Here is a 144,179-nt window from a genome sequence, read left to right on the forward strand (position 1 = left end):
TGGGAAGATAGAACCCAATAAAGAAGACCCTAGTATTTTGAATTTTATAAAGTGTCTTTTTTCAGTAGACCACAAGTGTTTACAGTAAAAAATAAGATTTATTAAAAAAAAAAAAAGAAAGCAAATAATGAAAACGGGTAATAGAATTGTTCTTATTATCCTGTGTATTCATTAGGCTGGAGACTGCTCTCTGAAAATAGGAATAAATAGTTGCTCCTCGATAAACATCTTCTTGCCTACAGCATATATGACTGCAAACACATTGCCACTTCAATTTATCCAAGATTAGAAGGATGACAAAATAAAGCATCATAAATTCATTGCCAAAATCATGACTCTCTGTATTAAAAACTTCATAGCATGCCTCTTTCTGTATCTCTATTTCTACTTAATGGTGAAACTTTTGAATATCATGAATTCTTGAGCACGACAAGAATTTGTGAAAACTACTACAGAACACAAAGGAGTTGATGAGATACACTTTGGATACTTTCATAGATTTGTAGATTCTAATGAATTTTACTAAAAAGATTACAGTTCAAAAAGGAAGTATACATGGGTGATATCAATTTATATACGCAGTCATACAAGTGATTCTTCCTCTTTATAATTAAAAAGTCCATGAAAATATCCAGAATCATAATTTTAAATTCAGAGCACTACCTTCGTTAGACTCAATATAGATTGTGATGAACCTTCCCTTTCAACATAATGTGCTTTTGTAAGACAATAAGAAATGATTATATATACAAGAGGTTTCCTTCCCTTTTCAGTAAAGCTATTTCTCTTCAAAATGTTGACAGGATATTCAACAAATCTTGGATAGCTTGTATCATTCAGGCACCTAAAACAAGCTCATTTTGTCTTGTTTGTACCATGTATGAAATCTAAAATTTACTCAGAATTTGCTTAACCTTAAGATACATCACATGGAAAAAAAAAAAAAGGTAAAATAATTCCCCAAGGTATGTGGAAAAAAAAAAAAAAAATTCTTAAAAAAAAAAAAAAGAAAAACAAAATTGCAGGCGGGGTATTATTTGTAATAATACTACACTGCCACCTTGTGGAGTGACTGACCGAAAGCCAGTGAAATAAATGTCTCTGCCTGGTTTTCACCCCTAGAGGCTCAAACATGTCTCTTGAGGATTCAGGTAGGAGCTGTTACGTAAGTAATTTATAAATAACCACATAAATGGATACATTATAGTAGCAGATTACATTGCTTATGAATAAACTTTTTATAAGCAAATAGCCAATTATAATTAATTAATTTATAGATATATTTATTTTTAAATAATTATATGCTATGAAGTACATTTTACTTGGAAAACAGAAAATATTGAATTCAAGTCCTGCCTCTGCCATTACTAGTTGTTCATATTAAGATTTTATAGCTCCAATTTTTATTTTTTCAGAGAGAGTTATGCTTACATTGTATTTTAAAACATCATTTCTTGTGTGTATAATTCTCCATTTGTCATTCTGTGAGACATCCTTTGAAAAAAAATTTTCACATGCCAAGTATTTTCTAGGCAATATATTTGATGCTTGGAAATTGATGAGGAAATAAAAGCAAGCATGATATGGTATTATCTGTTTATGATGCTTAGTGAAAAGTCTTAGTAAAATGTCAGTTAAATTTAATTACAGTAAAATTTTGATATTTAGAAAAGATTTAATCCCCCAGTTAATAATAAGAATTATATATTTATTTCAAGGTCTGATTGTACTACTTACAATTATAAACCATGAGACAATTATGTAGAGTATCAGTAGATTATTTTAATTTCTTTTTCTAAAGATAATATATTTTGAAAACAATTGAAGTTATATAGCCATTGGAAACAAAATGGGCTCTGTAAAATGTAAATTTTATTTTTTTTGCTTATTTTTTTTTTTTTTTTTTTTAAGATGGAGTCTCGCTCTGTCAACAGGCTGGAGTGCAGTGGCACAATCTCGGTTCACTGCAACCTCTGCCTCCTGGATTCCAGCTATTCTCCTGCCTCAGTCTCCTGAGTAGCTGGGATTACAGGCACCTGCCACCACGCCTGGCTAATTTTTGTATTTTTAGTAGAGATGAGGTTTCACCAAGTTGGCCAGGATGGTCTCAATCTCTTGACCTCGTGATCCGCCTGCCTCAGCCTCCCAAAGTACGGGGATTACAGGAGTGAGCCACCGCACCTGACTGTAAAATGTAAATTTTAAAAAGCAAAATGTTACTGCAATGTAAATATACCAGTAGCTTTTCCTGGGAATGGAAAATGTTTCACTAAATTTATACTCTTTCTGCATTTTTAATTATTTAAATATAACTAATATTATATTTACATAGAAATTCATTAGACTATTTCTGTTTGTGCTTAGAAGTGAAACATTCTAAAATACATTATGATTACATTTTTAGCCCACTTATTATATCAGATTTGGAAGAATTACTAAATTTTTTAAATTAAATCTTAATAGAGTTACTACTCTAATACTACAATGTCATAGATTAATGATCACGTATTGCATGGGCCTTAATGATTTGCAGAAGGACAGGTCTCCAGATGGCCTTTGCTGACCCAGTTCTTCTCCCTCTTGGTTACGATTATCAGACAGAATGTTCCAAGAGATTTGTAGATTCTGATGAATTTTACTAAAAAGATTACAGTTCAAAAAGGAAGTATACATGGGTGATATCCAAGAGGAACATTCTGAGATAAAGAGGAAATATGTGAAACAGCCCAGTTTGTGTCCTCATTTCTCCCAGAATACGATGTTCTACAGTGACTCAGCACAGTGACTCAGCTGGGGACTCTGGTATAACACCCAGAGCAAAGTGCTTTTGGAGTCCCTCAGCAGCAGAGATACATGGAGCACATGGTGATGAGACTCCATCTGCCCTGGGCAGTTGTACTGGGCCTTGGAAGACTAACTCACTATAGACCCAAGGCTTCTGTGTATCCTTGCTGCCTATATATGAGTAATATGTTTACTTCGCCTGACTTATGAAGAGTGTTCTTTCTCACTAGACCATACCTAAGAACCTTTGCTATGTTCCTTTAGTTAATCATGTATTTGCTTCCTGCCTCCTTCATGAAAAAAGTTTCTAGGCATCAACAATAGGCCACACAGGTTTTAGGTACAAGCTGTTTAATGGTGAGCAAGATGACAATAGCCCCTGCTTTTATGGAGATTACAGTCAGTCAAGAAGCAAATAAACTAAAATGCATGTATGCTGTGATGGGATAGATAATACAAGCGAATACAACAGAACATATCCTAACCTAGAAGGGCAAAGAAGGCATCCTGAAAGAAGTAGCCATTAAGTTATGCCAGAAAGATACGTGAGAATTATCTAGACTAAAAATAGAAATGGGAAATATTTCAAGAAGAGGTATTAGCATATACAGTCTTGGAGGCCAAGCAGAATTAGTGGGATTCAAGAAATTAAAAGGTGAGTGAGTACTGCTGGAGATTAAAGTGGAGGGGTGAAGTGACAAGAGGTGAATGTGGATACATGGGCAGGAGATAGTGAAGAGGGGTCCTGAAAATATAATGAAAAGTTTGAACATTATACCAAATACAACTTGAAAGCCCTGACATGATTCACTTTTCATTTTAGAGGAGCCACTCACCATCATTGTTGTAGACTATGTCGGATGGTTGAAAACTGGAGGGAGGCAAAACAGGCAGATGATGGGAAAAGGTCTAAGCAAGAAGCTATAGTGACCTAAACTCAGATGATCATGGTGGAGATAGAGAAAAGATGGGGGTTCCCTATGTGGACAGGTCATCGTGCAATTATCAGAGTCAGAGATTGCTGTGAGAGAAGGAAGTTTGTGGAGTTAGAAGGGCATAGAGAAGAATATGAACTAGTTCAGTTTTGGATGTGTTGAGATTTTTATAGGGCCAACCAACAAATATATCAAGTTAGAAGTTTGAAAAACAAAATGTATCTGTGCTTTCTCTTTCTCTCTACAGACAAATCATGGGAAAAACTGCCCATTTCTGTTTTGTCCACTTTGCTTTGTGAAGTGAGAGCTATATTCATTATCTCGTATCCCCTGGCATCCAACTCTGTAAGTACTGTGAATTCCACTGGCTCTTAATTCTTGAAACTTTTGGTGCACGACAGATTTTCTGGTCTGTTACCAAGGCCGTATACCAGAGAGGAAAGTCTGGGAAGAGAGAATGTAATAATTGATGAAGAAGTTTTTAGTTAATATACAAAATATACTTTTAATCTTCAGGCAAAATTGACATTTGTAAAATCACTGTAAAGATTTATTGATCCACAGAAGTTTTGCTACCATTAATATTTATAACTCCGAATGACAATGTCAAAGTCAATAGACACAGTCAACTACATCCAGTAGCAATAACATTAGCTTGAAGAAGTTTAATATAAAATCTTAAACAATTTTTAAATTGATTTAGACTGAAAGTAAAAGACTTTATTTTTGAAGAGTGTCATAAATGGAAGTTGTAGTATTTCTGGAAGTATAAGGCAAATCGTTTTATCAAAGAAAAACATTTTTTTTTCCAGAGGCATGTTTGAATGATAGAAATTGGGAAAATGAACAGTATTAAAGTGTCATAATTTCTTGATTTTTATTAATGCATTTTAATTAGTGACTATTACAGATACGTACTTCAGCGTCTGTATAATAAGTATATTACTTTAAACAATGGGCCTCATGGAGAAAGTATACCACTTTCTCATTCCAGCTATCACCTCAATATTTGCTTAACACTTCACTGTGAAAGTTAGAAATAATGGAATAAAATAAAAGCAATGTTTATTAAGTTACATCTGAGGCCAGCTTTTTGAATTGTATTCTTTTAGATTTTTACTAGGTTTTATAATTATTTTTTTCTCAATTTTTCTTAAAGAAGTAAATCTTTAAGAGACAGCTGGAGGGAGATACCTGGATCTTTCTCAATAATATTTTACATCATTTTACACCAGGGAAATCATTATCCGAATTTTTTTTGTTTCTTAAACATGTTTTTATATTTTTATTACAAATATATAAATATATAAATTATATTGTTCTCATTTTCATTTTAAATATTTATAGTTATTTATATTGCATATATCCAGCTTCAAATTCATATCATTGTTTGAGATTATGGATTTTTATTTATTTATTTATTTATTTATTTATTCTTTTATTTATTTGGAGATGGAGTTTCGCTCTTGTCCCAGGCTAGAGTACAATGTTGCTATCTCAGCTCACTTCAACCTCCACCTCCTGGGTTCAAGCAATTCTCCTGCCTCAGCCTCCAGAGTAGCTGGGAATACAAGTGTCTGCCACTACACCTGGCTAATTTTTGCATTTTCAGTGGAGATGGGACTTCACCACGTTAGTCAGTCTGGTCTCGAACTCCTGACCTCAGGTCATCCTCCTGCCTCTGCCTCCCAAAGTGCTCGGATTACAGGTGTGAGCCACCGCACCAGGCCGGTTTTATTTAACATTTATTTACATTAGCATGTGTAACTCTAGTTCACTTTGAAAGCTTATAAAATTTCACTGTATGATTATACTGCAGGTTAACCACTCTACTTTTGGTTGACATGTGGGAGGTTTTTCTTACATAGCTGTGATAAGAACTGTTGCATTGAATGGTCATTTACATGCCTCATTTTCACATATAGGTGAGATTCTTGGAGTTTTATACCTACGCGTGAAATTGCTAACACATTAAAATATGCATATTAAACTTTATCGTATATTAACAAGGTTGTGGAAAATGAATGAGTTAATTTATCTAATTGTATTTGGATGCCTCAGAATCTCAGATGTCTTTTCTTCTTTTTAAGTCCATTTCACTAATTTATAACTTTCAGAAAAACATATTTCACTTCTTTTGAAAACAAGTTCATTTGTTTTAATATCTGTCATAAATGTATCATGTCCTGATTCTTATTTGTGTCTTAGTAGGCTTTCTGTTACTAAAACAGTAAACATGGGACTGGACAATTTAAAAAGAATACAAATTTATTTCTCACAGTGCTGGAGGCCAGGAAGCTCAATATCAAGGTGTCAATTTCTGATGAGCGTCTTTTTGCTACTTTCTATAGTAGAAAGTTAATGAAAGAGCTAGAGAATGCTGTCAAGAGCAAGAGCAGAGGGAGCCAACTCATCTTTATTTTATTTTTTTTTAATTTTTGGAATGGGGTTTCGCTTTTATTGCCCAGGCTAGAGCGTGACGGCGCAATCTCGGTTCACTGCAACCTCTGCCTCCCAGGTTCAAGCGATTCTCCAGCCTCAGCTTCCCGAGTAGTTGGGATTACAGGCGCCCGACACCACAGCCAGCTATTTTTTTTCTCTTTATTATTTATTTATTTATTTATTTATTTATTTATTATTTGAGACGAAGTCTCGCTCTTTCGCGCAGGCCGGACTGCAGTGGCGCTATCTCGGCTCACTGCAAGCTCCGCCTCCCAGGTTCACGTCTTTCTCCTGCCTCAGCCTCCTGAGTAGCTGGGACTATAGGCGCCCACCACCACGCCCGGCTAATTTTTGTAACTTTAGTAGAGACAGGGTTTCACCATGTTGGCCAGGCTGGTCTCAAACTCCTGACCTCAGGTGATCTGCCTGCTTCCACCTCCCAAAGTGCTGGGATTACAGGCATGCGCCACCCCACCGGCCTCATCTTTTTTAAACAGGAATTTACTCCCTTGATAACTTACTCACTCTTGCAATATCAGCATTAATCTGAAAGCAGAGCCTTCATGATCTAATTACCTTTCAACAGCCCCATCTCTCAATATAGTTGCATTGGGGATTAAGTTCCAATAAATGAATTTTGGGGGACAACTCCAAACCATAGCAACATGTTTTTCTATGGCTGTTCTTATAGTTTACTTACTAATGTGTATTACTAATATAGTTTAAGTCTTTATTTTAATTGTGCTACATTTCGAACCTAAAGAGAACTACAGAAAATTATAAAAGACTACTTAACCTTCGTTTAAATTAATATACATCAAAATATAATTAGAAATAAAAAATTATACGAAAAATAAACTATTTTCATATTTTCTTCATGTCATTTTTATGGAAAGAAAAAGTTATTTATAAAGTTGAAACATTGTTATATTTTTCTTTAATTCCATTTCACTCTCTTCACTAAGGTGACAATCATTTTTCTGAATTTTGTGCATATCTATCTTTTTTCACTCAGCATTATACTTGAGATTGATTTGTCTTGATAAATTTAAACTCAGTTTATTTATTTTAATTGTCAAATATTATTCCCCTTTCTTAAAATGTTAACATTTGCTTATCCCGTTCTTTACTTCTGGGCAGTATAAAACCTCTGAGCTTTCTTCCCAGGATGCAAAGCCTTGGCTATGTCCACAGTCAACCTGGAATCACAACGGATTTGGTAGGGCTCTCTTTTGTCTCTTTCCCTGGCCACACCAAGTTGTTGAACTCTGCTAATTGCTATTGCTTTCAACAATGTCCTGGGAAATAAATTGTTTTGTAGACTGATCCAATGAAACTTGAGTTCCTTTGAGAGAATAGTTTTCCAGGTCAGTATTTGAGATTTGTTCGGGTCCCAAAAAGTGGCCTCCCGACTTTCTTTTTCCCCAGTTCTCCCAGACAAACTAGTTAGCCTGTAGCTTAGGTCATGTCTTCAAGGAACTACCATTCTCCTCCCAAGTGCCTTTCACCACAAGCTCCAATGATTTTGAGAATGCCCTTAGTCTTGAACTTCTACGGATTCAGTTACAAATGTTGTTTCCTAAGACGGGAGAAATTTGCAGCTCTCTGTTTTGTGGCCTGTTTTTTTCCAGTGCAAAATCTCTAAGCCATGGCTTTGTGTTGGGGGCAAGGACCATGGTGACCTTCTCTTGAATGACACTCTTCATTTAGGAGCTGAGTACATGATAGAAAGGGGCCACAGTTCCAAGTCTTCTTGACTTGGCTTTTCTAGTATAAAATCCCCACCCCAAAAGCTGGTGCAAAGAGGATTGGGGGACCCAGTATTTTTAACAGCATCACATCCCAAGCAAAGCCTCCATCCTGTGAGTGGAGTCTGCATTGGAAAAGGGAACACCTATCTCTTAATTGGTCTGCTTAGAACGTGGATTAGCAACAGGTAAATGACAGACTTTAACTTTTACTGATTTTTATTAGATATTTATTGAATATCATTAATTTTATTTTATTAATATTTTTAAACTATGTATTCATTTGCTGTGTACCTTTAAGACCATTTTCAAAGATTTTAAATGTCGAGGTCTCCGTGTGTGTGTATTTAAAAATAAATACGGTTCACTTTGTGGGGAAGTAGGTTTGCAGAGCTCCACCTGGTATCATGTCAGAATTGGAACTGCTACCCTAGGTAACTCTTAGGTGGAATCTCACAAGTTTCATACATAGAGTTTTAATTGTAGCTATCAACTAGATTGTGTCCCTCCAATTTTTTTTTGAGACCTTTAACCTTCAGTGTGACGATCTTTGGAGATAGGCTGTGCAGAGAGTTAATTAAGATTAAATGAAAATCATAAAGAAGGGGCCCAAATCTGAAATGGATGGTGCCTTCGGAGAAAGAGAAAGAGACAACAAAGCTGTCTCTCTCTACTATGTCAGGGCACAATAAGAAGGCAGCCATCCCCAGGCTACAGAGAGAGAGCACGTTTGCCAGAAATTTAATCAGCCACCACCTTCGTCTTGGACTTCCCAACCTCCAGGACTGTGAAAAATTAATTTATGTGGTTAAAGCCACTCAGTCTGTGGTATTTTGTTGTGGCAGCCTGAGCAGACAAACAGTTATTATTTAATTACTTAAGTGTATATTTTATAATTGCTGTATTATTTATTTCTTTTTCTATAAATTATGTACACACCTTTGTTTTATTATATTATTTAATGGGAATTAGATATATAGAGTTGAGTTACTTGCTATCCTCCTTCATAGCACGGTGTCATAATTGGTTTATGCACAACCTCTCACTTATTTTGGGACCATTTATATTATTTTAATTTGCTGTTACATTCCAGAAGCAAATGTGTATTTCTTTCTTATCATAAATATCCTGCTTAATAGATTTGATAAATGCATTTGACTATGAACTTATCTTTATAAAATATATCTTGTGGCATTTGAATGCATGAGTGGTATAGGTTTGTTAGTTGTATCATGCTATAAATATCATTTGAGTTCTTGACTTTTTCATTTAAAAGTATATTTTAATATCTACTTATGTAGCTCTGTGTACACTAGTCTTTTTTTTTTTTTTTTTTTCTAAGTAAGTATGCAGTAGTGGGCATCTACCAAATGTTATTTAGGTATTTTCCTAGTGACTAACTTCTAATTCCTCTCCAACTCCTCTTATTAGAAACGTCATCACAATTCACACTATGCAAGTTTGGACCCTAATCTATGTGTGGCCCATAATTGAGGCTTTGATTTTGTAAAAATCACTTTTCACCGGAAGTCCTAGTCACACTGAAAACTGCCCAACTATGCATGTTAATGGGAAGAAGTGATCTTTGCATTTGATGCTGAGTTAGGGGAACACTACATTGCTTGCTTGGTTGCTTGGTTATTTATTGTTGGTGGTGGGTCTTTTTTTATTTCTTTTTTTTTTTTTGGTTTGGATGCTTTTCTTTTCTTATTTTTATTTTTCTTATTTTTTTTTTTTTTCCTTCAACTTTTATTTTAAGTTCCTGGGTGTATGTGCAGGATGTGCAGATTTGTTACATAGGTAAACGTGCGCCATGGTAGTTTCCTGCGCAGATCAACCCATCACCCAGGTATTAAGCCCAGCATCCATTAGCTCTTCTTCCTGATGCTCTCCCTCCCCACAACCCCCATTTTTAACCAGGCTCCAGTGTGTGTTGTTCCTTGTCATGTGTCCATGTGAACCTCGTATGTATTTAATAATAGGTTTCATATCTTACAATGAGTATGAGAAATGATTTACTTGTAAGTTCACTTTCATCTTAAAATTATGGCTTTCTTCATTCTCTTATTTGGCACATGAGGCTATCCCTTTCTTTTGAGTTAGACTTTTCATTTAATTGCTCTAATTTATCAAACTTTTTGTTTTAATGTATAAGAGCACTGCGTGCATCACCTTAGTTTGTCATGTTGCTAAAAGTTCTCCAAGCATTGCTTTTCGGAATCTAATGCATTTACATTGTTGGCAGTTGAGAATTTTGACTAATGAGAACATATGGTGCTGTCAGTACAACAATAGCATACTGTTTAGAATAAAATCAATTATCTATCAAAATTAATCATCTATCATTTCAAGCAGAATATGCACTACATGGCATACAATACAATGTGAAAAGTGCTTCCTGGAGATGTAGAATGTGGCAGTATGGCAGAAAAAAGGAACAACTATTAGTAAAACAGAACATACGCATAAAAAGTAAACACTTTACAAAGTCATTTTTTGTGATCAGGTGGATAATAATAAATCAGAACAAATACTATATTGTAGCTTGGAGGAAAAACAGTGAGCCTTGTTTATCATAAATAAATGAATATTCAAATATAATATATCAAAAAATTATGTTTTTAACTTTTATTTTCAGTTCAGGGGTACATCTGCAGGTTTGTTACACAGGTAAACTCATGTCACGGGGGTTTGTGGTACAGATTATTTCATCACCCAGGTATTAAGCCTAATAACCATTAGTTATTTCTCCTGATCCTCTCCCTCCTCCCATCTTCAACCTGCTGGTAGGCCCCAGTGTCTGTTGCTCCCCTTCGATGTACAGGTGTTCTTATTATTTAGCTTCCACTTATAAGTGAGAACATATGGTATTTGCTTTTCTGTTCCTGCGTTAGTTTGCCAAGAATGATGGCCTCCAGCTTCATCCATGTTCCTGAAAATGACATGATCTTATTATTTTTTATAGCTGCATGGTATTCCATGGTGTATATGTGTACATATACCACATTTTCTTTAACCAGTCTGTCGCCAATGTGAACTTAGGTTGATTCCATGTCTTTGCTGTTGTGAATAGTGCTGCAATGACCATACGTATGCATTTTATGATAGAATGATTTATATTCCTTTGGGTATATACCCAGTAATGGGATTGCTGGGTCAAATGGTGCTTCCATTTTTATATCTTTGAGGAATTTCCATACTGCTTTTCACAATGGTTGAACCAATTTACACTCCCAATAGTGTATATGCATTCATTTTCCTCCACAACTTTGTCAGGATCTATTATTTTTGACTTTTCTGATGATAACCATTCTGATTGTTGTGAGATGGTATCTCACTGTGATTTTGATTTGCATTTCTCTAATGATCGGTCACATTAAACTTATTTTCATATGCTTGTTGGCCACATGTATATCGTGAGATTTTTAAATATTCCATGTTTCTGTTTTTTGATTTTTGTAATTTTTGAAGCAAAATTAGAAATTCAAACATTAATTCAGAAAGAAAAAGTCTACATTATATGCCACATATCATAATAGGTTCATTGTTTGTCTTGTGATGTATTTATTAAAGTACAACTGTTGGTAGATCTTTTGGAGAATGAGAGAATGAAAGAAGTGGATAAATTTGAAATATTGCTGCATTGTTCTTTAGAGGCTTTTTGAAACTATTGTGACAGAAGTATCATCTTAATAGTTTTATTTTTGCCAGTATTGCTACTAGCAAGTGGAGAATTGGGAGGCAGAAATAGAAGAAAACGAAATATAGGAGTGACATGATCTTTTGACTTTCAGAGATGCATCCTGATTTGTTTCACGTGAGGAAAGAAAACTGTAGATGATTTTTATATCTATGAGAGTGTTTGGGTGTTAACACTTATAACATTTTATTTGACTGGGGAATACAACTTGTAAGCACTTGTTTTGTTTTGCAAAATTGTTATACTAAATTGAGAACATCTAACTTAAATTTCATTAAAAACAATTTGAGGCCTCAGAAATTCTAGATAAACAAGATGTCACTTGGTATTTAGACATTCAGAATGTCATTCATTCAAAATAAAGTGATGTTATGCCTAGAAGACATAGTTTCAAAATAGAAGAGTTTAGCATAACAATGCCAATCATACTGAAAAGCAGATATTAGAGAATATCTAATTCTCTTGGTACACCATGCTTTTGAAGAATGAGAATTGTTGAGACCTCATGAGGTTAAACAAAAGAATTTTATTTTTGGTGGAGGAATTATGGAAAATTTTAAAAATGACATCAGTTATTTTGTCTCTGTAAAAAAACTAGTTCTATGCAAATAAGAATTTATACTACCCATAAATGTTAGAAAGAAAAATATTTAATTCCCAAATTTGATTTCTATAATGGAATTTTATTTTTATCATAAAAAGGATATATGTATAATGAATTAATTGGGAAGACAGAAATATTAGGACATGTGTGTATAAAGGCCTAAATAAAACATAGTCCTATATAGCAGATTAACGTGTGTGTGTACACATGGGTTCACACAGTTTCACACACAAGTGATTGTGTGTGTGTGAGAAAAAATAAATTGTGAAAACGCTGGAGTGATTGGCTATGTGCTATTAATCGAGGGAAGATAGAACAACAGAATCAGTGGAAACTGGAGAGCTTATGAGCTAATCTGCCTCTCTGAAGTTTGTTGGTGACTCAGCTACTGTAAATATATATGAGGTTGCATGTTGCCATCTCAAAGACTTGCAGAGACAATGTCTTATTATCATAAGAATAAAAATAGTATTTTATTGTGTTATTTTTATATCTAGCTAAAAATCTCTCTTTTAAGTTATTTTACTTTGGCTTTTGCCTTTGAGGACAGAGAGACCTTTGAGGACACAGAGTGGAACTTGTAAGCATTTACTTTCTCACAAATACATAGACACGCATCAAGGCAGTTGAGCTTGGTTTTAGTTACATCTTCACTCTTTTTTAATGGTATTTACCTTTATTCATTTTTAATGGTATTTACCTTTATTGTCCTTATTTGTGTATTATTTAGTCACTAAAATCAGATTTCTTACCTTTCATGAAAGTCAAGATCTAACTTCATAAAATAATTGAGTTGTCCCTGAAATAAGATTTCCATTTTTTGATGCGTTGAAAGTTTCTTTGGCAGTCTTAGAATAAAGCAGTCTAATGGGAAGAACCAGATAAAGCATTATAATACTAAATTAGATATGATTCTTTAATACTGGAGTATAGGAGCTTTATTTTTTCCTGATCTCGCTTGCAAAGTTTTTTTAAATATCTTTCACTGAATTTTGTAGTGGCTTGTTTTTTTCTTTTAATAATAAACCTTACCAATTCTTACTGAACTTCCAATTAATTATACACATCTTTCCCCAGTTTTTCATATTGAGTTATTTTCTCTGTTTATCATTATTATTTTTAACTTTTTATTTTAAGTTCAAGGGTATGAGTGCAGGTTTGTTACATAGGTAAACTTGTATCATTGGGGATTGTTGTACAGATTATTTTGTCATTCAGGTATTAAGCCTGGTATCCATTAGTTATTATTATTTATTGGTTAGAATATATAGATCACGTGACCTTATCATTGATCTTTCTATCATCAAACACTTTAAAAAAATAAATGTTGCAGGTAAAATGTAATAGATTCCATACAAATTTTTATAGATTAGGAAACACATATTATAGTGATTGTGAGAAAAACATTGGATTTCATAATGTCCAGGCAAAATATCCCCTGAGGGCTCTTATCCAAAACTGTATGAACATTTACAGCAAATCATCTTACTTTTACTCTCCCCGTAAGTATATGTTTTTCTAATTTGTTATTGTGGTTAAAATACTCATAATGTAAAATTTATCATGCAAACTATTTTTAAGTGTACATTTTGCTGGAATGAAATACATTCACAGCATCACCACTATCCAGCCACATCACTCTTCACCAAGTACAATTGAAACTTCATACCAATTAAACAATAATTTCCCATTTCCATCTCCCCCGCCCCTAGGAAACCACTATTCTGCTTTCTGTTTTGTGTATGCTCTAAGGACCTCGTATAAATAGAATTGTACAGTTTTGGTCTTCTTGTGACTGGCTTGTTTCACCTAGCATAATGTCCTCAAGGTTCATCTATGTTGCAGCATGTCTGACTTTCATTCTTTTGTAGGGTTGAATAATATTCTATTGTATGTATATACAACATTTTGCTGTCCAACAGTCGATGGACACAAGTTTCTTCTATATTTTAGCTATTGCGTAATGCGGTTATAAACATAGGTGTATAAATATCTCTTTGAGCCCCTGCCTTCAATTTGGAGGATTATATTCCCAAAAGACTTCAATGGGAAAAGCAAAATCTCTTTAAAAATTGGTGCTGTCAGGGACATAAAGATGAAATAACAGACTGAGGACTCCAAAAGAAAGGAAATAAGGAGAGGGTCAAGGGTTGAAAAAGCTACCTATTGGATACTATATTTACTATTTGGTGATGGATTCACCAGAAGCCCAAGCCCCAGCATTAGACAATACAACTATATAACAAACCTGTATACCTACCCCTGGATCTATAATAGAAGGAAAATAATGGTGTTGAGAAAAGTAAATTTCCACATGTAAAAGCATCAAGTTGGAGCCTAATCCAACACCATATATAAAAATTAACTCAAAATGGGTTACAGGCCTAAATGTAAGACATAAAACTACACAGTTCTTAGACGAAAACATAAGCAAATGCTTTATGACACTGGATGTGGCAATAATATCTTAGATATGGATAATATGGTTAACAAAATGCAGTAAATTCCTAATAGTTTATATGGTAAACTTTGAAGGCAATTACAAATGAAATTCTGAGATATGATTATTTGCAATATGACTAGCATAAAGTACATTGTTTGATTTCCTATGGGAAATGGCAAAAACTCACTTTCCAACTTAAATTTTTATAAATATCATGTAATTTAAATGTGTGTTCCTTTGGGAAGAAGTTTAATAGATAGAAGAGCTATATGTATATTCAGGAATTTCTTCATGACATGATTTCATGGAAGAGTGTATTAGTTATAGAAATATTTATTCCTTTTTCTCTTCCCAAAATTAAACTTTACAAAGTTAAATCTACACAATTGTCCCTTCTAAACACGACCATAAATCTACCACTAAGAAGATCTAGGCTACATATTTATTTTAGAGAAATTTCATTATTACAACAACAACAAAAAAATCCTAAAGTCAATTCTAGGAAGTAATAGTATCTCAGAGGGAGAAGTGCTATTATTGAGTGCATTACAACTCTGCCAAAAAAAAAAAAAAAAAAAAAGGAAACCCATTATGTAAATTTTGACTACATTTTCCTGATCAGTCTCTCTCTCTCTCTCACTCACTCTGTCTGTCTCTGTGTGTTCCAAACTCTCTTCTAAAAAGTAGCTACATTGAGTATGGAAGTGAATGGGTTATTGGTAATCACAAGTAATCAAAGATAAACTACAAATATGGCCCTTTATTTGGGGAAAGAAAAGAAAGAAGCAGAATCATTGTTGATATCATATCATTACGTTCTTTTCCAACTTTGCTTAGGTGTGCTCTTTTTGTTGGAATATGGAGCTCTAATACAATCATTTGGATTTTCTACCATGTGAACATTTGTAATATGTGATTTGGTGGTGGAATGATGGTAAAGAAGCATAAAACATTTTGACACATAAACAAGTTTCACCCATCTGTGAGGAAAACAGAAGATTTATTGGACCTGTCTATCTGTAGATAAAAATAATATACAAATCTTCTGCTGTTTCAGAAGACACAATGATTGGCTACCTCATAGGACTATGAGGACGCATTGAGTTAAGGAAAGTAAATAAATTAGCAAGGTGTCTAGCATATATTAATTATGTAACATGTGTATAGTTAAAATTAGAGATGTTTATAAAGGCATATTTTTATCTCAATGTTTTCTCATTCAACATTTGCTCTCAATGTACTACTCCTACTTTTTTATTTATCAACTATAAGATTTTACTATTGTTATTGTTGTTGTCTTAATACTGCCTGTGCCATCTCTCTATGGTCTGTGGTATAGTTGGCTTATATATGTGGTGTTTATTAGCCAACTATACAATATATGCAATATATAGTTGTCTAATAGCAAATACATTGGAAAGAACAAAGACTTTAGAGTCAGATAGACCTGGGATCTAAAATCACTATTAAAAAGTTGGTGTTTTGGGGAAGAATACTTGATTTTTTTTTATTTTGACAAAGGAATACAAAGATAACTTGTGCTGGCCATCCTTAGCTTAACCTGCAGAACCTAAGAATGTGACTGCATTTGAAAATACAGCCTTTTAAGAGATGATTAAGTTAAAACGAGGCCATTAAGGTTATGTCTTTATAACAAGAGGAAATTTGAACAGAGCAAGAATACACATGCATAGATGAAAGACTATGTGAGGATAGAGAGAGAGAATGCCCATCTAGAAGCCAAGGAGAGAGCCCTCAGTTGATGCCTTCATCTTGGAGGTCTAGCCTCCAGAAATATAAGCAAATAAATCTCTGTTGTTTAAGCCATCCAGTCTGTAGTATTTTGTTATGGCAGCCCTAGTAAACTGATACACAAATATTGATTATTTGTCATAATTTTAAAAAATTAACTTTTTGAGGTGAAATTGACATACCATAAAATCAACCAGTTTTAAAGTAAACAATTCAGTGGTATTTAATTCATTCACAATGTTGTGTAATCACTGCCAATAGTTCCAAAATCAGACCAGGGACAGGTCTAATAAATCATCTGTTTTCTTCACAGATGGGTGAAATTTGTTTATGTGTCAAAATGTTTTATGCTTCTTTCCCATCATTCCACCACCAAATCACATATTACAAATGTTCACATGGTAGAAAATCCAAATGATTGTGTTATAGCTCCATACTCCATCAAAAAGAGCACACCTAAGCAAAAGTTGGAGAAGAATGTGATGACATGATATCCAAAACATTTCCATCATTCCAAAATAAAATCCTTACACATTAAACAGTTTTTTTCCCAGTTTCCTCTGTCCTGTTTCTTATAATGTTGATTATAACATTAATGTAGAACTTCAGTAAGGTAGGTTAGATTGTATAGCTAATTCCTATTGTTTTTTAATATTTTTGTTGTTAGGTAGTCATAAGCTAAATAAAATTCTATGAAAAGCTGATTGAAAGAAGTTCACCATCATCTAAGAAAAAAAAAAATATCTAAAGAGCAAGCCAATAGTAATTTTCTCCTTCATTAAATGGAGCTGCTCTATTCTTTAGAATACAGACGTAACTATACAGCCAAACCACTGGCCACATCCCGTGAATTGGTTTACTATAGAAACTCTGGCTATTTCTCATTTCAAGCAAACAAACATCCAGATGCACTACTCCAAGTTCTGCCCATTGGGAGAATTTCTGTTCACTAGCGTTCTTCAAGGATATCTCAAAACAGGGCTATAATGTTGTATCTATTGACCTTTAGGCCATGCCTATATACTGTACAGAACCCTATGTAAACTAGGCCCTTTTTCTGTAGTCGATTGATTATAGAGAACTCTCTAATGAGGCAGTAGATGTGGACTGGAGAGAGAAGGGAACATGGCAGGAGTTGGAACCATGGGCATTTGAGCTGCTTCTTCACGTAACTTTCTTGTTCTTCAGGGCATCCTTCAGTCCAGTCTCACATATACAACTTCCATTTAATGTTGGAGTGCAGCCACGCATACCTAATTTTATGTCTTGTGGGGTCAAACAATACTCAGTTCACGATGAGCGCCTCAGGTCACATAGTAACTTGATGCCTGGGGTTAACATTCAGTTGCTTCCCAGTAAATAGGATAACCAATAACTTCCCACAAATTTGCAGTACTCTGGATCAAATTTAAAGTTCTAGTTAAAAAAAAAAAATTGTGAAGAATATGTGATGTGAGGCTGAATTTTAAGTGGTTGAACATAGTTTTACTCATGGTGAATTGGGTCTATTTATCAACTGATGTGACACTGTAAAATATCAGCTTAATTTGGGGTAGAAAACCAAATCAACCTTATCGTTGATGCCTGGGGGATTAATGATTCTACATTTTCATTTTGATTCACTTATTTTGATCTTAAATTTTGAAACTCAATTACTAGAGATAAATCCCATCAAATCTCATGGCATAATTAGTTTTTGTAGAGTCCATTATCCTAATAATTATACTTTAATTGGCATAAAAATAAAATATTCTGATAAGCAACATCAGGAAATAATAGCAGTAATTAATAGTAATTAAATTCCGTGCAGCCCATCATAGAGCTCAGAGGTTGAAGGTGATTTTAAAAGTACATTTAGTAGGACTCAGGCAGAAATCATAAATACTTAATATGCATTGTTTTATTTTTAATTGATTATACTAGCTAAAATACACTAAAAGTTCACTATAGAGAATTTTTCTATACTAAAAATAATTCTGAGTGAATTCAATGAGTACATTTATGTTGTGTTTAAGCTTTTATTCATTCATTTAATCCAACATGCTTATCCTGTGTTAGGCATTGAATTGCATACTGAGGGAGAAACAACTTTATCCTATGTCAGGATAAGACATATCCTGAATCTTAAGGATGATAAAACTTCATCATAAATTCAGATTGTAAAATGAGGTCCCTTGACTGGAGATCTGAATTCAGGATAAAATGTAATCTCTGTTCGGTGGTAACAGTGGGCATGGAAATTGAGAACATCTTCTTCACCTACTCTGTTTTCATGCGGAGAGATTAAAATAAAGATGACCTTTTTGTCTCTATTTCCTGAGTTACTCTGTTCTCTGAATCCTCTGAAAAAGAGGAGTGAGTTCTTTGATTAAGTCTGAGAGCTAAAATTGAAGTTGCATGGCCAAGTCCATCTTATTTTTTTCTTTAGAATGTTCCTACCTGCATAGGATGTATTTGCTTTGATCTTCATGATGTAAAATTTACATGGGACAGATGCAACATCTGTGAGATGGGACTTCCAGTTGTTAAGCATTTTCTAAGAATGTGTAGGTAAGGCAATCTAATTCTGGGGCATAGTTTTAGGAAACCAATAGGCCGTATACCTTAGCCATATTTTCCAATAACTCTGTCATTTGGCCTACATCAATGTTTCAGTTACTTATTGTTGAGCAACAAACCTGTCCAGTATGCAGTGGCTGAAACAAAACCAATTTATTTTTTCTTATAATTTTGTGGGTTGACTGGGCTCACTTTGGTTGTTCTTATACTACATGTGGTTTAGCTAAGACCACTCACATAAGTTGTATTCAAAGCAAGTCCAAAGCAAGTTACTTGACCTATTGTTTATTGGGGACTACAGTGGAACAGTCTACCGTAATCTACTTGGCCCCTTTGTTTACGTCTCAACTGATTCTGAACTTGGATGAGGAATAGGGTTACTATAAATTAGAGTCATGAAATAAAAGCATTCTTTCCAAGTTTCTTTCTTTCATTGATCCTGTTTTTCTTCTTTTAAATCTTTTATATTTCTTAGCAATATTTGTTGCCAATTTTATAGATTATTTGAACTTTTATTCTCTGCATTTCTTCTATGTCTGCTCCTGATTTCAACACATCTGATTTGCTTCAGCATTTAGTCTTCTTCCCTGTTTTTAGCAAATTATATGCAAATTGTGGATAGTTGTTTATTTTTACTTTTATGGTCGCTATCCTATCCACAGTATGCAAAAGTTCCATCCCAATAAGGAATCATTTTTTTCACCCAATATTTATAATTTTTTTTATTATTTATATATTTTTATGTTTTAAACCCACTAGTGCAATATGAAAGATTTAACAAAGCTTTTTGTAATTTTATCTAGGGGTAATCTATCTGGTTCCACATTAGTGTAATGTCTAACACACTGCTTTCCTCAGAATAACCTATAAGACGATAAGCAACACAATAATGAGTACCTTTTTGTTTTAATTGAGGAGAACAGCTTGAAATACAATGATACAAATAAAACATAAAACAAAAGACATGTAAAAAAGGCAGGGGGGCAGTCTTAATAAACACACATTGTGGCACACTGGGCAACAATATTGGATTCCTAACCAGCTTTTTTCAGATGTCCATTTCAAATATAAACCAAATATGTAGAACCATATGTTTAAATACCACTCCTGACTTATATTGTAGACAGCATATGGTTTGTGTTATTTTTCCAGCCTCAGGGACAATTGTGCATTCGCCTTCCCTTATCCTTTTCCACTTATGATCATAACATGAACATTAATAAGGTGGTCAGTAGGAGATAGGGGTTTTATTTAGAATGATCAAATTGAGTAAAGATAACTGATCCATGGAGTTCTGGAAATCACATTAAATAAGTAATATTTGAAGAAGCTATCTTTAGCCTGGGATAGAAATACAAAAAGAAATGATAGCTATTTTCAAATATTTTAGGAATTGCCATGTGAATAATTTAAAAATTCTTTTGTACTATTCTAGAAGAAAGATCATTAAGACCGATAAACAGTGCTTTCATGAGGGCAGACTTAAACTAAATGCAATAAGAAGCTTTCTGGAAATTAGAGTTGTCTAATCTAACTGAATTCTAGATAAGCAGACAGATTTCTTTCGTTAGAATTATGTAAGTAGATGTTGCAGCTCTTTAGCAACTAAAGAAATTTCTTTACTGAATGGAACTATAATATAAGAATAAGATTCTTTCTGGACGTCAGATTTTATTAATCATTTCCTAAATGTTATCATGATAAGCTCTCTAAGAATTTATGGTAATTACCCAAGTTAAATGGCAAGATAAATTAGTGTTTACGTCAACATGGTTTAAGAAAAATGACTGCCTGCGGTGGGCCATGGTGGTTCAAGCTTATAATTCCAGCATTTTGGGAGGCTGGGCCAGGTGGGTCACTTGAGGCCAGGAGATGGCAAAAACCTGTCTCTACTAAAAGTACAGAAATTAGTTGGGTGTGATGGCACACTCTTGTAATCCCAGCTTCTTGCGAGGCTGACGTGGCAGAACTGTTTGAATCTGGAATGGAGGTGGACATGAGCCAAGATCTGGTCACTGTACTCTAGCCTGGGTGATGGGCAAGGCCCTGTCTCAAAAAAAAAAAAAAAAAAAGTAATTAAGATTCTCAAAGGTAGGTTTGTTGCTAATATTATTTAGTGTTATCTATGGGCATTTCTCTCTGATTGCTCCACAATCTCATTGAAAACCAAATGGCTTGGTTTGAAGATTTCAGGCACTTTAAACCATGTCACTGTATGTTAATTTACTTAGCCAATAATTTAATCTGTCTTACAAGCTCCTACTGATTTAATCAAGAACCAAAGCATCACCTGCTGGTAATCAGCCAGACATAGATAGTCACTTCTTCATTTCTATTCCCTTAGTACTCTAAAAAGTACTATATGAGCTATGCATGCTGAATTGTAATTATTTGATTGCATTAGTGTTTGTCTACTTAGATGATATAAAATACATATAATAGTTTTAATCCCCAGTAATTTGCCTAATCTCAGAAACATTCAAGTAAGTATTCATGATATGTTTGTTTAGTGTACATTAGCCTTTCATCTTATACATTTCTTCAAGGGTATATGACAAGGGGAAGAAAAAGAGCCATGTATAATATCAACTGCAATGGTTTTGGTCCTTTTCCGTGTACAGCAAATGTTACAGACCAGAGATTAAACTGCCAGTATATACTGAATATGGACCACAGACTGATTTTGGTTTATTTGTTTTATTTTAGGCTTGCAAATATTTTTAAACTGTACCTATTACTAAAAATTAAAAATCATATTGTATATAATAACCTGGATATTGGATTTCCCTTTAGAAACAATCAAACCATTGTTCTTGTGTTTCATAATACTTGACCCTTTAGACAAGACATATATTCTCTGATTTGTCACACTTTCCACCATTCCCTATTATTTCCTGATCACTGAAGCTAAAACATCAGTTGAGATTTATTAACCTACAATCAGGAACACAATGGCCATTTTGTTTTGGGTTCTATTCATCAGTTGGGTTTGGAGTCCCTGGTAGAGGTAGTTTTTCTTAAGATAATATCTGATTCTCATCTCTGTAATATATAATAAGTAGACATGTCCCATATGTCTTCTTTATACTCAGGATCTGTGCTCTTTGAAAGAAAAACTCAGGAAGTTTATACAGATGCAGTGAAAGCAGGGTACAGCAGATAATGATTCATTAACAGTATCTTGTATTTGTAAAGATGAAGCTCTTCTTTTTTTAACTGGAGTGCTAATAAAACATAAGTAATCATCTGTATCCAATTCCTAACATAAGCACCATTAACTAATTTATAATCCTTGGACTATAAAATGCAAAAACGAATCTATTCAAGGAGTGGAATAATCAGTGGAAAGTGCAAACAGAATGACCATTTGTTAAAGAAACATCAACAAATAGCAACATAATATAGCGGTTAGTGTATAGTCTACTGTGTCAAAATTGTAGCTTTTTAATATAGCTTGACTGCTCTGGGGCAATTCAATCTCTTTATGCTTCAGTTTATTTGTCATTAAAATTGGAAATATAATAATGCTAACTTCTTAGTGTATGTCAGGATTAAATAAGATAGGACCTATAAAAAAGTTAGAAAAATGTCAGACACATCAAATGACTTAATAGACACAGGAATACATCAAAGATATTGTAGGTTCAGTTCCAGACACAATAAAGCAAATTTCAATAAAGTCAATTACAATTTTTTTGTTTCCCAGTGCACATAAAAGTTTTATTGCACCATACTGTGGCCTCATAAGTGTGCCATAGCGTTACGTATAAAATAACAATGTATATTCTTGAATTAAAAATATTTTACTGGTGGACAAAGGTTAACCATCATCTGAGACTTCAATGAGTGATAACCTTTTTGCTAGTGGAGAGTGTTACCTTGATCTTGATTGCTGACTGATCAGATTGGTGGTTGCTGAAGGTTGAAGTAGCTGTGGCAGTGTTTCAAAGTAAAACAACAATGAAGTTTGACACACAAATTAACTCTTCCTTTTAAAATAGATTTTTCTGTAGCAGGTGATGCTGTTTGATAGCATTTTACACACAGTAGAATTGGAATCAATCCTCTCTAAATGGTGCTGCTGCTTTATTAACTATGTTTACGATGTATTTTTAATATTTTGTTGTCATTTCAACATTGTTCACAGCATCTTCACCAGGAGTAGTTTCCATCTCAAAAAATGACCTTCTTTGCACATCAATAAGAAAAACTTTCAAGTTTTATCCTGAGATTGCAGCAAGTTAGTCACATCTTTAGGCTCCACTTCTAATTCTATTTTTCTTGCTATTTCTACCATACCTACAGCTATTTTCTCCACTGAAGTCTTGAAGTCAAAGTCTTCTATGAAAGTGAGAATCAGCTTCTTCCAAACTCCTGCTAATGTTCATATTTTGATTTCATCTCATGCATCATGAATGTTCTCAATGACATCTAGACTGATACATTATTTCCAGGAAGTTTTCAATTTACTTTGCCTAAACCCATAAGAAAAATCACTGTCAATGCCAGCTATAGTCTTATTAAATATATTTTTTAAATAATAAGACTTGAAAGTCAAAAATACTCATTGATCCATGGGCTGTAGAATAGGTTTGGTGTTAGCAGGCATGAAAACATTAATCTCTTTATACATATTCATCAGAGCTCTTGGGTGACCTGGTACATTGGCAATGTTGGTAATATTTTGAAAGGAATATTTTATTCTGAGTAGTAAGCCTCAACAATGGGCTTAAAATATTCAGTAAACCGTGCTGTAAACAAATGTGCTGTCATCCAGGCTTTGTTGCTCTATTTATAGAGCACAGGCAGAATAAATGTAGTGTAATTATAAGGGTCCTAGGATTTTTGGAAGGGAAAATAAGCATTGACTTCACGTTAAAGTCACCAGCTGCATTAGCCCCCAACAAGACAGTTAGCCTGTCCTTTGAAGCTTTGGAGCCATGCATTGACTTCTCTTGAGATATGAAAGTCCTAGATGATACCTTCTTGCAATATAGGGCTGTTTTGTCTACATTGAAAATCTGTTGTGGCTACTTTCATTTACTTAGCTAGATTTTCTGTATAACTTGCTGTAACTTCTACATTAGCATTATTATTTCAAGCAGAACTTTTAAGTTGTCAGACGACTTCTTTCCTTAAACCTCATGAACCAACATCTGCTAGCGTCCAACTTTTCCTCTGCAGCCTCCTCACTTCTCTCAGCTTTCACAGAATGGAAGAAAGTTAAAATATTTCTCCGGATTAGGCTTTGGCTTAAGGGACTGTTGTAGCTGGTTTGATATATACAGACCGTATCAGCAATAAGGTTGTTTCACTTTCTTTTAGTTCCTGTGTCATACTTTCAATTTCCTTCAAGAACTTTCCCTTTGCATTCACAATTTAGCTAACTATTGGCATGAGAGTTCTAGCTTTTGGACTATCTCAGCTTTAGACATACTTTTCTTACCAAGCTTCATCATTTCTAACTTTTGATTTAGAATGAGAGACATATGACTCTTCTATTACTTGAACACTTAGAGGTGAGAGGCCACTGTAGGATTATTAATTGGCCTAATTTCAATATTGTTGTGTCTCAGAAAGTAGAGAGGATTGAATGAGGTGAGTGAGAGAAATGGGGAAATGGCCAGTAAGTGGAGGAATCAGAACGCATATATTTATTGAGTAGGCTTGCCATCCTAAATGGGTGTGGTTCAAGACACCCAAAAACAATTACAATAATAATTGCAAAGATTATTGATCAGATATTATTATAACAGATAATAAGAATAATGAAAGTTTAAAATATTTTGAAAATTACGAAAATGTGACACAGAGATTCAAAGGGAGCACATGCTGTTGGAAAATGGTGCTGATAGGCTTTCCCAATGCAGGGTTGCCACAAATCTTCAATTTTAAAAAAAGCTGTATCTGTGAAGTATCATTAAGCAAAGTGTGATCAAACGAGGTATGCCTGTATTAGCTACACAAATAGTCATACATCACTTAATCTTGGCAGTTTGTTCTGAGGAATGCGTCAAGGGATTTCATCAATGTGTGAATATCAGAAAGCATATTCACTCAAAGCTAGATGTTATAGCCTACTACACACCTAGGCAATATGGTATAAAAGATTGTTTTAAGAATATGAACCTAGACAGCATGTTAAAGTACTTAATACTGTAGATAACTGTAACACAGTGATAAGTATTTGTGTGTCAAAACATACCTAAACATAGAAAATGAACAGTGAATATACTGTATAAAAATTAAAAAAAATGATATATCTGTTTAGGGCACTTACCATAAATGGAACTTGCAGGACTGGAAGTTACTCTGGATGAATCAGTGAATGAGTGGTGAGTGAATGTGGAGCCCTTGTGCATTGTTGTATCCTAATGTAGACTTTATAAACAATATTAACTTAGGCTACACTACATTTATTGAAAATATTTTTCCTTCAATAATAAATTAAGCTTGGCTTACTGTACCCTTTTACTTTCTATACTTTAAAATTTTTTAAACGTTTTGACTCTTGTAATAATACTTAGCTTAAATCACAAACACACAGCTTGGGCAACACAGCAAGACTTCATCTCTACAAAAAATTAAAAATTAGCTGGATGTGGTAGTGCACGCCTGTGGTTCTAGTACTTGGGAGGCTGAAGTAGGAGAATCTCTTGATTCCAGAAGTTTCAGGTACAGCGAACTATGATCACACCACGGCAACCCAGCTGCCTGGGTGACAGAGGAATACCCTGCCTCTAAACAAACAAACAAACAAACAAACACTACAAACACATTATACAGCTATACAAAAATATTTTCATTTTGTATATCCTTTTCTGTAGGCTTTTTAATTTTTTTTAGTATTTATTTCTTTACTTAGCAAACTTTTTTGTGAAAAACTAAGATATAAACACACACAGTAGCCTAGGCCTAAACAGGGTCAGTATCACCAATATTACTGTCATCCACTTCCATATCTTGTACCACTGGAAGGTCTTCAAGGGCAGTAACAGCGTAGAGCTGTCGTCTTCTATGATAAAAATGCCTTCTTCTGAAGTATTCTGTGAATGACCTTCCTAAGGCGGTCCTACATTTAACTTTTTAAAAATTAAATAAGTAGAAGGAGTACACTATAAAATGATGATAAAAGCATAGCATAGTAAGTACATAAACTAGTAACAGAGTCTTTTTTATCAAGTATTTTTAACTCTACATAATTGGATGTGCTATACTTTTATATGCCTTCACAGTCACAGTAGGTTTTTTTTACACCAGTATCACCAGAAACAGCTGGGTAATGTGTTGGGTTATGTTGTTAGAGGAGGTATGGCATCACTAGGTGAAAGGAACATTTCAGATTCATCATAATCTTATGTAACCACCATCATATATTCCGTCTGTCCTCGAATGAAATGTCACTATGCTGTGCAGGACTGTATACATGTAAGACAGTTGCTACCGGATAGGCGTTACTCAGTGTTCTGTTTTAGTACGGGCCTTGCTTAGCAAAAGTATTTAAACAGAAAAATTTAAAGTAGTACACTTTTCAAATTGGATAAATGGGTGTTTCACTGTTATTAAGCCAAAGCATATTGCTACAGAATTGATAGATGAGTAATTTTCAATATTTATATACAGTTACGTTTAAAATAAGTTTCTTGTATTGTGTTATTTAGCAAATATAAATGTATTTCAAATGAAGCTTTTAAATCTCAAACTTTCTTGGCAGAGACTAGATTCTAACTTTAGGGGGGATTATTGCAGTTGCCTCCCAAGCAAAAAATCTGTACAAATGCTTGAGGAGTGACCGTATTTAAATGTTACCAGAAGCCGGAAGTGTAATCTTCAAAAGTTCAGCAAATGGTTTCCCTAAACTATCTTCTTAGATTACTATGAGAGAGACTTTATTTCTCCCTGGCCTCAGCTGGAAAAAAAGTAACTAGACTGAGTGTTACCTGGAAATTTCTCTCATTACTTGGAATTATTTTTTCTTTATTTTGTTTTCTGCTTGCCAGTATTAAATTGTTCTTAGTATTAAAACCTGAGGTGAAATGTAATTTCATTTCAACACTGGCACAAGTTTGAAATTTGCTACCTAATCTAATAGTCTATACACTGCTCCAGATACTATTTGCACAACCGCAGAAAGTGAGAAACGGAGTTGAGAAAGGGCATGTTGAATGGTTTGGAATGGGATAATGTGAAGAGTTTTCGGACATAGGATAGTACACATTTTTTGTTACTTGTTTTTGTGAGTTTTTCCAGATATCTTGATCTACTCAGAGATCATATTTTTTAAAAAATAATTTCTCTTAGTATCTTAGTAATATAATGTCTTTTTCCAACAATTTAATACAATCCAAAAACTTCACTAATGAAAGGTAGTATTTTCTTTCTAAAAACTCTTACAGGATTCATACCATTTACCAATGCTATTTAAAATTTGTTTGTCATATGGTTTGTTATTCAAACTGGGGCACTGTTAAGAATAAAAAGAGGTGCTATTCATAATTATATTAGGAATTAGGAATAAATCAGATTTACAGGCAAACGAGTGTGAACTGGCGTCACAATTATAACAATATTTACTAGCTATTTTCTTTCTCACATAACTTGCTCAGGTTAGCAATTAAGAGTTATAAAATAATCCCTAAGAATTGCTTTTATATGAAGCAGTTTATTTAACATGGTATGCTTAGTAGTTTCTTGAGTATAAAATACCAAAGGATCTTTAGAGATTAGCCTTTCATTTTGACAAGAGGGTATTACCTCAGCACCTACTGTCTTGCTAGTCATCAAAATAAGGAATTTAGTAGCAGTGTTTAAATCTATATCTAGTATTCAAACCCCCCTAAGGATTCATCCAGATGATATACAGGAATGGCCTCTACTATTCTCAATTGTGTGATAGTTTTAGTCATACATTAAAATAAAATTTGATTTAAAGAAGTATTAATTAAGCAACTTGAAATGCTCGGTTTACAGTCTGATATGACTCACACATCACTTTCGAAAGGTTTATTTGCAAATTTTATCCACCTGAAAAGATAGTTAAGGAGATGAACATTTTTATTTTTACGTATTTTTAAGTGAGGACAGGGATGAGGCTGGGTAAGTCCTCCTCCCTCACCAATAACAAAAACACTTTTACAGGTGTCAAGCCTGGACCTTAGACTTGATCTTGATCTTGTTTCACATCCAGTAACATCTCATCATAGTGTCTTTCAACAATTGATCTGAAGCTAATATAAGCTCACCTTTTTGTTACTAGCACACTAGTAGAATATTTCATTCTACTAACTTTCAGATTGATATAGAAGTAGATAAATCATGTCTGGCAACGCAGTGAGTATCCATCAAGATTAATGTATCTATCTGCTTGCTCCATACTTTGTTTCTGTTGCTTTTTGAAATATTCCTTTATGCAGCTTAATGAAATTTGCTGGTAAATTTATTAAATATCTTTACATAATACTTACCTATTATATGTAAAATATTTACATTTACATATTTTTCTGTGTAGAAAATTCTGCTATGGGTCTATGATTTAAGAATTTTTAATCCTACAGTTTTGTATAATGATGGTGTAGAGGAAATTCAGTATGTATCAGTCGATAAAAACTCCTTTTTGCCATGCTTTCTCCTCAGCAGAGCTCCTTGTTTTTTTGTGCTTGAAAATCCCCTAATTCTATCTCCAGAAATTCTACCTCTGAAATTATTTGGAGGAATCCAAGGACTTAGATATTTTAACAATGTCTCTGGTAATTTTTATATCGGTGGTCCATGGGTGTTGACCTATCAAACTGCTCTGCAACAGATATTAAGAAATAGGAGTTCAGGTAAGGCTTCCAGTATGACTTCCTGAATGTAATTTGTTAACATTCCAAACAAAGAAGCTTAATAGTCTCTTGAGTCCATTCATATACTCAGTAAATGTTTACTAAGAACTCTGCTGGATGCTGAGATGAAATGGTACACAAAAGAGACAGGTTTTATTCCTCTAAGTATCTAGTGAGATAGACAGGTCAGGCAAAATGATAAGGACAACAATGAAACATACATAATGGTTAGGAAGCACACAGAAATATTCTTAGCCTGAAAAGAAATTCAGAGAAATTTCCTTAGACTGTCATCTAAACTAAGAACCAAAGATTCTTATGATTTAATTAAATGAAAGAAAAATAGAGGGGGAAAATGATTAGGCAATATAAGCCAGTTTGGGGAACCGAATGATTAGATTTTCTGGAGCACAGTGTATATGGGGCTATTAAAGGGGGGATGATGGTAAGAGAGATGTGACTGGTTTGGGAAGATTTCATCAGATCTTGAAATAACTTGTGAACAATGTCATAGCGTTCAGATTCAAACTTAATTCTTATCTCTAACAACTTTAATTTAATCCAATGTTCTCTTAAATCAAATTGGTATTAAATATTTCCATTTGCTTTATGTCTATTTTGTTTCCAAATGATATCTGATGCTTTTCTAATACTTAGAACTACTATGAGGATTACTAAAATATTTTAAATATGTTTTTTGTATTTTTTCCATACTGATTTTCTCTATTTCTTAAATAACAGTTCTTATAATTCATTTAACAACGTGCCTAAGTTCCAATAAAATATCCTATGCCTGTTGGTGTCAATAGTTGGTTTTATTGCAAGCATACCGCTTCTAATTGCATAGATTCCTCTTTGCTGTTTTTCTTATTAAGGATAAACTCAACTGATGAGTTCAATACCCCAGCAGCTTTAAAGTCATCATTAATTTGATGTCACTCACTCTTCCTTTATTAATAGTCCTAAGTTCTTATCAACCCTGAAAGAGAAGGTTGACCTATGCAATTTGATCCCAGTTGCAAGCATTAATTAATCAAGGTCCCTGATTGCCCTTATGTTTCCCTGACAGCTTTAATGTTGAAACAATCTTTACTGGAAATTTTCATCACCTTAACTATAAGACTATCCTTTCAGGTGTATAAAATTTGGAAAGAGACCTTTGGAAAAGTGATGGGCAAGTCATATCAGAGTGTAAACATAGAGCATTTCAAGTTGTTTAATTAATACTTATTTAAATCAAATTTCATTTTAATTTATGGCTAAAGTTATCAAACAATTGGGAATATTAGAGATCATTTTCCACATATTGTCTAGGTGAATTCTTAGTAAATTTTGAATACTAGATATAGACTTAAATACTGCTACTAAATTCCTTATCTTGATGACTAGCAAGACAGTAGGTGCTGAGGCAATACACTCTTGTCAAAATGAAAGTCTAATTTCTGAAGATCCTTTGGTATTTTACACTCAAGAAACTACTAAGCATACCATGTTAAATATTGTTTCACTAACTGAGTTATTATCCAATTTTACTATCCAGTTTGGCAGAGACATATGTCTATCACTTTTGATAAATCTCTGCTTTCCTATGAGCTTCTAACCCAGAGCTAGAATGTTAATGCTGTTCATATTTTTGCATTAGTTTAGCACACTAAATAGATTTGAACCTCACTTGAGGCTGTCAGGAAAACCAAGGACACATTGGAAATCTCCTTTGAGAGACAGCTAGCAGAGTCCTTCTTTCCTTCTTTCTCTCTTATAAAATATGTAAATAAAACTTTAGAAAAATGTTTGAGGTGAAGTATTGTCTTCTTAACAACGAAGCAGTCGAAGAGCTTTAATAGCATTGTATTTAAGAGCCTTTGAGACTTTATATAATGACTTTGAGATTTAGGCTTAACATTTACTTAGGAAAATACTATTTAATATATAGTACATAGGTTTATTAATACAGAAGGAAGCATCTTTATTGTCCATGTGAATCCAAAGAATTGACTTGAGATAAAAAAATTACTTTAACCACATTTTACACAAATTTTTTAGGGTCATTATAGAAACTTACCAGTTTCTATAGAAGTTATGAAGTTATAAACAGTAATTTTATACTTTAAATTTTATCTAGAGTAAATTTAAAAGAAGATAAAGACCCTCATTTAATAAATAAAGAAATTCAATCACAGATGCCCTACATGACAAATTTAGAACCAGAATTAGAGAAAAAGTACATAGATAAAAAATATTCTACAATGGAAATATTCATATTGATGTGCTTATTGAATTTGAAGATACTCAATAATGATTATTATTATTAATGTTCTTGTTGTTATGGGAATTAAATAATGGGATTAACAGACTTGACAGATAAAGACCCTTTTTGTTTTTCCTCATTTCATTTGTTTGTTGCCCAGAAATTTGTTTTAGGCTCTAAATAGAGTAACCAATCTCAACCTAAAAAGTCACTAAATAAGATTTTCCCAAAATATGTTGTGTTTACTAGCAAATGAGAAATGAGAATTATAATCCAAAATGCACAGAATGGCAAGCTACCAGTGCATTTGGTGAAGGAAAGGTAAAGAGAAGCTGTTATTTGTGAAAATGAAATGGTTCACATAACCTGCTTAGAAACGGAGTTCATTGGTTTAGTTCATTGGTTTAGTTCATTGTTGGAGAGGCTGTTACTTGGCAAGGGTTCTTTCAAAAATGTCTTATTAGAATTACTGGAATCCTAAGGAATGACCAGTGATAAACCTATCAGAGGTTTATCACAAGTGTGAAGGATGTGAAAGGGTTTTTGTGGAGTTTTACATATTTATATATACAATAATTACATAGTATATATATAATTATATAATCAAAGAAACACAGGATCTCTATGTCTTTTGCTATTGAGTTGGATGCATAAGAAACTGATAAAACTGCTGGACACAAGTCTTCAGGTTTTCTTATTTATATTTTGCTGTTGCTATTGAGTCAAAGTCTTCTCCTTTATGTAGTGTTGTTATAAAGACCATGAAATAATTTGTGTTTAAGAGAGTCTGACATAAACAAATTTTACAAAATATATATATATATATACACACATGATTTTTTAAAGCATGAAAACTGTAAATGAAGAGTCTGCCTTAATTCACCACATTCTAAGACTTAAACTGTAAGGTTAATTACAATTAGACCTTTATTACCGAAGCATAACTATTCATACTTAAGAAGTGGGGAACCAAGACTACTCTCAAAGTATCTAAATCAAAACAGAAGACAAGACCATGCTAACCTTCCCAGCTTCACCCATGCATGACCCCCATGTCTTTGCTCTTATCTACATCCTTTATCATTCTGGTTGTTTAGTGTTGTCTTATGGATTTATTTATTAAGTAATAACATCTTGCTTCTTAGTTTCTTCAGCCTCCTTGGAGCTGTCAGGCAAGATTGACACTTAGAAAAATCATTTCAAGCAGAAGTTTATGTAATACACCCATACATCTAAAGGTCATATTAAGAAATCTGAATTCAAAACAACATTTTTATCCATGTACTTTAATAAATATAACTTGTAGCGACTTTAACAATTTGGCATCATTATTTCATGAAGTAATCAGAATGTTTCCAATTACATAATTTTTAAAATTTTGCTCTAGGTGTTAATTGAAAAACTTTCCAATGAAGGGAAAAGTTTTGAATATTTTCAAAACTATAAAGAGTTTTATTATTGCATTAAATGTGTATAAGTCATTTCTAAAGTCTAAATTTAATTAAAAAATAAATATCCAAATTATTGCTAGAAGTAAAATAGCTGGGGAGCAACAAATCCATTAAAAGTAACATGGAACTGTCATACTGAAGAGACTTGCATAGTTTTCATTTCAAATTTTCAACTATTTTCTTGTATTTTTTTCATAATCGTTCTGAGAGAAATTAAAATAATCCTGAACACTTGAGAGATGGCCTATATGAAAACATATAATACCATAACTTGCAATGTAGCTCCATGGACTAATTTTATTGGATATTTAACTATTGAATGTGATATTATAGTTTTTTTTTTTTCTAAGCAATTACATGACTGGAGAAGAAAAAATCTGCATGACTCTGCACTCAATTTTTTTGGTTTTCCCTAAAGATCTTCTCAATATAAAGGAGTTGTCACAGTATGGATCATTTGTAATAATGTTTGGCAATTTGAGAAAATTGCTGACCATTCAGTAGCTGTTTCAGCATCAGTAGGATTTTGTAGTCTTTCAGCAAAAAGGAATCATTCTAATAGCTTTCTTTTGATACTTATTCACATATTTCTGATAAAGTGTTTTTAAAATTAATAATAATGTTTTCCTTTCAAATTGCCTAAGTTTTCTATTAAAACAGGTAGTTAACATGCCTATCTGCCAATTGCTTTTAATTTTATATTATTAAATAAGGCTATAATAAACTTTGAACTCATTTGTGACAAAATTTCAAAAACCTTGGATCAGAATTAGTAACAATAATAATACAAATATATATGCATTTTCTTACAAACATTAAGGAATCATGGGTTTGAGGAGGGGCTGTCTCATTTGTGCATATTAACTTTTTATAATAGTATTTTTTCTATTTACTTAAAAAATATATGTTCTATTGTATAATTTCTTTAGATTATAGACAATTCCAGTCATTGAAGAACACATTTAAGAAAGTGTGCAAATGGCTATTACTTCCATCCAATTACCATGACACCATTAGAGATACAATGGAAATCTGTGTGACGAAAAAAATAGCTATAGAATTGTTACCGAATTCAAATATTTGGTTTATAGATCCTTAATGTGTGTCTGTCTGCACACAGTTTTTGATAGTATTTCTTTTTCTTTTATTTATATTAAATTATGTTTTATCAAGAACTGAGAGCTGCTAAGTGTTGAGGCAGTCAATTAGGTCCATAAGCCAAACTGAAAATAATAGTTCAAGGCACTATTTACTTATTTATGTAGCGTACCCAAGAAGCCAGAATGAAGGCAACAGCTCCCTTAATGTTCTGTTTTCCCCATGAAATGACATCAGGTAAAGGTTTTACTTCAACACAGACACTGAAGTCGGAAGAATCAGCTCACCCTGAACAAAAGCCTCCTCATGTTTTCTCTACTTAAAGGCTAAGAATAAGGTCAGGGGAAAAAGCCAAAAGCAGACAAATACTGAGAAGTGAAAAACTATATTCATGGATATCAGACAAAGAGTTCTTAGCAGAGGTACCTGAGAAAGGCCTCAACGGTGGGGGCCCCATACAGTAGACCTTGGAATGGAGGTGCCTAGGCCCCATACACAGGCATGCATGCCTAAGAGAAGGCCTAGCAGGGATGATAGGTCGGGTCTTTGACTGAACTTCTCTTCAGAGACTGCGATGCACTCACTGCGCACCATATCTGGTGTGGTGAAGGCAGCTTTCTTCAGTGAGGCCTGCCAGACCAAGTTTTGTAAAGGCATGTGGTCTGGCCTGTGAGATAGTATGGAGGATCTTGCCTGAAACCTGCCTCTTCTGGTTTTACGTCACCAAAGGGAAATTCAGCAACATTATCATAAATGAAAAATGGTAAGAATCATCCTCCATGTAAAATTATCTCTATACCAACTGAAATATGAAACCGTATTTTATGTCCTTTAGATAATTGATTAGTTTAGATATAATTAAAAAGAAACATTAAGATGTGATTAATTAAAATAATTAATCTAGTAAAAAAATTAATGTCAGTATGTCTAATTTAGTAAATCCCTGGCCAAATTTGTATTCTCCTCCATAATTGACTACTTTTGTTGATTTTTAAAATCAGCTTTTTTGAGGTGTAATTTTAATCCAACAAAATCACTAATTTGACGTGTTGTAACAAATATGTGTAGCTGTGTTAACCATCATCAAAATCATGAAATAAAACCTTTCCTTTACCTAAAATGTTCCCACATATACTTTTTAATCGAAGTCCTTCCCAATCCTGTACTCTAGCAACCACATGTTCTTATCACTATGATTTTTACATTTCCTAGAATTTTCCACGTGGGCTCAAATGACATAGTGTGTTGTATCTGGTTTCTTTAATTTAGTACAAAATTTTTGAGTTTCATTCATATTGTTGTGACCATCAGTAATTATGTTTTATTTCCGAGTAATTCTTAATTTTATAGATATGTAGATATATGTAGATATAACACAATACAGGTATCCATTCATCAGTTGATGGACATTTGAACTGTTTTCAGGAGCTATGATGAATAAAGTCACTAAGAACATTCATATTATTTATGTGAATCAATATTTTCATTTGTCTAAGGTAAATACCTAATAATGGGGTCACTATGTGATGAAGTAAATACGTATTTACCTTATCAATAAGGAATATCTAAACTGTTTCAAAGTGGCCGTGCATTTTGCATTTCCACAAATGCAAAACAGCAGTTTGGTTTCCTTATTATCCTCATTAACATTCGTTATTGTCAGTCTGTTTAATTTTAGCCATTACAATGAATATGCAGTAGTACTGCATTATAGTTTTAATTTATGTATCTCTAATGGATAATAAGGTGTAAATTTGCATGAACTTATTGAACATTCTCATATCTTTCTTGGCAACGTGACTGCTTAGTACTTTGGTCCATTTTTGGTTAGGTTGCTTGTTGAGATGGTTAGGCTTTGTGTCACCACCAAAATCTCATCTCGAATTGTAATCCCAGGTATTGAGGGAGAGACAGGGTGAGAGGTGATTAGATCATGGGCATGGTGACACCCATACTGTTCTCATGATAGTGCGTGAGTTCTCATGAGATCTGATGGTTTTCTAAGGTGGTTTTACTTCTCTCTCTTGCACTCTTTCTTGCCTGCTGCCATGTAAGATGTGTCTGCTTCCTTCCCAGATGATTGTGAGTTTCCTGAGACCTCCCCAACCAGTGGAATTGTGAGTCAATTAAACCTCTTTTCTATATAAATTAGCCAGTCTCAGGTATTTCTATATAGCGGTGTGAGAATGAACTAATACGGGAAATTGGTACCAGGAGTGGGATACTACTATAAAGATACACAAAAATGTGGAAGCAATTTTGGAACTGGGTAACAGGCAGATGTTGGAACAGTTTGGAGAGAGCAGAAGATAAGATGTGGGGAAGTTTGGAACTTCCTAGAGATGTGTTGAATAGTTTTGAACAAAATATGATATGGATAGTAATATAAACAATGAACTCCAGACTGAGGTGGTCTCAAATGAAGATGAGGACCTTGTTGAGAATTGGAGCAAAGGTCACTCTTGCTATGCTTTAGCAAAGAGGCTGGCACCATTTTGCCCCTGCCCTAGAGATCTGTGTAACTATGAACTTTACAGAGATGGTATGAAATTTGAACTTATGTTTAAAAGAGAAGCAGAGCATAAAAGAATGCAAAATGTATAACCTGATGATGTGATAGAAAAGAAAAACCCATTTTCTGGAGGGAAATTCAAGCCAGCTGCAGAAATTTGCATAAGTAATGAGGAACAAAATGTAAATTGCCAAGACAATGTGAAATATGTCTCCAGGGCAGGTCAGAGACTTTTGTGGCAGCCCTTCCCATCACAGGCCTACAGGTCTGGGAAGGAATAATGATTTAGTGATCCAGGTCCAGGGTCGCCCTACTATGTGTAGCCCCAGAACTTGGTGCTCTCTGTCCCAGCAACTACAGTCATGGCTACAAGAAGCCAAGGTACAGCTCACACCATTGCTTCAGAGGGTGTAAGCCCCCACCCTTAGCAGCCTCCACATGGTGTGGTCCTGTAAATGCACAGAAGACAAGAATTAAGGTTTGGAAACCTCTGTGTAGACTTCAGAGGATATATGGAAACACCTGGATGTCCAGGCAGAGATGTGCAGCAGGGGAGGAGCCCTCATGGAGAACCTCTGCCAGGGCTGTGCAAAGGGAAAATATGGGGTTGGAGATGCAGCACAGATCCCCCACTGGAACACTGCCTAGTGGAGGTTTGAAAAGAGAGCCAGCATCCTCCAGACCCCAGAATTGTAGATCCACTGACAGCTTGAACCATGCACCCGGAAAAGCTGCAGACACTCCACACTAGCCATGAAAGCAGATGGGGGTTTGGGGAACTGTAACCTCTACCCTACAAAGCCACAGGGTCAAAGTTGCCCAAGGCTGTGGAAACCCACCCTTTGCATAAGCATGTCTTAGATGTGAGACATGAATTCAAGGGATTTTATGCTGGAGCTTAAAGGTTTAATAACGGCCCCACTGGATTTCGGACTTGCATGGGGCTTATAGTCCCTTTGTTTTGGTCAATTTCTCCCATTTGGAATGTGTGTATGTACCCAATGCCTGTAACCCCATTGTATCTTGGAAGTAACTAACTTGCTTTTGATGTTACAGGCTCCTAGGCAGAAGGAAGTTGCCTTGTCTCAGATGAGACTTTGGGCTTGGACTTTTGGGTTAATGCTGGAATGGGTTAAGCCTTTGGGGGACTGTTGAGAAGGGATGATTAGTTTTGAAATGTGAGGGCATGAGTTTTGGGAGGGACCAGGGGAATAATTATTTGTCTCCACCCAAATCTCATCTTGAATTATAATCACTAGGTGTTGAGGGAGAGAACTGGTGGGAGGTGCTTGGATCATGGGGGCAGTTTCTCCCATGCTGTTCTTGTGAGAGTGAATTAGTTCTCTTGAGATTGGGTGATTTAAGTCAGTTTTTCCTGCTCTCTCTTGCACTCATGCACTCTCTCTTCCCTGCCGCCCTATTAAATGTGCCTGCTTCTTTTCCCCATGGTTGTAAGTTTCCTGAGTCCTCCCCAGCCATGTAAAACTGTGAGTCAATTAAACCTCTTTTCTTCATAAATTACCCCGTCTCGGGTATTTCTATATAGCAGTGTGAGAATGAGCTAATACACTTTTCATCTTATGTAATTATAAGAAATCTCTATTTATTTTTACATACAATGTTTATCGCATGCCTATTTGGCAAATATTTTTTCCAGTGTTTGAATTGATTTTCATTTCTTTAACATTGTCTTTTGAAAAGCACAAGATTTAAATTTCAAATTACAATTATCTGTAATTTTTCTTTTTGGATTTTTTGTCTAATATTTTAGAATTAAAGGGCATAAATCTGTTTGCACCTTTAAAGTATGTTGATATTTATAGAGAAATGCATACATTATCAATTGAATAATAACATTACACCTGCAAGTAGCACTTTGAAAACCCATTTTACTAATCATGAAGTGTTAATATGCCTGCCTGTTATTTTTAATACAAAGAAGAGGCTTGAAATTACTAGGAGGCAAAGTTTAATAGCTGTCCCATTCCAAAACTTTTAATTTGGAGTGGCCACGGAATCTCATAATTCTAAATTTTATCTTTTGACCATGAATTATTTTGTAACCAAAGGGGGATTTCTTGAAACTTATTATTCATGATGAACTTTTTTGGGGATAAAGAGAGAATTATGAGAAAGTTAAAAATATTTAGATTTGAAATATACTCCTTTAAATGAAGAAAGTATATAAATATTGCGTTTTCATCAACAGATGCTTCTTCTTTTGAAAAAGTGTGTGTGTGTGTGTATGTGTGTATATATACATGTGTAATCAAACATGTTTCACTTGGTAAAATAATAATGTTGAATCAATAATAAGTGTGTTCTCCTAAAACAGTTAATACTGTTCCTTCGTTTGTAGTGCCAAGTAACTGCACATTAAAAAGTCTTGCATCGTGGCACCAACTGAAAAAGGAGAAATTGTCAACTATGTTTATATACTATCATAAAAACATAACCCAGAGTGTTGGCAACTGTGTCCCATAGTGGGGACTTTGAGCAGTAAGAGCAGAGGGTGAAAGGCAGCGAACGGATCATTTCTTCTCCCTTCCTCCAGCAATAAATCCTATGGCCTATGGTTTCTCGGAAGACAGAGATGGAACAAACAATCACATTTCACAAGAAGCTTTGATGAGTTTATTAAAGTACTCCCTTTGATTTTTTCCCCTCATTCTCTGTCTGCATCCTTTTTACCTTCTTTCTGCTTTATTGGTATTGCACTGTAAGGAAGCATCCACATGTAAGCCTTTGAATCAGCCTCTGTTCTCTAGGGATCTGTGGCTAACAGAAATGACAAAGGTTAAAATATATTTAAAATTTCAACTCAAGCTTTTCAATGGATTTTGCTTTCTGGTGTTAGACATTCGAAAAGCACTTTTTTGAATGTTGCTGTAACATAAACCACAAGTTCAAACTTGGGTTTATATTTCTTCAAATATAAGTGAGGCTCAGATGGACCTAAAAACAATATTTAAAACTTCTCCTCCTAATACCAAGTAGTAAAAATACTATTAATTAGTATTATATATATAGATATGTGCTATATAATACATATCTGTATATAGTTATATGTATATATGTATATAAAACAAGCAATATGCAGATAAAAGTCTTTAAATTCACTTTCATTAGTTTACCCACAGTTAAAACCAAATGATGGCTTTATAAGCAACATTGTCAGTCTTTTTCCTGAGGGATTTACTAGCCAGATCTAGGGTTTAACTTTTTTATTTTTAATGCTTATGTTCTCCTCACATATTTTCCACATAACACCTTTATTACATCTAAAACATAAAACTCTTAAACCATGCATTTTACAGAATATTTTTCTTTTTTAGTTATAATAGTTAAAATATATACATTTTAGTTATATTATTGTCAAAATGAATATATAAATATAAAATTATTTCATTCTTTCAATATTCTCAGACTGAGCTGGTGCAATTTGTAGTGGAATCTTGCAAAGAAATCAGTTTAATAACAATTTATACCATATTACAAATCTGAATTTCTAAATCACTTGGATCTAACTTTAAAAGTTAGATGTAATAAAATTTAGATATTTACTAGCAATATATCAAAATTTAGATATTTACTAGCAATATATCTATGCATCTCCAAGAAAATGTCACTATTACATAATTCTATAACTTATATTACTGTGTCTAGTTTTTATGTTTAAAATAGTTACCTGCATATTTGATATTTTGTATTCTGTGCTTCTGTTTAAAACACTAAATTATTCAGTAATTTTATAACCATATCTAATAGCCTTTCTAGCATTAGATTATTAACCAAATACCACGAAAGTTAAATGAAATACAAAAGTGCTAACCATTAAATAATATCTACAAATTGGACTATGTTAACATTAAGTACTTTTGAGGTTACTGAAGTAATTTTTAATTTCCCCGAATTCATCACCTAAAACAACAAAAAAGTATTTCAGTTATTTAATTCTTTGAGTTAAACTTCCCAAAAACTTACTGGCTCAAAATAACATATATATAGATTATATATATATGTGTGTATATATATATTTGCCATTATATATGTTATATATATAATGCTATAATATGTGTGTGTATATCTATATCGAGATATATATATATCTCAGTTGTTGCCACGATGCAGGACTTTTTAATCTGTAGTGACTTGGCACTACAAATGCAGGAACAGTATTAAGTGTATTAGTAGAACACACTTAATATTGATTCAACATTATTATTTTGCCAAGTGAAACATGTTTGACTACACATGTACATAATACACACATACACTTACACATACAATTTTTAAAAGAAGAAAAAAGCATCTGTTGATGGAAACGCCATACTTATCTATAATATATAATCAATATATAGTTATATATAATATGTATTATTGGTTCAACATTATTATTTTACCAAGTGAAACATGTTTGATTACACACAGACATATAAACACGTATACACTCCACCTTTTGTTGGTAAATGGCAAGTTTTCTGGGAGTGCATGTGGGATGGTAGATGTTGTGACTATTTTTGAAAAATAGGATCTGCCTTACATAGCAACCAAAACTGGGGGGGGGGGGGGGATGTGTGTGGGGAACAGAGATTGAGAAGAAAAGAAATGAACCCACAGCAAAATTAAATTTTATGTCTCCATGGATTCCAAATATGAGCTTGTGTGTTTATTAACATTAAAAAAAGTGGTATCCTCAACAGTGTGAGAGGAAACAGAGGGTAGACCAGTTACTCTGAGGTGAGACTGAGAACTGGACAATCAGGAAATCAAAGACTTAAAGACAGAAATACCATTCAACTCAGCAACCCCATTACTGCATATATACCAAAGGAATATTAATCATTTTATCATAAAGACACATGCACACATATATTCGTTAAAGCACTATTCACAATAGAAAGGGAATCAATCTAAATGCCCATCAATGATAGACTGGATAAAGAAAATGTGGTACATATACAACATGGAATACTATGCCGCCATCAAAAAGAATGAGATTATTTCTGTTGCAGGGATACTGATGTAGCTGGAGGCCATTATCCTTAGCACACTATCATAGAAACAGAAAACCAAATGCCGCATGTTCTCACTTATTGATGGGAGCTAAATGATGAGAACGCATGGACACACAGAGAGGAACAATATAGCTGGGGCCTTTTGGAGGGTAGAGAGTGAGAGAAAGGACATAATCAGGAAAAATAACTAGAGGATACTACGCTTCATACCTGGGTGATGAAATAATCTGTACAGCAAACCCTCATAACACAAATTTAACTACGTAACAAACTGGCATTTGTATCCATGAAATTAAAATAAAAGTTAAAAATAAAATAATCAATAAATAAAAAGCAAAAAACAAATCAGGTTTCCAAAGATACTAACTCATAAAATGAAGAATTTTTCAATTGGCAAAAAAGCTTCAGGGAAATTTGAAAACGAGATGCAAATATCTTCAGGCTACAATTGCATGAGTGCAAGAAAACTGCAGTAATGGTGGATGCAGTTTAGGTCCTCTGAACTCTCAACAATTACATAGGCTTTCTTCTGCAACAAAGTTCTGCTTTTAGAAGGATCTACAGAATCAATATTTGTGCAGAAACACAAGAGGTAAAAGAAAGACAATCTACAAAAAAAATAAAATAAAATAAAATGTGAGAGAAGGGAGCAGAGAAATAATGTAAAAGGACATGTTTTTGAACACCTTTACTTTACATTAGCAACAGTATAGGGATCCCGAGAGTAACGAAACAAGGAAAGCTAGCTTAGCTTATTTGCATACCTTAAGAATATATTTTTATTGAAAATCTCAACTAACAGGTTTGACTGCAAATTGTGTATTTTAAACATTATAAGAGTGGGCTGGGGTTAAAAATAGTCGAAGTGTTTCAAACATTTTAAAATCACCTATTTACAAAAGCAATTGTAACACATCAGAACTTTTCCTATCTACTGATTAAAACATTTATTAGATAATAATTAATTAGGTTAGATTACTAATCACTTGAAAAATACAGTTTTGCATTCCTTTGATTAAAACTCATAACTAATTCAAATCACCAATTTTACCAATTAGATCAAAGTTTTCCATTTTCTATTCATAGAACCTAATTTTAACATGACTTCTTTTTACATAACTTGTGTATATCAGATATTGCCACTTGAAATTTATCTTCGCAAGGTCAATACCTGTTGTGGCTATGGTTTTCCTATATTTGAAATACATGTTGGCCAGGGGCAGTGGCTCACACCTGTAATCCCAGCACTTTGGGAGGCCAAAGCAGGTGGATCACTTGAGGTCAGTAGTTCTAGACCAACCTGATCAACATGGTAAAACACCATTTCCACTAAAAATACAAAAATTAGCTGGATGCGGTGGTGTGTGCCTGTAATCCCAGCAATGGGAGGCTGAGACAGGAGAATAGGCTGAATCTGGGAGGCGGAGGTTGCAGTGACCTGAGATTGTGTTACTGAGCTCTAGATGGGGCGACAGGGTGAGACTCTGTCTAATATATATATAATATAAATATACACACACACACACATATATATAATATATAGTATATAATATATATAAAGAAATAAATGTTACAAAAGGCTTTTCCCATTTCTGATTGTTTTGTTTACATAGTTTTCAAATGCCTGTGTATTAGCTCCACAAAAATGCTATGGCTGTCTCCTTCCCACAGCCCCACCCCCACTTATAAGAGATAGGTATTTATTGAAATGTCATTGTAATTTCCTGAGCAACACTATTGATATTGTTTATATTGTTTATAGTTACTCATCCCTCTGTTTAGGAAAATTAATTTTAACCATTGAGCACCTGTTTTTACGCCTTATTTAAAGGAGTTTGACCTTTCTACTTTTACTGGCAAGTGGAAAGTTTAATTGATTTAGAATAATGCACAGATATTCATGTGTTTACTCTGGAGAAAAAATGAGAAACACAAATATTTGTATATTCTACAAATCTGTAACTTCATTATTGATAAGGTCTTACAGGCAGAGAATCAATTAAAAAGAGAACTATATGATGAAGATAGGTTAGCAATGCCAGAAGGCTGCTAGCTGGTGTCTCAGTTGGGGACATTGTTTAGCATTCTGATAATTTAAAGGAGACGGAGAAAATGAGCAATAATCAAATAATGGTTGCGTAGGTAGTGATTTGCATTTTATTTACCTTTGGGTTTTCTTACCATATGTTCATATTCAAATTAAAGAAGCAGTTGCATTTAATACAAATAAAAAAAAGATAAATATTAGATTTATATGGAAGGATGCTCTTCTTTGTTATTTTTGTACATCATGTTTCAAACCTTATTAAGTAAAAATGAAGCTTTGTGGCCAGGTGGGTTATGGGCACTGCTGAGTTATGAGAAATTGCTCTACTCTTTATGGATATGAATGTTAATAGAGTTGAAATCAATTGATAGCTGTCACTCTTGCTTTAATTATATATAGATGAGCATTTCCGTTGTTGCCCCTCCATTCTCCTAATCCCTCTAAGGACAGCATTTGAACCTTTCCATTTTTGGAAGATGAACCCTTCTTTTCACCTTCCAAACAATGATGAGTTAGGCTTCTACATTGTGGCCTTTTGGTATATTTCTCATCTTTGTTCAGGGAAAGGCTGTGGAAGTTGTGCAGTGCTACAAGGCATAAATGAAGGGGCTGAAATTCTTTTACTTTGGAATGCGAGGGTTGTCCCAAAAATGGGTAAAGAATGTGTTTTTACTTACTTTCTCTATAATCAAGAAACTAGGTCATTCTTGGAAGAGGATGCTAGTATTAGTGTCAGGTAAAATGCCTTAGGCTTATTTTTTTCATCTTGGGGAAACTGTTTTTTATACCAGCATAGTGTGTTCAAATAATGTGGATCTTCTGATAATGATTACATGGAAGATTTGGTTTTCAATATATGTAGCTTATATATTTAAACAATTTCCTGCTTGATAAAGTATAAATATAAGTCCAAATTATTTTTACTTTAAGATAAGGAAAATACATTGCCACTAAAATAATCTAGAATCAACCAAGTCATAATGTAATGAGCACTTTACATAGTTAATACTGTGAGGACATGTTAAAAAAAAAGACTATATTTTTCTCTTCAAGGTGTTATATAAGTTGTCAGAACAGATCAATACCTAAAACACAATAGTTAATCCAACAAGAAATATAAATAATTCTATTAAACAGGAGTAAAGAAAGAGACCTCAGAGCACATCAGGCTGTTGAGAAGCTTTCCACTTGCTTCTTGTCCTCCACACTCATACCTTCAACAGCATAATCTTCCCCCAGAGACCTTCAGGGCAAATCCTATCAAACCCTACATTCTTCTTTGCATCACTTCTCACAGTGAGACTTGAACCACCTACTCAGTCATCCCTCACTAACTGAGTCCCTGCTTTACCTGACTCTGTTTGGCCCCATCTAAGTCTATTTGTCACCCATAAATAAGTCCATAAAACCTTCTATGATATTCTATAGAACTCATGTTCTGACATAAACAAAACTTCCTGTATTTCCAACTTCTTTTTCAAACATTTCCTTCCACTTCTCCTTCCTGTTCTACCTGAAATTTGCTTCTCTCTTGGAGACATGACTTTCTCTTTGCTCCTCTTAAATATGGCTACTCTCCCACAGTCCTCATATCACTAGGCTTAGAGATGACATGAAAGCCTCCAATATGCATCATGCTTGCTTCTCCCTAAAAGGAACAGTTTTCTGCCTCTCATACACAAAAGTTCCATCCTTGAAGCACAGGCCATCGGATATTATCCACTGTTGCTCCTATAGCAACAACTATGGACTCCCAAAGGCACTATCTCTGTCTGGCTATTTCAAAACTCAGTTTACTCTCACTTTCTCTTATACTGTTCTTGCCATAATGATTAATCATTTTGATTTCCATATAGACTATAACCTTGTCATTACAAATAATTACAGTCTTTCTGTCATCTTATTTTCAAGCATTTTGTTTTTAAAATACCTCTGCTACTTTTGTACCTTTCTTCTTGAACTCGGCTCCAATTTCCTCTCACTCTACCAGAACCTTCCCTACTTTAATTCAACAACATTTTAATGTCCCTCATGCCCTCACCTTGTCACTTTTATTTTTACCTGTCTTAGATTCCATATATGGCCTGTTAATGTAATTGCTTCCTTGCAGATAATTTTATCCATATTTCTCTCCTCTTGTCTTATCTTACGATGGTCATAACCATCTCTCCACGTGCTTTTCTTCTGAACTTAAAAGGTAAATGTGGCCAGAAGAAAACTCATAATTATTTCAAGCCACCTCAGTTTACTCCTAATCAGTAATCATTAGTGAAATGTTAGTGTTGTTTAACAATGTGACTTCATTTCCCTAGCTGTTGGTTTTCTTCTCTCCACATAACTATTTCACACCTTTCCTCTCATCACACTTCTACTATCACATCCATCAATCTCAGCTAATGATATTGATTCTATTTCTTTCAGAAAATAGAAACTTTCAGAAAAAAAGTATCCAAAAAGGCATACTAAAACTACTATTCTCTGAATCCACAGCTTCACTCTTACTACGATAGATGCGCTATCCTTGTTTTAATCTGAGGTTCATCCTTCCTTTCTGCCCTAGGTTCTATTTCATCTTCCTTTAACAAGGATATTTCACTATCAATTGTCACTTGTATTCCTGAATATTCCCAAATCATATTTTTTATTTTTTTATTTTTTACTGGATCATTTCCCAAGAGCATACAAATAGTCTCTGATATGTCCTGTTCTAAGAAAGAAAAAAAAAAAAAAAACTTTCTTAACCTCAATTATTGTTCCATTTATTACTCGCACCTTTATGGAAAATTCCTAACATTTGGCCTCCAGTCTTAGGGCCTTTTTTGCCTAAAAGATGCTTCCTCCAAGTTTCCACACTATTTTTCTCATACTTTTTGTGGGTCTCTGATCAAATATTTTCTCATTATCTTTTCTTCCCTTGATCATATTGTACAAAATAAAAGTGGCACTTTACCCCTTCCTGGACTTATTTTTTTCTGTAGTACTTTTGCCCACTGATGTATGTTATAATCTGTTTATCTGTTTATTGTTGGAAACCATTTTATCAGTCTTTTTAAAACGTTTTTCTTAAAAAAAATAAGTTTTTTGTAAAACATATGATTCAATATTTTACCCATCTTGTTCATGTATAAGTACCTATTAAAGTGCCTAGAATACAGAATGTATGCATTAAATATCTGTTGAATAAGTAATTTTTAGGACTACCTCATAGGAAAAGTACCATATAGTTAAAAGATTTAAATATTTTTAACTACTGAGTGACGGTACACAATGCTGCAAGTTTGTAACTTTCTACTCTAGGGTGAGTTGCATTGAAGTGGAGGTTTAAGTTTATTACAGTTTTCAATCTGTAATCACCAACTGAAAATTTACATCAATGTATTTTCTGAGACTGATACGTGCATTAATGTGCAAATGCTACTACATTGATAATTCTCACAAAAGACAACTGTAGGTGATTTAAAATGTTGGAACATTAATTTACAATCAAACGTAAAGCAAAATGGGCGTCTGTATTAAAATACAACTAATTATAAGAGTAGAAGGCATCTTTAATGGGAAATTTTTAAAAAATCCTTTTATTTTGTCACAATTCCTGGACAGACAAATACAACAAATACAACAGCTATGTAGACCAATAAAAAAAAAAAAAAAAAAAGGCAAAAAAACTTACTATGGATGTCTTACAATGGCCCATAGAGGCCAGGGCGCTTCAACAAACTAGCTTCCCTTGTTGTATTTTTCTCCAGAGATGACTTGTCCTTAGGCTTAAATTTTCAGTCCATGAAGTTCAGTTACTTTTAAATGTTAACAGGCCAGGAATAATTTTATATAATATCTGCCATAATAAAAGGTTTAATAAATTAGGTTACAGCAGTATGTTTTGTTCTTCAGGGTTTGTATGGAATATATAGAGTCGTTCTTCTCCAAATGTTTGCTCTAATTTTTAACATAGATTGAGGCATTTGATTTGGTTTCTACTTTGGGATAAAAACCTGATAACTTGGGTGGTTGATTTTAAATTTCCCTGAAAAGTAGGCTTTATCTTTTTCTTCCTTAAGATGTATTGCTATTTAAAAATATATTATTTGTTAACACATATTATTTTCTTAGTCCAGAAGTTTTAAATGTCAGAAAATGTATCATTTCTTTCTTTATTCCGAATGCCTAGTGATAGGTATGCTGCATGTAGCAAGTGATAATTAAATCCTCAATAAATAAAAATCATCTGTTTCTAAGAAAATCGATTTTACGCATGTCAATCAATTTTGCATTTGCCTCATTTGCTACTGCAGATCGATATAATTTATGTATAGAAATATGCAGTATTTCCATGTACAACAATTATTTAAAATTCAGTTACAATTTTACTTTACTTCATAACTTGGAAGATGAGTGATATAATGAAATGAATGACTTGGGTGTACATTTGTGTATGTGAGTGTGTCTGTGGATTTTTTTATATATATAGATTCTTTCCAAATCCTCATTGCACCTGGCCTTGATTTTTCTCATTGAAAAAAATAAATCAGAAAAATTTTTTCAAATTATTTTCCAATTCTAAAATTTCATTAGCTCAAGAAAATATTTTAAAAAGTTATTCAGTTATAAAGGTCTCCATTTTATTACATCTAATGATAGGGTCTGTTTTTTTCTCTGTCTCTCCCTCTATCTCTATTTCTGTCTGTCTTTCTTTTTTTTACTCAAATCAGTAAAATAAGTCAATCAATACCGGCTCTAGATTCATTTGCAGTGTGGCCTTGGGTGGTAACTAAACTTTTCTGTGATTCATTATGTTTATCTTTAAAAGAATATGAGCAGAGTAGATATTTTATGAGGTTATTATGAAAATGAAATTAGATAATGTTTTCAAAGTACATAGTACAATATTTGATACAATGTAAGTATTATTAAATATATCATTCATTCATATCCTCCTCTTTGATTACTTTTCAATCATCTATTTATTCAATAAAAATTTATCAAATTGCTTTTAATTATTTTTTCCTTTCAAAAAGTGATGCCTATTATGTTCTAAGAATCTAGAAGACTGTAATAAAAGTACAGACAAAATGTTCAGCCTTGTAGATACCACATTTTATTGAAGAAGACAGACAATAAACAAAATAACCTAGTAAAAGAGTAAAGCACATAGTACATAGAAGTTATAAGTGCCTGGGGAAAAGAGAAAGAAGAGCCAAGTAAAGGGGAATGCAAATTCAGAGAGAATGGGACCCGATCTTAAATAGACTGGTCACAATTGGCCTGAGTGATAAGATCAACAAACCTTGAATGGGGTCAATAATAAAAATCCATGCATGTCTATCATACATTTACACATAATTTTAGATTGGATATTTTATTTAGGGAAAAATTATTTTCAAAATAAAACTACACTGACAATATGGTTTAATGAAAGAATCATCTCCTCCAAGAATAATTTGCCAACTTCCTTGAGCATATTGGAGCTCCTCCCATGTGCTTGTATGTGCAGAGGGAGTACTTAACTTATTTTTATTCTGAACTTAAACATTTTATAAAAAGATACTAATTGATAAAAATTGTCACTTATCAATCAGTAATCAATTGACTTAGTTGGCACCTGGACTTAAACAGCTGATTCCAAACAGTGATCAATAAAAAATCAATCAAAATGAGATGATTTGTGGTCACTGTTGTTCAATTTTATATCTCCATCATTTGTTGTGAAATGTACATATTATTGTTGCAGGAGTTTTCTTTTGTTCAGCTAAAAACGGGGTTCTTTGTCCTAAGACCACAAAAATTCAGGCTCACAGACAATTTGAATGGTGAGTAAGAGATGGTTTTATTTGGTGAAAAGCAAGAAAAGGGGGAAACAGGGACTCTAGCTAGGCCACAGTCCCTGCTAGAACGCTTCATGCCTGGCCATTAGAATCCCAGTTTCCACACAGGAAGAGGATTGAGTCTCCTCCCTGATGCAAAGGAGGTGAACTTCTGTGTCTCCACCCCGGTGCACATTCCCAGTGTGCAGGTCAGTTGGAGTGTTTCCAGGGACTCCCCTCCCACCTGGCTGTCTCACTTTCCCCTCTAAAGAAGTACATGTAACTGCTGTTAGAATAAGGATGAAGACCGATCTTAACTGCTTCCTGCTGACAGGGGGCGCTGTTTTGCAAAACTACTGTCAGATCCCTCAGAGGCTTATCTAAGGGTTCTCAGCAAAAAAGGCTATCATCGGAGGCTCTGGTTGCATGACAATTTGGAGTTTGATGGCCTGAAGGCAAGAACAGAAAAACTGGGTCATTAAAAAACATGTTTCAAAATAAAACTAGGGGAGGGGTGAGGACAGCTCAATAATTCTGAGGCCTTTTGAAAGAAATCAAGCACATTCCTCAGCCCCGGGCTCAACACAAAGCACATTCCTCAGCCCCCGGCTCAACACAAACAGGCCCAGTACAAACACTTCCCACCACATATCTCTCAATTTCCTGAGCCCAGTACAAACACCATATATCTCTCAACTTTCTGAGCCCAGTACAAACACATCCCACCATATATCTCTCAATTTCCTGAGCCCAGTACAAACACCACCTGGAAAATCCCCGATAATGACACAGCCGTTTGAGGTTTTACTGAAAGCGTGGGAACCAATAGAAAATCTACTAAATGTATAACTTAAAATGTAAACCAATTGTAATGCTGTAACCAAAAGAATTCCCTTGTTCCTCTGTAACTTTACTATCCTATTTACCTCGGGCTATAAAAGGCAAGCACTCGCATTGTTCGGGGCCCTCTTGTATGTTGTGGAAGGGAGGGACCAAGTTCGAACTTGCAGTAAAAGATCCTTGCCGCTTGGCTTTGACTCTGGACTCTGGTGGTCTTCTTTGGGGAGCAAATGGTCTGGGCATAACACTTTCACCAGTTTGCACAGGGAGAGGGAGGCCAAAAGTCCGACTGGTAAAGAAACTTTACCCTTTTTCCAGCACGTTGGGCTTCTGGGTTCCCTTCCCCTGAGCTCAGTCCTAAGCCAACCAGTTTAAGGTCTGGAAAACTCGCTCTTTCCAGTTTTGAGGATGCATCTGAGAGGAGTGTCCCATAGTATGGAGACACAATTACCTATCAGTGAAGAGAGAACCAAGGAGGAGAAAGAATAAAAGGTGCTTTTCAAAGGAGTCCCAGGGGTTCAAGATGCATTTGAAAGGGGTACAGGCTGAAGATGAATGGGTTATCCATCTAGAAAGAGGGGCATAGGTGTCCCTGGTTCCATTCTCTTCCTAGCAGATATCTGAGGTAAGGGAGGGAGAGAGGGAAGAGCCTCTTCTTTTCATTTTCCGTCCTTGCATCCCGAATCCCAGCGATCTTGACAGGCATCGCCATGAGTGTTAAAGAGGTTTGCACCCATGAAGCAGGAGGGCCTAGAGGGTGGGAATCACTTGCTCTTACCCACGTATGCCCTGTTTCCCCTGCTATCAGTAGTCTTGGATTACCTAGACCTCATTTATGCCACGCATACTAACGTGGCCTTTCTTCATGAAACAGGAAGCTTGGGGTTGGTTTAATTAGCAGGAATCAGCCACGCTCACCTGTACTGTGCCTTTTAACTTCCATTTTTGTCTGCCTCTGGATCCCTCAGATCCAGTTTTCCTTCTGAAGGCTTTGACCCGAAGCTTGGAAGTGAGTTTGTGACAAAAATGTGTCTTGGGGGAGTTGCATGAACTCCTTATTATAAGCCAAACGCTAAGGTGAAACTTTGGAATTGAGTCCTCCTCCAGCAAGGGAGAGAAATCAATGTCTTGTGACACATCCAAATAACTGACAGCTGTAGGTATGCTTGCTAGGATTAGGATGCATGGTGCTTGGCTTTGCTTAGTTCCCTTGGTCTTAGTTTCCCAAAAAGGAAACCTCCAGGCACTGGGCACCCTATTTATTCCCATCACCTGTCAGAATTTGCAGGATAATGGCTCAGAACTAGAATGTTGACCCAGATTTCTACATTACCCTTCTTTTTTCTTTACTCCTTCCTGAGCTGGAGCCAGAGATTGCTGGTTAGTTCACAGGAACAAGCAGGTTTAGTCTAAAATGTAAGCAAAAACTTAAAAACAACTAACGAGTTTAGAATATAATGACAAATGTATGATAAGTTTTGAGACATAATTTCTCTCTCTCTAGTTCTCATGTTTGTCAAGAAAAAAAATCATCACAGGATCAAGTGGTTTGCCAAATGGACTTTATTCTTACACTTGGCCTGATTATTTCCATAAAGTGCAGCAAGAATAATTATTTCTACATAGGACTTTGGACTGACTTTGATGGAAGTGTGTTCCACAAGCAATCTCAGATAAAACCTTTTAAAGCTGAGCCCAGCCATAGATTTGCATCCTCAAATACCTGCAAGTTGGGTGATCCTCTCCTCTTAAGATCCCAGCATAAACTTGGAGCTCCTGAACCTTTTAGAACGTGACATTCCATACTGACCACAGGTCAGGAAGCCTGTGCAGGGACTGTATAGGCAAGGCTATGAGGCCAGTTTCCCACTGGGCTTTTATTGGTTCTGCAAGTCGTGATTGACTCCTTAAAGGGAAGCATACCCTTTCAGTTAAAGTCTTTGTAAAATTATCAGGTTTTAAAATTGTGTCCCGCTGCAAAAGACAAATGGATTTTTATTGTATGGATGTGAACAACTATATTGCCATAAGAATACTCACAGAGTTTCCAAATTCTAGAGGAACCAGGCATAGAGAAACAAACATGCTCCAAATTTTGTTCACAGGAGAATAACTTACTCAATTATTAAAGACTATAAATAGTTCAGAATAAGTTTCCTTGACTCTGGAAAACAAATCAAGGATCAGCAGTATTGCAAGCAAAAGTCAAAATTTTGCTTCAGATTTCTCTGTTCAATCCATTAAGTTAACTCTTGTTTTGCTTCATGTTCGTGAACATTTTATCTCTTCATGAGTCCTGTACACTTTCCTTTATTCCAATGTCACAGTCTCCAAAGTTACCAGAATCCTGTATTTGAGAGTGCCTGTTACAGTTCTATAGCTTATCATACACCATCTTCTGAAAAGGATTAAAATAGGACAACAGGCCTGTCGCGGTGACTCACGCCTGTAATCCCAGAACTTTGGGAGGCCGAGGCAGGTGGATCACGAAGTCAGGAGATCGAGACCATCCTGTATAAAACAGTGAAACCTCGTCTCTACTAAAAATACAAAAAATTAGTCAGGCATGGTGGCAGGTGCCTGTAGTCCCAGCTACTCAGGAGGCTGAGGCAGGAGAATGATGTGAACCCAGGAGGCAGAGCCTGCAGTGAGCTGAGATCACACCACTGCACTCCAGCCTGGAACACAGAGCGAGACTCTGTCTCAAAAAAATAAAAAAAAGACAACAATTGTCTGTGAATACCAAGATGTCCAGAATGTAACAATTAGGAACACAATTGATAAAGAACTTTGATTACCTCCATGGTTTACTATAACTTAACATAACAAACTTAACTATGTTTGGTAGCATGAACTTAGACATTAGAATTTTAGAAAGTCTCATATAATTTTTGTAACATATATTAGTACTATTCACAAAAATATAACATAGAGAAGATTGAACATCATTTTGACAGTCCCACACACATAAACATGTCAAAGAATCCTGTTTTCCCCTTTTCTGGATATTCCAAGGGCCTTCTGGTCTATTTGAAAAGCCAGGTGTTAGGAAAGACAATTTTGAAACTGAAGTTTGATTTTGGGAAGCCTTCTAAATATATTTAAAGCACTTGATATTACAAAATAGAATTCCAGATTACCATAAATTATCCAAAATGATGACTCAGAAATTTTAAAGAAGAAAAGTCTTTTATAAACCTTTATAAATTTTGCCAAACAGCAGATTAGCATTTTAAGAATACCTTGTTGTGTTTTTATTTCAATGCTCAGTTTACAGAAAAATCATATAATACCCTTTGATTTTAGTTAGTATGTTCACATAGAGAACCTCTTCTGCAAAACTAATTTCCACAATTTTTCCACCACTACTTTGAACCTTCAGCTTTTTTTAATCTAATTTAAAACAATCCTTTAACCCTAGTCCGAAGTTTACATTTACATGACTTCTTATAACCTTTCACTATAAAAACACATTTTACTGTTCTTACACACCTTGCTTGTAAATATATTTTCAGTAGTCTCAATTACATGTTATATTGGTAACTCCTAGCAATTCTTAACTTTAATGTAAAACCCTTAAGTTGTTTCAATGGTGTGCTAAGTGCAGCCAAGTTTTGCCTTCCTAATTAAGGGCATGGTATTTTCCACATGTTCCCAGGCCTTACCAATTGTAAAGCCAGCCAGTCAAATAGTTCTCAAAACCCCAAAGCAGTTTGTAACCTTAAAACATCTAGCAAACCTTGATTCTGACGTGCATAGTTTAGTTCACTTATTTACATTTTGATGACATCTGCTTTCCTTAAGGCCATTTTTGTTTCCCAAAGATTTAAGTCACATGAAATGAAAGGTACCATAGTTTTTATCTTCCCTTTAGAAAAAGAATTAGCCAAGAGTTTGTCTTCCTTTTAGGCTAATTTAATTAGACCTCATTTTACAAACATCACATACACACAAGCAGACAGGAGAAAACCCAGTTGCTGGGTGAGGCTCTTTAAGAGACAGGGCTAGGAAAACATACAAATATCAAATCAGAAAGAAACTTATTCCCTAAGGCAGGATTAGTAAACAAAGCCTTAATTTCCTAAAGCAGGATTTCTAAACAAACCACTATAGTTACCAGCCATACCCACACCACAGGATGTAACACAAGATGGAGGCTTAGAAGTTTGCTAGGTACCATACAGATATGCAAAGCACAACAGATTGGCAGCAGCCCAAGACCAACCCCACAAATCCTTTTCTCACAATTAAAACGTTACAGAAAATAAAAACAGTAATAGTTTGGGGAAGGGCTGGCCTAGTAAAATACTTTCTAAAAGGAATAAAAAACTTTCAAACTTAACTGGAAAAGAAACAGTTTACAAATGCCTGGGGAAGAACCTCTTATTCTTTTTTTTTTTTTTTTGAGGCGGAGTGTAGCTCTGTCGCCCAGGCTGGAGTGCAGTGGCCGGATCTCAGCTCACTGCAAGCTCCGCCTCCCGGGTTCACGCCATTCTCCGGCCTCAGCCTCCCGAGTAGCTGGGACTACAGGTGCCCGCCACCTCGCCCAGCTAGTTTTTTGTATTTTTTAGTAGAGACGGGGTTTCACCGTGTTAACCAGGATGGTCTCGATCTCTTGACCTCGTGATCCGCCCGTCTCGCCCTCCCAAAGTGCTGGGATTACAGGCTTGAGCCACCGCGCCCGGCCGAACCTCTTATTCTTATGCAAGTGATTCTTCCACCAGGGAGATTAGTTTAATTGCTGTCTGATAAAGCTGAATCCCTTGGCTCAGGAAGGCTGTGTAGACTTGTGGTTGGGAATCAGCCAGCTGGCTTTGTGGGACCCTTAGGCCATGCATCGCAACTCTGGCCAGGAGTGGAAGGGAAGCAGAGAGCCCCCACTGACCTGTCCATCCCCCCAAAAGGAAAAAAAGAGCCTTTTTCCCGACCCCCAGGAGTGATGGGGGTTGGGGCGTATTTCCTCTAACCTTAGAAGTCTGAGGATGAAAAAGCTTAGGAAGGAGAGGGAAAAATAATTATTGGTTTGTATTTCATTCACTGTTTCTGGGCCCCATGTTGGGTGCCAAAAACTGTTACAGGACTTTTCTTAGTTCCACTAACGACGGGGTTCTTTGTCCCATGGCCACAAAAATTCAGGCACAGGCAATTTGAATGGTGAGTAAGACAGGGTTTTATTAAGTTATAAGGAGAAAAGGGGGAAACAGAGACTCTCACTAGGCCAGAATCCCTGCTAGAGCACTTTCCACCCAACTGTTTGAATCCCAGGTTCCACACAAGAAGAGGAGGGGCCGGGCTCCTCCCCAGTGCAAAGGGTGTGAACTTTTGTGTCTCCACCTCAGTGTGTGTTCCCAGTACGCAGGTCAATTGGAGTATTTCCGAGGACCCTTTCCCACCTGGCTGTCTCATTACATTGCAGGTAGCTATACTATTTTAAATAAAGAGAAAATACCATAAAACCTTCACTTGATCATTTAACCATTAATCTGTCCATTCCTACTTTCAAAATTCCTTTCCCTTATACAGTTGAGGTTTGCTTGTGTGCTGGGAACTGCACTAAGGACTGAGGAGACAATAGCCAACTGGTCTCTGAGAATAGCCTGTGTTCTTCAAATAGTGAAGCTTGCATCCACTTTCTGGAGGCTAACTCTGTAATATTTTTCACAATTAATTATTATAGGAACATAATTATCATTGTACATGTTGCTGAGTTAACTATACCTTGAGAGTTTATAATGTTTTATCCAGTTCTAATTCAAATATATTATTTTAAAAATCTCTAGTGTGACAGATACTATAGCTTTCTTTAAAAATCTGCTGTTTACAATGACTCTATGGGCTATGTATTCTTTAACCCCATCTTACAGAGAAGAACAGTCAATCTCCAAGCAACGTGTTAAGAGTAATCAACTAATAAATGTCCAGAACTTACCTTTGAATACAGGGATCTCAGATATAACAACTCATATTAATTCAACAACTTTTTACTCAACTACACAGTAAAAACATTATTTGAGGAAGACTTCACAGTAGCAGAGCTCATGGTAGCAGAATGAGTTGTCCTTAAATCTGTAAACATCTGAAGACATTTTTGTCTCCATGATAATATCTCATATCTGTATTATTGCTACTTGTCATACTGGCATTTGTAGATACATTTTGCAGCTTGTATATTTTCAGGTTTGATCTTTTGACTTGGTTAGCGGCAAGCAGTCAAGTAGTCTGTAAGGCACTCACCACACTCCCATAGTTTCAATTGGTAAGAAAACAATGAGCTCCAATGGATTTAGATAGTTTGTTACTCAATGCAAAGTAGTTAGTGCAAACTTTATGTCTGCATGTGTTCCATACCTCTTCCAGGTCTCATGGGGTCAATACTGAGGCAATCTTAGTTTTATTTGTACTCATAAGGGTCTGCTTTATAGTTGACAATCTCTGAGGTTAGAAACTCTCCAATTTAATAAGTGGTCTGCTATCAAACATGCTCATCCTCTCCTCCAAAGATAGATATTTTTATAACCTGGGAATATAATCAAAGGTGGAAAGGAGGCATTCTCTATATTTAATGATACTGGTTAGGAAATAAACCCACTCTCTATTCCAGAAAGAGACACTATCTCTAACCTCCCAGGCAATTTTCTGTCAAACATTCTTGAAAAAAAGTCACAAAGTTTTAGCATGATGTATAGGAATGCCCTGGAAAATTGCTGCCCAATACTTGGATATCATACGTATCCTTGTCAGTTTCCCTTATCTTAGGTGTTCATAGAATTTTAGGTCATTTGAGACTTTGCTATACTCTATACTGAGTGCCTGGTCTAGCTGATTTTCCAAGCCTCTGTTGCAGATTTACTTATTCCCTACTACATGGGTCCCATGGCAAGCTTACAAATTAAACTCAGGTACTCTCCAACCCGAAACCTGGGACTTAGGAAAGTGAAATTCCAGCTCTTTCCCTGTCCTATCATGCTGTATTTCTTTGTTGACCTTGACATAGCAACAGCCCAAGATTAAGGTAGTAATAAGCTGTATGGGGCAATTAATTTCCTTCTAAAATCCACATGCGAATATGAGCAAGCACTCTCCTGTTTTCCAGGTTACCTTTAACCTATCTAACACAACTTTCTCTTGTAGAGTTGATGGTCACAAGATCAGAACCTGCTCTTCTTTGGATATTTGTCCCCTCAAATCTTATCTTGAAATTTGATTCTCAGTGTTGGAGGTGAGGCCTAATGGAAGATGTTTGAGTGATGGGAACAGACCCCTCATGAATAGATTAATGCCCTGAGGGGAGGGAGTTGAGTGATTTCTCACTCTATTAGTTCTTGGGAAAGTTGTTGCTAAAAAGAGCCTGATGCTTTCCCAGTTTCACTCCTTTCTTCTCTCTGGTTGTATGATCTCCATATACACCAGCTGCCCTTTTGTCTTCTACCATGAGTGGAGGAAGCCCAAAGCCCTCACCAAAAGCTGTTGATGATGCTATGTTTCTTGTACAGCACGATAAGCAAAATAAGCCTCTTTTCTTTATAAATAACGAAGCCTTGGGTATTCCTTTATTGCAACACTAAATGGACTAAGACAGAGTCTAATTAAGTGATCCCCCTCTGCCTCCATCCCTAACTTTTCCTGGCAATGCCCTGCAGACAGAAGAGTCAGGCTTTATGTTTCAACTTTCGGTCACCTTCATATGTCAAAAGCGTATCATATATTACCTCTCTATCTCCTATCTTTATTATTATAAATGCTATATATATTTTATTTGAGTTTTTTTGTCCTGGCTCTTCTTTAAAGGAACTTAGAAAACCCTTGCTCTCTACTGTTTTTAAACATAACTTGTCTTTCAACCATATCACTGTGCAGCAAAATATTGCACAGAATATTAGAACATATCTATTATTAATGTTTTATTTTATACTTTTATCGTTATAATCTAAATCCTCCATAATCCCAATCTCAAACACAAGTTTTGGTTTGACCAGGAAAAATGTCACCTTCAGAAAAAACATAAATAGAAAAAAAAGTCAATGTATCTTTAATGTTATTCCCACTTACAAATAATTATTTATTACATCTTAGTTTTTCTAGGTTTAAATTCAGAACCACCGTGGCTAATGATCCCACTAAATGCTGATTAAATTTCACCATTTTGAGAGTCATAGGTTTCTGTCTGTTTCAACTTTTGCATTCCAAAAAAATTGTCTTGTTTTTTCTCAGTACTAAGGGTGATACTGTATGTGCTGACAGCATTGTTTTGTGAAAAAATAGATTCAGTTTTAGAAGGAAAGACTTCAAGGTACAAGGCTGACAGGAAGATTACCCTATTATGGTTCCCTTCTAGGGCATCTTTCTGTTCACATTGTTAGAAGTATGAATGTGAACTACAATAATTAATTCCTATAGCTACATACTACTATCTAACTGCTTGCCCATATTTAATTTTTTTATTATATATTGGTTACACAAGACTCTTTAATTGTTGCTGTCATAATTTTTAGTACACACTATCAAAATGAAGCTGTTTGGTCAATGAAGCACTCACTTATTTTCAACTGCCTAACATTCATTATTATGCTCCCAGATGCTCAATTTTATTTATTTTTATCTCCTGTAGTCATTTTCAATATAATGAATACAGGCAATAATAATTTCAGACAATTAGCATCTCATAGCAGCTTCAAACAAATCACCCTCACTGAAGCTTCCCTCTTACAACTGATTTTTATTTTCCAACATTTAGAAAAGATTCCTGAATATTCATCCATCTTTGTTTGAACTGTGGCAAAAAATTAATATTTGGCAAAATATTGACATGAACTTTTGTCTAGAAATTAGGCACACTGAATTTTCTTCTTAGTCTGACAATAGCTATGAAAACTTGAGAAAAAAAGATCTGAGAAACTGTTTTCTCGTCCCTAAAGTGAAGATGTTGAATTATATGATCCTAAAATTCTTTTTGGCTCTGCAATTTCAGGATTCTTTGTATTGATTATAATTATTTATCTATTTAAAACAAAAGTATGATTGTATACAAAAGTAAACATAAGTGTAATTCATTGACCAATTAATTTATTCAATAAGAATCTATTGAGCACTCAGTATGTTAAAGGCAGATAGTCTCTCCTGAGTAGAGTAAAATGAGTGATAAACAGTTCTTATCACGAGGAAGTTTGTATATGTTTAGGTAATATATACAACTAAAGAACCCTGATTTGTTACTAAACCAGAACTAAATTAGTCACCAAATTCATTTAAGTAAGCTTAGAAAACTACATTTTACCATTTTGTCTGAAAAAATTGACTAGCCCATCCATTCAACAATTGTTTGCATACTATGTGACAGACACTGAACTAAATGTCGGTAAGCAAAATATTTTAAAAACATCTTTGCCTGTGCATTTTCTCTTCTCTTTCCCTGGAATGTCTTTCCCAAATCTTTGTGTGACTCACTCCCTCACTTCATGCATCATTGGAAGGTAAGCTCCCTTAAGAACAAAATGAAATGAGTGAGGAAAAGAAAAAAGCCAAAGATATTTTTTCCCAAGTAAATCAGTGATGATAGTGCTGATTCTTGAAGTGTAAAGAGAAAGGATGTTCAGAGTTTCAGGGAGGAAAACCAAGATTTCTGTTTCACATCTTGCAGTTTGGAAGCAAGTTATGGATGAGAGAGAATATGTGGAATTAGCAGTTGGATATATGAGTCTGAAGACCTAGAAACCAGCTGGGACTAGAGAAATACATTTGAGATTATTCAGCATATAGATAATATATAAAGTCATGAGACTTTAATAAAATTACCTGGGGAGTTAAAATTGACAGTAAGAAGAATAATTTTTGGTTATTCTTGGAATTGAGACAGCACTGAATGTGTTATAAATTTATAAAGATAATACATTTTAGAAAAAAATTGATTTATTTTTACACTTGAGTCTGAATTGAAAGCTAAGACAATTTTTGTTTCATGTTTCTCTTTTATTGCTAAGCTTCATGGCCCAGCATGGGAGCTGTTTCAAAGATCTGAAGGCTAAAATTCGGGAGAAAATAAGAATTAGTGCAGAGTGGGTGGTAAGGGAAGAAAAATGAAATTATGAAACCAGCATTACATTTTATTTGTCTGTTCATTTGCATTTACATGACTACTTTAAATATGTAGTTTTTTTGTATCACATTTTTAAAATTATTTTTCTTTTCCCAATATTTCATGAAATGTTTCTGTGTGAAGATGAATAGTGTTTAGGATGTTCTCTATTTTTGCTGTTGACAGGAATATAAAAAGTTACTGGGAAATGAATGGTGTTTTATAGTAGAAGTTAGAAATGTCTAACTGTTGGGTTATTTAGAATATATGCTTCTAGACCTGGACTATTGAACTGTACAGAAGGAAGAATAATAAAAATTAAGTTGCAGATGGTGTGTACACATGTATCCATCTTCTTTGAAATTAGTCATGTTTTCTCACAACTGGGACTTATGTCTATGGGGTATTGGTGTGAGTAATTCTAGCGACTTTCATGATTGTTTATAAATAATATTCCATTGATATATCTAAAGTACATTAAATGCTTTGTGCTGAATTTCAAATCATTCATTATGCTGAAAAGTTTTCCTTTTCTGGAATGGTTCTATATTTTTAACACTTTTATTACATCTTAAACGAAGACAGAAGCACATGTAGATATTCTCAAGATCTTTAGCAACCAGAAGATGTGAATTAAGAGTAAACTTTATATCTATTAGACTGGCAAAACCTGAAAAGTTGGAGATTGTCAGATGCTGTCTATAATGTGTTTCGCTGTTGAGAATGGAAATGGTAGAGTCATATTTGGGAGTAAGTCATAGCAATTCCTTTCTTAAACATCCCAAATAAATTACTTCAGTCATCCACAAACAGACATATATACATGTATTCATTGCAACTTTATCCAGGCGGTTCATGAGTTGTAGATGCCATTGTTGTTCATCACAGAAAGAGAAAATAGGTCATGTGGTGGATGCAAGTGGTAGATAGATACATTGAAGCCATTAGAAGCCACAAACTAGATGTATTCATAGAAATAAGTATAGGTCTTAAAAGTACTATTTATCAGGGGAAAAAAAAGAAAATAAGTAAGAAACAATGAGATATGAAATGTATATTACAATAAAATGTAGTTAGAGGTACATGTACTTAAAGCATTTTGCAAAATACACAAATTGCACATTAAATATAATTGAATTACTGCCTATTTTTGGGAATGAGAATGAGGTGAACAAAGAGGAGAATCCTTGAACAGACCAAAGATGATAATCTCCCATGAACTGTGGCATAAAATCCTAAAAAAAAAAAAAAATCCTAAAAAAAAAAAAAATTGCGAACTGCAAGCACATAAATGGTATTTAAAATTGTGGATTAATGATATCCCCTAGGGAAAGTGTACAATTACAGAAAACTGTCATTCAACATAGCTCTGTAACACTATAAAAATTTAAATAGCAAACAGACAAGATGAGGAATGAGTATGAAACTGTCAATAATAGTGTTTACATAGTCCTTACTGTGCTAGTCATTGTTCTAAGTCATTATCATGTTTAACTTATTTAATCAAGCAACAATGTAAGTTAGCTAACATCATCCTCATCATTATCTTCAGTTTACAGATTTGGAAACTGAGAGGAAAAGAATTTTTCTGAAATCATGCAATGAATGGAAAACTTTAATTTCAAATGCTAGGAGCATTGCTTCAGAGCTTATGGATCAAGCCATTACACTATGCTCTCTCTATACTTGGCAAAACTAAGGGTTTGGAGTCATGGATGCATGAACAATAAAGTTTTCAAATTAAGGCAGTAGTCACATGGGTTAAAAGTTGTCTGTAGTAAGGTGAGGAAAGCAAGAGAGATGAGAAGTTATGAGTGGCAAGGAGTTATAAAATCACGGACTTTTTGATATTACAGAGCATACAAAACTGAGACTTCACAACCTACTCATCCTTTCTGCTTCGTTCATTGCCAAGTTAGAAGTACAAACTCATTTTCTTCCATAAAATTCAAAGTTGGTAATGAAAGGAATAGAAAATCGAGTGAAAAGTAAAACAAGAAAAAATAAAAAGTAGAGGTAATTATAGATTACAAAAGTAGAGGTTCTTGATCAACAGACTAAGGTAAGCTGCAATGAGGAGAGACGTCAGTGAAGACAAGAGATCTAAATGAATCCAGAAAAGAAGCCTGTGTTACAGAGCCTCAGATGCCCTAAAATTTTGAATGAGTTGAAAATCTAAACCCAGAATCACTTAATATGTTCTAAAGACATTGCAGCATAGCATCAAGTGATAATGCTAGAAATTACTATTGTTGACTCTTATTCAAAGAAAGATAAAATTACGTTCAATTAACTTTCTAATATATTTTATAGGATGTTCTTTCAAAGGGAAAAAAGGAGATTGACTCTTCAAATTGACTGGGAATATCAAATAACATAATACTCTCCACTGAAATCTTGTGGGTTAATGAAGAGCTCATAATGAGTAATTATAGATCACTATAGAGATATTATATATGCTATAGAAATTATATATATGCTATAGAAAGACTGTTGCTTGCTTCTGTGTGCATGGTATAGATTTCACCAGTGTTTATAACTCATCATTCAAGGTAGTCTTAATTTACAAAGTTACAAGACTTACTCAATATAAAGTAGGAAAGAATGCACCCATATATTTATAAAACAGAGTTATCAAGACACAGCAATAAAAGAGATAGTCATATTTTATAATTAAGCCTGAATAAGAATACATGTATAGATTAGTTTTAATTTATTTGTCAAATGGCTTGCTATATCTAATTTAGATCTTATTGAAAGCAGTGTGACACTTTACAAAGAAAAATTATATGATAAATACAAATTCAGCAGTGTCAAAAAAGAAGATAGATCTGATCAATCATGGGCTTCAGTTTGGGAAAGATACAAGTTAATATATTAATAATTTGTTTAACAATCTTCTGATTGAGAAGTAGGGTGACCAACAGAAAATTTGCAGGCACAACTTGATTCCATGGAAATGAGTACTGATTTTGATCCTCATTGATAGGAAACATTTCACAGAGAAGAGAAGTAGTTGCTGTCAGGTAGAACATATATAGAATAGGAATTAAGAGATTCATTGATTCCAGAGTCAGACTGCTTGGCTCTGAATCACAACTCTGCAATTTATTAGAAATGTAACATTGTTGATTTACTTAGCTTTTATGCCACCCTTTTCTGTAAATTCAGAATATTAGCACTTATCTTGTAGGGTTATTACAAATACTAAAATATCTATTTTGTGTGAGGTACATAGAACAGTACCTGGTGTGTTGTTATTAAAATTAAAGAAAGAGAACAAGTTAAATAATGAACAATTTCTGTTTCTGTCATCATTGAAATGGAAACTTATGCCATTATACTTATTATTTGAATGTTTTATATTATACATACTTCACACCAGAACATAATTACTCTTTTCTTAATCAGAAGATATTAATATCAGGACTAAAATGAAACCCCCTAGCTAAATTTAAAAATCAAGGAATCTTGAAAAATTGGACAGGTTACAAAGGGAAAAAGTATCAAATATAAAAACGGCTATCTTCTAAACAGACAAGTGAAGTAAAAACCAAATACTGAGTCCTAAGTCACAAAGTTCAAGACAAAGTATGAGCAAGGATATATTGTGTTCAAAAAATATTTTAAAATCAAGTTCCTGAATGTTGGGCGTTGCTAAATCCCTTCTGCCTGTGATCACTTCGGTCACAGAGACCATGACTGGGCTGACCCTGTAGGCAGAAGTCAAAGTATTCCAAAGGTGGACAGAAGATGAATGAAGGAAGTAACAGCTAGTCTCAGTAAGAATAGTTGTGCCATTAATTAATTTATTTTTACGTAGAATGGCAGTATCATCAAATAAGTTATAAATGTCAAACTTGAAAACATTTTTTCTTATGTCAATCTCGATGGCATAGAATTCTCAAAAGACTGCATTGTTGTAAGTGTCTTAAGTATCTGTACATATACCAATAAAAGAAAATACCTAGAGAATCTCAGGAGACCAGAAAAGTACATCTTAATTGTAGTTTTTACTCATCCATGTTTTAATGAAGAATTATGACCTGCATGATAAAACTTTCAATCACAAGTACAAAAACTGTAACTTTGGTGTTAGAAATTTTGAAAACTTCCTCTATTTAACTATATGGAAACAGTGAGAAAGTATGTGTTGTAAAGATAGAGCCAATTAATTTGGAAAAAGAAGATCTAAGCTACATTCAGCTCAAGGCTGACATTGAGCAATTAGTTTAAACTCCATCTCAATTTACTTTTCTCTAAAGATGAGTCAAATGTGCTCTCTCTTCTGCAGAGTTGGAAGGCCAAATCAAGGAGTGTGTAGATAAAATGTTTAAACCACTTAAACGTCCTACAGATGCAAATTACTGTTGTTATATAACATAGCTGACATAAATATAATTCTGGGATGATATATTGTAATTATCTATGTCTGTATAATAAATGTTTTCTTTTGGCCAACTGACTTTTGCTGCTTTCTTAGAACGGGGTGACTCCAGAAGAATAAAACAATCCAAAAACTAGTATACATACAAACATGTTGTTAAACACAATGGTAAAAAAAACCTATCACAGTTATTTGTATAATTTTATAAAGGTTGATTGTGTACCTTTTAGGTCATGTTGCATACATCAACCTTGAACTTCATCCCAGATGGACTGAAGCATGTCACTTTTAGTGGGTGAAATGATATACTGCATAGTTAATCACCCTAAACAGAATAGGTTTGATAGTAAAAAGAAAAATTAAAAATAACATTCTATTTAAAATATATATACATTATAATTATCAATGATTATTTTATTATTTTGATATACTCATAAAATATTTTATTCAAATATAATTTTCAAAAAATATTTTTTTAAAAAATATAAATTCACATGAAAGCAAAATTTATAATCTTCCTGTTTATGATCATCAAAAAATAAAAGCACTTTGACTATTCTTAGCACATGGTCATATACTTTAATCATTTTCTTACACTAAAATGTCTCTAATACTATATCTTGAGTCTTTTCCTGAAAATAATTTTAAAAAGGTTCTAATTATTATTGTTTTATATATATGTGTGTGTATATATATATGTAATTAGTCTATTATATGGTCTCATTTTAAAAAAATTAAGTTGGTGACAATATTATTTAAGCTTTCATTTTAGACTAATTGTCTTTTTGTAGATGATAATCTTTTAATTGATAAATATTCTCTGTATAGACACTGATATGCTTTGTAAGCTCAGAGAAAATGCTACTAAGAGGAGGTTATCTCAAGTCTCAAATTTTTCATGTTATAATATGTAAATATTTCAACTCTTTTTTAATGAGTACTCTTTGTCTGCAAAGATTCTCTTCTTTTGATAAATATTTTATAGTTGTAATATGCAAATTCCCAGCCCATCTTTTTCTACTCACTCAAATGAGACTCTAGAAAGTTTGTATACAATCAGAAACAATGAAAATGAAGGAATGCTTTCCTCATGTGTACATTTACCTCAAAATGAAGTTTGGATAATTTTTGTGTTTTGTCAATCAGATACGTGAAAAAAAAAAACCTTATTTTAAAATATTTGTAACTTTTTAATTACTTTGTTGGGAACAAAATATATTGCCTACTTGCATTTTTATGAATTATGTAATTATGAGAATTAGTGATGGCATTAATGCTAATAATCATACATTAGTAGCAACGACAGACTTTTTCTGAGGACAGTATAAAACAATTCAGGTTAAGCTATTAGCATAGTCCTTGTCCTGTAATTAAAGCTCAACACATTTTCCTGCAGTTGTTATTTCTCAAATGAATCTTCTGTTTAGGTTCTTTATCCAATTTATAGTTAGTGAATTTATTCTTTTTTATAAGCTTTTGAATTCGGCATTTACACTGAGGTCTTTCACCATTGTTAATAAATGTCATTTTTTAAAATTTATCATTTCCTTTTAACTTTATAAATTTTATTTGTTACCAGGCATTGGGTTTTAATTTTTAAATAGACTTTATAGATTTATTTTTAAGTTTTAAATTTTGTTTGGTGTACATTCACATGTTATACAATTTTTTGTTTTCAACTTATATTTTCAAAATGAAGGAATTGTTCTTCCTCCTAAATAACAAAATACTTTGCTGATATTTTTATATATAATAGCTTACTTATCCTTCTTTTCTAAGGTAAGAAGTAGTTTATCCAGAATTTTGGTATAGTGCATGAGGCATGAACTTCACTTTTTTCCACAGGTATCCGTTAAATGCTTTACCATAGATAAATGTCCAACTTTAGCACACACTTTTAGATATATTATTATGTATTAATTTTATAAACATAAATCTTTATTTTTGTTCTATTTATTCTCTTGATTTGTTAACATATGACTCCGATAGGAGCATATAGTTTTCATGATTTTGCATTCTTAAACTTGATTGTGGTAAGTCTGAAATAATAACAGGAGTTTTAAAAGGATATATATTCAAGCTATTTCCAAAGATGTGATTACAAAATATTTTGAGGTTTCCTTTAGTGATGGGGGTTAACAGATGGTTGATAACATGAGATAAGTTGAGTTCACCAAGGTGATGAGTACTTAGGAGGTGGTAGAACTGAATGCACACTTTATTTAGCTACTAGATAAATGTGCATTTCCACAGTCTTAATCTTCAATAAAGAATGTATACATTAGAGTTAGAAGGTAAGAAAGGGTGAAATGAATCCAATCATTGCCTGAAAAATTTCATAAATAATTCTATGTGGTAGTTAGACAATGAAGAATCAATCAGACAAGAAAATCTAAAAAGAGAAAGCTCTTTTTCAACTTTAATTAAAATAAGACCTTGAAAGTTAAAAATCCACTGTGTTAAGATTTGGCATAGTTTCGAAAAGAGACCTGCTTCAGGCTCAGGATTACATGCAGAAAAGCAGAATTTTTCACTGAAATTAAGCTCATGTTTCTTTTATAAAAGGGCAAATCCAAAATCAATTCTGCTTTAACAGAATTGATTCAGGAGCAGGATTACATATAAATGCTGAATCAACATTTAAGACAACAAATTATACTGGAGACCTTCTTAATGCAGATTGACAGTCACTAGATGAATGTGACATAATTGATCCTTGTTCTTGGTCTAATAATTATTCATTTATGTCCAAACAATTTTCAGAGAAATACTCATTCTCCCCTTCCTTTGATTTTTAAATTATCTCCACTGTCCTACAGTTCAATTTCCTGAAATTTCCTTTTTTATTATACTAAGTACAATTGCTGGAAACCTAAAAATCTTGAGAAATTTGGCAACTTAATTATCTGGAAAAACTTCTTAGGAAATAAGCAATTAAAAGTGATTACTCGTAGGTAATGCCATTTTGAAGATACTGTCTGAAGAATGTTCTAGGTGGATTTGAAAATATTTTTTAAATTTGAAAGATTAATATGGTGTGTGTGTGTGTGTGTGTGTGTGTGTGTGTGTGTGTGTTTAAACTCTCTTAAAGCTACACTCATATTTCTGGATTTACTGTTAACATTCTTGTCAATGGCTTCCTAACTTCAGCTTTTCTTTCAACAGGACAATGATCTCTGACCTTGCCACTAAGAGTAAAAAATGTGTTGAACACCTTTACTGGGATACTAGTCACTATGAGTTTACAAAGAAAGCAGTTTTTCCTCCACTAACATTATTAAAGCTGATTTATTATTTTTTGTATAACTTCTCATCTTATGACTCACACAGACCTTTGACAGTTAGGTTCACTGCCCTTGGCCAGGCTAAACTTGGCCTTAGCTGATTCTGTCTTCTCTGGTGTAGAGGAAACCACTTTTCTTTTTTTTTTTTTTTCCTTCTTGTAAAGTCGATCTCATCTGGCCCAATATTTGTATTGGTAACTTTACACTCCATGATCACTTATATTATCTTACTGCTTTCACAAGATTGGTGGTTCAAATTCTAAATCTTTCTAGCGATGAGTCAAGAAGCTTATTTTTTTTCTCCCTGTCCCTGGTAATAGGAATAAAAAAAAGGCAAAAATAATTCCAGGTTGAGTATATCTTCTCTGTAGATGCAAAATCTCCTTTGCTTGGATTTCCTAGGTTCAGTCCTTTAATTATTAATGAATATTACAAAAATATTTAACTGTGATCTATATCTAATCCACAATTTCTAATCAGTTTTAGTTGGTATTAATAAGAATATTTTGATACCTTTATCTTTTACTCTACAGGTTTAATTATCAATTAATTCTGAACTTACAGGTGATATATGAAGTGTGGGAAATAGTAGTAAACCCTGATAGAAGAATACATCTGTTTCTACAAAAACAATACAAAAATTAACCAGGCATGTTGGCCCAACTACTCAGGAGACTGAGGAGGGAAGATCACTTGAGCCAGAAGGTTGAGTCTAAGTGAGGTGTGATGGTACCACTGTACTTCAGCCTGGGCAACAGAGTGACAACACTGCTAAAAGAGAGAGAGAGAGAGAGAGAGAGAGAGAGTGAGAGAGAATTAATAATTCTGTTCATAGCAGATGCTTGTGTTCTTGTTAATCTAAATTTTCAATAAAACTTTATCTCTTCCCTTCTTGTCTTCCTTCACTGTAGGATTAATAATTCAATTACAGCTTTCCTGGAAGCCAGAAGTCAAAATACTTGGGACTTCTATAACTATTTTTTAAATTATGGTAAGAACAAACAGCATGAGATCTATGCTCTTACTAAAAATTTAAATATATTATACAGTATGATAACTATAAATAAGCACAATGTTATACAGAAGCTATCTAGAAATTATTCAGCTTACATAGCTGAAATTTTATGTCTATTTAATAGCAACATTCAATTTCCCTTCCTCCCTATCTCCTAACAATCACCACTCTGCTTTCTGTGTCTTTGTGTTTGACCATTCTTGTTACCTCCTATAAGTAGAATAATGCAGTATTTGTTCTTCTGTGACTAGCTCATTTTATTCAGCAAAAATTTTCTCCAGTTTCATCCATGTTGGTGCATATGGGAGGTGTGATGCTTAATGTTGTCAACTTGATTGGATTGAAGGATACAAAGTATTGATAATATGTGTGTCTGTGAGGGGAATGCCAAAGGAGATTAACATTAGAGTCAGTGGGCTGGGAAAGGCAGACCCACCCTTAATCTGGATGGGCACAATCTATTCAGCTGCCAGCACAGCTAGAATATAAGCAGGCAGAAAAATGTGAAAAGAGAGACTGGCCTATCTTATGGCCTACATCTTTCTCCTGTTCTGAATACTTCCTGCCCTAGAACATTGAACTCCAAGCTCTTCAGATTTGGAACTTGGACTGACTCTGCTTGCTCCTCAGTCTGCAGATGGCCTATTGTGGGACCTTGTGATTATGTGAGTTAATACTTAATAAATTCCCTTATATATATATATGTGTGTGTGTGTGTGTGTGTGTATAAACTCTCCTATATATAAATATATATAATAAAATGTAAATAGAGATATAAAATATAATATATTATATAAATATTTATATAAATAATACAAATATATAATAATATATTATATATATAAACTCACATATATATATATACACACACAGACACACACACACATTCTGTTAATTCTGTCCCTCTAGAGAACCATGACTAATACAGGAGGATTTACTTCTTTTTATAGTTGCATAATATTTCTTTATAAATATGTCACATATTCATTATCCACTCACCTGCCTGTGGACATTTAGATTGTTTCTATATCTTGGCTATTATTAAAAAATGCTACAATGAATATGGGAATGCAGATATCTCTTCAAAATTATAATTTTAAACCTTTTGGAAAATTATAAATAACCGAGATTGATGGATTATAAGGTAAGTCTGATGTTAATTGTTTTGAGAAATCTCTACATTGTTTTTCATAGGGCTGCACCATTTTACATTCTTCCTGACAGGGTACAATGGTTCCAACTTCTTCACCTACACATATGGAGATTATCATGCTGTCATTTTCTTAAATAATTATCATTGTAACAAGCATGAGATAATGTCTTATTATAGTTTTGATTTGCATTTTTCTTTTGATTAGTGACTGGATTATTCCCTTTTACGTTGCTGTAAAGGAATACCAGAGACTGGATAATTTATAAAGAAAAAAGGCTTACTTGGTTCACAGTCCTGTAGGCTGTACACAAATTATGGCACCAACATTTGCTCCTGATTAGGACCTCAGGAAGCTTTAACTCATGATGGAAAGAAAAGGAGGTCAATATATCACATGGCAAGAGAGGAAACCCAGAGATAGAGTAAGGAGGGACGTCCTAAACTCTTGTTAACAATCAGATCTCATGTGAACTACTAGAGTGACAACTATTTACTGCTGAGAGGACACTAAACCATCTATGAGGGGTATGTCCCCACCTCCCACTAGGCCGCACCTTCAATACTGGAGATCGAATTTCAACAAGGCATTTAGAGGAGGCAAATATCCAAACTATCTCAATGAAGTTGAACATCTTTTTATACAAATGTTGGCCAATCGTATGTCTCCTTTGGATAAATGTCCATTCATGTACTTTGCTGATTATTTGTTTTTTTGCTAAGTTCTGTAAATTATTTTATATATTTTAGATTTAACCTTTATCAGATATATGGTTTATAAATACTTTCTTCCATTCAGTAGACACTCTTTTCACTCTATTGATTGTCTTCTTTGCAGAGCATTAGCTTTTTAGTTTGTGTAGTCCCATTTGTCTTTTCTTCTTCTTCTTCTTCTTCTTCTTCTTCTTCTTCTTCTTCTTCTTCTTCTTCTTCTTCTTCTTCTTCTTCTTCTTCTTCTTCTGGTTTGTTGTTGTTGTTGTTGTTGCTTTGTTTTTGTTTTTGTTTTTTTACAGGTAGTGAGATGAGCATAAGTGGGGCAGGAGAGGACTGTCCCCCACCCACTAGGAATATCAGATGATGGTTCAGTGATCATCACATTGCTTCTCTGAAAGTGATAAATTGGCAGCTGGCACCAGGGAGAGGCCATTTCCTGATGATCTATGCCTGTTGCCCTAAGGTGTTAATTGAATGCAGATTTCAGGCAGAAGCAACTTCCTGAGCATGTGCATTAAGAGACAAAATGGCAGGTATGACGTTTTGTGTATACTCCACCAGAAAAGGGAAGAAAACTTCAGATGGGCACATATACAACTTCCTAAACACACTGCTCATGCTCTCCTCCCAAGGGTAAGGAGGGCTCTGCACATGCAGGCAGCCCACCCTAAGGGAAGCATCCTGGGAAAGGGGTCAGTCTATAAAGTTCTGGGATCAAGATTAAGCACCACACTAGACCTTCAAGTTGCCCACTTGGGTCTCTTCTATGTATATTTTTCTTTCCTTTCTTTTATATTATAAAGTCTTTTTAAATAAACTTACACACTCCTGCTATAAAACTTGTCTTGGTCTCTTTTTCTGCCTTATGCCCCTCAGTCAAATTATTTCTTCTGAGGAGGAAATAATTGAGATTGCTGCAGACCCATACAGATTCACCACCGGTAATTTAGATACCGTCTACCGGCAACACTTTTGGTGTTATATACAAGAAATAATTGATAAAACCAATATCTTAAAGCATTTTTCTTATATTTTTCTTCTAAGAGTTTTACAGTTTCAGGTCTTACACTTAAATATTTAATTTTGAGTTGATTTTATGCATGGTGTAGGATGTGTGTAATTTTATTTTATTTTCGGCATCTTAATACTCAGTTTTTCTAATATTATTTGTTGACGAAACTATTCTTTCTCCACTGTATATCCTTAGAAGTGTTGTTGAATGTCAGTTTAATATATATACTATATATATATGATTTTTTCAGCTATCTACTCTATTCTATTGGTCTGTAAGTCTGTCTTTTTTGCAGAAACTTGTAATTTTTTTTTTCTTTTTTTGAGACGGAATCTCATTCTGTCGCCCAAGCTGGAGTGCAGTGGTGTGATCTTGGCTTACTGCAACCTCTGCCTCCTGCATTCAAGCGGTTCTCCTCCTTCAGCCTCCCGAGTAGCTAGGACTATAGGTGCGTGCCCCCACACCCAGCTAATTTTTGTATTTTTAGTAGAGGTGGGGTTTCACTATGTTGGCCAGGGTGGTCTGGAACTCCTGACCTTGTGATCCACTTGCCTCAGCCTCCGAAAACGCTGGGATTACAAGCGTGAGCCACTATGCCCAGCTGAAAACCTGTAATTTTAACTAATTCAGCTATGTAATAAACCTTGAAATCTGGATGTGTAATGCCTCCAACTTTTCTCTTTGCTACAGACAATGTTTGTTTCTCCTAAAAATTTATATGTTGAAGCCTGGTGCCCAATGAAATGGTAGGTAAAGGTGAGGCCTTTGGGAGATTATTAGGTTGTTGATAGAACTATGGACAGTAAAGGCCATTCTAATGAGGTCTCAGATGAATATAAGAAGTATGTTATTGAATGGTAGAGGAAAGGCCATCATTATTATAAAGTGACAAGGAATTTGGCTGAATTTTGTTTGCTAGTGTTTTGTTGAAGGTCCAACTTGTGAACCATAAAACTGGATATTGAGGTGACACTATTTCTAAGCAAAATGTTGAAGGTTCATTTTGGTTTCCCCTGACTGCTGATAGTAAAACATAAGAAGAGAAAATGACTTAAATATATAGAATTGCTAATCACAAAGGAGGCAGAATTCTCAGCCTGTTTATATTGAAAAGAATGAGAAGCCAGTATATTTATATTGAAAAGAATGAGAAGCCAGAGAATACTAAGGAGTAAGTAAGCAATTGCTTGATAAGGAGATGAGTGTGGATTACCCTTCTCAACAGAAACCAGGAGCTCATCCCCAAGACAATCAAAGAATGACTAGGAAGGGAACAGAGAGATCATCAGGGCTGCCCCCCTTATCACAGAGTGCAAAAACCTGGAGGCAGAGCAGTTTCAAAGTAGGGGCCAACAGCAACTGCCTGCCCTCAGTCTGTGTTGTTCCACACTTCCTGATATCACAGGGCTCTACTCCCCGTACCTCAGCTGAAAGTTTCTCTCCTGCCCCAGGTGGGGCTCTGATGGGTCTCAGTATGGGATGGGCCCTGGTAGCTGCTCCTCTGGAGAGCACAAACAGGAAACTTTGGCAGTATCTGTGCAGTGCTGTCACTGCCAGCTCACAGAAAACGGTGGCATGGGGTGCACCCAGCAGAGTTGTGGTTGGGGGCATTGCTGTGTCCATCTAGATATAAGGGATTGGGGCCATCACAAAGAATTCCCATTATAGTGGTGCCCAGGCAAGTCATGAAAGTAGCTTTAAGATTTAATATCATTTGCCTCATTTGTTTTTGAACTTACATGAGACCTATTACTAACTTTTTTCCCCGTATTTATCCTTTTTGCAATAAGAATGTCTATACTATGGCTATCCCACAAGTGCATTTTGGAAGTATGTAACTTGTCTGGGTTTGCTGATTCACATGTAGAGAGACTTGCCTTAAGAAACATTCTACCTTGAGTCTCATCCATACGTGGTTTAAATGATGTTTGGAAGAGATTTTGGACTTTTTGAAGTTGGTGCTGCAACGAGTTAAGACTTTTGGGGTTGTTGGAATGGAATTAATGTATTTTTCATGTGAGAAGAACATTAATATTGAGGTACCAGAGATAGAATACTATAGACTAAATATGTTCCCCCAAAATGCATAAATTCAAACCTAATCCACAATACAAGAGCTCTTGTGAATAGGATTAGTGCCCTTTTAAAAGGGACCCCAGAAGTCTTCCTGACCCCTGCTGCCAAGTGAGAATACATTGAGAAGACAGTCATCCATGAAACAGGACCTGGGTCTTCACCAGACACCTAGACATCAAAGCTGACAGCATTTTGATAAATACTTTCTAATCTCCAGAATATAAGAAATAAATTATGTTTATAAGCTACCAGGCGTGTGGCATTTTCGTGTTAGCAGCCAAATTCGACTAAGACATTTTTATTTCCCAAGATTGATTTGGCCTTTTGGTGTCTTTGTGGTTCTACATACATCTTATAAAAAAAAAAAAAAAATTGTAAAAAATGTCATTGAAATTTTGATAGGCATTGCATCAAATCTGTAGATTATTTTGGCTAGTATGAACATTTGACAGTATTAATTATTTTAATCCATGAACAGATGTCTCTATTTATTTCTGGCTCTTTATATTTCTGTCATCAGTGTTTTGCACTTTTCAGTGAAAAGTCTTTCATCTCCTTGCTTGAGTTTACTCTGAAGTATTTTATTTTTTTCCAAACTACTGTGAATACAATTGTTTTATTTTTTTAAATTTCATGTTTGGATAATTCATTAGTATATATAATCATAACTGATATTTTATTCTTCAGCTTTACAAAATTTATTTATTTGTACTAAAAGTTTTTTGTAGCATATTTAAGGTTTTCTATATATAAGAGTGTGTCTTCTGCAAAGAATACTTATTTTTCAGTTGAAATCTCTTTTAGTTCTTTTTTTTTTTTTTGAATAATAGTTCTGGCAATAGCTTCCAGTATTATGTTGAATAGAAGTGACAAGAATGGACATCCTTGTCTTGTTCCTGATCTTAGCGAAAATGCCTTCTGCTTTTCACCTGTGAATATCGTGTTAACCTGTGGACCTTTCATATATGGCCTTTACTGTGTTGAGGTAAGTTCCTTCTATACCTAATTTGTTGAGAATTTTTATCATGAAAGAACATTGAATTTTGTCAAATGCTTTTCTGCATTTATAGAGATGATCATGTAATTTTTCTCCTTTATTTTTTTAAAGTAGTATATCACATTAACTGATTCTGCATCATAGGGGTGAATCCTGTTGGGTAATGGTGTATGTTTTCTAAAAATTTTCTATTGAATTCTGTTTTTTTGGCATTTTGTTAAGAATTTGTATGTCTATGTTCATTAGGAATATTGACCTGTAGTTTTATTTTCTTGAAGTGTCTTTGTCTTTGATATTAGCATAATATTGGCCTCATTAAAATAAAGTTAGAACCATTCACTTCTCTTCAATTTTTTTGGAAGAGCTTGAGAAGGACTGGCTTTAATTCTTCATATATTTTATAGAATTCACCAGTGAAACTATATGGTTTGGGGATTTTCTTGTTGGAAAGTTCTTAATTACTGATTAAATAACTTTTCTAGTTATAAGTATGTTCATATGCTGTATTTCTTCATGATTCTGTCTTGGTAAATTGTATGTTTCTACGAGTTTATCCATTTCTTCCAGCTTATCCAGTTAGTTGCTGTATATTTGATTGTAACAGTCTCTTATAATCCTTTTTTATTTCTGTGGTATCAGCTCTAATGTCTTCTCTTTCATTTCTGATTTTATTTATTTGAATCTTCTCCCTTTCTTCTTAGTCTAACTAAAAGTTTATATTTTATTAACCTTTTAAAGTCAATATTTTTAAAATGTCCATACTACACAAAGCAATCTAAAGATCCAATGCAATCCCAATCAAAATACCAATGGCATTCTTCACAGAAGTAGAAAAACCACTGAAAATGTATATGGGACCAAAAAAGACCCAGAATACCCAAATCCACTCTGAGCAAAAGAACAGAACTGGAGAAATCACATTACCTGACTTCAAATTATACTACAGAATTGGTATTAAAGTATAGTAACCAAAACAGCCTGGTACTGGCATAAAAATAGATGCATACACAAAATAAAACAAAATAGAGATCCAGAAATAAATTTATACATCTACAGTGAACTAATTTTTGACAAAGGTGCCAATAGCATACCCTGGGATAAGGATAGTCTCTTCAATAAATATTGCTTGGAAAACCGGACATCTATATGCAGAAGAATGAAATTAGATCCCCATATATTATCATATATCATATGCATTAATCAAATCCAAATGGATTAAAGACTTAAATCTAAGACCCCAAACTATGAAACCACTAAAAAACAAAACAAAACAAAAATTAGAAAAACTCTCCAGGACATTGGATTTTGCAAAGATTTATTGAGTTAACCACTCTTGTGTTGCTGTGCTGTTGAAAGATTACAATGAGAGGAATGTCCACTTTTTTCTACCTCCTTAATTGTGGCTAGATTTACACTTGACTGAGATGCAGGTGCCTCTGTATTTCTTTCTGGATCTCTCACAAATGGAATTGGTCCATACAGTAATGTTGAAAAAGGAATATTCATGGGGGAAAAAAAAGGGTAGATATTCTGCCTTCTTGCTGATGTCACTTCTCTATCAAAGAATTTTTTATCATGATAATAACTGAGAGAGCTTATACTAAACATTTCTACATTCTTATTGCCTTAAACAAATATGGGGTGTATAAGGCTATAGCAACTGTACAGTTTTAGGGAAACTGAATTATGATTAGTTTTAGAGAAATTCAGCCATGCCAGCCTTAATCTTATTGAGCTGTTTAATCACTACAAGCAGCTGCCCTCTTTAGACTTTCCATTATTTATTTTAAAAAGCATAGGCCTTATAGGTTATAAGCATAATCTCTTAATAACTGACTTCTGTTCGCTATTCTGTTACTAATAGTGTTGAATTCAGAAGTTTTTTCTACCTGAATTGCTAGAAATATTAAGGGCAGAAACATGAAAAGTGTGATTAAGCCAAAAAGCACTATGCTGTCTTCCCATATTGTGCATTCCTTAGCTCTAAAATTAGTGAGAAGCATGACATGCAGGTGCTTGGTCCTTGGCACATATCAAGGAAAGCCTGCCGTACAAATTACTTTAGCACAGTGGTTCTTACAAAGGTGGTGAGTTTTACCCAAAGGTACATTTGGTGAATTCTGGAGACATTTTTAATTGCCACAACTGAGAGTAAAGTGGATTATTAGCATGTAGTGGTTGGAGGCCAGATATACTGCTATACATCTTATAATACACACACACACACACACAAAAACACCACACAATAACAATTGTCTGATCCAAAATATCAATAGAATTGAAGCTGAGAATTGTGCTGTTAGCCTAATGAATAAAAATCTGTGAGTAAAGTGATGCAAGTAAGATTTCAAAAGTTCCAATGTGACTTCCACGCATATTTATCATCTACATGTCTGTAGCAAAGCAGTTGGAAAACTTTAATCCCGTTATTGGCTAATTTTGTTACGCTCTATGCTGTGTAACCTTCCAATACTGGTTTCCATTTACATATTTTAGATAAGTAAGCCTTATTTGCTTTACATATATTTTCATCTGTGTCTGGCCATCACATCAATCTGAAACGGGTATTAACATTTTTCAACATGGTGGAAATACAAATTGATAGCAGTAGTAAGATCTAGACGATACAACCGAACCCATTATGATCAAATTGATTTGGAAAAGGTTGCAAGGTACTATAGAACAAAAGCCAGAAAAGATATTTTGAAATCCATATCGTGTGCTAACCATTCATAATCTAACATGACAAAAGTCTTAGACTATACAATGTTAGCAGGAGACTATAACTCTCAAAGATATTAAAATAAAAGCTGTATTATAGAAACAAAGAAACACATAAAAATTTGCTATATTCAGACTATTGTTACCTTCTCAGGGAAAAAACATTGAGCCAAGGAAGGACATAGCCAGGTAAAAGTTACAGATTCTGGAGCTTACTGCACAGCATTTCCAAGACACTGTGATAAAGGACCTATAATGAGTAACTTTATGTGTGTGCTTGTGTGTGTTTAGAATGAAGGGTAGCATATGAGGTTTCAGTGATGATGGGAAGAGGTTGATGGCCAATACTAAATTTCTAACATAAATTCACTTGTGAAGAATGTGGTTATTACTCAAATATCTCAATAAATTATGCATATTATGAGTGAATGGAATACCCTGACATATCTCCCAGAGAGTAGGATTGGGAATGCATATTTTACAGTATTAGGGAGCTCTATATTTTCCAAAGCCAAGAACTGTGGTAGATCTGATTCAATTCAGGCTCTCTAAACAATAAGATGACTTTGACTTTTTATGTTAATTAAAGGGTTCTTGGTGCCTACTAAATCTTGAATAATGATCTGGATTGACTGATGTGAAAGGTGAATATGAGCTTCAGACTTAACACTTTTTCTATTTCTGATGCTGCTGTCTTTGACATGGAAACCAAGGTAAAGTACTTTCAGTGAGCTAAAAGAAAAACCTCTGCAATAATTGCCCTTTCTATAACTGTCGTTGAGGGTGGTTATGAGGAGGAAATAAGGGAGCTAAACTCTTTGAATGGAAAGCAACAGGCAGTTTGCCCCTGGTTGAAACGCAAAAAAAAAAAAAAAAAGGTATCTCGTGTCATCATCAGTCCTTGTGATCTTATTACTTTTATGGTGTCACATGTGTAAGCTACAGAAACATGTTCTGACTGGAGTCTCTGGCACCAGTACGAAGGAGAGTCTCAGCAGCAGTTTTGGTCTTTGAAGCCAATTAATATCTGATAAAATTGTTCGTGACTCCACTTTAGAATTAGTAGGCTTCTACTTAGCAGAGGTTAAAGATGCAATCACTACTAAAGAACATCAAATCCCTTCAAGATCAGGGATTTCAGTAACATCCTGTCTAATGTCAACAAAACATTAAATAAGGAGCCAAGTAAATACGTTGATTAAATAAAACTGGTCCATACAGAAATACGAAAATCAGCACCATATAAGAAGAATCCATAATATTCCTAAAAATATTACAAATGTGTCTTTTTAAAGTACTTTATCCCAACAAAATGATCTATATCTGGCAAAAGATGTTCACTCACCATTGGTCATAATTTGCAATATTTGTCTTATATTTGCAAATCTCCCCTCCATACACACACACACACACACACACACACACACACACACACATATACTATAGTGAATGGCAGCATTATATCACAGTATTGTAGTGAATGGCAGCATTATTTCACAGTATTGAGAGAGACAGAGAGAGAAACAGAGAGAGAACATAGTACATAATATATAGTATACAGATATAGGGTATGTACATAATTTATTGTATATACTACGCTGTATTTATATATTGGCTGGAAAATTGGGAGGCAAGAGCATATATCATAAGTCACTCCAAAACACTTATAAATGTGTTTTCAAAGAAAACAAGAAAAATGTGTTTCAAAGAAAAAAGGATCTTATTTTAACTTAATCACAAATTACTAAATTCAGAAAATTTAAAACTCATAAAATATTAATGTATGTCAATATTCAAATATCACCAATTGTCTAATAATGTCCTCTTACAATATCAATGCATAGTCAAACATTATAATACACATTTGAACAAAGAATTTCAAGTGATAGAATAGCTAATTCATTATTATTTTCTAATAAATTTTATACATTTATTTGCAATCATGACTGGTGAGAGAGTACACAAAATAGAAAGCCATAAGTATGTGCAAAATCTGACATAATTAAGAGTTAAGGTAGCTTTTTTGGAATATGTTTTAGTATACATTTTTCTAGAAGCCAAATAGTAGTCCTCTTGTGCATTACTGGACAAGCAAACAATAGACTATGTGTAAAACAAACAACTTGCAATGAATTCTTGAAGGGAATATATGGTGCGAAGCTACTTTTTACACAGTTAACATAAAGACATACCTTGTTTTTCTGAGTAAGTAATCTATACCCCAAAATGCACCTGTACCCTCGGCTGCCTTCTGGAAAAAAAAAAAGAAAAGAAAAGAAAAGTATGATTAATTAACTAGGGTTTGGTTCATAAGGTTCGTGATGTTATCTGCCTGAGGAATATCGAAGCAATTATTCACTTTTGAAAATGAGGAAAATGGCAAATAAAATGTACTTTGGGGGAATTTGAAATATGTTTCTTTCAAGAATATATCCAAAGGTGGAAGTCAGCATGGCATCATGTAAATGCTTTGCAAACGTAGGCAGTTAAAACTCTGAAAGTCTTACCCCAATGAGAACACACATAATATTTGTAAAAGGTTTAGGTGTTGATTTACAGATTTCTTATTATCTAACTGATTTTAGGCATATGTGCCTGAAGATGATGGTATTTAACAATTTTTTAAATGATATGCCCAGTGAGTCCTTAAGATGTGACATGACACTACTGTATTATATGTCTTAGCATGCTATTTTCTAAATGCTAATGAGAATGGTTCTAGCAAATAAAATGTTAACACAGTCTAGAATGAAAAGTTAGTGAAGCACAAGCACTCATACTTGACTACAATTCTTGGGTGTTCTTTATTTTTGACCACAAACATAAAGGAACATAAAATTTGCAACATTTGCATGATACCTATATTGATCTTCCATGCACCACATGGCATTTTCTACTTCAGTATGCATCAATAGCCATTATTTTGTAAGTTGGTTCCAGTTTTCAGTACAGATTATAGACTATCGTTATTGCCACAACAATCATTTCACTACATATCATACATATGTAATACAAACATTTATTATACTATATGTTGCCTTCTAATATGAAGCACCTTTATACCAGACATCTTAGAGATGCTGAGTTAATATCAGAATTAACCCAAAATCCTTATTAGACCATTACATTAGATACATATTGAAAACAATGAGTTTAATGTTCATCTGTGTCACCCAATATTTTAAAAAACCTCTACTCAATAAAGCAATGATAAAAGTGTCACTAGTGTAATACTTATTCCCTCTACAACTATGTTGACTATTTCTTATAAATTATCTTCTCATGGGAAATCACTTATTTATAATCAGTTACTCTAGGGCAAAGGGAAATATGGTGTCTAGTAATGTGGATCCTTACATGACAGTTTTTAACTTCTTATAAACTTTAATTTCAAGGTCACTTCTATAGCGTAGTGTTTGTTTCATAGTACTCAATTATAACGATTCAAAAGATGAAATTGTAATTTGACAATACCATGATGAAAACTGTGTTTCTAAGGAGTATAAAGGTTTTAGGACTACAGTTTAAATCACTGTCACTGAGACCAGTGTTTAATTAGTTTTAGATACCTTCTCTACTTAAAACTGATATATTAACTTGCTGGAGCTTTGTTTTTCATTACCAAAGTCCCAGACTGATTAACTTGTTCTATGATCTGTGTAATCAATTGTTTATCATGAATTGAACCAACAGCTGCAGAACACAGTTGGAAATAACCCCGGAGCAAAGGAAGACATTATTTCAGGAAGAGAAAACAGAATAGAAGGAATAAAGCCAACTAAAATGTAACTTACACAAAGAAGAGTTTAAAGGTGTCTCTAGGATGCTACTTAACTATTAACAAGAAACAGTCTCAGCCCTCAGGTCCTAAAGTAAACACATTGACAGTGTAAGAGTAAATTATCCATGAGAGTAAAAGAAAGGTTGAAGATCTTGTTTTACATGAGGTTTAATTATACTATTTAAAAAATGATGTTCTTCATATTTTTATTGTTATAATTGTATATATCTGTTGAACGTACATGATTAATATCTTCATACATGAAGTAAAACTATTTGTTTCACTTTTGATACATATATTCAGGAAAGTCTATTTGAAATAGATTTATAATTTATTAGTACTACATAAATTAAGTGTTGTGCTAATTATAATAAGTACAATTATGTTGATACTTGATGTGAGCAGAATAACAGTACATTATTCAGCAGATTTTTAAAATTTCTTTATTTTTAATTGATTAATGTATGTACCCTTAACACTAACATAAATTAGATTTTCAAAAATGTTTTGAAATTAAATAAAATAAATTAAAATTAATTTTTTCATAATACAAATTTAAATTGTTTATTTTAGTTTTCATTATTTATTTTTCCATTACTTGCTCTACTTCCTCCCAAAGGATCAGTCCAATAAAAAAATGTTGCATGTCACTCTCCTCAGCATCCATTTTTGGAGAACCTAATTAGTGACAATATCCCATAAGTAAATCAGATAGAATTCATTTTTTAGCATTTTCTTCTAAATGGTATTAGTTTTATTAATTGAGCCTATTCCATTTTTCTTCCTTGATAAAATTTTAATGGCTTAGGGAAGTATAAAGTTACTTTATAGACAATGATTGAAATGATTGGTCATATTAGCTTTAGCAGCTTTATTTTAAAAATTAATTATATGTCTTCCTGAACAGTTCATTGACTGTCTCCACTGTAACAATTCATTTTCTTAGTAAAAATGAGAGAATGAGATCAGAATATGGATGCATTGCAAAAGGTGGAGCCCTGGAACAAAAGTAAGAAGTAATATGCTTTCAAGTTTTTTTTCAAATTTGCTTTGAAATTTTTCTATATCATCTACATATCATCTATCTATCTATCTATCTATCTATCTATCTATCTATCTATCATCTCTGTCCAATCTAGATTTCTGTTTGAAGGAGGAAGGGGAAATACTATATTAGAATCTTCTTTCAAATAAAAATATTGAAGAAATATTTCAACTTTTTTTTTTTTTTTTTTTTTTTTTTGAGACGGAGTCTTGCTCTGTAGCCCAGGCTGGACTGCAGTGGCCGGATCTCAGCTCACTGCAAGCTCCGCCTCCCGGGTTTACGCCATTCTCCTGCCTCAGCCTCCCGAGTAGCTGGGACTACAGGCGCCCGCCACCACGCCTGGCTAGTTTTTTGTATTTTTTAGTAGAGATGGGGTTTCACTGTGTTAGCCAGGATGGTCTTGATCTCCTGACCTCGTGATCTGCCCATCTTGGCCTCCCAAAGTGCTGGGATTACAGACTTTTTAAAAATTTCAAAGTCAGTTTTATCCAGGATTCTGTAATTGCTCAAGTCATTGTTATTTTTGAAGAATGTACAAATTCACTAATCTATTTATGAGTGAATATTAATTACATACACCTAGTGCACATATAAAGTTTCATAATATGATTCCAATTTTGTTTTGAACAAACTAGTTAGGGCAAAAATAATAAAAAAACATTAATGTGTTCATTCATTCACACATCTTTAGTATTCCTTAGAATCATTATAAGAAAGAGTATCTGCTTTACATGGAATATACAAGGATAATTGACAAATTCTGTTATTCAAAGGGTTGACATCTACTGAGGGTGATACACATATCAATGCATAACTAGAATTTGGTGTAATAGTTGCTGATAAAGAAACTGTGAAGAAAGTCCTGTGTACTCAAATAAATCCACAAAAGTGAACTTTGGTATGAGTGGATTAGGGAACACACACAATACACACACACATATACACACACAGACACACCACCCCTCCCAAATTCTATTACCATGATTGTCTATGTCCCCATTTTATTTAGTCAATATTGTGACCAATGAGGTAATTTTAATAAAATGTATAAGTATGTAAATACTAATTTAGACAAGACACAGCTACATCGTGTAATATGCTTTCACTTTATTCTTTTGCCACATTTTGCTTCTCCTGAAGTTATTTGATATTTTGCTTTTTGCTTTCTTATTATTTTCACCTGCTAAATTACTATCCTTACTCAATTGCTTTTCTTATTTCCTGAGTTGTCCCTCTTCTCCCTTTAAGAGTTTTATCATCTTATTCCAGTCTGCACTGCTATGTTTACTATTAAAAAAAAAAAAAAAAAAAAAAAAGTTTAACCTTTGTTTTAGGTTCAGGGACACGTGCAGTTTTGTTACACAGGTAAACTTGTGTCATGTGGGTTTGTGGTACAGATTATTTTATCACCTAGGTATTAAACCTAGTATCATTAGTTATTTTTTCTGATCATCTCCCTCCTTGCATCCTCCACCCTCCAATAGGCACTAGTGCATGTTGTTCTCCTCTATGTGTCCATGTGTTGTCATCATTTTGCTTCTACTTATAAGTGATAACATGCAGCGCTTGGTTTTCTGCTCTCATCTTCGTTTGCTAAGGATAACGGCCTCCAGCTCCATCTAAGCTCCTGAAAAGGCACAGAACATGATCTTGTTCTTATTTTTTGGCTGTATAGTATTCCATGGTGTATGTGTACCACATTTTCTTTATCCAGTCTATTATTGATGGGTATTTATATTAGTTCCATGTCTTTGCTTTTGTGAAGAATGTTGCAGTGAACATATGCCTATCTGTGTCTTTATAGTAGAATAATTTATATTCCTTTGGGTATATATTCAGTAATGAGATTGCTGTGTCAAATGGTATTTCTGTCTTTAGGTCTTTGAGGATTTGCCACACTGTCTTCCACAATGGTTGACCTGATTTATACCTTCCATCAACAGGGTATAATTCCTTGTAAAACTTGCCAGCATCTGTTATTTTATGACTTTTGAACAACAGCCATTTTGTCTGGTGTTAGATGGTATCACGTTGTGGTTTTGATTTATATTTCTCAAATGATCAGTGATGTTGAGCTTTTTTTCATATGGTTGTTGGCTGCATGTATGTTTTCTTTCGAAAAGTGTCTGTTCACGCCCTTTACCCACCTTTTTATAGGGTTATTTGTCTTTTCTTGTATATTTGTTTATGTTCCTTCTAGATGCTGGATATGACACCTTTGTCAGATGCATAGTTGACAAAATTTTCTCCCATTCTGCAGGTCATCTGTTCACACTGATGATAATTGCTTTTGCTGTGCAGAAGCTCTTTAGTTTAATTTGGTCCCACCATTTGCCAATTGTTGCTTTTGTTGTTGCAATTGCTTCTGGCATCTTCATTGTGAAATACTTGCCCATGACTTTGTCCTGAATGGCGTTGACTAGATTGTCCTCCAGGGTTCTAATAGTTTTGGGTTTTACATTAAATCTTAAACTACCTTGAGTTAATTTTTGTGTATGGTGTAAGCAAGGGGTTTAGTTTTCATCTTCTACATATGGCTAGCCAGTTATCCCAGCACCATTTATTGAATAGGGAGTCCGTTCCCCATTGATTGTTTTTGTCAGGTTTGTCAAAGATCAGATATTTGTAGGTGTGTGGTCTTATTCTGGGTTCTCTATTCTGTTCCATTGGTCTATGTGTCTTTTTGTATGAGTACCATGCTCTTTTGGTTACTGCAGGCTTGCAGTATAGTTTTAAGTTGGGTAACGTGACACATCTGGCTTTGTTCTTTTTGCTTAGGATTGCCTTGGCTGTTCAGGCTACTTTTGGGTTCCATATGAATTTTTAATTAGTTTTTTCTAGTCTGTGAAGAATGTCAATGGTAGTTTAAGAAGTACAGAATTGAATTTATGAATTACTTGGGGCAGTATGGCTGTTTTAATTATATTGATTATTCCTTTCCATGAGCATGAGATGTTTTTTTCATTTGTTTGTGTCATCTCTGATTTCTTTGAGCAGTGATTTGTAGTTCTTCTTGTGTAAATGTTTTACCTTTCTAGTTACCTGTATTCCCAGGTATTTATTCCTTTTGTGGCAATTGTGAATGAGAGTTTATTTCTGATTTGGTTCTCAGCTTGACTATTATTTGTGTATAGAAATGCTAGTGATTTTTACACATTGATTTTGTATCCTGAGACTTCACTTAAGTTGTTGATCAGCTTAAGAAGTTTTGGAGCTGAGACTATAGGGTTTTCCATATATAGAATCATGTCATCTGCAAAGGATAGTTTGAATTTCTCTCTTTCTATAAGGATACCCTTTATTTATTTCTCTTGCCTGATTGCCCTGACCAAAACTTCCAATACTCTCTTGAATAGGAGTATTGAGAGTGAATATCCTTTTCTTGTGCTGGTTTTCAAAAGGAATGTTTTAGCTTTTCCCCATTCAGGATGATGTTGACTGTGGGTTTGTCATATACAGCTCTTCTTATTTTGAGGTATGTTCCTTCAACACCTTCTTTACTAAGAGTTTTTAACATGAAGTCATGCTTAATTTTATCAAAAGGCTATTCTGCATCTGTTGAGATAATTATGTGGTTTTTGTCTCTAGTTTTATTTATGTGATAAACCACATTTGTTGATTTTGTGTGTTGAACTAGCCTTGTATCCCAGGGATAAAGCCTAATTGATAATGGTGGATAAGCTTTTAGATGTGCTGCTGGATTTGGTTTGTCAGTATTTTGCTGAGTATTTTTGCACCAATGTTCATCAAGGATAATGGCATGAAGTTTCCTTTTTTGTTGTATCTGTGCCAGGTTTTGGTATCAGGATGATGTTGGCCATAGAATCAGTTAGGGAGGAGTCCATTCTCCTCAACTTTTTGGAATACTTTCAGTAGGAATGGTACCAGCTCTTCTTTGGTAAAGTTCATCTGTGAATCTGGGCTTTTTTTTTTTTTTTTTTTTTGGTAAGTAGGTTATTTATTACAGCCTCAATTTCAAAGCTTGTTATTTCTCTGTTCAGGGATTCAATTTCTTCCTAGTTCAGTCTTGGGAGGGTGTATGAGTCTAAGAATTGATACATTCCTTTAGGTTTTATATTTTATGTGCTTAGAGGTATTCATAATATCCTCTGATGGATGTTTGTATCTCTGCAGGGTCAGTGGTAATATATCCCCTTTGTCACTCCTGACTGTGTTTATTTGAATCTTCTCTCTTCTTTATTAGTCTAGCTGTTGCTCTGTTTTGTTAATTTAAAAAATAAAAATAAAAACCACAGGCTCCGAATTCATTGATCTTTTGAATTTTTTTGTGTGTCTCTATCTCCTTCAGTTTAGTTCTGATTTTGCTTGTTACTTGTCTTCTGCTAATTAACTTTGGGCTTTGTATGCTCTTGGTTCTCTAGTTCTTTTAGTTGGTGATCTCATGTTATTAACTTGAGATCTTTCTCACTTTTGATGGGGGCTTTTAGTGCTATAAATTTTCCTCAATACTGCTTTCACTGTGTCCCAGAGTTTCTGGTATGTCATATTGTTGTTCTCATTAGTTTCAAAATACGTTTTTATTTCTGTCTTAATTTTATTATTTACTCAAAAGTCATTTGGACCAGTTTATGCAATTTCCATGTAATTGTATAATTTTGAGTGAATTTCTTAGTCTTAATTTTGAATTTGATTGTGGTGTAGTCTGAGATACTTTGTTATGATTTCAGTTTTTGTTGTTGTTTTTTGTTTTTGTTTTTGTTTTTTTGCATTTGGTGAAGAGTGTTTACCTTCCAATTATTTGATCAAGTTTTGAGTATGTGCCATGTGGTGATGAGAAAAATATGTATTCTCTTGTATTTGGGTGATGAGCTCTGTGGATGAACGACAGGTCCAGTTGATCCAGTGCTGAGTTCAGGTCCTAAATATCTTTGTTAATTTTCTTTCTCAATGATCTGTCTAATATTGTCAGTGGAGTGTTAACATCTCCCACTATTATTGTGTTGGAGTCTAAGTACCTTTAAAGATCTCTAGGAACTTGCTTTATGAATCTGGGTTCTCCTGTGTTGGGTGCATATATATTTAGGTTAGTTAAGTTTTCTTGGCAAATTGAACCCTTTACCACTATGTAAAGGTTAAAAAAAAAAAAAAAAAAAAAAAAAAAAACACCAAATTGAACCTTTTACCATTATGTATCACCCTTCTTTGTCTTTTTAAAATTTTTGTTGGTTTGAGGTCTATTTTGTCAGAAACTAGGATTGCAATCCCTGCTTTTATCTGTTTTTCATTTGTGTTGTAGATTTGTCTCCATTCCTTTATTTTGAACCTATGTGTTTTATTGCCTGTGAGATGGGCCTCTTGAAGACACCATACCAGTGGGTCTTGGTTCTTTATCCAGTCTGCCACTCTGTGTCTTTTAGTTGAAGCAGGTAGTCTATTTACATTCAGGATTAATATTGATATGTGTGGATTTTATCCTGTCATCATGTTAGTTGGTTATTTTGCAGACTTGTTTATGTGGTTGCTTTATAGTATATTTCAGTGTGCTTTTGTAGTAGCTGGCAATGGTATTTCATTTCCATAATTAGTCCTTCTTTCAAGAGCTCTTTAAGACAAGTCTGGTGGAAACAAATTCCATCAGCATTTGCTTGTTTGAAGAGGATCTCATTTCTCCTTTACTTATGAAACTTAGTTTGGCCAGATATAAAATTCTGGGTTAGAATTTCTTTTCTTTAACAGTATTAAATATTGGATCCCAATCTCTTCTGGTTTGTAGGGTTTCAGCTGAGGGGATCATTGTTAGTCTGATAGGCTTCCCTTTGTAGGTGACCTGCCCTTTCTCTCTAGTTATGTTCAACATTTTTTCTATTATTTTGTCCTTGGAGAATCTGTTGATTATGTGTTTTGGGGATGACTTTCTTGTAGAGTATCTTAGTGGAGTTCTCTGCATTTCCTGAATTTGAATGTTGGTATCTTTAGCTGGCTTGAGAAAATTCTCATGGATGACATTCTGAAATATGTTTCACAAGTTGGTTCCATTCTCCCCACCTCTTTTAGGTACACCAATCAGGCATAGATTTGCTCTCTTTACATCTCACATTTTTTGGAGGTTTCATTTATCCTTTTTCATTCTTTTTTCTCTATTCTCGTATGCCTGTCTTATTTTTAAAAGATGGTCTTCAAGCACTTGGTCTGTTCTGTTGTTAATACTTGTGTTTGCATTATGAAATCCTTGTAGTGTTTTTCAGCTCTTTCAGTTTAGTTATGTTCTTCTCTATACTCCATACTAGCTATTTTGTCTGTCAGCTCTTGCAGTGTCTCATCATGACTTTTAGCCTCTTGCACTAGGTTACAACAGTGAACTTCTTTTCTACCCATATTGTGAATTCTACTTCTGTTATTTCAGCCGTCTTAGCCTCAGCCCAGTTCTGAACTCTTGCAGGAGAGATGATGTGGTCATTTGGAGAAAAGAAGGTACCCTGGCTTTTTGAGTTTACAGCATTCTTGTGCTGATTTTTTTTTTTTTTTTTTTTTTTTTTCTTATCTTTGTTCGCTTATCTGCCTTCAATCTTTGCAGTTGTTGACTTTCTAATTTTTTTTCTTTTCCTTTTCCTATTTGTTGACTTGGAGGGTTTGATTGTGGTATAAGGTGGGTTCAGCCACCTAGCTTTGCTTCTGGAAGATTTTAGGGGACCTGTTTTCAGCTTCCAACTCCTAGACTTTGTGCTGTAACTCTGGGGGACTTGTACTGGGCACCAACTTTGTTCTCTGGCTCCTTGAGATTTGGAGTTAACTGTGCTGGAAGACCAATGGGCAGCAGCTGCAGCTGAATGCTAGCAGATTCAGGGGTGCCTGGCTCCCTGTGGGCAGTAACCACGGTGGTGGAGGCAAGGCAGTTGTGGAGATTCTGTGTGCTGTTACAATGGAAGTGATTTGGGTTTGCAGCAGGGTATTGTCCAGCACAGGACCATGTGCCTTCTCTGTGACCCACAAGCAGCAGTGATTGCTCCAGGTGTGGGAGGATACCCTGCTCCCTGAGCAGCTTTAACTAAGCAAAGTGATGTGGGGAATTGCAATGGGCTTGGGGGAAGTTGCAGTTTGGGGCAGAAACATGCAGGCTGGTGTATGCCACAGAGGCCATCTTTCTGGCACTCTTCACTGGTCAGGCATGGTACACCTGCATGGAAACTATGGTATGAGCCTCCAGGGTGCCCAAGATTGCCCTGTAAGCTGGCATGATAAGTTACTATTTATTTTTGTCTTTACTATTAATTACTTTCCTCATCATCATCCTTGGAATTCCTTTATCACTGCCATGATTAGATACAAAATTTCTGGATACCTGATTTTATATATTTAAACATTTTTGGTTGATTCCTTCCTTTTTATAGATCACATTCTGTAGTTATGGTGCTTCTTCAGAAAAATTAGTTAATTTTTATTTTAGTATCTGAAAGTACTATTCTATTCAATTACTTGATTGATATGGAATTGTGTATAAAAATTTTTATCAGAATTTTAAGTAGTCACTCCACGGTCTTCAACCCATCATCAAGGTTCTAGTTTCTATCACTGATCCTTTATAATTGTCCTACTGTTATCAAACTCCAAATGTAGGTCTGTGTACCCAATGCACAGTAAACCAATCACTGACACATCAGCACCTAGGAGCAGAGAAAGGTTTATTCAATTTGGCAAAAGTTAGACAGTGGGAGAGATAGTTACTCAAATTTGACTTCCTTTCAACATAACGGAGGGCTTTTATGAGCAAGATAGAAATATGGGAGGTGGGATGTCCCAATGATCAAAGCTGATTGCATTCTTCAGATTCTAGATCTCATCAGTTAATTTCAGAGTTATAGACATTAACTACGAGGTCTGCATGATGTAAGAAGCATCATTCTTTGAAAGAAAAACAAGTTTATCAATCTTACAAGGAGTATTGGCGGTTCGGATATGAATAAAGTTAATCAATTACCAGTGACTACCCTCTACCAAAATGACTACTTTCAAGCAATCATTCAAGGAAGATGAAAAGGATAACATAAAAGCATATAAGTAAAATAACCGTCCTATGATCTTTATAAGAAAGGTTTGGTCACACTACCATTATCTTCTGGGGAGCTTTTAAGTTCTATTAATTAATTTTAGTACTCTAACAGTCCATGAAAATTTGTTCTGATTAATAAGTAATTTAAATTTAATTTTCTTGGACTTCTTAGTAATCTTATTTTTTGTGTATTGGAGGAGGAGGTGAAATTCTTGTATTATTTCTTTTATTATTACCTTCTCTCTTTTTCCTGTGTTCTTAATTTCTGAACACCTGATTGATATTGGATCAGTTTTTATGTAATGTGTTCCAATATTGTTTCCTTTATGTTCAGTCTTTAGAACAATATATTTGATGCAATATGTAAATATAAATAATATTTTAGTGTTCCCTCTGTGTGGGTGAATCTCACATAGTGGCCTTACCTATTCTGGAATTGGTGTCATAGACCAATGTGACAAGGAATTGGGGTGCTACTTTTGATGTTCCAGGTATCTTATTGTCTTATCTGAACCTTTTAATTTCTTATATTATTCAAATATTTGGTAAATATTGATATTAGGTAAGGTTTGACAATCTCAGTCTGTCTGTTAGCTTAACTAATTTCCAGCATTCTGAGAGTTAAGCATAGTAAGACAATAGAATTCTTCTTTTTTATTCTGTTGGCTTCTGCTTAATTCAACCTTTTCTTTTAATATGACTCATTTTTATTACATACATTGTGCCTGATATACTGTTATTTGAAATCTCTTAGGTTTAATTTTTTTCCTGCAGAAAGTAAGCTTCATCTATTTTTCTTAGAAGAGTGTAAGTGCATGGATACTTGGATGAGTGAGGGAGGGATGGAGAATTATCTAACTTAGCTTTCTAAATACTTTCAAGTAATTCCTCTATTTCAGCTTTACCATTATCTCACACTTAAAAAGTTACTGGGGTCTCCAATGTCTGAAAGTTTTAAGTTACTTTAGTTCATTTTTCTTGTTAACATCTTTAACTGCAGACATCTTTTTCTTAGTTACTCTCTGACCATCTGCTTCATATTTGGCAAAATTGTATTGTAAACTGTTTTATGTTGCTTCTCTTTTCCCTTTGTGTTTATGCATGTCTGTGCAAGTTAATCATTTACTATGATGTCAGTAGACTTTTGAGTGGAATTGGACATCATATGCATGTGGAAAATCTTTTTCAAAACAAAATTTACTAGAATATATTTCAAATCTCAGTAATACAGATTATGCAATGTCAGTCCCCAGACATCTATAAAGATTTCTACTGAACAAGTCAGCCATTGAAGCAGATTATTCGCCATCTGTGATCCTCAATTCCAAAAGAATTTTTGTTTCTGGTAATGGCCAAATAAGCATCTATATGAATATTTTTCTACAGATAAATATGAACTTTGAACAAATGTAAAAAGCAAAACAAACAAACAAACAAACAAACAAAAAGCCAAAGGCACTGGAAATGACCCTAAAAAGCATATTCTGGAGGGTAGTCTACAATAGAAAAAGGAAAATGACACTGACTGAGTCTCTCATTTACTCTAGCTGTTACACTAAAGGCAGTTCTAAACCATGCTATGGATAGTGGCCAAAACTGCAATAGAAAGGGCATTGTCTTTCTGATTTTAAAGACATACTAGAAGAGAGAGTTTGGGACAACCATAGCTGCTAGTAAGTGAGAATACACACTGCACAGGAAAGAGCCAGAGAAAGAGAAGGTCGCCAACTTGGAATTACAAACTGTGTCCACGTCTCTAGAATAATGACTTTGTGGGTCTGACTCTACGCAAGTCACCTAAGGATAAAATAACTGAACTAAGACTTCAGCTGCCACACAAAGATAGATTTTGCAGAGGTGTGATTTCAACCAAGTAAATTACATTATAGACTAAATAGAAATAAAAGATTCAGAAGAAGATTACAGAACTCATGATCTCCAAAGCATAATATTCAGAATTTTCAACATGTATCCTAAATTATTCCAAAACATGAATGAAGAAGAATGTTTTTATTTTCAAGATAAATGAAAATCAACGGAGACTGACAGCAAAATGACTCAGATGTTGGAATTAGCATAACAAGGATTTTAAAGGAATTATGCTGAGTGATGTAAAGGAAAATATGTTTGGAATGAATGAAAAATTAAGAAATCACAGCAAAGAGATAGAAATTACAAAAATATGACTACGTAAAGACAGTAACAAGGTGTCATTTCAATTTATATGGAAGTAGAAAGTTCTACATATACAAAGCAATTCTGAAGAAAAAAAGCATAGTTTAAAGCAATTCTGAAAAAGAACAGCATGGTTTAACTGCTCACTATAAATGTTTTCAAGAATATTATAAAGCTATAGGAATCAAAATAATATGGCAATGGTGTAAAGATTGATGAACAAAGCCATAGAATAGAATTTGAAATCCAGAAATAGATTTACACATATTGGGGGGGGTGCTATTTAATTTTTATGAATATATTAAAACAATCCAAAGAATGTACAGGGAAGGAGCATTTCACATGCCTGGGTTGCTCAAACCCTGAATATTTCCCATAAGCATCTTTCTTCAGGATGGGCTCTTGGCTGGCTCTTCAAAAATGAGCTCTGAGGCTCTGGAATATTCTGCCTGAGAAGAATGCTTCTGTACGTCTGATGCCTCCATCCATGTGGTAAAAAATTGATCAAACTGTTTATACTAATGATGTGTTTTATTGTGAACAACTGTTTTTGCAAGCCTGAGACTTTATATTGCACAGTACAAGTTTAAATGGGTAGATTTTGTTAACAATGAGATTTATGATAAGTGTCTGAAGAACTAAAATCTCAATAGCTGAGGACACTTACACAGGTGCTGCATGCCTGTGTGACCAACCCCTAATAAAAACCTCTGAAGACGAAGCCATGGTTGAGCTTCTTGACTGGAAATATATCACATGTATTGCCACACATCATTGCTGGGATAATAAAGCACATTCACGGGACTCCACTGTGAGAGGACACCTAGAAGCCTATGCCTCAATGTCTTATAGACTTTGTCCTATGTACCTTTACAGTTTGCTAATTTTAACGTGTATCTTTTCATTGTTAAAACACACTAAACATGGAGATAGTAGCTCTTTCTGAGTCTAGAGAATCTTCAAGGCTGAAAGTGGCCATGAGGAGTCTCTACCCATAAATAAAACATATTTTTAATGAATGATACTGAAATAACTATATTTATATGGAAAAAATGAATCTCCATCCATAACTCACAATATATCTAAAAAAAATTCAAAATGAATTATTGACTGAAACATAAAAACTTATACAAAAGATTTTCAGAATAAAATACAGAAGAATGTCTATTTGACATAAAGCTAGGCAAAGATTTCTTACAGGTAGATAAGATACAGGACAAATGATGACATATGGAAAAAATGATATATTTGATTTTACCAAGAATAAATCATCAGTGAATCAAAATATTCACAAAATACAACTCCTACAACAAAACATTATAAAGACAAACAACCTTTTAAAATGGGCAAAAATGTTTGAACACATATTTTATACATTAAGATATATAAGTGGACAATAAACACATAAAAACTGTTCAGCATCAATAAGTAAGTAGGGAATGGTATATTAAAGCAACGTTGTGATATCATTACACACACCCTCTAGGAATGGCTAAAATTAAAAAGACTGACAACATCGAATTTTGGCAAGGTTAGGGCCAACCAAAATTTTCATACATTGCTGGTAAAAATGAAAATATCACAACCGCTTTGGAAAACATTGTTAAAATTTTTTACAAAACTTCATATACATCCATTATATGACCCAACCATTCAACTGCTAGACATGCACTCAAAATGAAGAAAGGCATACAAAGGATTTCTACAATAATGATTTTAGCAGTTTCACACAAACCCGGTGTTCATCAATAGGAAGATGAAAAATCAAAACATGGTATAGCTATAAAATACAATAATATTTAAAATATAAATATATAAAAATAATAAATGAATGTTGTAACTAATATCATGGCTGAATCTCAAAAATACTTTGCTGAGTTAAACAAGCTTTGCACAAAGTAGTATATTATGTATTATGTATGATCCCACGTATAGAAAGATCTAGAATAAGGAAAAATAAATTATGATAGAAAAGATGTTGCTTCTGGTGATTGGGGTGGAGCTCTGATGGACAGGGAAGGAGCATGAGGGAGCTTTGTGGGTTAATGGTAATGTTATAGACCTTGCCAGGGGTTTGGTTTACATAGCTGTATTCATTTGTCAAAACTTATATTAAATGATGCAATTAATATTGATGCATTTCATTGTGTGTAAATTTTCCCCAAAAATATTTTTAGACAAATTATAAAACCTAGTTAAAGACATATATGCTGATATTTTCAGGGTTACCTCTCTTGATGTCTGCAACTTACTTTGAAATGTTCAAAAGGAAAATAGAATAATGGATGGAAACAGGGACAGAAAAATGGATAGATGTATAAATCAAACAAGCCTATCTAAATGTTAAAGCTTAATTATAGGTGATGAATGTAAGAGTGTTGAATGTTAAATTCTTTCAACTTTTATGTTGAAAATTATCATAGTAAAATATTTGAAAAACTTATACATTGGAATATCACAGCAAGTATACTATTTTTACTGTGATTTTGGAACTGAAGTTACTATTACTGATGATAGTATACTGAAGTATACTGTTTCTACTGTGGTTTTGAAACTCAAGATAATTTCCTACAGAAAGTTTTTTGACAATTTTACTTTTGAAAATTCCCATTGATCTGTTAGTCATCTTCAAAATGTCTGGAGAAAAGCCAGGAAACATATATAACCACAAATGGACAATTTCTACTGTTTTCATTACTTTGGCTTTAGAATTGCCACTACTGCTTGCTTAGTATTTAAAATTTGCTGGTCTTAAAGCAACAGTCTATTTTTCAATCTTGGGGAAGATTCTGATTGTATAACATACTAGATGGATCCATTACTATTGTTAAAAAAAAGGACTAGTAGCCTGTATGATTGCAAACTTAATAAAGAAAATGAACTAGGAAGAATGAAATAAAAAGTTATATTAGGTTTATTAGTCTACAATGTTCTCATGTCCAGAAATAGTCTACTGAAATTTGGAGATATTTCATGATTATGCCCTTATATTTTCCCTATTCCTTCTGTTTAAATTTTTATAATAGCTCTTTAAAATGCATTAGTTCTTATCACCTTTTAATCTATCTGTATTTCGTGCAAGCAATAAGATAAATCGCTAAATGAGCTCAATTTGACAACATTGTAGGCATATTCTCATACTTTATCTTATAGATCATCCTAACACACTCATTGCACTTCGCTGAAATACCATGCCTAGTTCTTAATATCATTTCTAAACTAAATAAGGAACAAGTCAAAACCATAACAGAATAAAAGAGTCTTCAGTAAATCTTTTCAATGTTTTTCTACCTTTATAGATAACTGTCTAAAGTACGAGCTTTTATTATTTTTTTCACTTAATATTATCAGGAGAACTCGCTCCCAATGTTTAATGTGGGTTCTTTTCTATTTCCTAAGTGTCTCAGCTGGGTTGAGAAATAAAGGGAAAGAGCACAAGAGAGAAAAATTTAAAGCTGGGTGTCGGGGGGAGACATCACATGGCGGCAGGATCCGTGATGTTCCTGGAGACGTAAAACCAGCAAGTTTTTTTTAGCGATTTTCAAAAGGGGAGGGAGTGCACGAATAGAGTGTGGGTCACAGAGATCACATACTTCACAAGGTAATAAAATATCACAAAGCAAATGGAGGCAGGGTGAGATCACAGGACCACCGGATGAGGTGAAATTAAAATTGTTAATGAAGTTTCGGGCAGGCATTGTCATTGATAACATGTTATCAGGAAACAGGGTTTGGGAGCAGGTAACCTGTCTGACCACAATTTATTAGGTGGGAATTTTTGTCCACGTGATAAGCCTGGGAGCACTATAGGAGACAGGGACTTATTTCATCCCATCCGCTTCGACCATAAAAGACGGGACGCCTTAAAAAGGTGCCTTCTATAGACTTACCTTCAGGGCGCATTCGCTTTCTCAGGGAAGTTCCTTGCTGAAAAAAATAATTCAGCGATATTTCTCCTATTTGCTTATGAAAGAGGAGGAATATAGCTCTGTTCCGTCTGACTCACCAGCGGCCAGTTCAAAGTTAACTCTCTTGTTCCCTGAACATCGCTGTTATCCTGTTCTTTTTTAAAGATGTCCAGATTTCATATTCAAACACACATGCTCCACAAACAATTTGTGGAATTAATACAATTACAGGGTCCTGAGGCGACATTCGTCCTCCTCAGCTTACAAAGAAGATGACGGGATTAAGATATTAAAGTAAAGACAGCCATAGGAAATCACAAGGATATTCATAGGGGAAGTGATAAGTGTCCATGAAATCTTCACAATTTATGTTCAGAGATTACAGTAAAGACAAGTGTAAGAAATTATAAAAGTATTAATTTGGGGAACTAATAAATGTCTATGAAATCTTTACAATTTATGTTCTTCTGCCGCGGCTTCAGCCGATCCCTTCCTTTGGGGTCCCTGACTCCCCGAAATATAGTATTATAATTTTACAAGTCCAACTGAGACCCTCCAAAATTCCTTCCTACATTCAATTCCTTTCTTCTTTCTCCATTTGATAGCATTCATCCTGTAGGTAACATCCTTATTGCCACCTCAACATTTAAAAAATAACCAATGCAAAGTTTTCAAAACAGAATTATTTGTACTTCTCTATTTTATTAGTTTATACCTAGTTTTATAATATAATAATAGAGGGACTTTGTGATTGCATGTGGCTGGTGTCACTCTAACTTTATGCAATAGGTTTCACTAAGGTGTTGGCTGTGAATAACACCACCCTTATCTCCCAGGATGGACCCTAATTTGCATAATTCATTCAGAACCATCTCAATACTCTGGTCACTGTAATTGCTGTGATGGTAACAGCTTAATGCTTGAAGAGACATTTCAGGTGACAGTATGAGGCATAGTGATAATCAGGTTAAATTTGGTGTTTTTCTGAATGTAGGGCATGAAGGTGAGGAAGCAAGGAAGCCATATTGTTTATGGTGCACAGGACAGTGTGGAAAAGAACAAGAAAATTGCAGCTCAAAACACCTCTAATTCAAGGGATGAGAGAAAAAAAATATTCTAGGGCGTCTGAGGTCTCATGTGTATACACCAAACTTTCGACAGCTTGGAGTGTAGATGTGAGACCTCAGACGCCCTAGAAATTTTGCTACCAAAAAGCAAGCTATCCTTAGGATTGAGTGAAGATACAACAGAAGAGAGAGGTACAGAAATCACAAGAAATATAAACAAAAATATGATCAAACCATGCTTTCAAAGTAAACTTTTTCAAGATATGTTTAATGATATAAAGCAATACATTCCAGTATGGTTAAAATTAATTTGAGCTGAGTTTTAAGTCGTTTATAACTAATATTATCCTAACTGAAGCATGTACTTATGACATTGCATGGTTACTTCTTGTATGACTTTCTCTCTATTCAGTCAAGAGCTCCTGAGAGGAAAAGTCATTCCTTCATCCCATATCTGTAAAATTTAGCATAGAGTCTGACTCATATAATAAATCAGTAAATATTTACTTAAAAATGAGTGGTAGTCATGGTCATATACATTTTTAAAAAATAAACATCCATTTATTTTTGGTCAAATCAAGATGCACATATGTTTGACTCTCATTATTTGTGGATTCCATGTGTATGAATTCACCTACTCACTGTTATTCTTAACCCCCAAGTTCATGCTCACTGACCTTTTGCAGTCATTCTCTCAGATAATGGAAACATGTGAGTGGCCAGATGTGTTGCTTCCATAAGGGTGGATGCTCTGCCTTCTTGTTTTACCTCTCACGCAGTAATGATAAGAGGATGGTAGGAGGCAGTGCATCCTAATCCAAGAAGCTTCACTCTGGAGTCAGTTGAAAGGCCAGATAGAAATTTGTCAACTGGTAGTTGGGTAGTCTCAGTAAGTCACCTAACACTTCTGAATTTACTTTTCTCTTTTGTAAGATAAATAAAATAGAAGCTATTAGGATGATCTGTTTTTTGTGATTTAAGATTATAATCTATGTGACAAACACGTGTACACATACACATTTCTCCTAAAAGCAGTGTTTCAGTGTCTGCTAATTCAGAGTTTGTGGATGACTTTGTAAAACATTAGTGTTATGAAGAATAAAAAATTAACTGTTTATGCAAAATCATACTTAAATAAATGCATGAATATATTTGTTTGGGCTAGGCTATAATAGGATATATTAGACTAAGTCATCTAGACAGAGTCTTGCAACTTGTGGCAATGACTGCAATAGCTGAACTTTAAGGTCCCTGTAATAAGGGAAGAGTAAACAGAGAAGGCATACTGGACATTAACTACATTTAAAGTTATGTGATTCACTTTGCTTCAAACTTTATTGATAATACTCATAATGGCCAAACTTAATAGAAGAAGGAACCAGGGGATTTAGGAGAGCACGTTGATATTTGTTAAACTTACACATTTGCAGCCACAATGTATATACTATTTGATTGTATAAATTACATTTTCCAAAATAAACTGTGCAAGTTCTTACATAAAAATTCTTGGGAAATGTTCTAAAATTTAAATATGTAGTCAGATAATAATAATTTTATGCTCCTATTGGAGTTTGTAAATATTTAAAAAATAAAATAGAGAATTGGATAGCTCCCACAGTCAATGGCAGTAGTAGAGTCAGTTTTCTATCAATAACTTGAATAGCATTGTTTATAAATATAACTGTGAGTTTCAAAATATTAGTTAATGTTGTCCACATGGTATCTGAAAAGCAAATAAAATAAGAAAAACTTATTTTAAAACATTATATTATCTCCATTTTATAATAATATGCCTAATATGCCTTTCTTTAATCTCCAGATACATTTTCAGTAAAATCACTTCTAAGTGTAAAGCAACAGTTTCAGTTCTTAGTACACAACAACACTTTTAGTAAATGTGGAAACTCAGAATATTGTGCACTTACTGTTTTTTTTTTTTGTTTTTTTTTTTTTTTTTTTTTTTTTCTTTTTTTTTGAGACGGAGTCTTGCTCTATCGCCCAGGCTGGAGTGCAGTGGCGCGATCTCGGCTCACTGCAAGCTCCGCCTCCCGGGTTCACGCTATTCTCCTGCCTCAGCCTCCCGCGTAGCTGGCACTACAGGCGCCCGCCACCACGCCCGGCTAATTTTTTGTATTTTTAGTAGAGACGGGGTTTCACCGTGTTAGCCAGGATGGTCTCGATCTCCTGACCTCGTGATCCACCCGCCTCAGCCTCCCAAAGTGCTGGGATTACAGGCGTGAGCCACCGCGCCTGGCCTGTTTTTTTTAAGATTAGCAATTTATTTTATTTTATTTTATTTTTGTAATTTAAAAGTATCGCACCTGAAAAGGTGTCTTGAAGTCAAAGTGAAATGTTTGAAAAAAATACAGCTTGAAGGGGAATTAGAATAGAGATCAAACAAAAATGATTAAGAATCTGAAATGATGTACCTTTTTTTTTTTTTTTAAGAATATTAAAGTTGTTCCTTTCAAAAAGAAAGTACCAGGCCCAAATGGTTTCACTTGTGAATTCTTCCAGGGATATAATTATGGATGAAATGATGCAAATTCTCCAAAATTTTTTTAAGAAACTAGAGAGAGTAACAGAAAGAAAACTTCCTAACTTATTCTGTGATTCCAGAATTATCCTAATACCAAAACCATATCAATACATCACAAGAAAGAAAAACTGTAGAGAAATATCTTTCATGATCATACAGGTAAAAATCTGCAACAAAATATTAGCAAATTAAATCCAACAATGCATACAAAAAAATTAAACACTGTGACTATGTGGGATTTATTCCAGGAATGAAGGGATGGTTCATTATTTGAAAATCTATCAGGATAATCCACCACATTAACAGGCTACAGAAGAACAATTATGTGAGTGTAACAAGTAATGCAGGAAGAAAAAGCACTAAAAAAATACAACACCATTCATGATAAAAACTCTCAGAAAAGTGGGGATAAGGAAAACTTTATCAACATGATAAAGAAAAGCTACAAAACAAATAAATAAACAAAATCAGCTAACATCATTGATAAGGTTTGGCTCTGTATCCTCACCCAAATCTCACTTGGAATTGTAATAATCCCCACATGTCATGGGAGGGATCCAGTGGGAGGTAATTGAATCATGAGGTCAGGATTTTCATGTGCTGTTCTCATGATAGTGAATAAGTCTCACAAGATCTGATGGTTTTAAAAAGGGTAGTTCTTCTGCACATGCACTCTTGCCTGGCACCATGTAAAACATGACTTTGCACCTCCTTCGCCTTCTGTCATTATGGTGAGGCTTCCCCAGCCATTTGAAACTGTGAGTCACTTAAACCTCTTTTCCTTTATAAATTACCCAGTCTTGGGTATGTCTTTATTAGCAGCATGAGAACAGACTAATACAGTCATATTTAATGGCGAGAAACTAGCCTTAATATTAGGAAGAAGGCAAATATGTTGACTCCCACCATGCATATTTAACATAGTACTGGAAGTACTTACTAGTTGAGTATGACAGGAAAACATAATAAAAGGTATACAGATTGGGAAGAAAGAAATCAAATTGCCTTTATTCAGCATGATTATCAATATAGAAAGTCCAACAAATCTACAAACACACACATGTACACACACTCTCACATATACATGCAAATCTTCTGTAACTAAGTAGCAAGTATAGCATTAGGCAATTGGAAGTTAAAAGAACAAGATATCAGTAAACATGAGTTAGGATGGATAAAAACCAAAAAAAAAACAAAAACAAAAACAAAAAACTGTCAATACCAATTGCTGAAAAGAATGCATAGCAACCAGAACTCTCATTCATTGCAATGAGAATGGCATTATTAATTTGAAAGGTACTTTGCCACTTTCTTAGTAAATTCAACATAGTATTACCATATAATCTAGCAATTATACATCTAGGTTTTTAGCTGACTAATTTAAAAACTTACATCCACACACACACAAAAATATTCACATAAGTATGTATAACAACTTTTTTTATAGTGGCAAAACTGAAAGCAACAAAGATACCCTTCAATATACGAATGAATAAACAAAATATGATACATGCATGAAATTGAATTCTGTTTAGTGATAAGAAATGAGCTATCAAGACAAGAAAAGACATGAATTAATATTAAGTGTGTATTTCTAAGTGGAAGAAGCCAGTCTGAAAAGCTGTATACCAGCATTATTCCAGTTACATGACAATACTAAAAGGCAAAACTGTAGTGACAGTAAACATGTCAGTGGTTGCCAGGGGTTAAGGAGAAGGAAGGGCTGAGTAGCTGAAGTACCAGGTATTTCTTTTTAGGGTAGTGAAATGATTCTCTATGATACCGCTGTGGTAGATACTTAATACTTGCCACTGCATTTGTCAAAATCCCTTGAACTTTACATCAGAGAGTGAAACTTACTGTATGCAATTTAAAAAAATGAGGAGGTTAGAATTTCCAGGATGGAATGCAGAATGTTACAAAACAAATCTAACTGTATTACAAATGTATGAAATGACCTAATTGAAGGGAGTGGGGAAAAAGCGTCCACCTACTTAATTTTGGAAATAAATAGAATCTGTTAGACTAAAGAAAAAACAAAACTGAAACAAAAAACACAAAATGACTTTACAAAAGCCCTGTAGTCTAGTTAATAAAGTTGCTGCTCACATTGGTACTAGTTAAAAATATACATACCACTATGCATGTATGCTATAGTTGAACAAATGAGTAAATTGATGGTGGGTGTTAGAAGCCAGTTTTCTGACTATTGGAGTTGCAAGTTATAGAAACGCAAGGTAAGGAGGCTAGAATAAAGCATTTAGTAGTGAATTAGTGTTGGAGATGTCAGCAAGAGACCATGTTTATCTTAACATAGTTATGAATTGTTTACATATAAATATTTAGAGATCTGTATATAAACATAGGTTAATCTACTTCCTTGTTCTGTCAGCTAAAAAGGCCTACAAGCAATGACACCCAGTAGCAATGAGCACAACTAACACATAGATCTTGGTTTTTAGAGCCATTATTAAACAAAAGGAAATAGGAGTCCTTGGAGAAATGACTGCTTTTAAGATTGGGGCAGGAAATGTGCTAGATGAGCCTAGGGCATCTTTTAGTGCCAGAAACTAAGGATGAGCTCATAAATACATAGATAAGTAACTACACAGCCCATAATGATGCCAGTATGTCAGAGACAGGATAACCAATTTAAAGAGCTCCCAATGGCTAAAGCTATAATAATTTGGAAACAAAATTAAGTAGTATTTGATTGAAACCTAAATTATAAAATGAATATCCATGAATAATACTGATATGAATAATTGAACAAATAAATAAATTGGGGAGATGAGACAAATCTCCAGTATATAAAAATTCCGGATAAAGTATGTATACTGCCATCATAGGAGTTCAGTCCTAAAGTGTGGGCTAGACATAGTTATTTCCTTTCAAAGAGTACAAGAACACAGTGGAGAAACCTGACAAATACTACCTGAGCCAGGTGATCAAGGTCAACATCAATAATGATAAGTCATGTTGACAATGTGTATCCTTGGTATGATGAGATAAAATGGCACTTTACCTTTGTAGATTTTCTTTCAAAAAGCCATAACACGATGAATCATGAGAAAACTATCAGATGAATCCCAATTGAGGGGCATGCTACACAATCCATGAGCAGTACTCTTCAAAACTATCAGGGTCATCAAACACAAGAAAAGTCTGAGGAACTGTCACAGTCAAGAGGAGCCTTGTTTTAGAGAAATAATAACTAACTGCAGTATGAAATCCTAAATGGGATCCTTGACCAAAAAAAGGATATTAGGTCGAAATTAAGAAAATGTGAGTAAAGTATAGTTTTTAGCTAATAATAATGTATTAATATTGGTTCATAAATTGTAATAAATATGCCATAATATGAGATGTTAATAATGGGAGAAACTTGGTTCAAGTTACATGGGAACTCTTTGTTCTAATTTTGGATATTTTCTGTGAATCTAAAACTATTTCAACATAAAAAGCATATTTAAAAAAAGACAGCAGTGAGAAAATAAGTAGTTAAACTACAGATTGTGATGAATTATAAAATACTGATCTGATAGAATACTTATATTTAGCTTATATAAAAATGACTAGGACTAAACAATAAAAAGACACATTTAAAATAGGTTATTTTCATTAGTTACTTTTAAATGAATTATTCCAATTGATATTTTTTTCTGGCTGAATATTTTGGTGGGAATTTCAAAATAATCACTCTACTCTTTAATTGATACTTTAATATATTAAAAGAAGCTCAACTCTAACCAGAGAGTCTCACAGTGGTTTCATCTTGGAATACACAGTGAATCATTGCTCTGTGAAATGATGCGGCTTTATAGATTGTATATTTGTGTGGGTGAAATAGAGGGAGAAAGAGGGTAAAGCCATAACTCATGAGGCTCAGCTAAGAATTTAAATTGCATAGTCTGCTTTCACTGAGAAAGTAAATTGTCAATGTCTTTTATTGATTAAGTTTTTTCTTAAATCAAAGTGTATGTTTCTTAACTACTCAAACTGAGAGACTATATTGTTTATATGATTTTATTCTACTATATTTCTTCTTTACTTTGGGAGAACATTTATATGTTTCACTAATAAGCATTCCCCTTTTTTAAATGTTACTGGTTTGTGTAATAGGTAGAAATAGGTAGTAAGAACTGAATAGAAATTTCCCTTAAATGAACATATGAGTACAAAATTAAAAAGTAAGAGCTGAAACAGAGTGCTTTGTTTCAGATATAAATTATTATATTTTAAGTTCACAGTAGGAGCCTCTTCATTTAAAAGTTAAATGGAATGAAGCAGATACTGTAGTTGTTGCTTACTTCAAAATTAGCCATTCAATTAATGAGCGATGTTGGCAAGGGTTAAGGATCAAGGACTCTGCATTATTCATTCATGTATTTATTATGTATTTCATGCCACAGTACATTACCCTGATTCCTTGTCTTATAAATAAGAATTGGGAACCTTGTAACACACTGAATACCAATGTATCTTAGCTGTGTAGAAATGTATTACAAGCACATGCATTAAAATCATAGCATATTAGATCTAAGACCTTATAGGTCATTTAGTACAATTTTATCATTTTTCAAATGGTATAGGGTAGGCATAAGAGTTGTTTTGCAGAAATGAAAGAAAGGGTAGGTTAAATAGCTTCTCAAAAGTCATGTGCATGCTTAGTTTCTGAACTAGAGCTAGAATCCAGGCATCTTTATTTTCAATGTAACACACTCTTCACTTTATGAGGCTAATAATTTTAAAAATGTGACGTGATATCAACTTTATGTAAAAATGTATGAACTCTAGTAAAAAATAAATAGAATATAAATAACCTGTATGTGTATTTTAAACAAAATTTTCTGATACTAGAAATTATATTAAATAGAATTTATTTTATGTTTTACTGTAATTGAAAAGAAACTCTATTTTAAAATAATGACAATCAGATACTTAACATTTTGCATTTCAAGACTTTTAAGCTCTTTTCTTTTCCATCATTTTTAAATCCCTAGTTTGTACTTATTTTTCTAAAAATAATTAATTTGGATAGATAATATCTGATTTAATTTTCTATATTGGATATGTGTAGTCTTACTCTTCCTAAATGTGGAAAGGTAAGTAATTCAATCCTGGAACTTTTCTATGTAAAATAAATTTACTAAACTCTAAATATGTGGTAAATATTTTTAAAAAACATAGAACCTGATCATAATAATATTTTATTTATGGCTAGCTGATATTATCCCAAAGTGTTTCTGTTCTTCTTCTTAATCTTCTGTTTCTGTTACTAATAGCTTAAATAATCTACAATTAGGCTGAGGATTCGAAGCAGCTTGATAGAGCAGAAAGAAAAATGAATGGAAGGTTAGAAAGCATACATGACACTTAACACCACCATGACCTGTTTTATTGAACAAATGATTTGTCTTCAGTTTCCTCAATCCTGTAAAAGAAAAGGGATAAATAACATCTTTGTAACTATTTTATCCATTCCCTAAATACCATATTTATGATTTTTGACTATGAAAAATAGCAAGTCTTATAGTTTACTTCACTGATTGAACATCATATAAACTGAAATTCAAAAATAATCACAATTTCAGTTAAAATAGAACAGTATCCATTAAAAGTGTTTAAAATGGAGATTGCTGGTATTTAAATAAATACAGACTACAAATCAACTATTTAGGTCACTACAATTTAATTAAAGACTATTGAAAGTACCATTTATGAATTGTTTACCTTTTGAAAAGGTGCACAAATAGCTCAAGAGGTGAACAATTCATAAATGGTACTTTCAAAAGTCTTTAATTAAATTGTAGTAACCTAAATAGTTGATTTGTAGTCTATATTTAAATAAGTACCAGCAAAGTGGTGAAAATTCATACATGATACTTTTTCATGGTAAATAATACCATTTCCTTGCGTAGTTTTAGAATCGGCTTTACAAAACTCTAGCAGAATTTCTGAAATAAAATTTGGTTTTTGAAAGAAATGTGAAAAACAAGTTGTTTCTTAACCAAATGCTCTTTATTAGGTTAAAATTGTGAAAGTTTAAGAATATTCTGGTTAATTAATAATTGTAGATCAGGAAACCAATTGGGTTTGAGAGTTTTAAAAAACTATATACCGTGTACTTGTTTTTGTAATCCAGTTAACTGTAGATGATCAACATAAAAGCTTCCATTTCTGGCAGTGCAGCAGATCCTATAACCTGAATCATCTTTGAAATCTATATTTGAGCTCCCAGGAAAATAAATAAAATTCCTACTACCCAAAGAAGAAAGAGTTGAGAATTAAAAGAGTAAGAACATAAGCTGACATTATAGTCTTCTTAGGTGATGCTGGTGGCTTCCAGTCTCAGTAACCACAGTCCTTTCATTTTAATGCCCAGTCATAGAAATAAAGGATGAGACCTGGATCCCATGAAGTGAGAGGTTATAACTGTTTCCTCCATAAAATGCCAAGGACTATAATAGGCTATATTGTCAGTGAAAAGGTAGCAGAAAAATAAAATAAATCCTAGAGAATAAACTTTATATTTACTTAAAAAAAGCCTTCAAATGCTGTAACTTTAAAATCATGTTACATTAGTACCTGTTTCATGAAAAGCACTTTCTGAAAATATATTCATTTATTTGCATATATCTGTCAAAATATACCAGGTCACTCAGTCCCAAATATTATTTGATAAAGGAAAATTGTAAGACTGTAGACAAAGCAGAGTTTGTCTGAAAAAGGAAAGGTTAAATATGAGATAGCAAATCTTTTTGTATATTTATGGCATTTTTCATATAATAATTATACATGCAGAGTAGCCATTTAGAATGTTTTTATAATCAATGGTGGGAGGAATCTCTTTTTATATATGATGAGAATAAGCCATACTTTTGATTGAAAGAATAGCTATTGTACATAATGCATCTGGAGCTTTTCACTTAGAAGTCAGATGTTTCATTCATGAATATCACAGTCAGTGAATGTTAAAAGAAGGCTAAATGATTCTAGATTGGCAAGGCTGTGCTAGCGTCCTATTTTGTAGGGCATCTGTAATAGCTCTATAATTACAGGAGAATTACATGTTCCCACAAATTACTTGATAATTATACTTGATATTACCAAGTAATTCAAAGATTAGTTACTACGTAACTTGCAATTTTGAGATCTCATTGAAACGTATTTCTTGTCTTATTTTAAGGGTTTGCTGATACTCTAAATAGCGGACATCCAGAATGCATTTCTAATTATTTTTAGGTCACTTTTCTGCATGCTTTTTTTAGAAAAAGCAAATATCACAAAGGGCAAATAAATGAAGGTGTATGAGTCATTTATCTTGATATCTAATTTCTGTTCATCATACATTTCATCATTACATTTTCTTTAATCTAGATGGCTCTGTGGAAACAGCCAGAGGATTCTAATAAAAGTGACTTTTAAACCAAAATATTTAACTACATACGTTAATATACAGTACATTGATATAATGAAAATATTTATTTTGCACAAGCACTTATAACTATATTTGGATTGATACCAAACTTTAAAGGTCAAATGGCAAGTCAGTTAGGTTACATCAGAGACTCAACAACATTTACATAACATTAATTTGCATACAGAAATTATAAGATTTTAGAACCAATGAAGCTAATATGAGTGCAACTATAGAGCAACTGAAATGTGTTTGAATATTTGCTTGTTTTAACAAAAACTGAGAAAAAAAAATGTGGAATGCTTCTTTGTTATCCTATACCAGTTGATTGTCAATTACTATTTTATGTTGTGTTTATGGGATGCATAAATCTTTGCTAGCAAGGAGACAACTCAATGAGGAAGTAGGAGCTGTGGCTGGTACTATGTCTCCCTTTAAACATGGTACAAAGATCATTTAGTTCAGAGAACAACAGGAATTCAAGCAGATTGGCGAATTTCTAATGAAAACTAAAGTATTAGGACTCTCAAATGAAAATTTGTACTCTTTAAAAAAATTATTAGGAATTTAAAGACAGTAACAGCTGAGCATTAAGTAAAGCATGAGGTCTTTCTGAGCATGGACTCTGCAATTACACAAGTTGCATGTCTATGCAGCTGGCCCTGGGAGCAGGGTGTAATATATTCACTTTTGTGGCCCATATTGGCCATGGCACAACAAGAGGGAATCCAGAATAGATAATGCTTACAATTCCAAGCTAGCAACTTAAAATTTAGAAATAAAAAATACAAAATTCAAATGGTCAACTATGTAGAAAATAATAAAATAATTTCACTGTAAAATGCTGAAACACTTCTAATTTTCTCCCCCCAAAAATTTTTACCTTACAAACTTTATTATTAAAAATGAAGACTGAAAATAAATGACTGAGATATTTAAGAAATCAAAGAATAAGCTGCATATGAAAATATAAGATTTTACCATCACTTTATCGAAGGACTATTTTAACCAATAAGAAATTTAACCAATAAGACAAATCATGTGTCTTCACATGGCAAAAGCTATATATACAATAGGTTAGCTATTTTTTCAATCAAAAGTATGGCTAATTCTCATCATATGTAAAAAGAGATTTGTCCCAACACTGAGTGTAAATACATTCTAAATGGCTACTCTACGTGTATAATTATTATATGAAAAATGTCATAATAGAAAAATGTTTGCAATCTCATATTTAGTCTTGCAATTTTCTAAAACTTCAAGGCATGGGAGCTCCATGGAGTCTCTTTCGTAAGAGCACTAATTCCATTTTATGAGGGCTCCCATCACATGACCTAATCACCTCCCAAATGTCCCAATGTCAAATAACATCACATTGGTCATTAAGTGTCAACAGATGAATTTTAAGGAAACACAGCCATTTGGTCTATAGCAGCATGTGAATGAAACTCACAAGATGTAGTGGTGTTTTAGTTATCCATTGGTACTTTACAGATAATTTCCACTCTTCTTTATTTTTAATTTTTGTGGGTACAAATTAGGTGAACATATAATGGAATAAAGGAAATATTTTATTACAGGCATACAATGTGTAATAGTCACATTAGGGCAAATGGGGCATCCATCACCTCAAGCATTAGTTTTTTGTGTTACAAACAATCCAGTTAAACTCTTTGCTTACTTAAAAATGTACACTTAAATTATTATTGACTCTAGCCACCCTGTTGTGTTGTCATATTGGATCTCATTCACTTTTTCAAACTTTTTTGGTTCTCATTAAATCATCCCCACTTTCCTGTCCCCAGGCCTTCACTATCATTCCCAACCTCTAATAACTATTACTCCACTCTCTATCTCTATGAGTTCAGTTATTTTAATTTTCAGCTCCCATAAATGAGTGAGAACACATGAAGTTTATCTTTTTCTGCCTAGGATATTCCACTTAACATAATGTCCTCCAGTTCTAACCATGTGTTACAAATGACAGAATCTCATTCTTTTCGCTGTTCATTATAAAATTCAGGAGAGAAATGTATCAAAGAAGGAATTGTCCAGTTTCACGGGAAATTTAGAGAAACTATTTCTACCCTGGGACTTGCCAGATTGGAAAACAAAATTTTTTCTCCTTTCAAGCTTCTCTAGCCAGCAAAATGTTCTCAAAGTAAGCAATTGCCTCAAGGCAGAGAAGAAATTGAGGATAAAGCTACAAGACTCTGTTAATATAGCAGAAAGATATACTCCAATACTTTTTAGACCTTGTTTTCTAAACCAAAGAACTTCTGAAAAAAATTGTACAGATTTTGATGTCCAGCAACTTGCCTGAAGTCCAGGCAAGGTAGAGAGCAGCATGACTGGAGGTCTGCTGTGTGTTTGCCTTTTGTCTAATTAAGCGAATCCCAGTAAGATACATGAAAAATCATCTGAGTTTTGACAAGTTTTGTGGCATCAAGAGGGCCACAAGATTGGAATTAAAAATCAAAGATGTTAAAATGGAAATAATCTTCAGTGTTCCAAAACTTCTATGGGCAGGAAGCAGTCTAAGAATGCTACTCACCTGCAAACATAGGCCACTTCTTAAGGATAAGAAAAAATGACTCAGAGGTGAGGCCAAGAGCTCAGAAAGTAGAGCAGAGAACGTAAGAATGCCAATCCTTGGAGCAAAACTGGTCTGTCTTACATACAATTTATGTTTCTGAATAGATAGAGTTGGTGATATATGCCTGGCAGTCTCTCAGAAATGCTATAGCGCAATGCTTGCTATGTGTTTATCATTTTTCCCTTTTGGAACTACTACGATTACTACAGCAGCACAACTGTGACTATTTCTACTGCTATATAACAACTACCTACCTTGAAGGTTTTTGTTGTTGTTGTTGTTTTTTAAGATTTAGAACCCTAATTCTTTTAAGGTCTATGCAAAAATAAAGCAGTTTATTGCTCAAATATTCTAGACAGCTAATTATCACAGTTTGGAAAATGTGGCTCGTTTGGTAGGTCTTTGTGATCTTGAGATATCATTCAAATATTAATAAAAATAATTAATGAATCAGTTTGGAAATAAATCGGGTTACATTGTTTGGGTAAAGTGGGGTTAATGTGCGGCCTAAACACAATTGTCAAAGTTGCATTTGAGCTGGCCGGCGCCATGACTCACGCCTGTAATCTCAGCACTTTGGGAGGCCGAGACGGGCGCATCACGAGGTCAGGAGATCGAGATCATCCTGGATAACACGATGAAGCCCCGTCTCTACTAAAAAAATACAAAAAAAAAAAAAAAAAAAAAAAAGCCGGGCGTGGTTGCGGGCGCCTGTAGTCCCAGCTGCTGGGGAGGCTGAGGCAGGAGAATGGCGTGAACTCGGGAGGCAGAGCTTGCACTGAGCCTAGATTGCGCCACTGCACTCCAGCCTGAGAGACAGAGCAAGACTCCGTCTAAAAAAAAAAAAAAAAAAAAAAAAATTGCATTTTAAGTGGAGATTACCTACTTTTCTATATGCATCCGTTCATGACAAAATTAAATTGTCATCCTGAGCACTTCAAAATAACCATAAGATCTCTGGTCAAAGTCAAAAGTGTAAAATTACCTGCCCCAGATACTTTTAGATAGTTGAGATTTTTTTTTGCCAATGGGAGTCAAATGTTAACATTTCTATCTTTATGGATGGAAAAATTCTGGTGTAGTTACACAGCTATAAATTAGGTAGACTTTCCACAGTTCAAGGGAAATAAAGTGAACAAAATAAGGAATCTGAAAAAATACTAGTGGCATTATAAATTTTCAGTCTTGGGGACTATGTTATTAGAAATATAATTTCTAGAGACAGAGAACAGAGCCTTCAAAAATGGGTAATTTCACTGTAGTAGTATTTTAATTTAAATGATATATATTGGTAAGATATATTTTAAACTTAATTCATTCTGCATGTTATCTAATCTACATAAATTATACAAACTCCTACCTAGAAATACAGTATGCCAAATGAATCATTGTCAAAATCCAAAAACATTGTTTAAACCTAAACTCACTTTGGCACATTAAAATGTAGTGACCCTTTTAATAAAAAATACATTAAAATTATTATTTTTATTCCCTAAAATGACACTGCTTTATATTATAAGTGCTATTCAATCATTTTCTTCTGTTTCATGTATATTTTTGCAATAGTAATTTCAGAGGAGTTTTAAAAATTTGTATGCATTTTTGAAACCAAATTTTCTTACAGCAAATCTTAAGGCAACTTTACAGGGAAAAGAAGGTTGTTAAAAGAAATTTTTTCTTCATTTTGGAGTAGACCAAATATTCATAATTCAAAAGAGCAAATATAGCTACACATTCTGTAATAGCACCTATGACAATTTGCATAGATTTCTAACCTTATGTTAAAGGTTTTTGTTGTAAAACTGAGTTTTAAATAGTTTCACCTGTTTCTCCTCTGTGCTCAAGTAGAAACCTTTGAAATTCTTTTTAAAACACTGAAAAAAAAAAAAAAAATGCCTCACAGACATTCAGCTACTGTCAAGAAGAGGGAATATATATAGCTAGGCACCGTCATCTAACATCCTTCTAAAGACTTGTCAGATCTCTACGTAACGGAGAGATCATTTCTGCATTACAGGCATGAAAATGGTTGTAATTAACTTCTCAAATCCAACAGCATGGTGAGAGAGATAATTATAAAAGAATTCAAACCAATCTCAGTTTAATTATTCTGTACAGAGATGGGGAGGGGGCATTTCCAATAGCCTCCTGTTGTGCCGTTGAAACCAAAGCAAGCTTAATTAGGACAGATTATGTCAAGTTTCTCTTCATCCAAATACTTATATTTACTCTCAAAGTAAAATGCAAGTGGTAACCTTTCTCAACTTACAGAACTATTGCATAGAACTTAGTTTAAAAGTCTTTCAAAGAGAAAAGTGGGTAATGAATTAGGTTGAGGTTATACACCTTGGAGAAGAAAGTTTCTCAGTCAAGGATTCAAATCTGATGTGACAACAATGGCAACAAATTAAAACGTGTCATTGTTTTTGACAGGTTTAAAGGCCCCTTTTATTTGATTTGTGCCATTATAATCTTCAGTGTGAAGGGAAGGAGAGCACTACAATTTCTATTAACAGAGGAACTATACAAGTTATATGATTATTGTTATTATTAACCCGAATAGCTGCATATTTCTGTTCTTTAGGTTTTTAATTTATATATCTTTGAAAATTAGTAAAAATCTTCTGTCTTCTTCCTTCTTTTAAATAGAAGGAATATTGAATTATATCGCTGTTATTGTGTTGAGGTGCTCAAATGATTACAATAATGAATGAAGGACACAGAATGAAGTGAGTAGGTATTGAGGAGAAAGCTACTAAAGCCTGATTAATAGTATTATATGAGGACTTCTTATGAAATGCCCAGTCCTGATCAACCAAGGGACATTGCTTATGTGCCTTCTGTAACATCATTTGTCTCTGTATTATGTCATAAAATAAAACACACACTCAAACACATTAAAACAAGAATTTGAAAATATGCCATGCAGAAGAGACTGGAGATTAAAATAAGCAACATGATCTTTGTTTGCTAATATATAAGAGACGGCAAGTGTTTGCGAAATATAAAGCTAAGAAGACATTGTTATGTGCATTATTAAGCAATCTGGTCTTATATCAACTTTTGTTTAGAGCATATGGGCATGAACATTAATTATTATTTCATGTAACCATTGTTCCATAAGTCATAAAATATATCTTGGAATCTAATGCTATATAGACCAATACATAATTTTAATATATTTTATTTATTCTTATTTTATGCTTATATTCAGGTTTCAGTTTTCATTTCCAATCCTATTTTTATATTTTTACTTCATTTGCTGTTGATTCTATTAGTACTAATGAAATAAAATGTGCATTAAAAAATAAACTGCATAATAGTCTAAAAGTATTTTGAAGAAAATGAGAATCAATTATCTCATGATTCTATAGGTATATGAAGTATGCGGAATGTTTTAAATGATGAAGCTTGATGAAGTCAAGTTAAGCCACACTGACTTATTTTTCAAGTCTATCCCTATTAAAGACCAGTTTCTACAACTGCTCAGCACATGTGGCAAACTTCAAAAGATTAGCTCTTTACAAATTTCAAGTGCTGGTAAGTAAGCGATTATTCTTAGTTGCCTTGCCTTTCGATGAGTACTCTAAATTATTTTACCCTAAAATGGGTTAATAATTAGTTCCAGAATAATAAGCTATAGAAGCAGAATTTGCAATGTTAGTTCTGAAAATGTTGAGGACAGCAAGTGATCAAGTGATCACTTGATCAAAGGAAGAAAACACGAGGATCAGAGCCCATGATGTGGACACATTCAGTAGAAGAAACCCCAGTGAATCTGCTGGTGGAAGCAGGGACTACAGATGAAGCAGAAGCACTGTACAAGATGCCACTAAACAGAAATAAAGAGACACAACTGCTCAGCTTTCTCCCTCAACCTTGCACTGTCCAATCTCTTGCCAGTAACTCTCAAGGGCAGAAGCCTTGTTCACTGGCAAGTAGGATAGAAAAACAGTGTGTTCAAAGGTCACCATCCCTCAGAATGGTGACTGATTTTTGCTTTTGCTAATCTTGGAATTTCCTTACTACCCACTGTTTGAGCATTCTAGGCATGTTTGTACTTAAATCCTTTTCTTAAATTCTCTTTATTGAATTATGCAACATTCTTTTAGATTCCCTACTGGAACCTGACTTAAACCGTTGCTGTTAGTTGATAATGGACAAGTAAGTGATAATCTAGAGGAAAAAATGCATCATATTAATATTATATATTCCAACAAGTTATGCAAAATTTTTAAAAAAGAGATAAACAGGAATAGTCAAAATCTGTCAACAATGCCCCTCGATATTACTTTAGGGTTACTGTTGAGACAGAGAGACCTGAGCTGATATAGTCAGTTTTCTTCAATGATAATAGGACGTTTGAAAAAAAATTACAATAAAAATTTAATTTGGACCAGGTGCAGTGGCTCCTGCCTGTATTCGCAGCACTTTGGGAGGCTGATGTGGGCGGATCACCTCAGGTCAGGAATTTGAGACCAGCCCGACCGACATGGTGAAACCCCATCTTTACCAAAATTACAAAAAAAAAAAAAAAAGTAGTCGAGCGTGGTAGCACACACCTGTAGTCCCAGCTACTTGGGAGACTGAAGCAGGAGAATTGCTTGAATCTGGGAGGAGTGGGTTGCAGTGAGCCGAGATCACGCCACTGCACTTCAGCCTGGGCAACAGAGCAAGACTCTGTCTTAAAAACAAACAAACAAAAACAAAAATTGGTTTGTAACTAGATTTTTTAAACGCAATCATATTTCATATTTTATAAATAAGTAGTAAAATGTAATCTAAAGTACATCTTTAGCTCAGTTAGAATTTGTTAGAATTCCTCAAAAATGTTCAGTAATACCCATTCAGTACTAAACATTCGTAAGCTTACTTAAGTCAAATATGTACTATTATATTGTATAAGAAAATAAATGTGAAATACCTTCAGCTTTTTCTGCCATTGGTATGAATCTCTTGGTCCTTTCTGATATAAATATCTAGAACATTTTTCTTTGTTATGAAATGCAACTTCCTGCAAATAGCAGATTTTGGCATTTTTATTTCATGGGATGTCTCCATTAAATAGTAATTTGTAAAAAAATGAAACAAGTAATAGTGCTGTTTAAGGTGTTTCATTTTTGAATCTATTTTGTCTCACAGCAGTTTTATTTTTTTTTACTTTGAGGCAAGAAAAAGTAAGATGAAATATTTTCTTTCCCTATATTTGTGTTACCTAGAAGCGGTTCATAATTAAAGTTTATTCTTTTCACCTTGGAGAATCTGACAAGGACAAAAGGTTCATATATCAGGAAATATCCTGAACTGGAAGGTAAGGCTCTCACACTTTGTGTACACAGTGTCCTACAAAGGTGACTATAATGACTGTAATACATCATCCGGAAACGGGGCTGCAGAAGCAGGGTGAATCCACGTCCCAGGAACAAAGGTTATTTATTTCTGCTGTTTTGATAGGAGCTGCTAGAAGCATTTTTCTAATGGTCCTAATGAGTCTCTGAAGACCTTGTTTCTTGTCTTGTTTCTTACAGTACCTAAAAATAGAAGTCAGTATTTGGCAGCAATAGAACTAGAAAAATAGAATCAAAAGCATTCAACAAACCACTTTAAAACATTTATTTTTTTATTTATTTTCCTGGATGGACTGTAGAAAAGTTTACGCTTGTATTCTATGGTTATCTTTAATCTCTTTAGGCAACACCAACAGTTGATATAAAATATATGTAATACATGCTGAAAGACTGGCTCAAATCCTTTGGATCTTTAAGGTATGGCACTTCTTAGTCATGTACAGAATCATTCAAATCTATTTGAATTGTGTTCTCTGATTATGTATTTAATACGTTCACTACCATGATCTCCAAATATCAAATATACAAACTTCTCTTTGAGAAACAGCTTTGTGTACTACAAGAGTAATGCTTAAAAGTACTCTTGGTAATTTTACAATTTCTGAGTTATACAAAAATACTTTAGCTGCACAGTTATTTTCAGAATGCTGCCAGCTGGACATCGCCCTCTATATATTTTTAAATGTTAGGAACAAGGGGGCCTTGGGATAATGCAGACAGTTACACTGGATTAATCTTGACATTATCAATATGACAACGTGGTGGCTAACCAGTCATCCCAGAACAGTCATTCTTTGTCACAGGCCTGAGACTAGAATAGACCATCCCAAAAGGGATCACACTCACAAAAATTTGTTCAAATCTGTAAATTTATACAAATGCAATTTTGAACAGAGAAAATGTAAGATTTTTGAGAAAATGTAAGATTTTTGAGAAAATAAATTACTAAAATAATGTTATATTTGCATTTAACAACTAGTTTACTTTATATAATAGAAAAAAATGTATATGCACTTATATGAACTTTAACTTTGGCCCAGTAACTTGACATTTCATAGGTTCTTTTTCGTTTTCTGAAAAGATATCACTAATCACTCTTCCTCCTTCCTTTGTCATTTGATCCATCCAATTGCTTGCTTTTTCCCCTTCTTTCTTTGACTTTCACTGCCAGAAAACTTCTGTTTCACTTTCTATTAAAATGACAAATTAACATTCCTATTTAAACTTATTAGTAATATTATAAAAACAAATGTGTAAATGTTAACTAAGTTCCTTAAGTACATTAAAAAAAAAAAAAGAGAGAAACTTAAGACTCTCAGTATAAAATAAAGTGTATACGATGGGGGAGTGTTTTTATTTCCTTTTCTTACTGACAAGAGTAGAAGTCTTTTTTTTTTTTTTGCATAAACTACATAAAACACACTTATGTATTTTAAAAATATACTACAGGACTTAGTTTATGTCAGTTTAATCTTGACAAAATATTTTAAGTGAGATAAATATGGTTTATGTTCAAAGTAACAAAAGAAAAATTGAAATTGTGTTGAAATCTATCGTGAAAAACACAGACTTTTTATCCCAAAAATGTAGAACTAAGAGAATATGGGACTTAATTCTGTACGCGGTTGCCTATTTAAAAATGTGTTTTAGCAGTTCAATCTAGATGCTCTATTAATAATTTGACCCCACCTAAAATCATTAAAATTTATAAAAATGCATATAAAATGGAAGACTCTTGAATAAGAAAATGCTATATGGATAGATATTAAAAAGGAACAAAGATTGTCTTAACTCTAAATTAATTAAGTGACTGCATCTAGTCTTAAAGAGTCAGAATGACATCCATGGAAATTTTGAAATAAAAAGATAGAGGAAGGTGTTTATCTGCAGAAGATTTAGCAACTTCTATGTTTTAAGTTAATTACTCTTGAATTTGTCCCGTGGGCACATAAATTGAGAATAGGAATTACATACGAGTTTTTTTAAATTTACTTAAAATTTATCTGTCAGAAATATATTGAAACTCTCTAAGCTGAATTCCTGTGAGAAGTCTTATTATAATACATCACTTCTATTGCTTCATTTTGGTTAGCAAGATCGTTTATTTTACTTAACATGGGTGAGTAGTTTATTCTCATGAACTATATTATCTTGAATAAGTTCATCTTGCAAAAATAACAATATTATTATTATTGCTTATTGCAATGTACGTAATGTATAACTAGGTCATAACTCTTCCATTTAGAATCAGTTCCCTATAAGATACACATAAGGATAATTTGTTACAAGAATTTTAAAATATGCTTGCTTCCAATCCCCAGGAATCTATCAAGTCTCCCAATAAATTTGTAATAACAGCAGCAACATTTTTCTTTTATTGCATATCATTTATAGTAATAATGCTTTTCTTTCATTATCTATCATTTATAGAGACCTAATATTTTCTCTTCAGCCAAAAATCTAAATGATATCATACACAATTGACTACTTTATCATTTTATAATGCAAAATCAGATGTATGCTCATTTGAATGACACAAGAAATCAATGTACATACTTATTTGAAGTATTTTATTATATTTAAAATGAATGAATAAAAATAACACGTTTACATTTAGAGAACAAGTGAACATTGTGATGAAGGAGAAATGTAGAATCCAAAAATAAATTTTAATGATAAGATTTTGGGGAGTGGAAAATCTAATAGACGTGATATATTTAAAAGTCACAGAAAAAGTTTTAATATACATTTATATCTGATTAATTAAAGGTGCAGATATAATGCAAATGCTACATTCTTGTGTGGGTTTTTACTTATTTTTTAAAGCCTTCCTTTGCTTCCTTTTGGACAAGTGTGATTCATGGAATAATGAATAGCTGTATTTTGCTTCACCACTAAACAAGACCATAGCCTTTTCCAGAAATGCAAATGAAACCATCCTTAGAGTTCTTTTAGGATGGTAGACAGGAAATTTGCTGTATTGAATGGATCAGGAAAATGAATTGTTTAAGGTGATCCAAGGGTGTATAACTAGAAGTAATGACACAAAACGGAGTAAAAAGAAAACCTAGGCTGATCTTCAGATTGATGTCCTGAGTGAAGTTTATTAGGCTACATAATTGTCTCCCGAGGGAAATAGTGAAAGCACCATTATTTTAGTCACTTAAAATTAACCAGGCAGAATATTCCAGGACACAATGTAAAAAATAATCCTGTATTGCCAGAATCAGATGGAAGACATGATCTAACAGGTCTTTCCCATCATTAATTTCCAGTCTATGGACTAGATTGTAGCTGCAATTAGCACTGTCTAAGTGAAAGAGCAATTTTAGTACTACTCCTAGCTTCCCTGGAGCTAAAAAGTTTGGACCTAATTCAAAGTAAAAACAAGAAGAGGAGTGCTGGAGCCAAACCCAACTACAATAAGTATATCTAGAAGTATCAAAAGAAGGGAATTCTAATGTTGTCCATGCTACTATACACAACTGTTCAGTCTATGTGTTTTTTTTATTCTAAAATAAACTTTGGTGGCTATCCCAGTATGATTCCTTTTCACTCATGCTTTATCTTGAGTCACTGATTTATTCTCAAGCTCAGGAATAATGAGTGTTTGCAGAATTTAAGGCTTGGATCTCTAGGTAGCCACTTAAAATTTGTTCGTGTCTTTATTCTCCCCATTTGCATGTTATTTTATCAAGCAAATTCTAAAAATTCAAAACGTGCAAATCACTCCCCAGTTATTCTGTAAAATGAGACTGATCAGAGCCATCAATTCCAATATTTAACTCACTCAATACCCTTAGTAGCTCTCCATGTAATAATTTTTTTAAATTATGTAACTTTTCTTCAGATGTCTATGAATAATTTATTCTCTTTTTTGTCAGGTATAAAAATTAGAGAAATGTAAATAAGCAGCTCTGTGTTTTAGTCTCTGATTTTAAATCATAACATTAAGAATTTGAATGAGAAGACAATTTGACTATCATACTTTTTAGCAGTAAACGGGCAAAAAGGCAAAATGAACACTGAGCTGCAGAAGACTTTTCCCAGTGAAAGGAAAACTATTATTATGTCAGTAATTGCGATCACAGAAGTTTGTCCGACGTTTGTGGGAAAAAGAAAGAGTTTAGTTGATTTTACTTAAAATAGACTGGTGATATTTTTCTTACTTATTCAAAAGAAATGATTCTTATGCTTTTTAACTCTACAGTCATTGACAAGGCACAGTCTCTACCTTCAAAAAGCCCACATATTTATTATTCCTGGGTGGTTCAAGGAGAGAAGCACAATTTGCTAATCCATATGTGTGGGTGTATATATAGTGAATATATGAAAAGGCATTTCTAGACTTTAAGACAGAATGAAAAATAACACAGAAATTTTAAGTATGTAGTCTGAAGAATAACAGTTTTACATGGCCAAAAGAAGAGCATTTAGCAAACAGTGTTAAGAAAAAGCTAGAAACAATAGAACAAGGAATACTAGAACAGCCCACGGCAGAGTTAAGGCCTTGCAAATGACCACCGTGAAGATCTCAACGCTAGAATTTGGTGTTTGGACTCCTTTTCAAACACAACTCTACCTGCCCTCACGACTGGTCCCATCAGGCTGTGTCCATGAGACCCCTTACTCCCTGGGGGGTTGGATGTCTGGCCTCCTGCTATAGCCTATGCTACAATGCTGGGCAAAGACCAGATGCTTACAAATAGCCACCGTTTCTATTATTTTAGGAAGGAAGAAAAAAGTGAGTGGCATTTGGGGGTGCTTTCATGTAAGGCTCACCCCACCACACTGGGGCCTTCCATTCTTCCAAGGACATCCATCCCTGTTGTCGCTGGGTTCTTTCACCTCCCTGCTCAAGGAGGATTGTCCTGTTTTGCAGGTCCTCTTCACCACTGCTCACTAAGGGACAGTTCTGCGGCAGGCATCCCATGTAGGAAGCTCAAGGAGGCCTTGGTCACTGGAGACAGAACCAGAAGAGACCTTAGAAGTCAGCTTACCCAACCCTCCTGCCTCCAGCCCCACCATACAGATGATGAAACTCAAGCGCAAAAGTGCAAGGTTGCCCCAGGTTCCACTGTGTCGAACAAGGATTCTGAATACAGGTTTGCCTCATTTTATTTATTGTCTTTTCGTTTGTTTGTTTGTTACAAATTTAAGATTTGTGGCAACCCTGCATTCAGTGATTCTATTTGCGCCATTTTCCCAACACATTTTATGTGTCCGTGTTGCATTTTGGTAATAATATTCACATTATTTCAAACATTTTTTGTTATTGTTATATCTGTTGTGGTGATCTGCCATCAGTAATTTTTTATTTTAAAATTACAATTGTTCTGGAGTACCACAAGCCACACCTGTGTAAAATAGCAAACTTTCGACAAATACCGTGCGTATTCTGACTGCTCTACTGAGCGGCCAGTCCCTCATTGCTCTTTCCTCTTCAGACATCCCTGTTCTCTGAAAGAAGTCATTATTCCCACAATGATACTAAAATTAGGCCAAGTAATAACCCTAAAATGACCTGTTAAGTGTTCAAGTGAAAGGAAGAGTCACATGTCTCTCATTTACATCAAAAGCTAGAAATGATTAAGCTTACTGAGGAAAGTATATCTAAAGCTGAGATAGGTTGGAAGCTATACCTCTTTTACCAAACAGTTAGCTAAGTTATAAATCCAAAAGAAGAGTTCTTGAAGGAAATTAAAAATGCTCCTCCAGTGAACACATAAATGGAAAAAAAGTAGAACACCCTTATTGTTGATATGAAGAAAGTTTTCATTGTCTGGAAGGAAGATCAAACTAGCCACAACATCCATGTAAGCCAAAGCCTAATTCAGAGCAATGCCCTGACTTTCCTCAATTCTGTGAAGGGTGTGAGAGGTGAAGAATCTGCTGAAGAAAATTTTGAAGCTAGCAGAGGTTGGTACATAAGTTTTAAGGAAAAAAGGCATATCTATAGCATGAAAGTGCCCGGGCACAGCAGCAAGTGCTGATGTAGAATTACAGCAAACTATCCAGAAGACCTAGCTAGGATGATTAATGAAGGTGGCTACACTAAAAAATAGATTTTCAGTATAGATGGCACAGCCTTCTATCAGAAGAGAATGCCATCTAACATTTTCATAGCTAGAGAGTAGAAGTCAATGGCTGGCTTCAAAGCATCAAAGCAAAGGCTTACTCTTTTCTTAGGGACTAATGTAGCTAGTGACTTGAAGTTGAAGCTTATTCTCATTTACAATTTTCAAAAATCTAGGGCTTTTAAAAATTATGCTAAATCTACTCTGCCTGTGCTCCATAAATAAAACAACAAGGCCTAGATGAAAGTATATCATCATGGTTTACTGAATATTTTAAGTACACTACTCGGATCTACTGATCAGAAAAAATATATGTGCAAAATATTGTTGCACATTCAAAATGTATCTGGTCTTGTAAATTTGTTTGAGTTCTTTGTAGGTTCTGGATATTAGCCCTTTGTCAGATGAGTAGATTGCAAAAATGTTCTCCCATTCTGTAGGTTGCCTGTTCACTCTGATGGTAGTTTCTTTTGCTGTGCAGAAGCTCTTTAGTTTAATGAGATCCCATTTGTCAATTTTGGCTTTTGCTGCCGTTGCTTTTGGTGTTTTAGACATGAAGTCTTTGCCCATGCCTATGTCCTGAATGGTACTACCTAGGTTTTCCTCTAGGATTTTTATGGTATTAGGTCTAACATTTAAGTCTCTAATCCATCTTGAATTAATTTTCGTATAAGGAGTAAGGAAAGGATCCAGTTTCAGCTTTCTACTTATGGCTAGCCAGTTTTCCCAGCACCATTTATTAAATAGGGAATCCTTTCCCCATTTCTTGTTTCTCTCAGGTTTGTCAAAGATCAGATGGCTGTAGATGTGTGGTATTATTTCTGAGGACTCTGTTCTGTTCCATTGGTCTATATCTCTGTTTTGGTACCAGTACCATGCTGTTTTGGTTACTGTAGCCTTGTAGTATAGTTTGAAGTCAGGTAGCGTGATGCCTCCAGCTTTGTTCTTTTGACTTAGGATTGTCTTGGAGATGCGGGCTCTTTTTTGGTTCCATATGAACTTTAAAGCAGTTTTTTCCAATTCTGTGAAGAAGCTCATTGGTAGCTTGATGGGGATGGCATTGAATCTATAAATTACCTTGGGCAGTATGGCCATTTTCACGATATTGATTCTTCCTATCCATGAGCATGGTATGTTCTTCCATTTGTTTGTGTCCTCTTTGATTTCACTGAGCAGTGGTTTGTAGTTCTCCTTGAAGAGGTCCTTTACATCCCTTGTAAGTTGGATTCCTAGGTATTTTATTCTCTTTGAAGCAATTGTGAATGGAAGTTCATTCCTGATTTGGCTCTCTGTTTGACTGTCACTGGTGTATAAGAATGCTTGTGATTTTTGCACATTAATTTTGTATCCTGAGACTTTGCTGAAGTTGCTTATCAGCTTAAGGAGATTTTGGGCTGAGACAATGGGGTTTTCTAAATATACAATCATGTCGTCTGCAAACAGGGACAATTTGACTTCTTCTTTTCCTAACTGAATCCCCTTGATTTCTTTCTCTTGCCTGATTGCCCTAGCCAGAACTTCCAACACTATGTTGAATAGGAGTGGTGAGAGAGGGCATCCCTGTCTTGTGCCAGTTTTCAAAGGGAATTTTTCCAGTTTTTGCCCATTCAGTATGATATTGGCTGTGGGTTTGTCATAAATAGCTCTTATGATTTTGAGGTACGTTCCATCAATACCGAATTTATTGAGCGTTTTTAGCATGAAGGGCTGTTGAATTTTGTCAAAAGCCTTTTCTGCATCTATTGAGATAATGATGTGGTTCTTGTCTTTGGTTCTGTTTATATGCTGGATTATGTTTATTGATTTGCGAATGTTGAACCAGCCTTGCATCCCAGGGATGAAGCCCACTTGATCATGGTGGATAAGCTTTTTGATGTGCTGCTGAATCCGGTTTGCCAGTATTTTATTGAGGATTTTTGCATCGATGTTCATCAGGGATATTGGTCTAAAATTCTCTTTTTTTGTTGTGTCTCTGCCAGGCTTTGGTATCAGGATGATGTTGGCCTCATAAAATGAGTTAGGGAGGATTCCCTCTTTTTCTATTGATTGGAATAGTTTCAGAAGGAATGGTACCAGCTCCTCCTTGTACCTCTGGTAGAATTCAGCTGTGAATCCATAACAACCCCATCAAAAAGTGGGCAAAGGATATGAACAGACATTTCTCAAAAGAAGACATTCATACAGCCAACAGACACATGAAAAAATGCTCATCATCACTGGCCATCAGAGAAATGCAAATCAAAACCACAATGAGATACCATCTCACACCAGTTAGAATGGCGATCATTCAAAAGTCAGGAAACAACAGGTGCTGGAGAGGATGTGGAGAAATAGGAACACTTTTACACTGTTGGTGGGATTGTAAACTAGTTCAACCATTATGGAAAACAGTATGGCGATTCCTCAAGGATCTAGAACTAGATGTACCATATGACCCAGCCATCCCATTACTAGGTATATACCCAAAGGATTATAAATTATGCTGCTATAAAGACACATGCACACATATGTTTATTGCAGCACTATTCACAATAGCAAAGACTTGGAATCAACCCAAATGTCCATCAGTGACAGATTGGATTAAGAAAATGTGGCACATATACACCATGGAATACTATGCAGCCATAAAAAAGGATGAGTTTGTGTCCTTTGTAGGGACATGGATGCAGCTGGAAACCATCATTCTTAGCAAACTATCACAAGAACAGAAAACCAAACACCGCATGTTCTCACTCATAGGCGGGAACTGAACAATGAGATCACTTGGACTCGGGAAGGGGAACATCACACACCGGGGCCTATCATGGGGAGGGGGGAGGGGGGAGGGATTGCACTGGGAGTTATACCTGATGTAAATGATGAGTTGATGGGTGCAGCACACCAACATGGCACAAGTATACATATGTAGCAAACCTGCACGTTGTGCACATGTACCCTACAACTTGAAGTTTAATAATAATAAATAAATTTTAAAAAATAAAAAATAAAAAAAATAAAAAAATAAAAAAAAAAAAAAAACAAAGTGTATCTGGTTACCCAAGAGCTCTGATGGAGAGAAACAAGGAAATTAATGTTGTTTCCATGCTTGCTAAAACAGTATTTATCTTGTAGTACATGGTTTGAGAATTTTAACTTTCAAGTCCAATCATTTAAGAAAGATGTTTCCGACGGCTATGTCTGCCACAGACAGTAATTTCTATGATAGATCTGGGCAAGGTGAATGAAAACTTCCTGGAAAGAATTCACCATTCTAGATGTCATTCAGAACTTTTGTGACTTATAGAAAGAGGTTAAAATATCAACATTAACAGGATTTAGAAAGAAGTTGATTTTAATCTTTATGGATGATTTTGAGGGGCTCAAGACATTAGTAGAGGGGTTAACTCCACATGTGACAGAAATAGCAAGAGAGCTAGAATTGGAAGTGGAGCCTGACGATGTGACTGAATTGCTGCAACATCATGATAGCACTTGAATGAATGAAAAATTGCTTCTTATGGATGAACAAAGAAAGTGATTTCTTGAGATGGAATCCGCTCCTAGAGAGTGTGCAATAAATAATGTTGAAATGACAACAAGGAATTTAGAATATCTCATAAGTTTTGTTGGTAGAGCAACAGGGTTTGAAAGATTGACTTCAATTTTAAACGTTCTATTGTAAGTAAAATGCTATCTAACAGTCTTCCATGTTACAGATAGAACTTTTACACAAGGAAGAGTCCATTGAGGTGGCAAACCTCATTGTTTTCTCATTTTAAGAAATTGCCACAGTTATCCCAACCTTCACTAACCACCACCCTGAGTAGTCAGAAGCCATCAACATCAACATCAATGCCCACCACCAGCAAAAAGATTGCAACTTGCTGGATGCTCACATCATTATTAGCAATTTCTAGCAATGCTTTTAAATAAAGTTATATATGTTGTTTTTAGGCATTATGCTCGTGCACATTTAATTGACTGCAGTGTAATGTAAACATAGCTTTTATATGCACTGAGGAATAAAAAAATTTCCATGACTCACTTATTCTGATATTTGCTTTATTGCAGTTGTCTGAACCAAACCTGTGGTATCTTCAAGGTAGGCTTTTATTATGGCCTACATTAACTGGCCATAGAAAACCATTGAAATACTCTTTATTCGTTTGTTTGTTTGTTTAGCTGAGGACTACCCTGATCAAATATGCATACTTCAAAGATTGCTTCAGTGGACTAAATGGAAGGAAGAGGTTGCTGAAACCATGGAAATCAGTTAAAAGGATGATGAAAGAATGCAAACAAAAAGGTCAGCGTTTTTCTTTTCCCAAAAGTTTTTTCAACTGAATTTGTCCTGCTCTACACCTCCTCCCCCATCCCTCTAAAATAAAACAAGATAATGCTGCCAGATCTTGGATAGGTATTATTCTTTCAATTGTAATCCAGAGGAGATCAAACACAGTTAAGCTAAAGAGATTTTTAAAAGTTTATCCGTCTTATTTATGGCAAGACGAATAGCACAGTAACCTTGGCTGAATCAGTACATAGAAAAGCAAGCTAAATTTTGAAAGGATAACAAATGGAAGCAGAAACCACCCTGTAATCTAAGCTACTAAGTTCAAAATTGGCCCGAGGAATTTCAGCTGCTGTTGTGGACTTATTTAACAAGTAAGATTGGGCGTCAGTGCTGTCTCTCTCCTAGTATTAGATGAGAGAGCTAATATAGTAGAGGCAAAGTTCCAAAGACCATAGGAGGGAAGGGGCTTTTAATCTAAACAGCATCACTCATTATCAAAAAGGAGCACCACAAAAAAAATTATCCTAAAGGTAGCATATGAATTTGTCTACGGCTACTTTTAGAAATTTTTTTTTCTTGGTCATATTTTCTTAGAAACATGGGCATGGCAACATGAACATTCACTTTATAAAGATCATGTCATTCTGCTACCTTTAATGGAATATTATTTTAATCACATTTAAAACAACCTCTATTATTGAATACTACCTAGGTATAATTTTCTTTAGCAATTGATCTATATATTGTTGATTTATTTTAAACTTTTCAATTCATTTTTATTATAAACACTGGAACTTTCCCAAAGCCTGTTACTACAGAATACACTTTGCTATTGAAGAAGCTTAGACCTTATCACTGGAGATATTTTCACCCATCAGATGTTTCTATAGAAATAGTATCTCTGTTTAACAGGTGAGCTCCAGTGTGTTTAATGTCATAAGACGTTTTATGTAGCCTATCTCTGTATATCGAAAGGTGAACACACATTATCTTAAAAGCTTCTCTAGAAACGACTAGCTCCTCATTCACCATCGTGACCTTATATCCCAAGGTCATCGGAGAATAGAGAAAAGATAAAACACCAGAACGCTTACAAATTTCTCAACACCTACACAGGAACTTCCCTGCCTTACAGTCCTCTTTCTCCTCTTTGTTCACTTGCATTAGAATAGATCACCTAGTTGTATGTGGGAAGTATTAAATATCACAAGGTACACAGTGCTAAAATGGGAAGAATGAAGGGTGCCTCCAAAGATAAATGTGTTCAAATCATGGGGCAAGGTTGGTATACTATTTGTGTCTCACTTAACAATGTTCCTTAACTATGTTTCTTGACACGTGAAACTTTACAGTATGAAAGAAAACTGAATTTGGAACGATATTGTCAAACATTATATAAATTTTTTTTTATACAAATGTTTTTACATTATACAAATGTAAAATGCAAAAAAGGTATTTTCTTAATTCATTTATGTGCTGATCTAAAATGTGTCCATTTGAAATTGATTTGTCAAAACACAATGCCTTTCTGGGAATCTTGGGCTCTAAGAGGCAAATGAAATCTCTCAAGAGATGCAAGTCATCATCTTCTGTATCTTTATTAAGTTACCTCCACATATCTTGTGAGCCTGATTCCTGAAGAACAGTACTGATAGTAGCTTTCCTCTGCAGTATATGAACTGCTTTTCAATCATTTTACAGACAAGAAAAGTGATCATTAGGTATTAATAACCTATCTACAGTTACAATCCTATTTTTCTGAATTCACAAAAGGTTTTCATAAACATTTTTAAAATCTACTTTTTTTTTTTTCCTGCAAGTATTTATATGTTTGGTTTTTGCTACATGCTTTGCAAATATTTTCTCTACTTCTCCTGTAAAATAGGTATCATTTTCTAATTTTTGCAGATATAAAAACAAAAGTTGAGTCTGGTTCTGGAAGTAAAGGGTGAGTCCAAGAAAACCTTGAATGGATCCACCATCTCTGGCCTAATCAATGTCACCATGAAAAGGACCTGCAGGCATGACAGTGGGTCTTAGTCATCATCTCCATGACTGAGCAGTGAAGAAAGAACCCAGGTGCCACTCATTACTGGATCTCTCTCAATCTCAGAAAACGAGCTCTGCACCCTGGGCAGAGGTGAGGGGCAGATAAAGTGGCAGCTTCTGGTGACCTCAAATCCACAGCATCTTTCAGTTATGTGTGCTGTAAGAAATATTTAAGATATAATTAACTGAAACACACTAAGAAAGATATTAGGTGCAGTAGATTGTCATAAAGAAGGTAAAACAGGAAGCATATCTGTAGTTTATGAGGTGGAAAGGCTTGAGGTTTGATGATGTTGAAGGGAATTAATACAGAGGCCACAAATGTTACAGGTGGTGTTGAAGTTCAAAGCAGAAAATATGCAGCAGATCATAACTCTAACACATATTACCCACAACAGATTACCTCTAAAATGGTGAGAGTCAGGCCACCTCCATAATAATGAGTCAGGAAAAGATGAAGTTAGAGAACTCTCCTTGAAAGCAACCCAGTAGCTTCTTTCTTATTAAATGAGAAAATACTATTACTCTCTATCACAATATATTAAGCTTCCCTGAGCCAAAAACACTGACAGCCATGGCTAAGGTACAGGAGGTAGACCAATGAGACAGAACCTGCACTAGGAATGAAGATGAACACTTTGCAGAGGACCCTCTTACCAATGACAACTTAGAGAAAGCATTAGTAAAGAGGATAAGAAAAAAGTCAGATAACAAAACCCAGGAAAATCATCTACCTCAATTTTGATACTGCTATCCTTTTAATTACCTACCCAGACACAAGCAAATTGATAAAGAGGGGGAAATCTAGCATATTACTCTTCTGAAACCAAAATCCCTTATCGCAGAAAATCTTAAACTCTTGCTGCACAAAGTGTGATTCAGGGACAAAGACCAGCAACATCTCCCAGAACCTTGTTAGACATGCAGAAACTGAAGCCCCACCTCAAATCTACTAAGTCAGGATCCTCACTTTTACAGTTTCCCCAGTTGTACACATTAGGGTTAAGTAGCACTCCCTTAAATCACAACAAGCCTGCTACAGTCTGAATATTTGCATTCCTCCAAAATTCATATGTTGAAATCTAACTCCCGCTATGATGGTATTAAGAGGTGCAGTCTTTGGAAGGTACTGAGGTCATGAGGCAAAGGCCTCATGAATGGGATTAGTGCCCTTATCCAAGACGTAAGGGTGCCTGTTTTATTCCCTCTCTGCTCTCTGCCATATGAGGATACACTCAGACAATGGGCATGTGCAACAAGGCAGCTGGGCCCCACCAGACAGCTGCTCTGCTTGCATCTTGATCCTGGACTTCTTAGCTTCCAGCACTATGAGAAATAAATTTCTGTTGTTTATAAGCCACCTAGTCTAGGGTGCTTTGTTGTAGTAGTCTGAACTAATTAAGATAAGGGCAAAGGGACACGAGCAGCAGATCAGCCAGATGGGCTCAATACATCTGCTGTAAAGCTGTGCAAGGAAAAACTGATTTAATGCTGCTTTCGCAACTCTATATCCATCTAGTTTAGTTATTCAACTAGAAGTAATTGACACGAAATTACAGCAATAAGATTTGAACTAAAGAGAGAGAGAGAACTCAGATGGTAGAAAATGTTTAAAATATATGAATGTGTGAAGTGTACTGTCTTAAAATTTTTAGTAGGTTTGAAATATCTTAAATAATTAGTAAAATAATAATCATAAATATATAATGACAAAAATAAAAAAGAAATTACCTGCCAACAGAATAAAAACGTCAATGCGTATGGGCAATCCTTTTGTTATCTTTGTGTCTTAGTCCATTCAAATTGCTCTAAAAAATACCCTAAACTCAGTAATTTATATACAACATACATTTATTGCTCATAGATCTAAAAGCTGGAAAGTTCAAGATTAAGTCACCAGCAGATTCAATATCTGATGAGGGTTTTCTGCTTCACAAATGGCACCCTCTTGCTGTATCTTACATGGTGGAAGGGCAAGTAGAAAGGCAAGCTCCCCTAAATCTCTGTTTTTTTAAATAAGTGAACTAATCGCATTCATGAGAATATCAGTCTCAACACCTAGTCACATTCTAAAGGCCCTGTCACTTAATACCAACATATTGTGGCTTATATTTCCACATATTAATTTTGGGGGGATACAAAATTCAGACTGTAGCATTTGCCCCTAGCCACTCAAAATCAATGTCCTCACATGCAAAGTACATTAATTTCATTCTAGTAGCCCCAATTTTTTAACTTTTTCAAGCATAAAGTTTAAAGTCTAAGTCCAGTCTCAACTAAATATCATTAAATCACATAGAGGTGAAATTCAAGGTGTGATTCATCCTAAGGCAAATTTCTCTCCTGCTGTGAGCCTGCAAAATCAAGTAAGTTATGTGCTTCCAACATAAAATAGTGAAACATGCAGAGAATAAACTTTTTCATTCCAAAAAAGGAGAAATCAGGAGAAAGCAAGGAGTGACTGGTCTCAAGTAAGTCTAAAACCTAAGACGAAAAACAACGTTAAACTTTAAGCCTTGAAAATAATTTTATTTGATTCAACATTACAACTTCTAAACACACTGGCTTGTGGAATGAGCCTCCCAGGCTCTGGACAGTCCCTTTCCTATGGTTTAGCTGGGTGTAGCCCAGTTCTAGGGATTGAGAAGTTGGAGATGAAGTTTGCAGCTGATTTGGTGTCTGGTAAAGACCCTCAGCCTCATAAATGGTGCTTTCTTCAGGCATCCTCATATGACAAGAGGGCAAAGGGGAAAACAAGTTCACTCAGACCCCTTCTTATAAGGGCACTAATCCCATTCTGAAGGGCTCTATTCTTATAATCTCTTTGTCTCCCACAGGCCCCTCTTTTTTTTTTTTTTTTTTTTTTTTTTTTGGAGATGGACCTGTTTGCCCAGGCTGAAGTGCAATGGCAGATCTCAGCTCACTGAAACCTCCGCCTCCCAGGTTCAAGCCTCCCGAGTAGATGGGATTACAGGCACGTGCCACCACGCCTAGCTAATTTTGTATATTTTAGTAGAGAAAGGGTTTCTCCATATTGATCAGGCTGGTCTCGAACTCCTGACCTCAGATGCGCTGCCACCTACATTTCCCAAAGTGCTAAGATTACAGGAGTGAGCCACCGCGCCCAGCCTGGCCCCACTTCTTAATATCAACATATTGGGGATTAGATTGCAACATACGAGTTTTGGAGGCAGGGAAACTTTCAAACTATAACGCCTTTGCCACTAAGTTTTTCAGGTAAGAGATAGGAGCTATGGATGTAGGATTTAACATATTAGGATAAAAAAAAATAAGTTCTAAGTTTGAATGAAAATATTTATTTGAACTAAAGATTCATTTCTTTAAAATGTACAGTTACTTCCATCTTTCCTTTCCTTCATCCTGTTCATCTTCTTCCTCCTCCTTCTTACCCCTTCCTCTTTCTAAACTTTTGAAATATAACGACTATAATTAGATTCGGGTTAGATCTTTTTCTTTCTTTCTTTTTTTTAATGCAAGAATGCCTTTTAGGTGGCTCGTGTTTTTTCATCTAGAGGTACAAATAAGCTTTTTGCCTTTGTTTCTGTCATACTGACGACTATTATTATTGTGTAAATCAAAAATTGTATTAGGAGTTTATAAAACGGAATTTTTATATAATTTCTTCTTTTTCTACTAACTGCAATACTTATATAGAGAGACACATTTTCTTGACAATTATTTGGTTATCTATGGTAGTTTTAGAAATAAAAATCAAGATAAATATTTGATTGTCTTCTTTCATTTGCCATTTTTCAAACAAGTTATTTCTAGACATTCTCCAAAAGTACTAATGGGAATTAATCTACAATATTTTAGTGTCTTGATAAACTAATGGAATTTGACGTACTATGTTTCAATCCATTGCAGTTATTCCTCTTAATGTATTTCCCACTTTCGATCTATGGAAGCCTCCTCAAGAGAGTTTATTTTGCAACTCCAGCAGTCTTTGATAGCATTCTTGTTCTCATGATGGCAATGTAATTTCTACCTTTTATGTGTCAGACTTGGAATGAACAATTTAAAGACACCTTTAAAGTTCTTCACATGTTCTCATATACAGTCAATTTGAACAATTTAAAATTTTTAGGGAACTCATCTTTAATATAATGTTACAAACTTTTCTAGTAGTAACCAACTGTAAACCATTGCTAATGAAGAACTCAAATAACAACAACAACAACAACAAAACAATGGTGGAAATATAAGAAGGATAACCTTTAAGAGTATCATCATTGAACTGAACGAGAAATGATGAGGTTGGCCTTCAGAAATAAGATGTTTTATAAGGAAAAGGTGAAGGGATTTTAGAAATATTATGAAAGAAGGTAAGGCTTGAATGTTCAATCCAGAAAAAAATATAGGCCACTTAAAAATATTTGATTGCAATTTTACGTAGAGAAAATTTACGAATGATCATTCTATACTTCTATGAATTCTCACAAATGTGACCAGGACCCAGATAGAGAACAAGAGATAAGCTATACCCCAGAAGCCATCTTCGTTATTCTGATTAAAGGAAGAACCAAGAATGAAAAATAAGTAGGATGATGCTGTTTTGGTATAGGAGGAAAAGATAAGCAGAGAGAAAAAAAAAAGGAGAAAAAGATGGAAGAAAGAAAGAAAGAAAGGATAAATGGAGGGAGAAGGGAGAAAGATTGAAAAGCATCCCAAAGGTTTAAAGTCACTAGAAGGAAGAAAGTTCCTAAGGGAAAAAGAAATCACATTAAGTCACATTAGGAAAAAACATACCCCAGATTCTGAATCAAAGATAATGAAATTCATAATAGGATATCTCTATCTCAAATTCCCCCTAACTCTAACAATTAGCTTCTTCGTCTTAGCTAAAGAATGTCAAACATAGAATAATACATACAGTAGGAGTCTAAATTTTAATAGCATATTGATTTCCATTCTTAAATAGAATTTTGTCACGGAATGTATCAAAGTGAGAACAACAGGTTTTCTAAAAGGGATGAATAATGATATAATTTACCTTATACTTTTGTTAACTCATCTTCAAGAATGAACTACTATGTATCCTGAAAAGTCTCTAAACTTTTCAGCATGTCAGACTCAGCATTCAAAACAATTTTGATGTTGCTACAATCTATCACATTTTGCTTGGTGAACGCGTCTTTTGCACTCAAGAGTTTAAGTCCAGGTAGTACAATTCTGTTGCTGCCTAATGCTGAGCTATATTTCTAAAACAGCTCTTTTTCTAATACTTCTAAACCTTCACTGATCCAAATATACAAGCACATTCCTCAATAAAGGCAGACATCTTTTAATTCATGTATACTTCACCAATCTTCAATTGTTACAAGCTCATTTACAGTTCAGCAAGGCAACTGTGATTTAATAAAGAACAAATAACACCAAATTATTTTTTTCAAGGAAAGTACATAAAATAGGAGGATGAATATACTGGCAAAATGTTTTTATTTACTTAAAAAATAACCTTGAAGTAAACTAAAATTGTGTACTGACAAAATGATCTAAACCGAGAAAATGTCATTAGATCACTGTGATATTCGATCTCTTACTAATGGCAAGATGTGACAAATACTCTGAGTACCTACACAGCTGCTTAATACAACTAGAAGGAAAACTTAACTATTCTATTTCAAAGCTATTTTTCCAGAAGTCTATATTGGAACAATTTTTATTTCTAAAATACACATAATTTTCAGTAATAAGAAATCAGTCAAAACTCTTATTACAATAGAAAAATTTAACTCCCCAATTTTATGCCACTTTCTGTGAGGTTAAATTTAACTTAATGTATCTTTCAACTAATCGTTTTAAATCTGAACATTCCTTTCCAACATCTATACAATGTCTTATGCATGCACAATACTCCATTTTCCTTTGAAATTACAGGCATTTCTCATTTTATTGTGCTTCATAAATACTTTTTTTTAACAAATTAAAATTTTGTGGCAAACTTACCTCAAGTAGGTTTTTGACACAATTTTTTTCCAATAGCATGGGCTCCTTTCATGTCTCTTTGTCACATTTTTGTAATTCTTAAAATATTTCAAACTTTTCATTATTATGGCTGTTATGGTTTAGTTATTACTACGTCTGTAATAGTTATCTGTAATCAGTGATATTTGATGTTACTGTACTAATTGTTTTGGGACACCAAGAACTGAGCCCATATAAGATGACAAACTTAATTGATAAATATTAGGTGTGTTCTGACTGCTCCACTGGCCAACCATTCCCCACTCTTTCTTCCTCACCTCATTCAGGTCTCAAACAAGCCACAATATTCTCTTTATCCAAGGCCCAAACCAGAGCAAGACCATAACACTTTTCTGTTCTATAAAGACTGAGAAAGGTGAAAAAGCTGCAGAAGAGAAGTTGGAAGCTGACAGAGGTTGGTTCATGAAGTTGACTTACAATCTCCATAACACCAAATGTCAAGGTGAAGCAGCAAGTGATGATGTAAGCTACAGTAGGTTATACAGAAAGTCTATCTAAGATAATTAATTGATAGACGTGGCTAGACTAAACAAATAATTTTCAGTGTAGATAGAACAGCCTTCTATTAGAAGAAGATACCATCTAGGACTTTAATAGCTAGAAAGGAGGAGAAATCAATGCCCCACTCAAAACTTAAAAGGACAGGCTGACACTCTTGTTAGGGTTAATGCAGATGGTGACTTGAATTTGAAGCCAATGCTCATTTACCATACCAAACATCTCAGAGCACTTAAGGATTATGCTAATTCTACTTTATCTGTATAAATGGAACAATAAAGTAATATAGTTGACACTGTAAATTGACAAACAGATGACAGCACATTTGTTTACAGTATGGTTTACTGAATATTTTAAGTCCACAGTTGAGTCCTATTGCTCAGGAAAAAAAAAAAAAAAAGATTCCTTTCAAAATATTACTGCCCATTGACAATGCACTTATCCGCACAAGAGCTCTGATGCAGATGTACAAAACATGTAATGTTGTTTTCATGCTTGATAAAAACCACATATATTCTGCAGCCCATGGGTCAAGGCATCATTTCACTTTCAAGTCTTAATATTTAAGAAATACATTTCAAAAGGCTTTAGATACCATAGATAGTGATTCCTCTGATGGATGTAAGCAAAGTAAATCGAAAACATTTTGGAGACTATTCACTATCCTAGTTTTCATTCAGCACATTCATGATTCATGAAAGAATGTCAAAAAACAAACATTGACAAGAGTTTGGAAGAAGTTGATTTCAACCCTCATCAATGACTTTGAGTGGTCAAACCATTAGTGGAGAAAGTAACTGCAGACTGGGTGGAAATAGCAAGAGAAGTAGAATTAGAATTGGAATCTGATGATGTGACTGAATTGCTGCAATCTCATGATGACACTAGAATGGATGAAGTGTTGCTTCTTTTGAATGAGCAAAGAAAGTGGTTTCTTGAGATGGAATCTACTCCTAGTAGAGATTCTATGAACATCATTGAAATGACAACAAAGATTTGAAAATATTTTATAAACTTAGTTGACAAAGCAGTGGCAAGGACTGAGAGGACTGGCTCCAATTTTGAAAAAAGGTTTACTTGAGTAAAATTCTACCAAACAGCACCATCTGCTATACAGAAAATTTTTTCTGGAAGAAGTTAATCCATGTGGCAGGCATTACTGTTGTGTTATTTTTAAACATTTCCCTATTCATCCCATTCAGCAACCACAACCTTGATCAGTTAGCAGCCGTCAACATTGACCCAAGACTCTCCACCCACCAAAACACTACAACTTACTGAAGTCTCCAATGCTTGTTAGCACTGTTTAGCAATAAAGTTTTTTTTTAATTAAGGTATATAAATTGTTTTTAGACAAAATTGTATTGTACATTTAATAGATTCCAGTATAATGTAAACATAACTTATTTTGTATGCACTGAGAAACCAAAAAATTCATGTGACTTTCTTTATTATATTTGCTTTTTGCAGTAGTTTGAAACTAAATCCACAATATCTTTGAAGTATGCCTACACATAAAAAAGTTTCTTTAGAATGTATTACTTTGTAATTAACCATAACAGAATGCTGTGAATAAAATAATACTTGTTTTCCTAGTTTAATTTATTTCTGTTAAGAGGTTGATTATCAAATATTTGTTATTAGTTTCATATAAAGACATGATTTTTGATATATATATTGAATACCACACTTGGGCAATATGTATCTTGATATTTTAAAACCTACCAACCACAACTTTAACTTCTAGCCATAAGGGCATATTCCACTGTATTTTACAAAGTTATTTGTTCGTAACATATTGGTAAAAGAAAACTGGTCCTTCATTCCAAATCTTTTGAGAAGCAAATATCCATTCTACTGCAGCCTAGATTGGAAGAAAATTCAAAGGAACTCTGATTTGTTCCTATGTTTTGGAGTTAAACTTTCCCTTTTCATACTATTATTTAAAAATAAGTCCAAGTTCTTTCAACCTCTATTCCACAGGCTTTGAAGATGTATTGAATTATTGCCCTAAAAATCTCTAAACACAATGAGGCATTTACTAATCCAAGATGAGCAATCAGTAGGCAGTTGATTGGCTGTGGCCAAAGGATGGTAAAAAAAATGTGCATATTGGCCCTGAATTAGTTTTCATAGGATTCCTGGTACTTGGACCTAACCGCTTACATTTTGTCTTCTACCGACTTCTCTCACCAAAGATGAATAACTCCGTTTTTCTTCTCCAGTTTCTGAGAACTTGAGTTTCCAAGGCCCTGGTGTTCCTTCTCCTTCTTTCCTATTACTTCCTTAAATAAATATTAATCTAGTTTCTGCTGCCTGAAGATGCTTCTTAAAAACATGAACATGAATCTTTTTGACCAGTGCAATATTCACAGCCCTTGTGCTTGCCTTGTAATGGAGGGTTCAAATCCAACTATGAGGGGTAGAAAAAGAGAAGGGGTACACAGTAAAATTTACAGAAAATGGGATGAGGAAAGCACACAAATTAAAACTCTGATATATTATCCCACCAAGTTTTCATACATTTTAACTTTGCTGCAAAACCTATTCATCCTTATATTACAGGTTTTGAAGGGAAGTTAAGGATTAACTTGTCAAGGCACAGTTAATGAGTAGTAGACCCAGTTGTCAACTCAGTGCTTTCCAGCTCCAAAATGCTTATACTAGACTTATTGTATTTCAATCGGTTCAGTTTCACTCACAACTTGATAACATATAAATAATTAATACTTTTTATAACTTTCATTTGTTCTCTTTGGCAACCTAACTGAGATGAGCGGAAGTGGTAAATGACATGTTCAGAACAATCCTACTACATTGAAAAGAACATACATTAGTCGTCAAGACTAAGACTAAATCTTGAAAAAAACTCTTGCATAAATAAAACCTAAAAATAAATAAAAATATTGCATGGCCAACTCAAGTGAAAAAATTGTAAAGACTTTAGGTTCAAAAGTAAAATTAGCCTATGACATTTGTATAAATGAAGAAGGAATTCAGAACATTTGCAAAACAAGATTTAGGGTTTAGGATGTTTAGGTAATATAAATAGTATTTTTTAGTATTAAAGTGAATATGAAAAAGATATGAATCAGAATATTACTTTAAGATGTTCATTTTTTCCCTATTTTCCACATTTACCCTTTTTTTCTCTTTGCAATGAGAACTGTATTGGATGGAAAGAATAAATTTTCATTCCACTTACGTTACCTTGGCCAAGTGCAAATGACTTAGAATAGTATTTATCTTATTAATCTAAATAGCATTAGGGAGAGGAGCAAAATGAACAGAAGTACAATTCTGATTTCTCAGTCTGCAAATGGAAATACTTATCAAAAAATATAGTCAAGCAGTGTGATCCTCTGAATAGGAATAGGGGGACAATGTGCATGATTTGTTAAGTAGGTTTATTCTATGAAGTGTAATAATGTAATTGTCTGCTACATCAAACAAATAGAAGTATGCCGATTCACTCGTTTATTTAGGAACAACTTGTGAAGTGTCCTAATTCTATTTTATGTTATATATTTTGCTTTATTTTATTTTACTTTGATGACCAGAATACATAATCCAGAGGAAGAAAAGTGAGAAGGGAAAGTAATTTATTTTCTACAAATGCTTTAAAATTTTATTTTGGACCCTTTATTATAAATATTTTGTTTAGAATAAAGCCAGTTCCAATGAGTAATTGTTTCTAAGTGTTTGTCTATTCTCAGTCATAGGACAAATAAACACTTTTCAAAGCAAAATTGTATTTTAGGGCCAGGTAAGTTAAAAGTTAAGCAATACTACTTAACTTGTGTTATGCTTCCAAATTCCCATCTATTTGAGTTGGCATGGTGTAATGAGCCATCCGTAGCTGTGTAGTCAGAAGCAACCCTGTCTGGTTTACCACATTATCAAGGGAGTAAAGTATCACCGCTGCCAACAAGAGGTGTTCAGCACACAGTTAGTGAATAAATTAATCAGCTCTTTTGTTTGTTTTTGTTTTGAGATGAAGTTTCGCTCTTTTTGCCCAGATTGGAGTGCAGTGGTGTGATCTTGGCTCACTGCAACCTCCACCTCCTGGGTTCAAGCAATCCTCCTGCCTCAGCCTCCCAAGTAGTTGGGATTACAGGCACCCACACCATGCCCAGTTAAGTTTTTGCATTTTTAGTAGAGATAGGGTTTCACTATGTTTGTCAGGCTGGTCTCGAACTCTTGACCTCAGGTGATCCACCCACCTTGGCCTCCCAAAGTGCTGGGATTACAGGTGTGAGCTACCGCACCTGGCTGAATGAATTAATTAGCATTTAATACCAGTTTCTTCATGTGTAAAATGAGAAAGTTTGACTAATTTTAGACATTAATAAGTAGCATATACAAAATATATTTATTTTTCTTTTTGGCCAAATAAATGCAGAGAAAATAATATATTATGCATTTTTCCTGAAAATTCACAGTGTTTATTGACATGTTAACATCTCATAGAAGTCTTAAATAAACTAGTGAAAGACCCTGTTAACTTTATTCGAAGCGATAGTTCCAAAATTTAAATTATAAACTTTCCTCCCTCTGGCCGGGCACGGTGGCTCACGCCTGTAATCCCAGCACTTTGGGAGGCTGAGGCGGATGGATCACGTGATCAAGAGATTGAGACCATCCTGGCTAACAAGGTGAAATCACGTCTCTACTAAAAATACAAAAAATTAGCCGGGTGTGGTTGCGGGAGCCTGTAGTCCCAGCTACTCGGGAGACTGAGGTAGGAGAATGGCGTGAACCCAGGAGGCAGAGCTTGCAGTGAGTCAGGATAGTGCCACTGCACTCCAGCCTGGGCGAAATGCCCACTAAAAAAACCCAAAAAACGAAAAAAAACCTCCTCCCTCTCCAACTCCTATAGTTCCAAAGAACATTCCTTTTAATTTGCCAGTGGGCATTTCTCACATGAATTCTCTAGGTTTCCAAGACAAATTTTTATTTTGTACACGCCTTACAAACACTACCTCAGCCAAGTGATCAAAGTCAACATCAACAGTGAGAAGTTATGTCTGGTGTTTACCAGGACACATCAAGAGACCTGTGCCACTGGAGTACATTGAGGGAGATTAGAGGACTGAGAGAGAGAATAGGAGGAAGGCGCATGATAAGGAGAAAAGAGTGAGTTTCAAATTTCAGTTGTGCATGTAGTTATCAACGTATTTTACAAAATTTCCAAACATCCTTACTTATTTTGTATTTCACATAAAAAGCTTACTTCTCATTTGAATAATTTCCAGAATTTCTTTGAATAGAAAGTGAGAAATTCTTTAAAAAGAAAAATATGTGCATTAACATTATAAACTAATATTGCACCCTGATTAAAACTGTGGGCCTTCATCGCAAGCTGATTTATATGCAAACCTGTAGTTTTCACTTTTATATTGAGTGATTTAGGACAATTAATTAAACCTTTCTAAGCAGCAATTTTATCATCTAAACATTAAAGATAGTAATAACACCTTCCTTGTAATGTAACTGTGTGGAGTGAATGCACATACATATAAAGAGTTACTACTGTGCTAACACATTCTAGTGTTAGGATTAGAAGTTTAAAAAAGCCCATCAATGATAGGCTGGATAAAGAATATGTGGCACATATACACCATGGAATACTACACAGCCATAAAAAAGGATGAATTCATGTCCTTTGCAGGGACATGGATGAAGCTGGAAACCGTCATTCTCAGCAAACTAACACAGGAACAGAAAACCAAACACTGCATGTTCTCACTCATAAGTGGGAGCTGAACAATGAGAACACATGGACACAGGGAGGGAAACATCACATACCAGGACCTGACAGGGGGGTGTGGGGCTAGGTGATGGACAACATTAGGGGAAATACCTAATGTAAATGACGGGTTGATGGGTTCAGCAAACCACCATGGCACATGTATACCTATGTAACAAACCTGCACATTCTGCACAAGTATCCCAGAACTTAACGTATAAATAAGAAAAAAAAGACACCATTAGTTTGAAAGCTAATTTTTTTTTTGTTGTTTTCTTTCAAAGCTCTTCATAATCACTGTAGTACCTTACAGAAATCTGTTAATAATTGAAAGGAGGGAGATATCCATCCATGCTGTGCCTAATGGTATATGGTTAAGATTTGAAATAGAGCAGATAGCCACTTTTATCTACCAGATATTTTTCTAAGTGTTTTACAATACTATGGAAGTACAAGAAGAGCTGGAATAAAATAAAAAAATATTGGGAGTAGTAAAGTGCAGTTTCACACCATGCTGCATGGTAATGAAAACAAATCAAATGTAAGCAAGGTCACATTAATATGTGCCCTTAGGGACTGCTAAGGTTTGACCCAAATCCTGGTCTATAACTTAAGATTTCCTCTATTCAAATATAAAGTTACTAATTGTGTAGAATGAAGTGTTGGAAACGCCATATAAATGTGGCTATGCATTGAACTGTGGATTGTCTTTCTGTCTTATTGTTTTGTCAATTAAGAACCTGAGTCTTTGAAGTAATCCCCTCTGACAACTCGTTTTGACACAGAGCTGCCAGGAATCATCCATTCCAATAAGAAATGACAGTACTAAGATTAAACTATCATTTCTTTATGAACACTGTGAAGGTGCATTTAGTTATAATTAGTATGCATGCTTTGACAGACCAGACATTTGCAGCATTCTTTTAAATAACACGACTAATTAACTATAAATTAATATTTATAAGACAATCTAGTCTGAAGTTGACTGTATGTATAGGAAGATGATTTCAAGAAGAAAAATAATAAACTAGCATTATCTGTCTTTCAGGGGGTCGGGAAAAAGATACTTTAAAATAGGACATGAGCTGTTATATTTTTTCCTGGTTTGAAGTATTTTATTTTAGGCTTTTAAATCTTTATTTAGGAAATGCTTTTTAGATCAGCAGATTTTTCTGTGTAGACAAATGGCTACATTGGCTGATCATTCATGTCTCAGTTAAAGAGGATTGTCCACTGTGGAGTGCTGAATGGACTCCATTTACACAGGGAAGTTGTATTTGAAATGTCTGCAGCTTTAACACAGATGGGGGGTAGATCGATACATATAGAAAGGTAGTACAAAACATCATTTAGAAGGCCCCTCCAAGTCTAAGTGAAACCTATAAAAGGTATAGTAAAATCTAAGGAATGAACAATGGCTTCATTGATGTTGGAGTAGAGAGCAGCTTTATATGTTCTACTATTTCTTTGTTATGTTTTACATACAAATATGCAGTATTTGAAATTGAAATTACAATATAATAAAATATCTTTTGAATCTCTACGTGTTCAACCATAATCACTATATAATCACTCCATTTGGTGTGACAAACTCACTTACCTAATATCAGCCCTCCAGAAATTCCCTTCATCATGAATGATTTTTAAGCACTGCTAGAGATATAATATACAACTTACTATTTTTTTTTGTTTATTCTTCATTGATTGTCTCCTTCACTAGACTCAAAGCACCTCAAGAAAGAAGTTTTTTGTAACGATTTTCCTAGCACATGATCAGTGCTAAACAAATATTTCTTAAATAAATTGAGTGAATTTGAATACAGTTTTAAGGTTTGTTTTCTGCTTTTCATTTCTTCTAATGTGTACAGCTGACAACATTTCTGTCATTTTCTTGGAAAAAAGGCATGATGAAAGAATGTATTTTAAAATCACACATGGTTACAATAATTCTTAATTTCCTCTTGGAAAATCTTTCTAAGTGAAAAATTAAATATCAAGTTATAGCCTAATTTTAGGAAAGCACTTCAACTCTCTTTAAGTTATAAAAAAAGGTACATCTTCTAAATTATATCACTCTTAGTCATTGTCTTGTAGGGGTAGCATATTAGAGAAGGTAGGAAAAAAGAGTTTTCCTGGTATCAGAAGATTGTATGATTCAGAATAAAACATCAGAATTAAATAAAGTGCATACAAGTCACAACTATGTTTATGGTGGTATTGCCAATGGCTGGATGTGAAGGAGATACAGGGACAATGGATCATAATAAAGATAATGGATTACATTAAACATGAGTGGTCACAATATGCCAGCTCTGTAGAAGTTGGAAAAGGTGAATCTGCAATCTCATTTCGGAGATTTTTAAGCCAATCATTTACCATCTGTGTTGGGCAGAACCCAAGTAATACTGTGAGAAGGCAAATTAGAAGCCCTATGATTGACTCTATGACTCTCTATACCTATTTCAACCCTTCTGAACTTTCTGAGTAGCTCCAAAGTATTGGCTTATCACGGCATATCATGTAATGCCATGATAGACATTTCAAAAATTCAGTTTCTCTCTCTCTCTCTCTATATATATACACATACACACACGTATATATGTATTTATAAACATGCAATATATATTTATAGTATTTTAAAATGTAGATATTTTATATACACTTATATTTTATATACATATATTTATGTTTAAATATATTATGAACCCACACACACAGACACACACATATATATGTATAATATAAGCCATACAAGCCAATATATGTATGCCAGCTTGGACATTTGGACATAGAGTAAAACACCACAATAGAAGTCTGGATAGCCTATGGAATTCTTCCAGATCATGAATTATTTTTACTGTAATATTTTCTCCAACCTTTTCCTCACTCTATCCTCCAACCACTGGCTTCCTCGCTTTGACCTGATCCTCTGGGCTTTATAGTGAAGTATTTGTAAACGACTCTAATAAACTGATAATTGAATATAACAATAGTAACAGTGCACAGCACTAACGGTTAATAAGATATTTGAAGACTTTCAAATACACTTTTTTTGTGTGAATACTAATTTCCATCACAATTAAGAAAGAGCTTTCTTTTCAAAGCATTTTGTACCTAATGGTAATGCATGCAAGATGATGGTAGAGATAAAATGAGGATGATTTCTTCTAGGTTGCAAAATCTTTAAAGCAGAGTAGACACTGACTTTTGCTCAGAATTTTATTTCTTGCATATCACATACTGCCTTCACATGCATTCTGGATGATTTATCTAGCTCTATACATCAACTAGGTGACTGGTTTAAGTGGTCATCTGGATAGTATCACAAATGTAAAGTTACATAGTGGTCCTTCAGGACTGTTCATGGATACCCCAAATCATACACATCAAACCTGCAAAAGCCATGAACCTACTTCAGTTTATGTATGTAATATATTCATATGTGTTGTCATGTACATTTCAGCTTTATCTAGGACACGTACTCGTGCTACAATGGACTGAAATGAACTGTCAAGAGAAAAGAAAAGAAACAAAGTGCAACAAATGTTCCCAGATTTATATTTTCTTTCCAAACTCAGCTATTGAAAATAGGAATTTAACTTCACTAAACATGAGCATGAGTTCAAGTAACTGCCTTCAGCAGCATATTCAGCTCTTTTACAGGCACACCTTTGGGAGAAACCAACCCATCTTTAATTAATTTAATTAAAAACAATTTTGTCTATTAACCTAATAAAATGAAGCTACCTGTGGGCTGTCTGCTTTTGTGCTCAAGAGCCCTGCTGCCTGATTCCTGCCTTTTGAAAAGCCAGTTGCTATTATTTGCCACACTTGTAGGCAGTGATTTTGTTAAGGATACCGCATTTTTTGAAGCTTTAACGTGTTTTCGCTGACTTTCTGCATTCTAGAATTTCTGTCAAACTACATCTGTTGTATGTCGTAAGCCCTGCATACCTTCAATTACACATGTTCATGTGAAATGTTTAACTTGGTATATTCTGCCTGAAATATTTTCTACAGATAATTAGGAGAACTGATAAATATCAGTCCTACTGTGTCAGAAAGAAATTATTCCTCTGCTCGTGTACACAAGACACGGGCTCACAGCATGTGCTTCAACAGTCATATCATTTGATATCACTGTGTATAAAAACTGTGGCTATATTTTTCCTATTCTATTTTATACAGCTGGTAAATTATTTAAAATACAAATATTTCACCATTGACAAAAGCAACAAGACCCTGTTTTTGTACAAATTATTTACCTAGCAAGATCAAGAGGAGCAACAGAAAGAAATCAAATCTCTTCAGTAGTAAAGGCACCAATTTAGCCTTTATATTTCTGCCACTGGCAACTACCTGAATATATATTCATCAGGTGGAGGCAAGAGATGGCATGGACC

General features: G+C 34.2%; 1 long non-coding RNA gene across 1 annotated transcript; it reads left to right on the plus strand.

Moving 5' to 3' along the window:
• The first annotated feature begins 3,816 nt into the window (after positions 1–3,816).
• LOC119621074 (uncharacterized) lies at positions 3,817–94,688 on the plus strand. Its single transcript, XR_005237594.1, has 7 exons — positions 3,817–4,064; positions 28,651–28,791; positions 68,461–68,540; positions 69,136–69,229; positions 70,728–70,961; positions 81,962–82,031; positions 91,300–94,688. It is a non-coding gene; the product is annotated as an uncharacterized lncRNA (long non-coding RNA).
• Positions 94,689–144,179: the final 49,491 nt, after the last annotated feature.

This window comes from Chlorocebus sabaeus, chromosome 7 (assembly GCF_047675955.1).
Source record: "Chlorocebus sabaeus isolate Y175 chromosome 7, mChlSab1.0.hap1, whole genome shotgun sequence".
NCBI lineage: Eukaryota > Metazoa > Chordata > Mammalia > Primates > Cercopithecidae > Chlorocebus > Chlorocebus sabaeus.